At 45.1% G+C, this 144,179-nt stretch overlaps 2 protein-coding genes across 3 annotated transcripts in view; one reads left to right on the forward strand and one right to left on the reverse strand.

The window, feature by feature from the left end:
- The window catches only part of LOC140480934 (fucolectin-like), a 9,520-nt gene extending 6,409 nt beyond the window's left edge, over positions 1–3,111 (forward strand). The window contains exons 3-5 of the mRNA XM_072576532.1: positions 10–283; positions 693–860; positions 2,564–3,111. Of these exons, the coding sequence (XP_072432633.1) occupies positions 10–283; positions 693–860; positions 2,564–2,576 (455 nt within the window). The 3' untranslated portion in view covers positions 2,577–3,111. The remainder of the gene's footprint in view (positions 1–9; positions 284–692; positions 861–2,563) is intronic.
- Positions 3,112–35,251: 32,140 nt separating this feature from the next.
- On the reverse strand, positions 35,252–120,278 carry LOC140480936 (poly(U)-binding-splicing factor PUF60-like). Of its 2 annotated transcripts, XM_072576546.1 has the most exons (12): positions 120,108–120,278; positions 119,061–119,102; positions 106,751–106,837; positions 95,152–95,241; positions 70,081–70,146; positions 68,502–68,663; positions 65,139–65,231; positions 61,211–61,424; positions 53,579–53,769; positions 49,408–49,549; positions 46,080–46,318; positions 35,252–36,262 (listed from the first exon to the last, which is right to left on the reverse strand). In XM_072576546.1, exons 1-12 carry the CDS (start codon positions 120,132–120,134, stop codon positions 35,963–35,965), a joined length of 1,653 nt encoding a protein of 550 aa, XP_072432647.1. In that variant the 5' UTR covers positions 120,135–120,278; the 3' UTR covers positions 35,252–35,962. The 2 variants fall into 2 exon arrangements, with proteins under 2 accessions (XP_072432647.1, XP_072432648.1); XM_072576547.1 differs by lacking the exon at positions 70,081–70,146.
- Between the last annotated feature and the right edge of the window lie 23,901 nt (positions 120,279–144,179).

A 144,179-nucleotide genomic window follows, 5' to 3' on the forward strand; every position in this document is an offset into this window, starting at 1 on the left:
TTATTCCAGGAAACTTGGCTGGGAATATTCGGGCCACTCAGTCCAGCCTTGCAGACTTTCTGGGGGATGCAGAGAACGCAATTGATGGGAATGACATGACTGATCCCACTAAGGGATCCTGCAGCCGTACCAGAGTGGAATCCTCCCCTTGGTGGAGACTTGACTTCCACTATCATTACCGGATCTATAAAGTCAAAATTACCACCAGCTCAGACAAAGGTTTGGAAGGAGCAAACATTCACGTTGGAGACTGTTTAAAAAACAATGGAACCAACAATAAAATGTAATTTATAAATATTTGTGTTATTTATAAATATTTCTGTAATTCACAAACCGTACGCTCTTCAGTTCTAAAGGTCACTGCATTTGAAACGTTAACTGTTTCACTCTCCCCACTTGCTGCCAGACCTGCTGAGTTTCTCCAGCAATTTCTGGTTTTGTTTCAGATTTCCAGCTTCAGCAATTCTTTGGTTTCTCTATAATTTACTGGGCCCTGTACCTCCCCCCCCCCCCCCCCTCCCTTCTGTAATTCACCAAACCTGAGAGATTCCCAATTACCTGTGTCATGTGAAAATCCCAGCCCCACACAAACTGCACTGTCAGGCTGATTAATTCAACTCATCCTGTCGTGTCTGATCTTGAGTTTGTTTCTTGCTTCTTGTGGATTGAGTTTCTCCTTCTGCCTTTTCTAGCTGTGCGTCCAACATCTCAATCGCACCGGGACAGAGTCAATTGGTTAACTGCAATGGTGTCGGAGTGCATGGTGTGTTTTTGACCATCACTATCCCAGGAAATGAAAAATGCATTTCGCTGTGTGAGGTGGAAGCTTATGGAACCCATGAGCCACACAACGACATAGAGTAAGTATTCATCGCCAGAATCTAACTCCCTGATCTCCAATCCCTCTCTCAGTGAGTATTCATCGCCAGAATCTAACTCGCTGATCTCCAATCCCTCTCAGTGAACTCTCGGCCTCGGAGTACATGTCATGCGGAGCTGTCTGTTTTCCCCCCCCCCCATCCCCATTCCCTGGGAGCGCTCAGATACCAAGTTGGCTGCCAATGGAATGTCTTTATGGGGACAGCAGCTGTGAACATGGGGTGGGGGTGGGGGTGGGGGTGTGAGCAAATGGGAAGATTGAATCTGGATTACCTGGCCACTGCTCCTGGCACAAGGACATAGTGAGGCTGAATATTTAACACCAGACCTTCATTTTGATGGGCATGTCAGTGGGAAGCTATGGGAAGGAAAAAATGGGGAGGAGGGGGGAGGATATGTTGGGTAAGGGCTGGAGAAAGAGGCTGTCCCGAGGGTTAGAGACAGAATCCATTTGGGTTGGATCTAAGGAACAATAGTGACATTGCTGAGGGTAGTTTATAGAGCAGCAACAACAGGAGGAAGGTGGAGGAACACAGCTGCAGGGGAAATCCAGAAATGCAAAAATACTCTTGCAGTTCCAATGGTGAGGGGGTATTTGTGGTTAGGGAAAGTGCAGAAATAGTTGATATTGTGTTCAGGAGAGATTTCTACACCACAATCTGCCCTCCCAATGGGAAAGGAGGTATAGCAAGATCTGGTCTCCAGAATCAAGGTGAACCAGGTAGATCCCTGTCAAATTAAAGGGAAGGGCCAGGAGGTTTGGTGAGAATGTGAGGGTAAACCTGAAACTCACTGCCTGGGATGGGAGGGGGGAGGAGGGAGGAGGGAGGAGGGGGGGATGGGGAGGGGGGGAGGGGGGAGGAGGGATGGGGAGGAGGGAGGGGGGAGGAGGGAGGGGGGAGGGGGGAGGGGGGGATGGGGAGGGGGGGATGGGGAGGGGGGAGGAGGGATGGGGAGGGGGGAGGAGGGATGGGAGGGAGGGAGGGAGAAGAGCCCTTCATCATTGAAGAAGTGTTTGGATGTGTCCCTCTGGTATCAAGGCAAACAAGGCTATGTGCCAAAGGCTGCAAAACAGGATTAGAATCCTTAGGTGGCTGGTTTTGACTAGCACAGACCAATGGGCTGAAGGGCCTTCCTCTGAGCTGGAGATCACTGGGACACCAAACCGTCCCACAATTTTCCAAACATGGCCTCAGCTGTCCATCCCTGCGCCTGTGTTCTTGCAGTTGAAATCAATGCTAACATTGTGTTCAACTTCCTAACTGCCAACTGAACCTGCCTCTGAACCGGAGGATAATCCTGAACTAGGATTCCCACATCCCTCTGTGCTTCAGATTTCCCAAACTTTTCTCCCGTTTATAAATAGTCTCCCCCTATTCTTCCACACAGTCTCCCACTCTATAATCTGCTGTTGCTGTCCCCCCCCCGAGTGAATCCAGGCCCAGCACAATATGGTAAATTCTGAATGAACCCAGTCAGTCACATCAGATCAGTATTAGCAGCTCCAGGCTCCCCCTACAACCCCCCCCCTGGGCCCTGTCCACTCCCTGATAAGGTCAGAAATGTTCATCTGTTCGGTGGAATACCGTGTCAATGAATTGGGAAAAGTATTAATCACTGACATGGTGAGTGTGATTTCCAATCAGAGAGTAACGGAGTGTTTTTTGTGACTTTTATTTTCCAGACATGAACATTAATCCAAAACGCTGCTCATTTGGAGATAGCCATGTTGTGCTTTGAGCTTCTGCAGCCAATCAGCTCCTGCTCCCCCCCACCCCCCAGGCCACACCCTCTGCTTGAATGTTGCTGTAAACAAGGATTCCAGGATGGGAACCAGCCTTTCCCAGTTTCTGTCTCCCATCCACAGTCAGTCAGTCACGGATTTCTCCATCAATCTCCCTGGAACAGTCCCAGACAATGGAGACCACGCTCAGTGACAGCATCATCTGAGAAACTCTGTCAAAGATTATCCAGGGAGACGGAGGGGGGAGGTGACTGAGAAAAATCTCAGACCATCCTGACTGTCACATGGAACAACATCTTTGTCTGAGCACCCAGAGTTCAGACTTGAACTGGTATTAATCCCCAGAGTCTCTGGTTACTAACAAACCAGGACTGATTGACGATGGAAGATCTGTATTGTGTAATTACACTGTTCTGTCAGGATGTGGGAGCGAAGTGTAACTTTCTGCTTTTTCTGATTTAAAAGCCTCAATAAAATTGCTGCCTGCACAGGCCTGAGACTGTGTCTGTTCAATCTCACTGAGTCCATGACCCACAGGACAATCAGAGACTCATTCCACACCATCACACCGACCCCCCCCCCTGCCCCTCACACAGTCACCGTCCCGGAGGGACCCCCCCCCCCCTCACACAGTCACCGTCCCGGAGGGACCCCCCCCTCACACAGTCACCGTCCCAGAGGGACCCCCCCTCACACAGTCACCGTCCCAGAGGGACCCCCCCCCTCACACAGTCACCGTCCCAGAGGGACCCCCCCCCTCACACAGTCACCGTCCCAGAGGGACCCCCCCCCCTCACACAGTCACCGTCCCAGAGGGACCCCCCCTCACACAGTCACTGTCCCAGAGGGACCCCCCCCCCTCACACAGTCACCGTCCCGGAGGGACCCCCCCTCACACAGTCACCGTCCCAGAGGGACCCCCCCCTCACACAGTCACCGTCCCAGAGGGACCCCCCCCCTCACACAGTCACCGTCCCAGAGGGACCCCCCCCCTCACACAGTCACCGTCCCAGAGGGACCCCCCCCCCCTCACACAGTCACCGTCCCAGAGGGACCCCTCTGACTCTGACACACCCCCACCCCCACCCCCACCCCCACACCACACCCCCACACTCCCCCACCACACTCTCCCCCCCCCCCCCACCCTCCCCATCCCCACAACCCCAACCTCCCCATCCCCACCACACCCCCACCCTCACCATCCCCCCCACACCCCCACCCTCACCATCCCCCCCACACCCCCACCCTCACCATCCCCACCACACCCCACCCACCACATCCACATCACATCCCCACACCCCCACCCCCACACCACACCCCCACCCACACCCCCAACACCCCCACCCACACCACATCCCCACACCTCACTGCCCACCCACACCATACCCATGTCCATCCCCCAACCTCCATGTCCCAGGGAGCTCCCACTACCCACCGTCCCCGTCCCCCTCCCCCTCCCCCTCCCCCTCCCCTTCCCAATGTAAACTCAGGCCATTACGGTGTGAATTAACCGAGGCTTATTAAATGATAAGGGGACGTGGGTGAGTGGACAGTGGGAGACCTGTTCTCCCCCCCCTACTGAAGCTCAATGATGAGAGGACACAGATGGAAGGTGATAATCTCCCGGATAACAGGAAATGACAGGTTAATGCAGGAGGCTCTGTGGAGATTCCTTCCCATTTGCCACTTTGTTGCCCAGTCTCCCAGCCTGTCCCAGTCCTTCTGTAACCTCCCCTTCTTCCTCAGCGCTACCTGTCCCTGTCCCTATCATAATAAGGTTTCAACATGTTCACATGACATACCTGATACAGTTCTTTCCTATTTGGTGTCCTTACCAGACAGTTTACCTGACCCAACGTTTCCTCAATCTGATAGCCAGCTTCAGTGGTGCCTTTGAAGGGATCTCCTATCACTGGGAACAGTACTAATACATCATCCCTACGGGGAAACATCCAAACCTCAGAGCTTTTATCTGCCACCTGCTTCATTCTATGCTGTGCCCTTTTTAGGTGCTGTTTAGCTAACTCACCTACTCGATTTAGTCTCTCCCCCACCTCTAGTACATAATCTGAGTGTGAGATCTCTGACTTTGAAATTAATTAAAGTAAAATTGACAGGACCAAAGGCCCTCTCACTGCATGACCGAATATTAACTCAAAGGGAGCGAACTGAGTAGATTTGTTTGGAGCATCTCTAATGGCAAACAACATGAATGGGATACCTTTATCCCAATCATTCAGATAACAGTACGCTCTCAACATGATCTTCAGGGTCTGATGCGACTGTTTTAAAGCTCCCTGCGATTCAGGATGACACAGACTGGATTTAAAGTCCTGTATACCTGAGCTATCCATTACCTCCTGAAACAGCCTCGCAGTAACATTTGACCCTCGGTCTGACTGAATCTCTCTGGGTTGCCCATAACATGTGAAGAAAAGCTCCTAACTCCTTTTTGCCTTGATCCTCTGTAATGGAATTGCCTCCGGAAATCTGGTCGACACATCCACTATGGTTAACAAATATTGGTTTCCAAGTTTAGTTCTCAAGAGGGGACCTACACAATTAATTATAACCTGTGTGAAAGGTTCTTCAAATTCAGCCATTGGCAGCAAAGGGGCTGGTTTTATTACCGCCTGTGGCTTGCCTACCATTTGGTATGTATGACACATACGGCAAAAGTTAACCACATCCTTGTGCATTCCAGGCCAATAAAAATGTTTTTGGACCTTAGCTGGAGAGTTGGCTACCCCAAGGTGACCTCCTACAGGTAGTTCATGTGCTACCCATAACACCTGTCTGTATGCTACTGGCAACATAATCTGGTGCACTTCTGCCCATTTCTCCTCTGTGGTAGACTCTTACCAGTGTACTCTACTCTCAGTTTCAGAGTGTAGGATCTCCCCTTCTCCCAATTTCTATCCCTCTTAGAATGAAATTCTTGCCAGAAGATAAAGATCATCTTATGCACCAATGCATATTCATCTGCAAACTCTGCTGCCCTTCTCACTTCCTGAACTTTCTGCTCCTCTATGTGAATTATTGCCATCTCTGGGAGTGAGGTTTTAAACTCATCCTACAGAATAATCTCCCTTAGAGCCTCATAAGTCTGATTTATTTTTAAGGCCCACACCCATCTATCAAAATGACTATGTTTAATTCTTTCAAACTCAATCTAAGTCTGACCCAGTTCCTTCTTTGTTTTTCCAAGCTGCTGTCTATATGCTTCTAGTATCTATTCATAAACACTCAAAACAAACTGGTGAACCTCTTCAGAATCTCTTGACCCCTCATCTGACAGCGCAGCAAACACCTCACTAGCTGTGTCGACCAGCTTAGCCTGAACTAGCATTACCCACAAGTTCTTGGACCACTCCACCTGCCTAGCCAATTTTTCAAATGAAATAAAAAAGGCTTTGACATCTTTCTCATCAAAATGTGGCAGAGTTTTAACATATTTATATTCATCACTACCTTCTCTCTTCATCTCCATCCTGTTAACTTGACTTTCCTGACTAAGTCATAACATCTGAAGTTGAAATTCTCTCTCTTTTTGCTCACCTAAGACCCTTCTCTCCTGTTCATTTCTCTCTCTCTCTCTTTCTTTCTTTCTTTCTCTCTCTCTCTCTCTCTCTCTCTCTGTTCGCTCTCTCTTTCTTCTAACATTGTTCTTCTTCCCTGCTCTTTATCTTCTAACTCCATTTGCCTCAACTGTAATTTAAGTTTTTTTCTAACTCTATTGCATGTGTCTATTTCTCTGATACACCTCAGTCCTTGACCAACTCCATTACAATTCCAGGTTTCCTTTTGCCCCTGGTTAAACCCACTTCAAACCTGTTTGCTCATTCTAGAAGAATCTCCTTCCTCTGTCTTTTTAAACTTTCATGACAAATTTGGGAAGCATCTTCAAACACTAGAACCTCATCAACAATTTTAAGAGCCATTTCCCCTACTTTTAATTTAACCAATCACAAGTAACCAAAATTAAACACACTTTCCCCTGCATTTTATTTAAAGATTGAGGCACTAATCAGCAAGTGTTTAAAACTGCTGGGACCTTTTGTACCCAAAATCTGTTCAAATCTCCGACTGGATCTGCCTAAAACTGTCCAAATCCTGGACGAGCCCCCAAACTGTTATGACACTGGGGTGTCCCTTCTGTTAATTAAACCAAATAGCCAGAAAAGTTCACCTCGTCTCATAATCTGTTAAAGTACAAGTAACACAGAACTCCCAAATTCCACTATTTGAAGAAAATAATATCAATTTAGTCTTTAACTCTAAAAGTAAACATTAAGTAACTATTCATACTCTTAGCCCTCTTTTCTCTTAACTGCTTATTACCTGCCTCCAACTCGAGAACAATATGCTATTCCAATAAAACACTTATTAAAATTCCATCAACTTCATTTCAAAACCACACAGCAGCTGTCATCGTCAGTGTCTTTCTTCTTCTGGCTGAAGATCTCTTTGGGTCATCGGCTTTCTTTTCCTGTGAGTAAGTTCCATATGAAAAGGAGCCTTTGGCAAAGAGTATTTCCAAAGTTCTTGGTTCTCTCTAAATGGCAGTTGCTCTCTCTCTCAAAATGCTTGCCATTTTTTTATATCCTCAACTTCGGATGGTCTCATTAGTTTGATGATGGCAAAACAATAAATTCAAACTCGATTGTTCAAGAAAGGATCAAGGCAAAAGATGGAAAATTATAGGCCAATCAGCTTAACCTCGGTTGTTGGTAAAATTCTAGAATCCATCATTAAGGATGAGGTTTCTAAATTCATGGAAGAGCAGAGTCTGATTAGAACAAGTCAACATGGATTTAGTAAAGGGAGGTCATGCCTGACAAACCTGTTGGAATTTTTTGAAGAGGTAACAAGTAGGTTAGACCAGGGAAACCCAGTGGATGTGGTCTATCTAGACTTTCAAGAGGCCTTTGATAAGGTGCCTCACGGGAGGCTGCTGAGCAAGGTGAGGGCCCATGGTGTTCGAGGTGAGCTGCTGGGATGGATTGAGGATTGGCTGTCTAACAGAAGGCAGAGAGTTGGGATAAAAGGTTCTTTTTCAGAATGGCAGCCGGTGACGAGCGGTGTCCCGCAGGGTTCGGTGCTGGGGCCACAGCTGTTCGCATTATATATTAATGATTTGGATGAGAGAACCGGGGGCGTTCTAGCGAAGTTTGCCGACAATACGAAGTTAGGTGGACAGGCAGGTAGTACTGAGGAAGTGGGGAGGCTACAGAAGGATCTAGACAGGTTGGGAGAGTGGTCCAGGAAATGGCTGATGGAATTTAACGTGAGCAAGTGCGAGGTCTTGCACTTTGGCAAAAAGAATAAAAGCATGGACTACTTTCTAAATGGTGAGAAAATTAATAAAGCCAAAGCACAAAGGGATCTGGGAGTGCTAGTCGAGGATTCTCTAAAGGTAAACATACAGGTTGAGTCCGTGATTAAGAAAGCGAATGCAATGTTGTCTCTTATCACAAGAGGGTTGGAATATAAAAGCAGAGATGTACTACTAAGACTTTATAAAGCTCTGGTTAGGCCCCATTTGGAGTACTGTGTCCAGTTTTGGTCCCCACACCTCAGGAAGGACATACTGGCACTGGAACGTGTCCAGCGGAGATTCACACGGATGATCCCTGGAATGACAGGTCTAGCATATGAGGAACGGCTGAGGATAATTGGGATTGTATTCGTTGGAGTTTAGAAGATTAAGGGGAGATCTAATAGAGACGTACAAAATAATACATGGCTTTGAAAAGGTGGATGCTAGGAAATTGTTTCTGTTAGGCGAGGAGACTAGGACCCGTGGACACAGCCTTAGAATTAGAGGGGGTCATTTCAGAACAGAAATGCGGAGACATTTCTTCAGCCAGAGAGTGGTGGGCCTGTGGAATTCATTGCCACGGAGTGCATAGAACATAGAACATAGAACAATGCAGCGCAGTACAGGCCCTTCGGCCCTCGATGTTGCGCCGATCAAAGCCCACCTAACCTACAGTAACCCACTATCCTCCATATACCTATCCAATGCCCGTTTAAATACCCATAAAGAGGGAGAGTCCACCACTGCTACTGGCAGGGCATTCCATGAACTTACGACTCACTGAGTAAAGAACCTACCCCTAACATCAGTCCTATATCTACCCCCCCTTAATTTAAAGCTATGCCCCCTCGTAATAGCTGACTCCATACGTGGAAAAAGGTTGCCACTGTCAACCCTATCTAACCCCCTAATCATCTTGTACACCTCTATCAAGTCACCCCTAAACCTTCTTTTCTCCAATGAAAACAACCCCAAGTGCCTCAGCCTTTCCTCTTAGGATCTTCCTACCATACCAGGCAACATCCTGGTAAACTTCCTCTGCACCCGTTCCAGTGCCTCCACATCCTTCCTATAGTATGGCGACCAAAACTGCACACAATATTCCAGATGCGGCCGCACCAGAGTCTTATACAACTGCAGCATGACCTCAGGACTCCGGAACTCAATTCCTCTACCAATAAAAGCCAGTATGCCATATGCCTTCTTCACTGCACTATTTACCTGGGTGGCAACTTTCAGAGATCTGTGTACATGGACACCAAGATCCCTCTGCTCTTCCACACTACCAAGTATCCGACCATTAGCCCAGTACCCCATCCTTTTGTTACTCTTACCAAAGTGAATCACCTCACACTTAGCTACATTGAACTCCATTTGCCACCTTTCTGCCCAGCTCTGCAGCTTCTCTATATCCCGCTGTAACCTGCCACATCCTTCCTCACTGTCTACAACTCCTCCGACTTTCGTATCATCCGCAAACTTGCTCACCCAACCTTCTAACCCTTCCTCCAGGTCATTTATAAAAATGACAAACAGCAATGGTCCCAAAACAGATCCTTGCGGAACACCGCTAGTGACGGCACTCCAAGATGAACCTTTGCCATCAACTACTACCCTCTGTCTTCTTCCAGCCAGCCAATTCCTAATCCAAACCTCCAACTCACCCTCAATGCCATATCTCTGTATTTTCTGCAGTAGCCTACCATGGGGGACCTTATCAAACGCCTTACTAAAATCCATATATACCACATCTACCGCTTTCCCCTCATCTACCTCCTTCGTCACCTTCTCAAAGAACTCAATAAGGCTTGTGAGGCACGACCTGCCCTTCACAAAACCATGCTGACTATCCTTGATCACATCATTCTTATCCAGATGTGCATAAATCCTATCCCTTACAATTCTCTCTAAGACTTTGCCCACAACAGAAGTGAGACTCACTGGCCTATAGTTACTAGGATTATCCCTACTCCCCTTCTTGAACAAGGGAACCACGTTTGCTAGCCTCCAGTCCTCTGGCACTACTCCTGTAGACAAAGAGGACACAAAAATCAAGGCCAATGGCTCTGCAATCTCCTCCCTTGCTTCCCAGAGAATCCTAGGATAAATGCCATCAGGCCCAGGGGACTTATCTATTTTCACCCTTGCCAGAATTTCCAACACCTCTTCTCTACATATCTCAAAGCCATCCATTCTACTTATTCGTGCCTCAGTATTCATATCGACAACAATGTCCTGTTCCTGAGTGAATACTGACGAAAAGTATTCATTCAGTGCCTCCCCAATCTCTTCAGCCTCCACACGCAACTTCCCAATACTATCCTTGATTGGACCTATTCCTACCCTAGTCATTCTTTTATTCCTAACATACCTATAGAAAGCCTTAGGGTTTTCCCTAATCCTACCAACTAAAGACCTTTCATGTCCCCTCCTTGCTGCTCTTAGCTCTCTCTTCAGGTCCTTCCGGGCTACCTTATAACTCTCAATCGCCCCTATTGAACCTTCACGCCTCATCTTTACAAAGGCCGCCCTCTTCCATTTAACAAGGGATTCCAACTCCTTATTAAACCACGGCTCCCTCACACGACCCTTTCCTCCCTGCCTGATAGGTACATACTTATCAAGGACACTCAATAGTTGCTCCTTGAACAAGTTCCACATATCAATTACGCTCTTGCCTTGGAATCTACTTTTCCAATCCACACATCCTAAGTCATGCCTCACCGCATCATAATTTCCCTGCCCCCAGCTATAACTCTTGCCCTGTAGTACACACTTATCCCTCTCCATCACGAGAGTAAAAATCACCGAATTGTGGTCACTGTCCCCAAAGTGCTCACCTACCTCTAGTTCTAATACCTGGCCTGGTTCGTTACCCAGAACCAAATCCAGTATGGCCTCACCTCTTGTTGGCCTATCTACATATTGTGTCAGGAGGCTCTCCTGCACACATTGCACAAACACTGACCCATCTAACGAACTTGAGCTATAGCTTTCCCAATCAATATCAGGAAAGTTAAAGTGCAGTGGAAGCCGGGACGCTAAATGTCTTCAAGGCAGAGATTGATAGGTTCTTGTTGTCTCGGGGAATTAAGGGCTACGGGGAGAACGCTGGTAAGTGGAGGTGAAATGCGCATCAGCCATGATTGAATGGTGGAGTGGACGTGATGGGCCGAATGGCCTTACTTCCACTCCTATGTCTTATGGTCTTATGGATTGGGTTTTAGTATCCTGAGGCATAATTTAAACTGATTGGTTAAATTCAAATTATTGTTGAAACAGCTACCAACTCAGAGATCCATTTCACAGCCAAATGTTGTATATTTTCAATTTTTCAGTACACTCTGGGACTGCCATCTAGTCATATACACAGAGGCTTGTCATTTTCAGTTCAGAACACCACTCTCTCTCCCTTAAAGATACAGCACATGTCTCAAATTCATAACCATTCTTTTGGATTCACACTAATCTTCTCAGCTAAGGTTATGTCGTGCCGACTTTTTGCCCCCCTGATTTCCTGATTCTGTAAACTCCTGTATTCCCTGTTTACCTCCAGAGTTTCCCTTGATCCCAGCTGCCTTACCTTAGCTATGCCTCCTCCTTTTTTCTAGTCAAAGCCTCAATGTCTCTTGTCATCCAGGGTCCCCTATTCCTGCCAACCTTGCCCTTCATTCTCACAGGAACATACAGACCTTGAACTCTCGCTATCTCCTTTTCAAAAGCCTCCCACTTGCCAGAGGTCCCTTTGCCTGGAAACAAACTACTCCCATCAACCCCTGCACGTTCCTGTCTCATTCCATTGAAATTCACCTAGAATATACCACAGTCTAGTTTGCAAATGAGCTGAAGTGGGAAGGCAAGTGCTGAGGATGACCCTCTGTCTCTATCTCTCTGCAGCCCGACAGGGCCAATCCTTGGCAATTGGAAGAAGGCAGCAAGGAAAAGAGGGTGGAATATTCTAGATGGAGAGATTGCAGGAAGGGGAAGCAGATGGACCTGGGAGCTCTTGTGCATAAACGAGACATATTATCCATGTTCATCAGGTGTTGGGGAATGCAAATGGAGAGTTGCTCTGAAGTTCAAAGGCACTGGAATACACAGCGAGGGAGGTTTTACCCAAATTAAACAAGGTACGAGTTAGACCACATACTGGGAACATGTTTGGGCCCTTTGTTCATTGGAGGAAAGATGTGGGCAGCTCAGGGGAGGCTCACTGGGTTGGTCCCAGGGACAGAGGGAGCATGACCAGGGATTAAGGAGGTTAGGCTTGTACTCAGTGGAGCTTAGAATGAGGCGGCCTTATTAAAATAGTGAGGAATCTTGGACATTTGACAGGGGAGATGTGGACTGCCTTGGGTATGTGTAGAACCAGAGGGAATCCTCTCAGGACAAGGGGTCACCCGTTTAAGACAGATGAGGAGGAATTGTTTCTCTCAGAGGGAATGGAGATTGTGGGATTCTTTACCACAGAAGGGCTGGCCAGGCTGACTCATTCATTCAGTACATTCAAGGCTGAGACTGAAGTTTTAATCCATCAGACAACTAATGGTTACTGGAAAAAGACAGGGCACAGGATAAGGGATGATCAAATCAGCCATGATGGCAGTGAACAGCAGAGCACCGTTGATGGGCTGAATGGCCTCACTCTGCTCTGACTCTCCCAGTCCATCTCTCCTGTAGCTCTCCAGCCTGGATGTGGTCTAGGAAATGGAGGAGCTGGGTCAGTTGGAGATCTTGGATGGAGCTTTGAGCTCTCAGTGAACTGGGACACTGGCTTCAGGTCAGACATGGAGCACATGAAGCAGCTCTTGGTGCTGAGGAGCTGAACTGTGCAGCTCCCTGTGTGTGTTACAGGCTCCATGTCCAGTACCGTTCCAAGGGGAGGCTAAAGGCCCAGAGATTCTCACCTTCCTCCCCCACTGCCAATTACCGAGACTGGGCTCCTCTACCAGGGGCTGGGAATAACGAGAGGAAGTGAGTCCTCCCTGATACAGTCTGAGTGAGGTTCCAACTTCACTCTCTCTCTCTGGCCCTCCCTCCCTCTTGGTGTTTCTCGATAGTGGCTGCTCTCACCCTTTTCTTACGGGTGCTGCCTACTCGAGCTGGGAGCTGGCCACTGACTCCCTGATCCTGACCAAGCGTGCTTCTGGAGCTGCCCTCGGGAGGTTTGTGTCCTGATTTGGAAAGAGCCAGCTCTTATGTTGGTGCTGAGGGGGCGTAGGGTCTCTGTCTAATGAGACAACAGCCCTATGGTCTGGTCAGACTATTGCAATACAACAACCAGCCTCCCTGCAATGAGAGGCCTTGCTAAAGTCCATATCGGCAACATCTACCACTCTGCCCTTAATCATTTTTGTCACTTGGTATGGATTAGACCAAACCTCTAAATATATCAAGGAGATAGTGTAGACCCCAGCATGATCTTATTTAAAGGGAAGCGTAAGGGTGTGTTCCAGATGTGATTTGATTGGTTCTCTGCCAGACGTTAAACAAAACACCCTTCATTCTGACAACACTATTAAAATACAAACAAGAGAACTGGCATCACTTTAACTCTATTCAAATATTTAATACAATAATATAGTAACAACTAATCAACTGTTCACATTTCACAGCTATCATCAACACACCCTTGGCCAATTCAGCCAAACAAACTTTCCTGACTTGCGATCCCCTCTAGTCCAGGAGGAAGGAACACTTAAATAAACGGCCTAACAGCAGAGAGAGAGAGAGAGAGTGAGAGTCCAACTCAAATTGAAAACAAAACTAAAACCCAGGTCTGAGAGAGCCTGACAACATCTGCTCAGGCTGCTTTAGTCCAATTTCTAAAATAAACTCCAGGAGCTTTTCTCTAGTCATACATCGGATGTGGGGGTCACTGGCTGGGCCAATGTTTATTGCCCCTCCCTAATTGCCCAGAGGGCAGTTAAGAGTCACCCACATTGCTGTGGGTCTGGAGTCACACGCAGACCAGGCCAGGTAAGGATGGCAGGAGAATAGGAGGACTGCAATGCTGGAGATTAGAGTGGAGTGTGTGGTGCTGGAACAGCGCAGCAGGTCAGGCAGCATCTGAGCAGCAGAATAGATTGCTGAACAAAGAGACCTTGGAGTGCAGGTTCATAGCTCCTTGAAAGTGGAGTCACAGGTAGATAGGATAGTGAAGAAGGTGTTTGGTATGCTTTCCTTTATTGGTCAGAGTATTGAGTACAGGAGTTGCGAGGTCATGTTGCAGTTGTACAGGACATTGGTTAGGCCACTGTTGGAATATTGTGTGCAATTCTGGTCTCCTTCCTATCAGAAAGATGTTGCCAGGGTTGGAGGATCTGAGCTACAGGGAAAGGCTGAACAGGCTGGGGCTGTTTTCCCTGGAGTGTCGGAGGCTGAGGGGTGACCTTATAGAGGTTTACAAAATTATGAGGGGCATGGATAGGATAAATAGGCAAAGTCTTTTCCCTGGGGTCGGGGAGTCCAGAACTAGAGGGCATAGGTTTAGGGTGAGAGGGGAAAGATATAAAAGAGACCTAGGGGGCAACTTTTTCACGCAGAGGGTGGTGTGTATGGAATGAGCTGCCAGAGGATGTGGTGGAGGCTGGTACAATTGCGACATTTAAAAGGCATTTGGATGGGTATATGAATAGGAAGGGTTTGGAGGGATATGGGCCGGGTGCTGGCAGGTGGGACTAGATTGGGTTGGGATATCTGGTCGGCATGGACGGGATGGACCGAAGGGTCTGTTTCCATGCTGTACATGTCTATGACTGTATGTTTTGAGCAAAAGCTCTTCATTTGTGATGAAGGGCTTTTACCTGAAATGTTGACTCCCCTGCTCCTCAGGCGCTGCCTGACCTGCTGTGCTTTTCCAGCACCACTCTCTACAGGTAACGATGGCAGTTTCCTTCCCTGAAGGACATGAGTGAGCCAGATGGGGTTTTCCTGACAATGGATTTGTGGTTATTTTTGGAGTCCTAAATCCAATCTTTTCTTCATTGAATTCACATTCCACAACCTGCTGTGGGTTAACACAGCATTACTAGAGTCTCTGGATTAACACTCCAGCATTAATACCATTAGGTCATCAGCTTCCCCCACCCCTGAAGTTAAAACATTAAACATTACTGTTCACTTATTAAAAAACAGAAAATCAAAGAAACACAGTAATTAGTTCAACACCACAGTCTGTAAGTGCTGAGTCATACTGCAATCACACTCCTCACGAGGCCTCAAACTCTCACTGTAGCTGTGTAGAATGGTATATACAAAGAACAAGGAAAATTTACAGCCCAGGAGCTGGCCCTTCGGCCCTCCAAGTCTGAGCTGATCCAAATCCACTGTCTAAACCTGTCGCCCAATCCCTAAGCATCTGTCTCCCTCTGCTCCCCACCTTCTCATGCATCTGTCCAGACACATCTGAAATGAATCTACCGTGCCTGCCTCTACCACCTCGACTGGCAACGTGTTCCAGACACCCACCACCCTCTGTGTGAAGTACTTACTGCGTGTATCCCCCTTAAACTTTCCACCTCTCACCTTGAAAGTATGACCTCTCGTTATTGAATCCTTCACCCTGGGAAAAAGCTTGTCTCTATCCACCCTGTCTATACCCTTCATGATTTTGTAAACCTCAATCAGGTCCCCCCTCAATCTCCTTTTTTCTAATGAAAATAAACCTAACCTACTCAACCTTTCCTCATAGCTAGCACCTTCCATACCAGGCAACATCCTCGTAAACCTTCTCTGCACCCTCTCCAAAACGCCCACATCTTTTTGGTAATGTGGTGACCAGAACTGTACACAGTATTCTAAATGTGGCTGAACCAATGTCTTGTACAATTTTAACATGACCTGCCAGCTCTTATACTCAATACCCCGTCCAGTGAAGACAAGCATACCATATGCCTTTTTAAAAAAAAAAGTTTTTTATAATATATTTTTATTAAGAAAAATAGATTTTTAAATATTACAACAAATACAAAACAATGCAATTCAAAACAGTACAAAACTAAACCCAAATAATAAAAAAATTCCCCAACCCACCCTCCTATACGAATGTATAACCATATATAGAGAAGTATAAAATTTAAATAAAACCTAAACTAGCTATTTAACTAACTCAATAAATACCTAACAACAAATAAATGGTAATAACTCAGCCCAGACAAACAAAACACTCATACATTCCCAGTTCCTCCTCCCTGGATATTGGACTCATGAAACACAATCGTTACAGCTATATAAAAGCCCTTGTTAGTGTGGCAGATAAATCTGTGTCCAGGTATTTCAAAAAGGGTTGCCATGTCTTGTAAAAATTTTCAGTTTTATGGTATACCATATTTGTGAGAAAATCCAGGGGAATATGCTCCATAACAATCTCCCGCCAACCCGACAGGCCTGGGGGGGTTTTCTGATACCCAACCCAGCAAGATATTCTTCCTTGCACAGAATGTAAGAATATTGAGAAGTTTTGCCTTATGTGAGTCTGCAGGAAATACAATGGGTAGGTCCGTAAGGAGCGAAATAGGGTCCTTCTCCACCCCTACACCTAAAATCCTCTCCATTGCACCCATCACAGTGCTCCAATATGTTTGAAGCCTGTCACAAGACCAAAGACAATGGGTAAGAGTGCCTGTGCAGACCTTGCACTTGGGACATGCTGAAGATACACCTGGTTAAAAATTGTGACAAACAGTCTGGGGCTAAGTGGACCCTGTGGAGAATCTTCAACTGTAAAGCACGGGTCCTATTGCAAATTGATATCTCCCAAATATCGTCCCATGCCTCTAAAGAAACTTCAACACCCAGCTCTCTTTCCCACATCTTGCAGAGTCGATCAGATATGAATCAGCATCGGGCCTGACAATATACTTATAAATTCCTTATAGAATTCACTGGGAAGTCCATCAGGACCGGGCGCCTTTCCACTCTGAAGCTGCCTCATAGCTTCCTGCAACTTCTTGCTCTGATAATGGGGCATTGAGAAAGGACTGTTGTTCGGGAGTCACACCCAGGAGCTTCAGCTCTCTAAAAAAGGATTCCATTTTGGCCTGCCCCTCCTCACAATTCTCAGACTGATATAACTTAGAGTAGAATCTCTGGAATGCCATGTTAATCTTTTTAGAATCACATGTTAGGTTCCCAGACCCTTCCCTAATCGCTGTAAAGGTTTGTGGGACACTTGGTATGCTAAGTATTTGCCTGGCTTGTCACCATGCTCGTATAACTTTTGCTTTGCGAAAGCCAGCTCCTTTTTTGCCGTCTGCGTGAGCACAGAATTTAGTGCAGACCGCAGTGCCGTCATCCTCTGTAGTTTGACCAACGAGGGTCTGTCAAAATAGGCCTTCTCGGCTGCCTTCAACCATGCTTCAAGGAGACGTTGCTGCTCACCCTTCTGCCGCTTCCTACTTGTGGAATATGAAATAACTAACCCTCTGGCATAAGCTTTGGCAGTTTCTCAGAGAACAGATGAGCTATCAACCGAGCCTATGTTGATATCTAGGAATGCCCAAAATTCCCTAAAGAAATACTCCACAAACTTGCTGTCCATGAGAATAAAGGGGTCCATTCGCCAGTACCTTGAATCCACTGTAACATCCTTAATTTTAACCAGGAGGTACACTGGAGCATGATCAGAGATGGCAAGATTACCAATCGTACAGGAGGCCACCAGATCCAGGGTTACCGCAGGGGTCAGAAAAAAATCTATGTGACATCTGTGCGGATTAGAGAAAAATGTGAAATCCCTACCTGTAGGGTGGAGACGCCTCCAGACGTCCACCAACCCTAATTCCCCACACAGACCCAATAACTGTTTAGTTTGAGGGACCTTTAGGCAACCTGTCGACTGTGGGGTCCATGAGGCAGTTAAAATCTCCCCCGATAACGATGTGCCGAGACTTGAGACTTATCAGTTTAGAAAAAGCATCTACCAAGAATTTAAGAGGATGAGCTGGGGGACAATAAACATTTAAAATGCCATATTCTTCCCCATTTATCAAGGCTTTAAGAATTACAAACCTCCCGTATGTGTCTTTAACACATTCCAACAATTTAAATGAGAGATTTTTCCTTACCAATATAGCCACTCCCCTACTTTTGGTATTAAATGATGAAAAATAAACTCGGTCAAAGCCATTCTGCTGTAATTTCAGATGATCCTTGTCATCCAAATGTGTCTCCTGTATCAAAGCAATATCCACCTTCTCCTTTCTAAGACAAAAGAGTACCTTCTTCCTCTTAATTAGTGAGTGACTTCCCTTGATATTCCAGGTACACCATTTAATCAAATCATTAGCCATAATCTTCTGCAATTACATTTAAATTCCAGAGAGGAGGAATCCGAACCACAAATTGCTGAGTCTTAGTGTCGCATGGTCCACCAAATATAAAAACTACATAAACTATATAAACTTTTGGCGGCACGGTGGCACAGTGGTTAGCACTGCTGCCTCACAGCGCCAGAGACCCGGGTTCAATTCCCGCCTCAGGCGACTGTGTGGAGTTTGCACATTCTCCCCGTGTCTGCGTGGGTTTCCTCCGGGTGCTCCGATTTCCTCCCAAAGTCCAAAGATGTGCAGGTCAGGTGAATTGGCCATGCTAAATTGCCCGTAGTGTAGGTAAGGGGTAGATGTAGGGGTATGGGTGGGTTGCGCTTCGGCGGGGCGGTGTGGACTTGTTGGGCCGAAGGGCCTGTTTCCACACTGTAAGTAATCTAATCTAATCTAAATCTCAATGATATATTTTAATGAAATGATACAGTAAATCTAATCTAAAACCACTACATTTAACAAACATACAAAATTATTAAAAATAAAAAACAACAAAAAACAGAAAACAAACCAACATATAAGGTGCCAATAGCACTGAGTAGGGGAACTCACCCCCTGCCTGGAGGGGGCAACTATCCATCCCGAACTGCCCATAATTAGGCATCTAACCATCTCAACCACCTTCACTTCTCCCAGCTAGAACTGCATAACAAGCACAAGCTAAAAGGAATAAATACCCCACAGAATATCAATATGAATAAAAAAAAAATTCTTTTCTAAAAAAAAGGGGGAATAAATACCCCAACCATCCTTTGGTATGTCCCAACTTAGAAATTTAAAATGTACATCTTAACATAGACATAGTTTGAACCAAATTATTATCAATAGAGGAAAAAAAAGGGGAAAAACAAAGCTCCAACCAGATTTCCTCCCTTTCTTTTACAGAATGATAAACACATACCCAAGCAACAATATTTATACATACTACAATTGTTTAAATTAGGTTAGTTTGTTCACACAGTCTCTTGCCTTCTCCGATGTGTCAAAGAGATGCATGGATCCATCTAAGGTGATCCGAAGCACTGCCGGATATCTCAGGGAGTACTGAATCCCAAGCTCCTTCAATCTTCTCTTGACACCATCATACGATTTTCGTTTCTGGATCACCGCCGCTGAAAAGTCCTGAAAAAACATGATCTTAGACCCCTCGTAAATAAGGGCCTTTGGATCCTTCCCCTGGAGTCTGGAAGCCTCCGTGACTCTCTCCTTATCCCGGTAATGATGGAACCACACCAGGAAAGGACGAGGGTGTTGACCCAGACCCAACCTTCGCGCTCCGACCCGGTGAGCCCTCTCTATCGTCAATCCTCTCATGCCAGTCTCCAAGTCAAGGAATTTCAGAAGCCAATCTTCAACAAATTCCGCAGGCCGCTCCCCTTCCTTACCCTCGGGCAGACCGATGATCCAAATGTTTTTTCTCCGGCCCCTGTTTTCAAGATCATCCACTTGGTCATGCAAATTACGAAGCTGTGTCTTCAGGGCTTGGATCTCTTCCTTGAATGAATTGGCATCAGCTTCCACCACTGTGACCCTGTGCTCCACCTCATCCGTCCTCTTCTCCAGGTCTCCCAGCTGCTGCTCATGCTTCTGCAGCATGAGAGAGACTGGAGCCAGCTTCTCTTCAATCTGTTTCCCCAACATCTCGCGAGATTTCGAGAGCTGGTTCACCAGGTCCTGGAGAGTAATCGGCTCCAAGGCTGCTGCAGGCTGAGCTGCAGGCCTGGTCTTCGATGCTCCTCCTCCCTTTTTAGGCATTTCTGGATAGCTGAAAATACAGGTAAGTCAATTTTTAAATGTTTCTTGGGCCTCCACAATCTTTCCAACACCCCAAGAAATCCTGATGACCTGGGTTGGGTGAGTTAATGGACTGTCCTGCTCCTGCTGCGATTCGAAGCTCTGCAGTGTGATCTTCTCAGATCGCCGCCATCTTAGATCCCCCCTATATACCTTCTTGACCACTCTATCCACCTGTGCAGCAACCTTCAGGGTACAATGGACCAGAATTCCTAGATCTCTCTGCTCATCAACTTTTCCCAAGGCTCTTCCGTTCATTGTATAATTTGCTCTAGAATTAGACTTCCCAAACTTCATAAACCTCACATTTGCCTGGATTGAACTCCATCTGCCACTTTTCCGCCCAACTCTCCAGTCTATCTATATCCTCCTGTATTCTCTGACAGTCCCCTACACTTTCTGCTACTCCACCAATCTACGTGCCATCTACAAACTTGTTGATCAGACCAACAGTGTCCTCTTCCAGATCATCGATGTCTATCACAAACAACAGTGGCCCTAACACTGACCCCTGTGGGACACCACTGGTCACCTTTCTCCATTTGGAGAAACTTCCTTCAACTACTACTACTCTGTCTCCTGTTGCTCAACCAGTTCTTTATCCACCTGCTACAACACCCTGTACACCATGTGACTTCACTTTCTCCATTAGTCTACAATGGGGAACCTTATCAAATGCCTTACTAAAGTCCATGTATATGACATCAACAGCCCTGCCTTCACCTATCAACTTGGTCACTTCCCCAAAGAACTCGATTAAGTTGGTAAGGCACAATCTCCCCCGCACAAAACCATGTTGCCTATCACTGATAAGCCCATTCTTTTCCAAATATAAATGGATTATCTCCCTCAGTACCTTCTCCAGCAACTTCCCCACCACTGACGTCAGGCTCACTGGTCTGTAGTTACCCGGAATGTACAGGGGGACAACATGAGCAACCCTCCAGTCCTCTGGCACCTCACCTGTATTTAAGGATGCCACAAAGATATCTATCAGGGCCCCAGCTATTTCCTCTCTCACCTCCCTCAGCAACCTGGGATAGATCCCATCCGGTCCTGGGAATTTGTCCACCATAATAACCTCTAGCCTGCCCAACACATCTTCCCTACTTATGTCAATATGATCCAGAGTAATCAAACTTCTATTTCTAATCTCAACATTCATCATGTCCCTCTCCTCAGTGAACACTGATGCAAAGTATCTGAATCAGTGGTGCTGGAAGAGCACAGCAGTTCAGGCAGCATCCAAGTAGCTTCGAAATCGACGTTTCGGGCAAAAGCCCTTCATCAGGAAGGTAATCTGATGCAAAGTAATCATTCAGAATCTCACCCATTCTCTCAGGTTCGACACACAGCCTTCCTTCCTTATCCTTTAGTGGACCAACCTTTTCCCTAGTTACCCGCTTGCTTCTTATGTAAGAATAAAATGCTTTGGGATTCTCCTTAATTCTGCTCGCTAAAGCTGTTTCATGACCCCTTTTAGCCTCTTGATTCCTCGTTTAAGACTTGTCCTACTCTCCCGATATTCCTCCGGGGCCTGTTCTGTCCTTAGCTGTGTAGACCTTTTCCTCTTGGCTAGTCATATAATTTCTCCTGTTGTCCACGGTTCACAAATCTTGCCTTTCCTATCCCTTATTTTAAGATTAGATTCGATTCTCTACAGTGTGGAAACTGGCCCTTCAGCCCAACCAGTCCACACCGACCCTCTGAAGAATAACCCACCCAGACCCATTTCCCTCTGACTAATGCACCTAACACTATGGGTAATTTAACATGGCCAATTCACCTAACCTGCACATCTTTGGACTGTGGGAGGAAACCAGAGCACCCGGAGGAAACCCATGCAGACACGGGGAGAATGTGCAAATTCCACACAGTTGCCTGCGACTGGAATCAAACCAGAGTCCCTGGTGCTGTGAGGCAGCAGTGCTAACCACTGAGCCACCATGATGCCCCAATGGGACATGCCTATCTTGCATCATCTTTAACCTATCTTTAAAAGCCTCCAATATACCAAATGTTGATTTCTCTTCAAATAGCTGTGTCCAATCCACATTTCCCAGCTCCTGCCTAATTTTGATATAATTGGTGTTGGCCCTTAGGACCACTCTCAATTTTATCTACAAGTTTTTTAAAACTTACAGAATTGTGGTCACAATTTCCAAAGAAATCCCCACCGCAACTTCTACCACTTGTCTTGGCTCGTTCCCCAGTACCAGGCCCAATATGGCCCCTTCCCTCGTTGGACTATTGACATACTGCTCTAGAAAACTCTCCTGGACGCTTCTTACAAATTCTACTCCATCCAGACCTCTGACGCTAAGTGTATCCCAGTCAATGTTGGGAAAATTAAAATCTCCCATTACCACTACCCTATTGACTCTACATCTTTCCATAATCTGTTTACCTATTTGTTCTTCTACCTCATGCTCACTGTTGGGAGGTCTGTAATACAGCCCCAACAATGTAACTGCACCCTTCTTATTTCTCAGCTCCACCCATAATACCTCACTGCTCAAGCCCTCCATAGTGTCCTCCTTTAGCACAGCCGTGATATCATCCCTGACCAGCAATGCAACTCCACTTCTTTTACTTACCTCCCTGTCCTGTCTAAAGCATCTATATCCTGGAACACTGGCGCACCACTCCCCACCTCTTCCTCCGCTACATTGATGACTGCATTGGCGCTACCTCGTGCTCCCGCGAGGAGGTTGAGCAATTCATCAACTTCACCAACACATTCCACCCTGACCTTAAATTTACCTGGACCATCTCTGACACCTCCCTCCCCTTCCTGGACCTCTCCATCTCCATTAGTGACGACCAACTTGACACTGACATTTTTTACAAACCCACCGACTCCCACAACTACCTGGATTACACCTCTTCCCACCCTACCTCTTGCAAAAATGCCATCCCATATTCCCAATTCCCCCGCCTCCGCTGGATCTGCTCCCAGGAGGACCAATTCCACCACAGAACACACCAGATGGCCTCCTTCTTTAGAGACCACAATTTCCCTTCCCACGTGGTTAAAGATGCCCTCCAACGCATCTCGTCTACATCCCGCACCTCCGCCCTCAGACCCCACCCCTCCAACCGTAACAAGGACAGAACGCCCCTGGTGCTCACCTTCCACCCTACAAACCTTCGCATAAACCAAATCATCCGCCGATATTTCCACCACCTCCAAACAGACCCCACCACCAGGGATATATTTCCCTCCCCACCCCTTTCCGCCTTCCGCAAAAAACATTCCCTCCGCGACTACCTGGTCAGGTCCACACCCCCAAACAACCCACCCTCCAATCCTGGCACTTACCCCTGCCACCGCAGGAACTGTAAAACCTGTGCCCACACCTCCTCCCTCACCTCTATCCAAGGCCCTAAAGGAGCCTTCCACATCCATCAAAGTTTTATTTGCACATCCACTAATATCATTTATTGTATCCGTTGCTCCCGATACGGTCTCCTCTACATTGGGGAGACTGGGCGCCTCCTAGCAGAGCGCTTTAGGGAACATCTCCGAGACACCCGCATCAATCAACCACACCACCCCGTGGCCCAACATTTCAACTCCCCCTCCCACTCTGCCGAGGACATGGAGGTCCTGGGCCTTCTTCACCGCCGCTCCCTCACCACCAGACGCCTGGAGGAAGAACGCCTCATCTTCCGCCTCGGAACACTTCAACCCCAGGGCATCAATGTGGACTTCAACAGTTTCCTCATTTCCCCTTCCCGCACCTCACCCTAGTTCTAAACTTCCAGCTCAGTAACTGTCCCCATGACTTGTCCGACCTGCCTATCTCCTTTTCCACCTATCCACTCCACCCTCTCCTCCTTGACCTATCACCTTCATCCCCTCCCCCACCCCCCCCAATTACTCTATGCTACTCTCTCCCCACCCCCACCCTCCTCTAGCTGATCTCTCCACGCTTCAGGCTCACTGCCTTTATTCCTGATGAAGGGCCTTTGCCCGAAACGTCGATTTTGCTGCTCATTGGATGCTGCCTGATCTGCTGTGCTCTTCCAGCACCATTAATCCAGAATCTGGTTTCCAGCATCTGCAGTCATTGTTTTTACCTTGCCAATCATCACGCCCTTCCTTCAAACAAGTCTCTGTGACTGCAGTAACGTCATATTCCCAGGCACCAATCCAAGCCCTAAGTTCATCTGCCTTACCCACTATAATCCTTACAGTAAAGTAGATGCACTTCATGCCACCAGTTCTTTTGTGTTCACCTGCTCTCTGCCTCCTCTTCCCCTTATTAATGCTATCTTCATGATCCTTACAGTCTCCAGTCTCCACCTCACTGCCGACTTGTTTTCCCTTCTGGTTCCCAGCCCCCTGCCACATTAGTTTAAAACCTCCCCAACAGCGGGAGCAAAATCTCCCCCAAGGACATTGGCTCCAGTCTGGTTCAGATGTAGACTGTAATAGTCCCACCTTCCCCAGAACCGGTCCCAATATCCAACAAATCTGAACCCCTCCCTCCTACACCATCCCTCAAGCCACGTGTTCATCCTGCCTATTTCTTTCATTTCTACCCTGGCGAACATGTGGTACTGGGAGTAATCCCGAGATCATTATCTTTGAGGTCCTCCCCTTTAACTTCTCTCTTCAACCCCTGAATTCTGATTTCAGGACCACATCTCGTTTTTTACTTATATCACTGGTGCCTATATGCACCAAGACAACTGGCTGTTCACCCTCCCCCTTTGAGAATCCTCTGCAGCCGATCGGTGACATCCCTGACCCGAGCACCTGGGAGGCAACATCCCATCCGGGAGTCCCGTGTTCACCCACAGAACCGCCTCTCTACTCCCCTCACAATAGAATCCCCTATGACTATGGCCCTAAGAGTCTTTTTCCTGCCCTTCTGAACAGCAGTGCCCACCACGGTGCCATGGTCCTGGCAACTGCTGCCCTCCCCTGGTGAACCATCTCCCCCAACAGTATCCAAAACAGTGTACCTGTTTTAGAGGGAGATGGCCACAGGGGGACACCTGCCCTGCCTTCCTACTCTTTCTCTGCCTTTTGGTTACCCATTCACTGTCTCCCTCAGTAACTCTAACCTGCGGTGTGACCAGTTCACTAAATGTGCTATCCACGACCTCCTCAGCATCGTGGATGCTCCACAGTGAGTCCATCCGCAGCTCCAGAGCCGTCATGCAGTCAAACAACAGCTGCAACTGGACACACTTCTTGCAAGTGTAAGAGACAGAGATATCAGCCATGCCACGAGTCTGAGATCTCCCGCCATTGTAAGCCTTAGCTTTATATCAGCAATGGCACGGTGGCACAGTGGTTAGCACTGCTGCATCACAGTGCCAGAGAACCGGGTTCAATTCCCGCCTCAGGTAACTGACTGTGTGGAGTTTGCACATTCTCCCCGTGTCTGCATGGGTTCCCTCCGGGTGCTCCGGTTTCCTCCCACAGTCCAAAGATGTGCAGGTCAGGTGAATTGGTCATGCTAAATTGCCCGTAGTGTTAGGTGTAGGGGGTGTGGGAGGGTTGCTCTTCAGAGGGTCGGTGTGGACTTGTTGGGCCGAAGGGCCTGCTTTCCACACTAAGTAACTAATCTAAACTCACTAAAACCAAACAATGCACTTAAATATATGAAAGAAAAGAAAGAGAAAAAATAAAAGCCTTACCTTACAGAGTCTTTTTCTTCTGGTTGGGGGTGGGGTGGGAAACAGGAGGGAGATACTATACATGTAGTATCTTGGGTTCAGCCACTCCCCAAATATATACCAAATCTTTACCTTCTTGGCACCCTCCTGGTCTCCCGTTGCTCCCGGTAGTTATGAATGTGTTGCTGGGAAAGCACAGCAGGTCAGGCAGCATCCGAGCAGCAGGAGAGTCAATGTTTCAGACATAAGCCCTTCATCAGTGTGAGAAACAGAACTCACTCACAAATCAATCAGACTGAGACAAAACCTTGAAAACAAGGACAATTTATTACAGCCTTGCAAGTACTGGACGCTTCTGTAATCAAGCAGAAATGTGCGCGAAAACAGAGCATGTTAGCATTCTTATTCAGTTTACAAGTTGCGGAATCACGCTCCCCTTTTCCCATCCTATCATAAGCCGGTTACCTCACTTGTTTTTCTCTCTAGTTATTTTCTTATCTGGCCATCCTGCTGTCCTTGTATGTCTACATTCTTTGTTCCTTGTTTGTTACAGCTTGTTCTTTTATCCAGTTTCTCTTATCATACTATAAGCTTTGTTGTAAATGCCCCTGCTGCTTCTTTTTGTGGTCAACTACAACTCTTCATAGTTATTTCCTAGCTTAAAACTATTTTCTTTAAAAGACCGATTATATTCATTAAAGTCTTAGCCTTAAGTATGCTACATGCTACAAGAATTCCGCGACCATTTGTATAATCTCCCCTTCACCTCCCCCCACAACACCCCCTCACCCGTCTGCAAAAAAAACATTTCTAATCTCCCACATCAGGAATGAGGTTTGTGGGCTGGACGGGGCATATGATCTATATGGACTTCAGTAAGGTGTTTGACAAGGTTCCTCATGGTAGACTCGTTAGCAAGGTTAGATCACACGGCATACAGGGAGAACTAGCCATTTAAATAGAGAACTGGCTCAAAGGTAGAAGACAGAGGGTGGTGGTGGAGGGTTGTTTTTCAGACTGGAGGCCTGTGACCAGTGGAGTGCCACAAGAATCATGCTGGGTCCACTGCTTTTCATCATTTATATAAATGATCTGGATATGAACAAAGAAGGTATAGTTAGTAAGTTTGCAGATGACACCAAAATTGGAGGTGTTGTGGACAGTGAAGAGGGTTACCTCAGATTACAACAGGATCTGGACCAGATGTGCCAATGGGCTGAAGAGTGGTAGATGGAGTTTAATTCAGATAAATGCGAGGTGCTGCATTTTGGGAAAGCAAATCTTCGCAGGACTTATACACTTAATGGTAAGGTCCGAGGGAGTGTTGCTGAACAAAAAGACCTTGGAGTGCAGGTTCATAGTTCCTTGAAAATAGAGTCACAGGTAGATAGGATGATGAAGAAGGCGTTTGGTATGCTTTAGTGGTGCTGGAAGAGCACAGCAGTTCAGGCAGCATCCAAGGAGCTTTGAAATCAAAGTCTTTTCCCTAGGGTGGGGGAGTCCAGAACTAGAGGGCATTGGTTTAGGGTGAGAGGGGAAAGATATAAAATGGACCTTTCACACAGAGGGTGGTGCATGTATGGAATGAGCTGTTGGAAGCTGGTACAATTGCAATATTTAAGAAATATTTGGATGGGTATATGAATAGGAAGAGTTTGGAGGGGTATGGGCCAGGTGCTGGCAGGTGGGACTAGATTAATCAGGGATATCTGGTCGGCATTTACGGGTTGAACCGAAGAGTCTTGTTTCTGCGCTATGCCTCTATAACTACTGCATATTTCCCGAGGTGTCTCTTTCTCTTGTAATTCTTGTCTTTTCCTTTCCATTTCCCTTTGTCTTTTTCTGATCTTTGATCTCCAGGTTTTTAAATCTTATTTTTCAGGCCCAATATGCTTCATCCATAACTGAACACCACCAGGGTCTGATGTTTCACTACCTGGAATATTTGATCTTTCTTGCATATTTACTAATTCTGCAAATGCTGTGCTGGTACAAAGATTTCTGCTTTCTTACCCTGAGCAGACAAACGTATCCCAAAGTAATTCAAGTTCACCTGCTTTTCAGATGTGGGCGACACAGTGGTTAGCACTGCTGCCTCACAGCGCCAGAGACCCGGGTTCAATTCCCGCCTCAGGTGACTGACTGTGTGGAGTTTGCATGTTCTCCCCGTGTCTGCGTGGGTTTCCTCCGGGTGCTCCGGTTTCCTCCTACAGTCCAAAGATGTGCAGGTCAGGTGAATGGGCCATGCTAAATTGCCCGTAGTATTAGGTAAAGGGTAGATGTAGGGGTATGGGTGGGTTGCGCTTCGGCGGGGCGGTGTGGACTTGTTGGGCCGAAGGGCCTGTTTCCACACTGTAAGGAATCTAATCTAATCTAATGTTTGGCAGCATTTCAGCAACAATTCTGCCACCTGCAGGAAAGCCTTTGCAATGACCAGTGCTATCGTCTCATGTGCACTACAGGCCACGGTGATTTATTTAACTTTTATTCCTAACTAATACCACAGTCAGATACTTGCTGTCTCTATTTCAAAATAACTTGGCTACAAGCCCAAATCTCTTGTTATAACCCACTTGGGAAATGTGTTTATTCTTCAGTCTCATTGATCCTGGGATCACCACAAAAGTTAATGATTTAATCGAAGTGCTCCAAGTCACTGAATTATCTGTGTACTGGAATCAAGATTACCGAAGCTCTTGTGACGCAGTGGTATTGCCCCTACCCCAGACCAAGAGGCCTGTATTCAAATCCTACCTGCTTTGAACAGGTTGATGAGAAAAATAAGTTAAATTAAACAACAACTAAACACTGATTATTACAGATAAGTAAATTTGAATCTCACTGGTTAAAGCCCTAACCACCTTTTTGAACCTCTCCAGACAGACAAAAAAGCAAAATGGTGTAATGGACAGGTGAAAGGGGAAAGTAGCCCAGGAAATCACAGTCTAAATTAGAATTAGCTGTTATTGTCACGTCTACTCAATGACTACAGTGAGAAGTTCAGACATCACCACTTAGTAAACGTAAAAGTATAATGTAACTTTGCTCAAAAACTGCATGAATCCAGGTAAGGATCTGTTCATTCATCTTTTAGATTAGAATCAATCTAAACGTTATAGCACAGAGCAGCACACAGGGGGCTAACTTTATCTGGGTTGACACCAATTGTTAAAAGTTAACCTAAGAATGTAACTTTTAAAAAAGTTTTGTGATTTACATATGACAGACGTGAAACTAACATGGTCATTCTAACAGATGAGAGACTTAACAATCAAGGTATTTTTGAATGTATAATTTCAGTTACATCACACTGTAAACTTTTGCAATAAATTCTGCATCTTACAATGGTGTTCCCCATAACCACCTGGAGGAGCGGTGCTCCGAATGCTAGTGCTTCCAATTAAACCTGTTGGAATATAACCTGGTGTTGTGAGATTTTTAACTTTGTCCACCCCAGTCCAACACCGGCATCTCCAAATCAGGATTACAGTGAGAAGTTCAGACATCACCACTTAGGTACAAAAAAGTACCTGGGTACAGTTTCTTTAGTTACAAGATCTTAGAAAACAGAGAAATAAAATATCCAGCATCACAGGAATAAAAGTTCGGAACAAGACCACACTGGGCTTCACCTTGAGCAACATGAAGCACCGAATCTCTTCAGACCACCACACTCAGACCACTGCTTTCCATTTATCTATTCTGTAAGCAACCTTCTCAAAGCTGGGAAATTTTGTCAAGCCTGATTTCCCCTTCATGAAAGCGTACAGATTCTGCATTTCGAAATACTTTGCTATTGTATCCTCCATAACATTTCCCAATAATTTCTTCCCGCAATCTGGAGTGAACTAATTCACTGTACAAACTCTCTTTATGACCTTGTTTGAAGAACAATTTAAAAGGAACAATATTCCAATCGCTCACCTGGAAAGATTCTGATTTCAGCATCATCACCCAGTCATTCTTTCTTGAAGAGTTTAGTTCACGGAATAAGATGAGACAAGGATGACGGAGTGATAGGAAGGAGCAATAACTTATCGGGCTGGAGGAAGGTTGAGAGTTCCCTCACGGTTAGTTCTAGGAGCCTTGCATCCAAGAATTATATTGAGGATCTTGATCTTGCAGTGTTAGATATAATTTCCATGTGTGGACAATATGAAACTTGGAAGCATGATAAATTGTGAAAAGAACAGGCTAAGAGGAGTCTGGCTCTTTTTAACCCTACCCCTTTGAAACAGATGGCAGAGGCATAATGGACCAAATGGCCTGTTCTCTGCTGACATTTTATGATGATTCTATGTAAAGACCATCTTCCATTATTCCAAATGAAGGTATACAGTCATTCCCAGCACAGCACTGACCTCTTGGCTATATTCTCCACCTTGGTTTGCAGTTACAACAGCTAAAAGACACCTGGATGGGTACATGAACAGGAAAGGTTTAGAGGGATACAGACCAGTGCTGGGAACGTGACGACATTAACGCAGAATATAAGTCAGTCTGAAGGATCGGTTTCTGTGCTGTACATGTCTCTCTATCTCTCTCCGTATGAGCCCCTATAATTGATCCTGTAATACATGGAGCACTCTGTGCAAATCTGCCTACAAAGTAAATAATTGATTGATTGTTTGGTTTATTTATTGTCATGTGTACCGAAGCACAGTGAAAAGCTTCGTTTATGAGTAGTACAGGTTACATTGCATGAACTCAGTGAGATCAGCATTAATAGGATCAGCATTACAGGTGATTCTCCGATAATCCATGTTTATTAAACATGATTTGGCTGTAACTTGATTAGTGAATTGCAGAACGTTTTCTTTTTAAAATAAACTCCTGTCCCTGGCTAAACAATTCCATCCTGGGCACTACTGAACAGCAAAACCCAACCCCAGGATCCACTGTGTGCAAAATGCACCGTCAGTGTGCTTAGCTAAAGCTGGAATGCAATCAGCTCCACAAGCCTGGAAACTGGGAATTGTAATTAACGGTTCGAAGGAACTTCATTTCAAACCAGGGAAGGGGAGAACCGTGGGATGGACTGGAATTCCACATTGGCTCTCATTCTTTCTGAACAAGACCTTGGTTAAAGGTCCAGTGCTGTAATCAGAGATTTGGAGTGTTAAATTTACTGTATCATTTCATTAAAATATATCATTGAGATTTAGATTAGATTAGATTACTTACAGTGTGGAAACAGGCCCTTCGGCCCAACAAGTCCACACCGCTCCGCCGAAGCGTAACCCACCCATACCCCTACATCTACATCTAACCCTTACCTAACACTACGGGCAATTTAGCATGGCCAATTCACCTGACCTGCACATCTTTGGAGTGTGGGAGGAAACTGGAGCACCTGGAGGAAACCCACGCAGACACGGGGAGAACGTGCAAACTCCACACAGTTAGTCGCCTGAGGCAGGAATTAAACCCGGATCTCTAGCGCTGTGAGGCAGCAGTGCTAACCACTGAGCCACCTGTTTTACTTAGCAAAACACACAAGGTAGCACAGTCTATTATTTTTTGATTTTTACTGATATTTTGGTTGGTTTGACCGTAACCCTGTTTTTCCCCATAGGCCCTGTTACTTATGGTGTACTATTTTCTATAATAGTGTTGCACTTGAACACAACTACAGCATTATAGGAGAACTATTTGTATTAGAGGCAAGAGAGTCCATTCATCAGTCTAATAACGGAGATGAGGAAGCTGTTCCTGAACCTGTTGGTGCGTGTGTTCAGGTTTCTGTACCTTCTGCCTGATGGAAGAGGGTGTAGGAGATCATTCCCGGGGTGGGATGGGTCTTTGACGATGTTGGTAGCCTTTCCGCGGCAGTGAGCCGTGTAAATGGAGTCCATGGATGGAAGGTTGGCCTCTGTGATGGTCTGGGCTGTGCACACCACCTTCTCTAGTTTCTTACAGTTACCGTTCCAGGCTGTTATCCACCTGGACAGTCTGCTCTCAGTGGTGTACCTGGAGAAGTTGGTGAGGGTCCTTATGGATACGCTGAATTTACTGAGCTGCTCAAGGAGGAAGAGTTGTTGTTGTACCTTCTTGACCGTCACATCTACGTGGGAAGACCAGGACGGGCTGTCAGTTATCATCACTCTGAGGAAGTTGACCCTGTCCACCCTCTCAACCTCCACTCCGTTGATGTAGATGGGGGTATGTCCTCCTCCTCCCTTCCTGAAGTCAATGATCAGTTGTTTAGTTTTGCTGACATTGAGAGAGGGGTTGTTCTCATTGCACCATGTCACCAAATCCCCCATCCCCCCTGTATTCTGCCTCATCACTGTTAGATATCTGTCCCAACGCTGTGGTGTTGTCAGTGAATGTGTAGATGGCGTTTGTTTGGAATTTGGCTACACAGTGTACAGTCACAGGCTGAGAGCACATCCTTGGGGGGCTGCAGTGTTGAGGGTTATTGTGGGGGAGGTCCTGTTGTCTATTCTCACTGATTGCGGTCTGTGGGTCAGGAAGCTGAGGATCCAGTTGCAGAGGGTGTAGCCGAGACCAGAGTTTTGAGATCAGTCTGGAGGAGATAATGGTTTTGAAGGTGGAGCTGTATTCAATGAGCAGGAGCCAGATATAGGTGTCCTTGTTGTCCAGATGTTCCAGGGATGAGTGCAGGGAGAGGGAAACAGCAGCTACTGTGGACCTGTTACATCAATTGGCAAATTGTAGAGGATTGAGGCAGGGAGGGAGACTGGAGTTGATGTGGGCCATGACCAGCCTCTCGAAGCACTTATTGATTACTGAGGTCAGAGTTGCTGGGCGGTAGTCACGAAGGCACACGGTGTGTGCTTTCTTAGGGACTGGGATGATGGTGGTCTTCTTGAAGCAGGGAGAGGTTGAGGATGTTGGTGAATACCTTAGTCAGTTGGTCCAGATAGGATCTGAATGCTTGGCTGGGGACGTCATCCAGGCCCAAGGCTTTCCTTGGATTATCTCCCAGGAAGACTGACCTAACATCTGGTGTCTGAGGGAACAGGTCTGTCTGGGACTGTCGGGGAAGGTGACCCCACACTGCTGGCATTCTGCTCAAACCCAGCATAGAAAGCATTGATGGTTTCAGGAGAGAGACTTGCTACAAAACATTCAAATTTATTAAAAAACAAACTTCCCAGTGGGTATTACCACATGGTATCATTTACCACAGGCTTCAGTCAGCAATATCAAGACTCCAGTGTTTGGCTGAGTCAATTTTTCCATTGGCCTGTCAGTGTACAGATAGTAAGTCTGTTTGACAGAGTCTACATTTCACAGGTTTTGCTGGACAATGCTACCAAAGGTTATTCCCAAGCTGTCCGTAAGATATAGCAGATTGAGGCCATTCAGCCAGAGTCTGCTCTGTCAATCAATCATGGCTGATATTTCTCAACCCCATTCTCTCACCTTCTGTGACCCTTGAACTCCTGACTAATTAAGAACCGATCGCTCTCTCTCTCTCAATGACTTGGCCTCCACAGCCTTCTGCAGTAATGAGTTCCACAGATTCCCCACCCTTCGGCTGAAGAAATTCCTTCCCATATCTGTTCTAAAGTGTCTTTCCTTCACGTTGTGGCTGTGCCCTTGACTCCTAGTCTCTCCTACCAGGAAAATATCTTCTCCACATTCATGCTGTCCAGGCCTCAGTATTCTAAGTTTCAATCAGATTCCTCCATAACTTTCTAAACTCCATCCAGTACAGACCAAGAGTCCTCAACTGCTCCTCATAGGACCAGCCCTTCATCCCAGGATCATTTTTGCAATCACCCTCTGGACCCCTTCAACACTAGCACATCCTTCCTGAGATACAGGACCCAAAACTGTTCCCCATATTCCGTACACAGTCTGACCAGTTCGCCACAATCTCATTCTTAATAATCAACTCTAACATCTTATCAATGGCTGAGGTCAGGCTAACCGGCCCATAATTTCCTGTCTTCTTAAACTGTGATGTTCCATTAGCCATTTTCCAGTCCTCCCTGATTCCAAAAAGATTGTGCAGATATTGTGATAATCTCTTCAGGCACCACTTTCAGAACCCTGGGGTGTCATCCATCTGGTCCAGGTGCTCTATCCACCTTTAGGCCTTCCCCAGCTCCTCCTTCTTAATGGCAGCCACTAGACTCACCTCTGCCCCTGACTCTCAAAGTTCTGTTTTCTCTACCAAGAGGAATGATGCAAAGTATTTATTCAATTCCTCCAGAATTTCTTTGTTCCCCATTATTACTTCTCCAGCCTCATTTCCCAGCAGCCAGCAACCACTTTTGCCTGTTACCTTTTAGATATCTTCCTCATCCTCCCCTTCACATGAGTCTTATTCCTTGGGATGAATTGCTGCTGTGCCTCCCAAACTACCCACAGAAACTCCTGCCATGACTGCTCCACCATCTCCCTTGCTTGGCCCACCTTTCCGATCCACTCTGGCCAGTTCCTCCCTTGTGGCTCTGTACCTTCACTCAAATGTAATATACTGTTACATCTGATTCCAGCTCCCCCCTACCCCCCCAAACTGCAGGGTGAATTATGGTCACACTGCCTCCTAGGGGTTCCTTCACCTGTGCAGTTTGGAGACTGCTACATCAGAGGTTTGATGGTTTCCTTGACAGGCAGCAGTTAACTTTCTTACTAGAGATGTTCAGACACAAATTCTTTAGCTGACACATGTACAGGTTTTGGTCAAAACCACCCGCAATATTTAAAGATGTAAATCTACTCGCCTGGACAGGGGCAGCTCCAACATCACAAGCAGCTTGACACTATCCAGGACAAAGCAGCCACTTGACTGGCACCACGTCCAATCCTTCCAACACTGACACTCAGTAGCAGCAGTGTGTACCATCTATAAGATGCACTGCAGAAACTTACTTAGACAGCACCTTCCAAACCCACAACCAGTCCGTCTTGAAAGAAAAAGGGCAGCAGATATATACCACTGCTTCCAAGCAACTCACCATTGTGTGCTGGAAATATAGCACCATTGCTTCATCCTGGTGGGTGAAAATCCTGGAATTCCCTCCCTAATGGCAATGTGGGTCAACCTATAGCACATGGTCTGCAGTGGTTCATGAAAGCAGTTCACACTACTTTCTCAAGGGCAACCAGTGATACCCACCTCCCACAAGAGAAAATTAAAGGGAAAAAATCAACTATTATTTGTTTCAGAGATTATATTTTAGTGGACAGGTCAGTAACTATTGTCCTTTGTGTAAACATTCCAGAAGAAGGTTCTGAAGAAGGGCTTATGCCCAAAACATCGATTCTCCTGCTCCTTGGATGCTGCCTGACCTGTTGCACTTTTCCAGCAGCACATTTTTAAACTCTGATTGCCAGCATCTGCAGTCCTCACTTTCTCCTAAACATTCCAGAACTCAGGTAACAACAAGCAATGACACCATTTCACCACCACTCAGTATTACACACAAGTCTATCACCAACTGACAACATTGCACCAGCAGCTTGTGGATAGGAGTTTCCAGACAATCAGCACCAGTGTCCAGGAAATAAGGTTCTAACAGGCTGAAATCATTATTCAGAGGCTTTACACCAGAGAAAAAAAGTCATACAGCAACAAACTTCTTCATACAATTACTTTAATAGAAATGGAACTTAACTTTGCTACAACACAGTTAACACATCGAAAAAAATAAAAAGAATTGCAGAGTTTAACCATTCTGAAGAGTGAACTGAGCAGTCAGGTTCATTCCATGTCTAGAATTGGTCAATGAGAAACAAACTCAGGTCTTGTTCTTACAGACCTGAACATTAACAAGTGTCAACACAGTGACGAGTCAGATTCTGCCCAAACCCAGCAACAATTCCCAGGTTCCATTTTCAGCGGAACACTAACTCTGGAAATTGTGCCTCCCTGGACCCCTCCCCACACCCCCAAATCCATGCCCAACCCCCCCCCCCCTCACTGATAGGAATCAATCGTTGAACAAATCCATCTAACCAGTGACACTCTCAAAAACAGGACTAAACAAAGAAATCATGGCCTCAGCCAGACAGTTCATGGATGTGAACTCTCAGACTGTTCTATACTAGTACAAAGAATGCACTTTTACCCATTAAGAGTTGCTATTAAATGGAGGAAATGCACACTAGAACAGTTTAACAAAAACAGCATTGTTGGACTTCATGAGTGGAAACCCACTAGATTCTTCTGCATTTGCCAAAGGTACCCAGGTCAGGACACATGTTGAGACAGAAGGCGTTAGGGTCAAGTTCCTGAATATTGGACTCCACAACATGATGAGAGTTCCTTTAACAGAGTACAAGTAGAGTTCATGCAGATAGGTCACTGTTATCAAATCGATCCTGGTCATATATCTCAGCAATAACTTTGCGTCCTCCAAACCAGCGCCCATTCAAAGCTTGGATGGCTTTGTGCATCTCTGAAGCCAAGGAAAACTCAACAAAGATTTTGACAATCACCTCGGCATCTTCCTCCTCGCCCTGTTTTTCCTGGTAAATGATTACACGATTCACAGCCCCAAATTTACCACATTCTTCCGTCACTTCACCTTCCAGATCATCATCAATGTCCTCAGGACCGACCATGTTCCGTAGGACCATTACTGTGGACTGAAAAGAAGGGAAAAGGTCCAGTTATTGTTCACATAAGCACCACTCTGAACACTGTTCCCTGCCATACTACCACTGCATACTCTCACACCTTGCTAAGGTAAAGCCTCTCTCAGCCTGTTGCACCAATTAGCTTAGCTGTACACCAACTCAGTCCTTCAGTCTTTAATCCATTTCTTGTAATACTACTATATTATTGGATAATTCTAGTCTTGACTGGGCACTTATCTTGGAGCAGCAGCAGCCAGAAAGATGGGAGAAAAGCTGCAGAAACACCGCAAGAATCTTTAGTGCGGCTCCCTTTTTTTTAAAATATATAGAATATCTTCAGTATGAAAACAGGCCCTTCGGCTCAACAAATCCACACGGACTTTCTGAAGAGTACCCCACCCAAACCCATTCCCCTACTATATTACTCTAAACTTACCCCTGACTAATGCACCTAACCTGTACATCCCTGAACACGACGGGCAAGTTTCTGGATTGGAGAGTACTGGGCACCTGACAATTACAGGGGAACCGTGACTATCTGAACGAGATGGGCGGGCACTATTTCGTTCGGATAATCGATTATTCGGTTAATTGATTAAATGCCTTTCATAGAACAGTACAGCACAGAACAGGCCCTTCAGCCCACGATGTTGTGCTGACCATTGATCCTCATGCATGCACCCTCAAATTTCTGTGACCATATGCATGTCCAGGAGTCTCTCAAATGTCCCCAATGACCTTGCTTCCACAACTGCTGCTGGCAACGCACTCCATGCTCTCACAACTCTGTGTAAAGAACACGCCTCTGACATCCCCTCTATACTTTCCTCCAACCAGCTTAAAACTATGACCCCTCGTGTTAGCCATTTCTGCCCTGGGAAATAGTCTCTGGCTATCGACTCTATCTACGCCTCTCATTATCTTGTACACCTCAATTAGGTCCCCTTTCCTCCTCCTTTTCTCCAATGAAAAAAGTCCAAGCTTAGTCAGCCTCTCTTCATAAGATAAACCATCCTGGTAAACCTCCTCTGAACCCTCTCCAAAGCATCCACATCTTTCCTATAATAGGTCGACCAGAACTGGACGCAGTATTCCAAGTGCGGTCTAACCAAAGTTTTATAGAGCTGCAACAAGATCTCACGGCTCTTAAACTCAATCCCCATTAGTGAAAGCCAAAACACCAAATGCTTTCTTAACAACCCTGTCCACTTGGGTGGCCATTTTAAGGGATCTATCTACACACCAAGATCCCTCTGTTCCTCCACACTGCCAAGAATCCTATCCTTAATCCTGGACTCACCTTTCAAATTCGACCTTCCAAAATGCATCACCTCGCATTTATCCAGGTTGAACTCCCTCTGGGGCTCGGAGTTTTAAAAGTCTGCTCCCTGTTCAAGAGACTGCAGCAGCGCACAGCGTGCGAGATCCCGCCCCACCCCCCCTTCCCCCTACTGCCCGGGGCAGCCAGACTGTACACCAACAAGAGTGCTGCTGCAACTGTCTTTGTGGGGTAAGTCTCCAAATAGCACAGTGCGCACACACAACTTTTTGAGAGGTCCCACCTCTGCCCTGTACAGGACAATGTTAGAGAGATTATCTGGGGATGGGAGTTGGCGGTGGTGGGTGTGGGTTAGGATACACCCATGTAGAACTCCAGGGAGTGTGGGAGGTCAGTCATTTGGGGACGTACCTGTTTAATCACTGTAAACAAACGACATGATCAGTGTTGGAAATAAGTCTTTGATGTAATGTTTCTATCCGGACCTCGAGATCTCCTTCGGATAATCCGATTTTTGGATAATTGGTATTGGGATAATCGAGATTCCTCTATACTGGTTAAACCCTTTCTTATCCCATGAGAGCATAAGGTTAAAAGATAAAATTGGAGTACCTCCCTGGACATTAAAGTAATATTAAAAGAATTAAACTGCACTGGCTTTGGGTGGAGGCGACATTCATGCAGGAATGTGAATGACTGGTCATTCATCTGGGCAGCCATTTACCAACACTCTCCTGTTATTATCAAATTAAACTCTCATTTAGTCCCTTCCATTCAGAAATGCTTTCATAGCCATCCCCCTGAAGATCAGACATATACCACCTACATTGTCTTGGGGAAATCACCGAACCAGGAAATCATTTGCATAATGATCCCCCAGGATTAGGGCATTTACATTTGCATCATCTGAGGATGACCTCATCCTACCACCTGGGGTAATGTGGTTATGTGGGGGGGGGGGGTTGGGAGTGGCCAGAGTATCTGTGAGCATTACCAACTCTCCTGGATAAAGGGGACGTGTTTTATTTGTTCAGGGACTCTGACTCGACCTGTGATGAAGGTCTGGGGGGGCACCTAGCTTGTACAACCTTTAATAAACTTCAACTGTTTGCAGAAGTTGGCAAGAGACAATATTGATGAAACAGATACACCTCATGCTACAGCAAAGGAAGAAAGTCACAGCGAGTTCAGCTATATCGAGTGTCGAGAGAGTAAGGCAAGGCTGGATGGGTTTTTAATGCTAGGAGTCATAGGTAAGACGGATAAATTCAAGGTATAGATTAACATGTGGAAACATGGGGTGGCACAGTGGTTAGCACTGCTGCCTTACAGCGCCAAAGACCTGGGTTCAATTCCCACCTCAGGCGACTGGGTGGAGTTTGCACATTCTCCCCGTGTCTGCGTGGGTTTCCTCCGGGTGCTCCGGTTTCCTCCCACAGTCCAAAAATGTGCAGGTCAGGTGAATTGGCCATGCTAAATTGCCCGTAGTGTTAGGTGAAGGGGTAAATGTAGGGGAGTGGGTCTGGGTGGGTTGCTCTTCAGAGGGTCAGCGTGGACTTGTTGGGCCAAAGGGCCTGTTTCCAGACTAAGTAATCTAATTTAATCATGATTTGGAGATGCCGGTGTTGGACTGGGGTGTACAAAGTTAAAAATCACACAACACCAGGTTATAGTCCAACAGGTTTAATTGGAAGCACACTAGCTTTCGGAGCACCGCCCCTTCATCAGGTGATTGTGGAGGGCTCGATCGTAACACAGAATTTATAGCAAAAATTTACAGTGTGATGTAACTGAAATTATACATTGAAAAACTGATTGTCTGTTAAGCCTTTCATCTGTTAGAATACAGTGATAGTTTCACTTCTTTCATGTGTAAATCACAAAACCTTTTTTTATATAAGGTTGCATTTAGCTGCTAACAATGGTGATAGCTAGACAATATGTTGAAGGTGTTAGCCCCCTATGTTCTCTATGACCCGATGTTTAGATTGATTCTAATCTAAAAAGTGAGATAACAGAGTTTTACATAAATTCATGCAGTTTTTGAGCTCCGAGTTCTACATGAATGTATGCAGTTTTTGAGCAAAGTGCAATGCAACTCTACAAGTACAAATTCACCCCACAAAATGTGTGTGTGCATGTAGGTCTTTGTCTGTGTGTGTGTGTGTGTGTGTGTGTCTGTCTGGGGTGGGGGTTGTGAATGTGAGAAAGTGTGTGGTGTGTGTGTAGTGAGTGTAGAGTGTCTTAAGTCTGTGAGGGGGTGCATGTGAGAGTGTGGGAGTGTGTGTCTATAAGGACGCTGCAAGATGTGTCAGATTGTGGACATAGATACCATTATTACGTGTGGGAACACCTCCCACCTTGTACATGGCAGGTACTCATGTGACTTAGCCGACGTTGTCTATCTTATATATTCCAGGCGAGGATGCCTGGAGGCTTGGTACTTTGGGGAAACTGAGCAAAGGCTACGGCAACGGATGAATGGGCACCGCACAACAATCAACAGACAGGAGGGTTCCCTCCCAGTTGGGGAACACTTCAGTGGCTGTGGACATTCAGCCTCGGACCTTCGGGTGACCATCCTCCAAGGTGGACTTCGGGACAGGCAGCAGAGGAAAGTGACCGAGCAAAGTTCGCTACCCATAGAGAGGGCCTCAACCGGGACCTTGGGTTCATGTCACATTACAGGTGATCACCATTGCACTACACACACACACACACACACACACATACAAACACACACGCGCACACAGACACCCACACATACCCTTAGAGACACACACTCCTACACGCACCCCCTCACAGACTTAAGACACTCTGCACTCACTACACACACACGCACACACTTTCTCACACTCACAACCCCCACCCCAGACAGACAGACAGACAAAGACCCACATGCACACACATATTTTGTGGGGTGAATTTGTACTTGCAGGTTTAAATTGTACTTTGCTCAAAAACTACATACATTCATGTAGAACTCTGAGCTCAAAAACTGCATGAATTTATGTAAAACTCTGTTATCTCACTCTTTAGATTAGAATCAATCTAAACATCAGGTCATAGACAGAGAACACAGGGGGCTAACACCTTCAACATATTGTCTAGCTATCACCATTGTTAGCAGCTAACCCGAGAATGCAACTTTATATAAAAAAGGGTTTTGTGATTTACACATGAAAGAAGTGAAACTATCACTGTATTCTAACAGATGAAAGGCTTAACAGACAATCAATTTTTTAATGTATAATTTCAGTTACATCACATTGTAAATTTTTGCTATAAATTCTGTGTTAGGATTGAGCCCTCCACTATCACTTGATGAAGGAGCGTCGCTCCGAAAGCTAGTGTGCTTCCAATTAAACCTGTTGGACTATAACCTGGTGTTGTGTGATTTTTAATTTAATCATGATATTGTTGCTATCATAGAAACATGGTTGAACACAGAGCTGGACTGGCAACTTAACATTTCGGGCTACAGGATTTTTAGGTGTGACAGAGGAGAGTGTAAAAAGGGTGTTGGTGTAACACTATTAATTAAGGAGCCAATTACTCCACTAAAGGAGAGATGATATCTGGGAAAGGTCCTCAAGTGAGGCTTTGTGGGTAGAACGTAGGATTATTAAGGGACAGTTACTTTATTGAGAATGTAATATAGGTCCCCAAACAGTCAGTGGGTATTGGTGGAGCAAATAAATAGACAGGTCATACAGGTGTTTAAGAGTAATAATCCAGTATTTATACGGGGGGGGGGATTTCAACTTTCCCAACGTAAATTGGGATGAACATAGTGTTAAGGTTGAGAGGGAGCACGTTTCTTGAAATGTATCCAGGGTAGTTTTTTGTACCAATACGTAGAGGGTCTGACAAGGAACAGTGCTGCATCTGGTTCTGGGGGAAGAGGCCGGACAGGTGTTGCTGCAACAATGCAGGAACATTTTAGTGATAGTGACCACAACACAGTAGTTCAAATTTGTTGTGGACAAGGAAAATGATAACCTGCAAAAGATGGCTTTGCATTTTATTAAAATAAAGCAGGATCTGGCCCTCTCAACTGAGAACAGCTCCTTGTGGTTAAATCTACACTGGAACAATAGGGAGCATTCAAAAAGGAGCAAGGGAGGAGCACAGGTCCAACATGTACCCTTTACAGGGAAAGGTGGGGGCAGTAACTTCAGAGAACCCTAGATATCAAGGACAATTCAAGACTGGATGAAGAGGATGAGAAGGTTCAATTTAGCTGTGGTCCTAAAGGAATACAGGAAGTGCAAAGGGGAATTTGCACTTAAAACAGCAAAAAAAGGGCAGGAAAAAGGACTGATGATCATAGCACAATACAGCACAGGATCAGGCCCTTCAAGCCCGACCCAACACATTTGCCCTTCCATACTCAGGCGGTCTTGATTTACAGAATCCGTATCCTTCTATTCCCTTCCTATTCATGTATTTGTCCAGGAAGCTGGCAAAGTGTTCCAGGCACTCACCATCTTGTGTGAGAAAAACCTGCCTTGCAAATCTGTTTTGAACTTCCTGCCTCAATCTGTGTCACCTAGTAATTGACCCCTCCGCCCCAACCTTCAAAATTGCACTGTATCCATGCCATTCACAATCTTATAACTTCTATCAGGTCACCCCTCAACCTTCTGCGTTCCAATTAAAACAAACCCAGATTAGGTTGGATGAGGGTAAAGTGGTTGATGTGGTGTATATAGATTTCAGTAAGGCATTTCATAAGGTTCCTTACGGTAGGCTATTGCACAAAATATGGAGACATGGGATTGAGGGTGATTTAGCGGTTTGGATCAGAAATTGGCTAGAGAAGACAGAGGGTGGTGGTTGATGGGAAATGTTCATTCTGGAGCTCAGTTACTGGTGGAGTACAGCAAGGATCTGTTTTAGGACCACTATTGTTTGTGATTTTTATAAATGACCTGGATGACAGCGTAGAAGGGCGGGTTAGTAAATTTGTGGATGACACAAAGGTTGGTGGAGTTGTGGACAGTGCTGAAGGATGTTGTGGGTTACAGAGAGACATAGATAAGCTGCAGAACTGGGCTGAGAGGTGGCAAATGGAGTTTAACGCGGACAAGTGTGAGGTGATTCACTTTGGAAGGAGTAACAGGAATAAAGAGTACTGGGCTAATGGTAAGATTCTTGGAGTGTAGATGAGCAGAGGGATCGGTGTCCAGGTATGTAGATCCTTGAAAGTTGCCACCCAGGTTGATAGGGCTGTTAACAAGGCAAATGACATGTTAGCTTTTATTGGTAAAGGGTTTGAGTTTCGGAACAGTGAGATCACGCTGCAGCTGTACAAAACTCTGGTGCGGCCACACGTGGCGTATTGTGTACAGTTCTGTGTATGTGTACACTGCATTATAGGAAGGATGTGGAAGCTTTGGAAAGGGTCAGAGGAGATTTACTTGGATGTTGCCTGGTATGGAGGGATGGTCTTATGAGGAAACTGGAGGCTGTTTTCGTTACAGAGAAGATGATTGAGAGGAGACTTAATTGAGACATAATCAGAGGGTTAGATAGGTTGGACAGTGAGAGCCTTTCTCCTCAGGTGGTGAAGGCTAGCATCAGTGGACATAGCTTTAAATTGAGAGGTGATAGATATTGGACAGATGTCAGAGGGAGTTTTTTTTTTAACTCAGAGTAGTAAGGGTATGGAATACACTGCCAACTTTAAGGGCATTTAAATGGTCATTGGATAGGCATATGGATGAGAATGGAACAGTGTAGGTTAGATGGGCTTCAGGTTGATTCCACAGGTTGGTGCAACATCAATGCCCGGAGAGCCTGTACTGCGCTGTAATGTCCTATGTTCTCACAAATCTTTCTTTATGTCTAGAATCCCTGATACAAGGCTTCATTCTGGTAAACTTTCCTGTACCCTCTCCAAAGTATCCACATCCTTCTGGTAATGTGGTGACCAGAACTATATGAAATAACCCAAATATGGTCTAACTGAAGTTCTATAAAGCTGCAGCATAACTTGTCTATCCTTATATTCAATGCCCCTTCCAATGAAGGCAAGCGTGCCATAGGCCTTTGTTACTCCCTTACCTGCCTGCGCTGTCACCTTCAGTGATCTGTGGACCTGCACATCCAGATCCTTCTGCATATCAAGACTCCTGAGAATTCTGACATTCACTATGTATTTGACCCTTCAAAATGCATCACCTTGCATTTGTCCAGATTAAACTCTATCTGCCATTTTTTCTGCCCATGCCTCCAACTGATCTACATCCTGCTGTTTCCCCTTGACAATCCTCCTCACGATCGACAACTCCACTAACCTTTGCACTGTCCACAAACTTACTAATTAGACCGGCTACATTTTTCTCCAAATCACGAACCTCAGAGGTCCAGCACTGATCCCTGTAGAATACTAGTCACAACTCTCCATTCCAAAAAGCATCCTTCCACTGCTACCCTGTCTCCTGTGACTAAGCCAGTTCTGTATCCACCTTGCCAGCTCACACGGATACCCTGTGACTTAATCTTTTGTAATCGTCTGCCTCGAGGAATCTTAGCAAATTCTTTACTGAAGTCCATGTAGACAACACCAACCGCTTTTTCTTCACCAATCATCACCACCACCTCAAAAAACTCAATCTAGTTAGTGAGGCACAATCGCCCGTGCACAAAACCACTCTGTCTATCATTAAAGACTATTGGTTACTAAGTGTGTATTGATCTTGTCTCAGAATTTTTTCCAATAATCTCTCTACCACCGATGTGAGGCTCACAGGCCTGTATATTTCAGGATTATCCCTGTTACCCTTCTTCAACAATATGTCAACACTGGTAATTTTCCAGTCCTCTTCCAAACAGGATTAAGGAGAATCCTAAGATATTATAAATACAATAAAGAGAAGTTAACCAGGGAAAGAGTTGGGCCCATTAATGACCAAAGGGGCAACCTGTGTGTGAATATCCTAAGTGAGTACTTTGCATCAGTATGATCATATTGAATGGTGGTGCAGGCTTGAAGGGCAGAATGGCCTACTCCTGCACCTATTGTCTACTGGTATCCACCCACCAGGAGGATATAGAGTATAGTGCGATTAGTGTGGAGCATTTTGAGATCAATAAAAAAAAAGTGGCGTTGGATCTTTTGAACGGCATTAAAGTGGATAGGTCCCCAGGGCCCGATGGTATCTTCCCCAGGTTACTGAAAGGCATGAGAGGAGATTGCTGGGGCCTTGACTTTGATCGTTATATCCTTGCTAGCCACAAGAGAGATCCCAGAGGACTGAGGATTAGCTAATGCTGTTCCTCAGCTTGAGATGGGGAAAAAAAATAATCGGGAATCTATATATAGACTGTTAAGTCTCACATGGGTGGTTGAGAAGCTACTGGAGAGAGTTCTTAGGGATACAATTTATCCACATTTGAAAAAGCATGATCTAATGTGGAACAGTTCACTTTGTGCAGTGCAGATCATTTCATGTCTTACCGACTTGACTGAATTTTTGAAGAGGTGATACAGTTGATCGATGAGGATAGAGCAATGGATATTGTTTACATGGATTTTAATAAGGCTTTTGACAAGGTCCCTCATGGTAGGCTCATCCAGAAGATTAAGATGCATACGATCCACGGTGACTTGGATTCAGAATTGGCTTGCCCACAGAAGGCAGAAGTTAGTGGTGGAAGGGTGCTTGTCAGGCTGGAGGTTTGTGACCAGTTGTGTTCCATAGGGATCTGTACTGAGTCCTCTGCTGCTCATGATGTACATAAATGATGTGGATGAAAATGCAGATGGGGGAGTCAGGAAGTTTGCAGATGATACAAAACTTGGTGGAGATGTGGATAGTGTAGAAGGTTGTTAAAGGATACAATGGGATATAGATCAGTTGTAGATATGGGTGAGAAATGGCAGATTAAGTTTAATCTATGGAAGTGTGAGGTGCTGCATTTTGGGCGATAAAATATTGTGTTCAATTCTGGTCTCCACATTACAGGAAGGATGTGGAGGCTTTGGAGAGGATACAGAAGAGGTTTACCAGGGTGCCACCTGGATTAAAGGGTATGAGATATAAGGAGAGGCTAGAAAAACTAGGGTTGTTTTGTCTGGAGTAGTGGAAGCTGAGGGGAGATTTGAAAGAAGTCAATCATATTATAAAATGCATAGGTAGGGTTGACAGTCAGAATCCCCCCCCCCCCCCCCACCCAGAGTTGAAGTGCCTAATATTAGGCAGCATGCATTTAAAGGGAGAGGGGAGAGTTCAAAGGAGATACGAGGAACAAGATTTTTTTTGCAGAGAGTGGTAGGAGTCTGGAAATCACTGCCAGTGGCGGAAGCAGATACGATAGGGGATTTAAGAGACAAGTACATTAATATACAAGGAATGAAGGAATATGAACCAAAGACAGGTAGAAGGGACTAGTTAAATTAGGCATCATGTTTGGCAAAATATCATGGGTTGAAGGGCTTATTGCTGTGCAGTACAGTTCCATGTTTGATACCTTTTCCACAAATCCACCCCCCACACCCCAAAGCTACTCAAGGCGTCAGGTTGAATTATTAGCTCTTACCTCCTGCTTGCGTAGCAGCTTCTGCATCACCATGTGCCTTGCATTACTCCCTGAAATGCTCATGTGTTCTTGCTCACTCAGCATTTCCAACCTTTCAGTATCTAGTAACTTCTCCTCATCCTCCTTCTTCACTTCTGTAGCAGTGCCAGCTGTAGGTGGTGTAGCCAGGACAGGGTTAACTACCCCCACCTGTGGGATAGTAACTGGAAGCGACACTGTTGGGCGGGTTGGGGTCACACCTGGAAAAAAATAAGGATCCTCATGTTTACAGCGGCTGGCCACCACGCAGAAATGCTGCAAATGTTACAGCCTTGATCAAAAAGAATGCAGTAAATTCATGCCTGTAAGATTAATCTCCGGGATGGGAGAACTTCCAGAAATGATATGGAATAAAATAAAGTCACTTGGACAAAAATGAATTAATAAAGCAAAGCTGGCTTTGTTTAAAAGTAAATCATGTTCAATTAACTTGATTGTTTTTTGATGGGGTAACAGAGTTGATCAGGGTAAAGAAAAATAAAAAGATATACTTGTATGAGCAAAAACAGGAGAAAATTCAAAACATATAAAGAGAATACAGTTTGTAGATGCTGCACTCAATCTAGAATTCAGAAAAAACAGAAGCACAGTATTTGATTGATCCCCGTTATTCAGGGCCCCTCAATGGCATCTTCCCTTGGATTTACTGCACAACTTGTCGATTAATGTTCCCAGTCCATTTAAGAGCAGTAACTTTATTCTCCGTGCAATAGAATGGGACACCCGCAATCTAAGAGTGTATCTCGGAGAGACAGTTACCCCTCATATTCCTTTAGAAAAGAGCTTCTCATTGGAGCAGATATCACACCCATCACCCACTCCACAATACAGCCCTGATGCTCACTGCATCAGTCCCCTCTTTACCTACTCTCCCCTGCACAACCCCCACAGCGACCCCGATACTCTCATCCTCCTCTAGTGACCCCCTTTCCACTCACCCATTTCTTCCCCCAGCCCCAACTCAAACACCAGAACTCCCAGCAACCAGGCCACAAGGTAGTCTTATAGACATATAGATTCATACAGTGCAGAAAAGGCCCTTTGGCCCATCCTGACATAACTATCACTAACGGCTCGCTAACCTCAATGTCTTGCAATTGTCCCATATTCTTTAATGTTACGATATTTCAACTGCTCATCCAAATATTCTTAAAGTCTGTAAAGTTTCTGGTTGCCACTAACCTCCCAGGCAATGCATTCCAGATTCCTACCTGCTGAGTGAAAACATTTTTCCTCAAACCCCCTCCGAATCTCCTTCCCGTTACTCTAAAACCGTGCCCTCTTGAGACTGACTTTTCAACAGCTACTCTCTGATCACCCTGTCCATACCCCTCAATCTTGTCTCCCCTCAGTCTTCCCTACTCGATAAACAAAACAATCCAAGCCTACCTAGTCTCTCCTTCTAACTCAATTTCAGGATTCACTAACAACCTGGTGAATCTCCTCTGTCCCTCCTCTAGTGCGAGCATATCCTTCCTGTAGTGAGGTGACCAGAACTGCACACAGTACTCCAGTTTGTGCCTAACCAACAGTTTATACAATACTATCTTCTCCTTCTTGCTCTTGTACTCTATGTCACACCTCATAAAAGCAGATGTCATCTAAGCCTCCTCACAATCTTACTCATGTGTTCTGCTGACTTTAGGGATCTGAGAATACTTACCCCAAGATCCCTCTGCTCCAGATGTAGGTTTGCTCGCTGAGCTGGAAGGTTCAGCTGAAAATGAACCATCCAGCTCAGCAAGCATATCTATCTCCAGAACCTCAACCTGAGCTACAAATCTTCTCAAAACTCACTCATTCTTCTGTTCCTCTGAGCTACCCAGTGTCCTGCCATTCATTAAATACTCCTTCAACTTGTTTTTTCTTCCAAATACCATCTGCCATTGCTCAGCATGTGACCAATCCATCTACAGCCTCCCACAACAACAACCATTTTCTACGCTATTAGCCACATTACCAATCTGTCATCTGCAAATTTGTTAACATTTCCCCACACTTTCATCAGTATTATTTATTTATCTATATAACAAACAATAAGGATCCCAACATCTCAGAACTGTACTGAGGAAGGGTCACTCCACTCTAAACATCAAGTCTGATTCTTCTCCACCAATGCTGCCAGACCTGCTGCGCTTATCCACAAATTTCTGGTTTTGTCTCTGATTTACAGCATCCAAAGTTCTTCCACTTTTTGATTAAGATCCCAATATTGATCCTTGTGGTACCACCACTGGGCACCGGCTTCCAGTCACTCAAACAGCCTTCTCCCACTAACCTTTCTGCCCTATTTCTGATTCATGTCACCAAGTTTCCCACAATTCCATGTGCTTTAATCTTCTTAATCAGTTTCCCATTTGGGACCTTGTCAAAATTTTTGCTGAAATCCATATAAACTACATCAACTGAACTTCCCTCATCCATACACTTGATCACATTTTGAAAACATTCCAACCCCATCTGTTAGGTATGACTTCCCTCTGACAAAGCCATGATGGCTATCCCTAATTATCTATGCCTTTTTAAGTGAGTATTAATTCACTCCTTGACTCTCAGTCTGTAATTTCCTGGTTCATCACTACATCCTTCTTAAAAAGTGGAACCACATTAACCATTTGATACATCCTCCATGGCCAGAGAGGAATTAAAATTTTATCAGGTCCTCTGCAATTTCTGGCCTCGCCTCCCACAGCAGCCTGGAATGCAATTCATCTGGGCCAGGGAACTTGTCCATTTTTTTAAGCCCGAGTGTGCCTCCAGTACTTTCCCGTTTCCCAAGTCAAACTGTGCAAGTTCCTCATAGTTCCTTTTCCTGAATTCCATACTTTTCCAGAGTGAAGACTGAAGAGAAGTATTCATTTAACACCCTTCAAATATCCTGCACTTTCACATATAGGTTGCCCCCTTGATCCCTAATGGACTGTATTCTTTCCCTGGTTAACCTCTTGCCTTTAATGTATTTATAAGATACCTTTGGATTCGCCCTAATCTTGTTCACAAGTCGTTTCTCATGCCCCCATTTTGTTCTAATTGCTTAAGTTCCCTCTTGCACTTCTCACATTCCTCTACAGCCACGGCTGAATTACTCCTTTTGGATTTGCTAATAGCCTTTCTCTTCGTCCTCATCCATTCTTGAATTTTCCTAGAGAATCATGTTACTCTGAACTTACTGCTCCTACCTTTCACCCTTAAAGGGTACACATGTTGGACCTATACTCTCCCCAGCTCCTTTTTGAATGGCCCCCACTGTTTTATTAGAGACTGTGCGAACCTCAAATGAGTTACTGACCTGTTATAACTCCTGGGGCTTGTGCTGCCATGACAGCCTGTGGCAACGCTCCGAGTGGCTGTGCAAGGGTCAGTGCTGGAGTGACCAGACCTGGTGCAGAGAGACCACTTACACCAAGTACAGCTGCTCCTGCAACTGCTTCCTGCAGCAAGAAAAATAGGCAAGGTTAGGCGAGTGCAAAGACATTCTCAAATAGTTTACAAGTCACACTTACCATAAGTTCAATTTTGTAGTATTCAAATAGTACAGAAGTAACAAGCTTACCTCCCCCTACCCTAAAAGGATACAATCAGGGTGAGGAAAAAAACATATAAAAAATGTATATGCAATATTACAACTGCATCCAATAGGTGGTCTTCTCTCCCACAACAGGAGAGCAAGAGGAAGACCAGTCTGCTCAACAACCCTTCAGCCTCAGGGCACCTTTCATTCCACAAATGTTTTGTGCTTCAACCGTTTAGATGATGCAGAATGAGTTCAAAGATAAGCTGCAATGTAAACTGGAGAAACCACTCTGGGCAGCCAGTTTTTGGGGGCACAGGGGAGAATGTATGTCCCTTCATGGCAACGGTTGACAGTTATTACACACATGGATACTGCAAGACAGTCCCCGTCACAGGGTGCTTCAAGAACATGAACTGCAATCAATGTTTTTATTCTTGAACTGGTCAGTACTGAAACTAGTTCATTATAATGGTCCCTTTTTGATGACAAGGTAATCACATTGGCTTGTGCCAAATACTCTTTCAGCCCAACCAGATGATGTCAGTGTTTATACTCCACTCTCACCTTTGACCATCTATCAGAGTAATCCTCTATTGTCCTTCTCCCTCATCTGCTTGTCTAGTTTTTCCTTAAATGTACTGCTCCTATCTGCTTCAATCATTCCTACAGTAATGCATTCCACACACTCACCACTCTGCATAAGGGAGAGGTGTTTTGTTCTGAATTGCCAACTGGATTCCTCAGTGCTGATCTTTGTCTGATGGTCTCTAGTTATGATCTATTCCACCCCACAAAAGGAAACATTCTCTCTGCATCCATGTGACCAAAATCTTTCATTTACAGACCAGATATCCCTGAGCCTTTTTTGGAGACAAGAAACATGCTATTAATTTTTGCTTGCTACCCCTGGTATCGTCCTTAGGAATTTTCTCTGCATCCTCTGTAATGTTTCTGTATCCTTTTCCAGCATGGTGACTAGAATGACAAGGACTACTAATTAATTGCACTATAGATTAGATTAGATTAGATTACTTACAGTGCGGAAACAGGCCCTTCGGCCCAACAAGTCCACACCACCCCGCCGAAGCGTAACCCAGCCATACCCCTACATCTACCCCTTACCTAACACTACGGGCAATTTAGCATGGCCAACTCACCTGACCTGCACATCTTTGGACTGTGGGAGGAAACCGGAGCACCCTGAGGAAACCCACGCAGACACAGGGAGAACGTGCAAGCTCCACACAGTCAGTCGCCTGAGGTGGGAATTGAACCCGTCTAGAAATAAAACAGTGCTTGCTATGCTTTATGACTCTGCAGTGATTGGTGTATTTCCATCCGTTCCTCTATATCTCCTGGATTTGCATCTTCCAAATAATTAATGACATCCCAATTTGTCCTACCAAAATGAACACCACCACCAGGTTATCTTGAGAAAATTCTCTATGCTCAGAGATGGCAACATACAGGTATAGGATCTGAAACACTCACTTACTTGCGTGGAACTTAATTTACCAACTTTTCTCTATTCTGCAGATGTAGTAGCATTCACCTGTACTGCAACCTTCTTCAGTATTGTCCTTCCCCTAATTTGAAGTCATCCACAAATTTGGAATTGTGTTTTGGCTCAAAAGCTAAAATCATTAGTATAAATTGCATACAGCAGTGGTCCTGGCAACTATCCTTATGGAATATCACTTTGTACCCTCTGCCTCTCTGAATAACTATCCCTTGCTTCCAGAGACTGGCTCCCATCTTGAAGCCAGTGATGCATACTTGGTCTGTTATAAAGCACCTTATCAAAAGGCCCTTTGAAAATCCAATTAAACTGCATCTGCTGTATTTTCATTGTTTACTATATTATCTTTTTAAATACACTTATTACATTTATCAAATAAGATTTTCCCTTTTGAAATCTATGCTAAATGGTCATGATAATTTGTTTCCAAATGATTTTTCTTTATTCTTCCATGGAAGGATTCTAAATGTGTTAGAAACGGTACAAAGAAGATTCACTGATAAATTAGTTGATAGATATGAAGGAGGAGAGGATGGGCTTGTATTTGTTTCAGTTTAGAAGAACAAGAGGTAATCTTATTCAGAATTACAAGATTCTAGGTGACTTGAGAGGGTAGATACTGAGAAGATAGTTCCGTTGTGAGACATCAGAATTAGGAGGAAAACATTAAAATAAGGTGATCCCTATTTAAGACAAAGAGGAGGAGGATTTAATTCTCAGAGGATCATTAACCTTTAGAATTCTCTTCTCAGAGTGCAATAGGGACAGGGTCACTGAACGTTTTTAAGCCAGGGCAAATAGCTTCTGGACTAAGAAGGGAGTAAATTGTCAACAGGTTTCGCTGAAGACAACATGACCTCCCAACTCCTGTATTCAATATTCTCACCAATAAAGGAAAGCATACCAAACACCTCCTTCACTATCCTAGTAGTCACAGGTAGATGAAACATTGAAGAATGTGTTTGGTATGACTTCCTTTATTGGTCAGCGTATTGAGTACAGGAGTTGGGAGGTCATGTTGCGCTGTACAGGACATTGCTTAGGTCACTTTTGGAATAGTATACGTGATTCTGGTCTCCTTTCTAGATTTATAAGGATGTTGCCAGGGTTCGAGGATTTGAGCTATAGGGGAAGATTGAATAGGTTGGGGCTGTTTTCCCTCAAGTATCGGAGGTTGAGGGGTGACCTTATCAAGGTTTATAAAATGAGGGGCAGGGATAGGATAAATGGATAAAGTCTCTTCCCTGGCGTGGGTGAGTCCAGACTAGAGGGCATAAGTTTAGGGTGAGGGGGAAAGACATAAAAGAGACCCAAGGGGCAACGTTTTCAATGCAGATGGCGATACGTGAATGGAATGAGCTGCCAGAGGAAGTGGCGGAGGCTGGTACAATTGCAACATTTCAAAGGGATCTGGCTGGGTACATGAATAGGAAGGGTTTGGAGGGACATGGGCTGGGTGCTGGCAGGTCGGACTAGATTGGGTTGGGATATCTGGTCAACATGGGCGAGTTGGACTGAGGGGTCTGTTTCCATGCTGTACATCACTATAATTCTTATGACTCTATGTGGACTTGAGGTCTACCGATCCAGGTAAGTGTGGAGTTTTCCATCACATTTTTAACTTGCATCTTAAAGACATTAGACAGGTTAAGAGGCGAGATACACATTACAAGATTCCTAGTCTCTGACCTGCTTTTGTACGGCTAGTCCAATTCAGGTTCTTATCAAAGATAACTCCAGAATGCTGATTTTTCTTTTTATTAATTACTGGTATGAGGGCATAGGTGGCTAGGTCAGCATTTATTGCTGTTCCCAATTCCTTAGAGGGCATTTAATAGTCAACCACATTGTGGGTCCGGAGTCAAAGGTAAGGATAGCAACTTTCGTCCCTAATGGAAATTAATGAATCAGATGGGGTTTTCTGACAATCAATGGGTTCATGGTCATCATTAGACTCTCAATTCCAGACATTTTTATTTAATTCAAATTCTACCATGTGCTGTGGTGGGAATTGAACCTGGGTCACTGGAGAAACATTCTAGGCCACCAGCACCCGAACCAGCAAACAGGGCATCACATCTGGAAGAGGCAGCTCCAGTAGTGAAATGCTCCCTCAGTGAGTCTCAGCCTTGGCTGATACTTGCAAATCATTTTGCACTTTCAGAGTTGTATACAAAGCCTGTGGCCTGACTACACATTCGAGGAGTCATTCTAAGAATTCTCAGCGTGTCATTCAATCATTAGCTAGAGGAGGAATGGCAAAATAGTTTTGTTTAATTTCTTGTGTATGCCCTTTAGCAGGGACTGGAGGTTTTAGCATTGGCACAGGTTCCAGTAGTCTTAGCATGAACAGATATGGCAGCATAAAGTTTGCCAACAGAAGGTCGTCAGGTTCTGATTGGTATGACTGAAAGTGCCCATACCCACCTGAGCTGTGATCTTGGCTGTTGCTGCAGCTGCTGCCACTGCTGCTGCAGGGGGCAATCCACCAGGGGCTGCAGGTGTCATCAAAGGCATCGGGGGAGTCACCGCTTTCCCAACACGGAGGAACTGGCCACCAAGGTCAAACAGGTTCATGGAAGACACTGCATCTTGTGAAGATTGAGCCTTCTCATATTCTGCACAAAGCAAATAGGTTTAGTGTTTATATGAACAGGAAGGCCACAGATGAAGCACCTTAAACTGGGTCAGATGATCAGTGTCAGATCCCACCATTCCCACACACACTAGGTTACAGAAGATCACACAGCCACATCCTGCATACGGTCACATGATCATAGAGAAGGCTAGCCCTGATCATTTATTGAAACTCCACGATGCCCAGTGGACTCTTTGTCCATAGTCCAAGCATCTCGCTGAGCTCCCCTACATCACACCACCTGCTCTCAAGGAGAAACCACAAACGGGTTCGGTAGTGGGCTATATGGAACAAAGTAGTGCAAGGAATAAATGAAATAAAGAAAGGAGGAAGGTGAATGAAATTTAAACTGTTTGGTAGCTTATTGGTTATGCTACACATTAGTAATTCACAAGCCTACTCTAATGATCTGAACTATAATCCCAACAAGGCAGCTGGGGAATTTAAATTTAACTTATTGGAATGTCCGGCATAAAAGAGAGCTTAAATAATGGTAGCAATAAAACTACCAAACTGTTATAAAATCTCTCTGGTTCACTAATGTCCTTTAGGGAATGAAATCTGTTGTCCTTATCCTGTCTAGTGACTGCAGGCCCACAACAATGAAGCTTATTCTTAAGCCTTCTCCGAGACTGCTGAATAAGTCACTCAGATATATTTAAACACTGATTCACCACCAACCTCAATGGCATACCTATCAGTCTTGTCAGATACACTCATGTACCAGGAGCAAGGTAGGAAGGGGACTGTCAATGAGCATGAAGAGCACAGAGGAGGATGACAGAGGTAGTAGACAGCTTTGGTGCTAATAGAAAGTAGAATATGTTTGGAGGGGTGTAATTTGTAAATGTTGAGAGATTTCAGCAAACCCAATCAAGGAACACAAAATTGGCATACAGCAAGTAATTGTGAAGACAAATGTCATGTTAAATGTCACTTCAAGGGGACAGGAGCATAAGAAAAAAGAAACCTTTTAGTATTTTGGTGTGGCCACGTCTGGAATAGTGTGCAGTTTTGGTCTCCATATTTAGGAAAAATAGTGTAGACTTCTTGGAGACAGTGTAGCACAAATTTTCTCAATTAGTTTCTGGGATGAGAGAGTTGCCCTCTGATAAGATACTGAGTAAATTAGAATCATAGACTACCCATATGAAAGAGGCCATTTGGCCCATTGAGTCTGCACCAACCTTCCAAACCCAGCCTCCTACCTCTCTCTGTAACCTTACATTTACCATGGACAATCCACCTAACCTAATCTTTGGATTGTGGGAGGAAATTGGTGCACCTGGAGCAAACCCACACAGACATGGGGAGAACAAACTCTACACAGACAATCACCCAAGGTTGGAATCTAATTCAGCTCACAGAGGTAGCATGCTATCTACTGAGCCATCGTGCGGAGGAAAAACTGGGCCGTTATTCTCTGGTGAAATGAGAGGTAATATCATAAAGCACAAGATTCTCAAGGGGCTTGACAGTGTAGACATGGGGTACTCTCTCCTAGCCAGGAAATCTAGAACAGATGGGCACAGTCTAAGGATAAGGGATTCATCAAAGGCTGAGATCGGGAGATGTGCTAACAGTGATAGAGGTCTACAGCACAGAAAAGGGCTCTTCGGCCGATCAGGTCTGCACTGATCAAATGTTACCACCTAACTTTCTAGGAGTCAGCTCATATCATGAGACATAACAGTGCAGTACAGGCCCTTCGGCCCTCGATGTTGTGCCGACCTGCCATACCAACCTGAAGCCCATCTAACCTACACTATTCCATGTACATCCATATGCTTGTCCAATGACGACTAAAGTACATTCACGTGCTTTGGCATCACAAATGTACATCTTGGTAAGTCTCAAATATTATGAGTGTTTTTGCTTCTACCACACTTACAGGCAATAAATTCCAGATTCCCACCATCCTCTGGGTGAAAACAAACCTTTCCTCACATGTTTTTCTAAACCTTTGATCCCCTTCCATCAATGCTCCAATTATTGATCTCTCCAGCAAGGGGGGGACATTTCTTCCTGTCTTTCCTGTCCATGCTCTCTCAAACTTATACATCTCAGTCATGTCCCCTTTTAAACTCCTCTGCTCCAAGGGAAAACAACCCCACAGTCCAATCTCTCCCCATAACAAACTCTCCAGCCCAGGCAACATAGCGGTAAATCTCCTGAGCACCCTCTTCTGTGCACGCACATCCCTCCCATGATGTGGATTCCAGAACTGCACACCGTACTCTCACTGTGGCCTAATCAATGTTTTAGTTCCAGCATCACCTCCCTGCTCTTAAATTCTATGCCTCAGATAATAAAGGCAACTATTTTTATTTTGCCATTGCTTACCTATTATTTACTTATCTATGCTATTTAACTCCGTGATCTGCCTGTATTGCTTTCAAGACAAAGCTTTTCACTGTGCCTCGGTACACGAGACAATAAATTTAATTCAATTCAATTCAATTCAACTATCCCAATCGCCTCCTTCCCTTTATCCACCTGCCCTGATACCTTAAGGGACCGATGCACATACTTGAAGGTCCTCCGATCCTCAGTGCTTCCCAGGGTCCTACTGTTGATCATTTATTCCCTTGTCTTCTTTGTCCTGCACAAGTGCATCACCTCATTTATCGGGAATGAATTCCATTTGCCACTGATCAGCCTCTCTATCTCCTCCCGTAATCTGTATCCTTTTGCTATTTACCACCCAATTTTTGTATCAGGTCTAAGGGTTCTTCACTCTTAGGGTTTTGAAGATTTGGAATTCTCTACCCTTGAGGGCTGCAGGTGCTGCACTATTGGAACATATTTGAAGCTGGGACAAGCAGGTTGTTGATTCTCAGCAAATCAATGAATACTGGCAGTGAACAGGAACGTCAAATGAGGAAGCTCAGCCATTTGAATGGCTGGGGAGACTCATTAGCGTGAATGGTCTATTCCTGCTTCTACTTTGAGAGGTGTAGTGGGCGGAGTAGTGGAGAGTGGGGTCAATGAAGGAGTCAGATAAAGAAGGGAATGAAAGAGGGAGTTGTGAATATTCAATCGCTTGTTGGTTATCCAATTTCATAGACATCAAATCTGAATTCCATTCAAACCAACATGGACAGACATTCATGCTTATAACTTAGCAGCAGTAATGAGTGGCTCAGACACATTCACATTCAATTGAAAACTTAAAAGAATTTGAACTGAAATACAGACTTCCAATTAAATTTCTCCTTTCCCATTCCTGGATAAATGACTGGCTGTACCTGCAAGCCTCTAACTCCAGTGAACATGTACAAAAGTCAGACAATGCTCAAGTGCACTCTATTACAAATAAATCACAAGAGTCACTCTTACCTCTCTCTTTCTCACCTTTGTTCAACTTTCCATTATCTTGTTTACTACCCTCATGGTGAGATCTGTTGCTCTCTGGCACACTTCCTTGTCTTTGTCGGAGGTCTCCATGCACTGTTGCTCCTCATTGCAATATGTCGCGTTTCCACCAAAATTCTTCAAGAAATGGATCATGCGGTCTTTTCAGGTCCACGTGGAAAACGTTCCCCTCTCCTGTTGTTACTCAGTAGTTGAGAGTCGCCAGTAAGATAGCTGGTGATGCTCACAGTACTGGTCAAACAGGAAAGCAGTCATACTAATCCAAAAGGGCCCTCGGTGAGCTGGAAGTGCTATCATCACTTTGTCATTAAAGGTTTGTATGGGCCTTTGGGCGATCTGTGAAGATATCCTCAGTGACCAGGATAGAGTCAGAAGCAGTGGCAACAACAATCTGCCCAAGATCTGGAAGTATCAGCAGGAAGTGCTGTATAAATTGAAAGTCAAAACAACTGACTGGAAGATGCAGCTGCCATGTTTATCCATCTAGTAGGAAATACAACAGCTGGTTTCTCGAGGAAAGTGCCAAGTGTTACCAGCTGTCCCTCAAGATTAGAATCAGGGCTCATCTTGGGGCATGGGAATTTTCAGCATCATATCACAATCAGGACTTTTAGTAACTCTCATTGTAATTTATTGATGGAATCGGAGTCAAAGTAAAAATTACAACAAAACCTTTCTTATATCACGGTAGAGGCTGCACTATCTTGGAAGTGTGGAACAGGATCTGGAATATTGTTACAGTCAACAAATCCCCCTTTCAGTTATTGGACAGTGGTTAGCCATCCTGAATCCACACATCACTAAGCAATATTTTTATGGTGCTTCAACCACTTCTTTTGCCATTTCTAAACCAACTGAGATACCATTTTCCATTCTGACTGCAGATCGCTGCTGTTCTGTACTCACCATCTTGAACAATCAGCAAACTAGCAAGTGGCTCCTTCCAAATGTCATATTGCGGGTCTGCAAAGCGCTACAATCAACAAGATCTTCTGATCAAGTCATTCATTCGTCATTACTCAGCCTATTGTCAATATTACTTCAGAATTACTTCTTCAATAGTACATTGGTCTTTCACATTTCCCTTTAACTGTAGATTCCCGCTCTAGGCTAAGCTTATGACATTTCACCATGCTGTTTGAAACCATTCTCTCTCATGGTTCACAAGTTCCAAACATGTAATGACACCCTTCAGCCCAAATAAATTAGTAAGGCATTCATATGGCGGTACAAATAACTGATGACAATTGGAGAGAGTAGTATGTTCCTAGAGTGATCAAAATATCTGAATACACTAATTCCAGTAGTTTCAATCAAAATGTCAAACATAGGTGCAAGTGAAGGAACTTATGAAGAAATAGAGGTTGAAGTTGGCATTTGTTGATGACATTACTTATTCACCAGAGTTGAGAAAAAGAAATTTGCTTTTGTGGATTTGCTCCTTATCTTTAATGGTAGTTCAGTCTCATGTTCGATGAGGTTTGGAATGTGCCCATACTGTGGCCAAACACATGATGCACTCATTTTTATGGTGAGTTACACTGTTAACTACACTAAGCAATTATGGCATCTGCTGTCCAAATGAGTTTTCGGTAAACATATGGTCATTGTTCATCCAATCACTGGCAACCACAGTTGTACCAAATGAAGATAAAGATCATGGTCTTGTTTAATTCTTGATAGAAATCAGGCAGTGGAGACTGAAAGTATATAAACTCTGTGGCAGCGATAGTAAGCCAATACTAAACTGTAAGTACAAAGTAAGTCCATGGCATTGACAGATGATTGACTAATCACAGGTTAACTGTAGGGACCTGAAAGACCTACACAATCAACCACATGGTTCTTGCTAAGTCTGTAAGATAATACCAGCCCTAGCTGGGCATGCAGTAAGCATTCAGTGCTCTGAACCGGTGAAGTTACTTTTAGTGGTTTACCTTCATATATAGACTCAATGCTGTATCACCAATGGATAGGTCAGAACGGTGAGAAACTGTGTACCATATGTATTTGTAATTAGCTGTAAGTGAACAATGCCAAACACAGTTGATAGTGGAATCTGGGAAATCAGCCAAATTTGCCTAGTTTTCCCAATTAACCACCAGCTGCATTAGCACTATGTTCCTACAGAAGTAACAACCAAGCTCACTCATTAAATAAGACTATTTCTTGTATAGACTCCTATAGAATACCAAAAACCTGTCTAGTAAAAGCACTTATTAAAAGTCAAAATCCTTTGTCATATCCAAGAATTCTATTTGATCAAAGCAGTAAATCAGTGAAATAACGTAGTTTACAACTCCAAAGCTCCCCAATACAACTAGAAATTAATTATGTACCAAAATAATAAAATCACATCTTCATCTGACCCCACACAAATCAGATTATTTTCTCAACCCATATATTAAATTACTTGACTATATTCGAATACCACCAACAACCCACCCAAAAATTAATAGAAATTTATCACGAGTACTTTTATATGAAAAATACAGAGAAAAGCTTTTAAGTCACCCACCATGGCACCTACATCAATTACAAGTTATTCATAATTAATAAAGAAAAAATTAGTAAAAAGTTCATTACAGTTCAGTTAATGGCTCCAATTAAATATACTCAAATATCACTCATCTTCCACCATCTACCCATAAAATTCATAAACCCAAGCTCACGTCAAATGTTTCCTCAAGTTCTGCTTTCTACTACGACACAGTGCAACCAATTTAAAACAGAACTAACTGGCAGATAAACATAACAGAAGACTTAGCAGGTTAATCATCAAATATCAATATAAAGTGCCCACACCAACTAGTTTTTCAGATGTAATTAACTGCCAGGGCCTACTCTGCCTCTACATTAGGCCTCAAATCCCTTCCAGTTTCAGATTTTGCTGGCGTGTTAGTAAAAACAAAATCATTGCTCACCTAGTTCATTTTGGAGCATTCACCAAGTTCTAATGATTCTAAAGTTGTTGACTAATCACAACAACAATTGATCTCTTTCAGGATAATTTCTCTACATTAAACTCAAACACAAACTGAGCTGAACAAGCAGGTATGGAAAGCTTTTTGAGAGCCACAGAGCAAAAGTCACCAGTGCTTTTCATTATTCTCATTTATAAGATGTCCATTTAAATATGGCACATAGACTGAACACATTATATAGAAGCTAGCAGGTAGCAGTACAGCGTACATCAAGGTCAAGACAGAATGCCCAACAATTTCAGTCTTGAGGACAAAAGGCTGCTTATGTGCAACTTTGTAGTGGACAGCATAGATGAAGAGCCTCCAGATCCAGAAATTCAACGTGACAGAGATGGCACAAGTCTCGGATAAGTGAGTTACAGTGAAAAGCCAAACATTAAAAATGCAGTGTATCTGCAACCGTGGCAGTGCCCAGCACATTGAAGTGTCTTTTGCATATATAACCTTTCCTGACAAGTGCACTTGTCAGCTCTCATGAATGTGCAGAGATTTATACTTGAAGCTGCACTAGCAGCAGCAGCAACTAAATGGAGGAGGAAAGAAGGGATGATGGTGCTAAGGAATGAATACTTTTCCACTTTGCTCCCAGTTCTGGCATTAGCAGTGGTTGAGATGAAGCATATGACTTGTCCTTGGATTCTAGCAATGAGCTTTTTCTTCCGGTCACTTCTAGTGCATCAGGATATTTCTTCCAATTCTGATGTTATTGGTCCTAGCAGCCTACCAATGCTAGACAAGTGGCACTCTGACCAAATTTAGAGGCCAGGATGCTTTGCAGCAGGAGAGGAGGAAAGAGGAAAACAGGAGGATCAAATGACAAAAAGAAATTGTGCAGAGTGTTGAAACTCATTGTTCAGGATTTACAGAAAGCTGAGAGTAGTCCTTCACTCCATCTACCTGGGTTGGAGTGATTGCCAAATCCCTGAGATGAAAGATAACACCATTCTGTCTAATTTAATCTTAGCTACCTGCCAGGCCTTTGATTTTAATTTTGTAAAATGTGTGTGCCTCCCTTTTTCCGCAATACCATCACAAAACCAGTATTACCAACAGAACACTCACCAATGAATCCATATCCTTTATGCTTCCCCGTTGTGGGGTCTCGGGCCAAGGTGCAGGATTTAATCTTTCCAAAGGCCTCGAACACACTTTTAATGTCATCATCCGACAGATCCGGGTGAACGGACGCGACATAAATTCTGTTAAACGCCCTGGCTTCCTCTGCAAGCTGGTCTATGATTGGTTGAGCTTGTCCTATGTTACTCGGTCTGCCAACCTGTAACAAAAGAAACCCCCGCCAATTACAGACCAAGCTAGAAATGAATACGAACCATGCCACTTCTCCTGGAAAACACGGGCTAGGAATAGAGATGCCACCTGAAATCTTCCCGGGACATTGCAAGTAACCCAGAAACATTGGCAAATGGCACCATTAGTCATGAAATTGGGGGCACCTCACAGTCTGTTCCCATTAGGAAGAGGCCATTTTTGAGTTAATATTTTTAAAACAGACCTCGCTCTTCAGGAACACTGAGTGTTCAAATGGAAAAGCTTTGTGTGTTTTACAGGAGAGCATGTAGCATGCTGGCACATCTAATTAAAGGGAAACTACACCTCATTTAAAAAACAGTAAATTTCCTGCTCCCACGCACAGTCCCCTGCCAAGCGCTCTGAGTCACACGCTGCAATGCTGCGGAGAAATCCACCCCGTAGCCTCGCGTTTGTTCACCACCGGGAGGGGATAGGGACATGGGGAGGGAAGGATATACGCAGTTCACACGCCTACTTACAGTGCATTCTAGGTAGAATGACATCACTGCAGCTGCACTGTACAAAACCTTCCACAGAATTTACTTACCTGTGGAAGACTTGTACAGGGCAGCTACAGAACAAGCAGACCAGAGTGATGCCACCCTACCTAGAATGCACTGCAAGCAGGAGAAGGAACAGCGACACCGGGCAGTGGGAGAAAATGCAATGTCACGAGCTGGACTTCTCCCCAACACAGCAGTGTACAACTCAGAACAATTGGCAGAAGTCTGCACCTGAGAGCAAGCTATTGAAACTTACCACTTTTTAAATGGACTGAAGGCCCCTTTAACAGATATCAAATACAAGTGGGTTGTCTGTGCATGTTTACTGGGAGTGCCCTGACTTGTTCCCCCAGCCAATCGCAGGATATCATGATGGTGTGGTACTGTCTATCAGCACTAAAACGCAACCTGCTGCGGAGACAGGCCGGAACTATCACAGTAAACATAACGGGTGGTGAGAAAGAAAAGATCAGAGACTGGTTTTCAGAACTTTTAAGCATTTATTGTTTAAAATAGGAATTACAAGTTGATTTGATGTTGGTGGGAGAACCCTCATCCTCCAATCGATGTGAAATGTCCAACATGACAGATAACTTTTAAGAAGGAGGGAAGCGAATGGGAGTAACTGGGAAAGGTTTCCTAAAATAGGATATTCCAAGTATTTAATCCACTGAAGAATTATTTATAATTTATGTGGAATGTGAAATAAGAGAAAATCTTCGGAAGCGTGGGTCAGCAAGAGCTCCACCTAATATTTTCTTGTGATAATTATCAAAGTCAATAAACCAGCTCCAAGCACAAAGGAGCTTAATGTTCCAAGAAACAGAGGTGGTTTGGGATTGTAATGCAGGCCATCAGAGAGTGGTAGAATAAGATGAAGACATCTAGATGTCAGATGGACAAGTAATGAATAAGTGAGACCAAAGAATACCAAGATTGGTAATGCCTGGATCCTAAGGGTCCAGAGTCAGTTGCCTCCTTTCACTCTCTGTGGCCTGGAATGCTAGGGCCCACTAGGAAATTCCATGTGGAGTCTTCGATCTTCAACTACTATGAAACAGTAGATTCTCTGATCAGTAAAGGTCAACGTGCGACCCACAGTACCCTACACATTTCACTGGAGGCAAGTATGCAAAGATCATCGCAGTGCCTGCACAATGTCCTCTTTTGTATCTCACACAAAAGCTTTCAGAGTCAGTGGGAGCAAGACAAGAAAAGATGCCATGTACTTAATGAAAAGAACAGACCTCTTGTCAAACGAGAAGTAATTTTTAAAAAAAATTATTGGGGAAGATAAATACTTTTATTTCGAAGAGGAGAGAGAAACCATGACCCTGGCCCTTCGCCCTAATCCCAGGCAAATTAAAATATCAGGCTGGCTCCTGGAGGTGCAGTTGCTTAGAATGTCGAGTGTTCCCACTGGCTGCGGGCACCTTAATGCTGGAATTTACAGCTGCTGATCCTTCTGAACAGAATGGCTGTCGGACTGGTGAGGAGGGAGAGGTCTACAGCCGAGTCCTGTTCTACATAAAAGCTTGGAGGAGACACAAAGAAAAGAGAGGTCGTTTCTAAGCACATAACAGGAATGGTTACGGTAGCATTTATAAAGTCAGCAACAACCCAGAGCTTAAACAAAGTCACCAGAAATCTGCTTCTATCAGGCTGGAGGAACTGACATTAATCTTGGTGGGATTCATTGGAAAGCCATAAAAAGGGCTTCTCCCCTTGACTTCCAATCACCAAACCTCACCTGCATCGTTACCATGCCATTAGTGTCTGAGAGGAGACATTATCATTTCCCCAACTGTACATTAAACCTTCATACCCCCATGTGCTCAACATTCTTCACAGGGCGCCTATGAAGTAAACTCGTCTTTCCACATCCCTTCTCATCCTGCATCCATTTTTAGATCCCCTTCTCAACTAAGGCATTCTTCACCTGTCGCCTAGATACATTCATTTTTCTGCCCCATCCCAATCACATTAACCCTTCAAAATATAACATTATGTTCGCAAAAGCTGGTTAGCAGCTCTGCGATGCACCTCCTCGTCCCTACTCTGTCTGATTCAACCTACCAGCAGAATAACCGTTATGGATTTCCTGGGAATCCCAGCCACTCACTGGACCCACTCACCTCAGGTGAGTCTGCCTTCCAATTTGTCACAATGACAATGTCAGTCCTTGGTTTTTATGGCGTTACTCAGCCAACAGGTACAAGTCACAGTGAACCCCCTTGTAAATTCTATTTAATTCTGGAATTAAACATGGACATTTCCAGAAAAGAAGGTAGACGTGTAGTTTGGTCTTAAATAGGCAACTCTAGACCCCTCATGCACACCACACAGGGTAAACAAATGGACAGCACTCTGCAGCTAATGTGCCAAAGTTCACTGTGCACTACATCAGTTCCTCCATTTATGCCACACTGACTGCAGCTACTAAATTTTTGTAATCCCATAACCTACTCCTAGCCTTACTTACCAACTCAGCCGAGAAGTCTAAGCTGGAGCAATAAACAGTTGACTCTGGTCCAGTTGTCACAGCTGATGTGCAGAGGTGACCTTATTAGCAGCTATGGCACGTACTGATCTATATCAATGCGCCTTTGACTCAACACCCTGAATCAATGAAATTGGAATGTCTTGTATGGGATTAAAGCTAAGCTTAGAAAACAAAAAGAACTGACTTTGATGAAAGAAATGTTCCACCATTAAGTGCTTATCAGAATTCTGGTGGAGTCATCCAATTTTTGACTTGATTGCTGGGATAACGAACATTGAAGGAATTAAACTGGCCACTATCTATAAACCATTTTAAAAGCAAAAAAAAAATTCAGTTTTGCTTTGCATCTGAAGGGCCTGTTTCAGTCATTGCTGACAAGATGACAATGCAATGAGTGTTCAAAGTTGTCACCAAAATACCATATAGATAGCTGACTGTATCATTAACCAACATGTAACCATGAGTTGACAATCGTCACGTGTTTAAGGGAACAATGGAAATCAGTGGGGTCCTGGGATTTTCTGTTCTGAAGTCACCTTGTGCTTTATTCTTTTAGTGGAGCACATTGCATTTCATCATCGCATATTTGGAAAAAAATGAAAAAGAATCAAAGGTTTTGTGGAGACTCTAATCTGAACAGATAGCTACATATTCAAGTGATGAAGTTGCTTACCTTAATGTTTCTGCCTCCCAGCATCACTGAGTTCATCTGCTCAAGAGCAAGCTGAGCTGCCTCAGGAACTTCGTACTCCACAAAGGCAAAGCCCTATAAGCAAAAGGAATGGCCTCACTCTCAGCTCTTCTATAGCACAGCGTAAGCTACAGATCTTGTGCCAGCTGACCCCTGTCACCTGGTACGCGTAAAATGAAGACTTCACAACCACACGTTAATCACTTAGGTGAATGCTTAGCCCAACATGACATTAGGAACTGCACTTAAGAATTTCCTGCTTAAATTTCTTCATGTTTCTCCTCTAAGCTTACTGGACAAACTACTCATCAAGGCCTGCAATCATGCTAGCTGATTCACATCGGCACACATCTGAAAGCGTATCTGGCCCATCCCAGTTTGGCTATATCAATGCACCTTTGACTCAACACCCTGAATCAATGAAATTGGAATGTCTTGTATGGGATTAAAGCTAAGTTTAGAAAACAAAAAGAATTGACTTTGACTTGATTGCTGTGATAACGAACATTGAAGGAATTAAACTGGCCACTATCTACAAACCATTTTATTCCTACATCCAGAGGCCTATGGGGGATAAACCTCCAGATTTCCACTGTCAATTGAGTGAAGAAATGCTAGACCCTAAATGCTCAAGCTCTGGATTCCACCTGCAAAACCAGTTTCTCTTTGTCTACTGAACCAATTCCTTTGCTATTTTGAACATGTCAATCAGAAAAGAGTTTTCAAATTCAATCTATCTCCATAATTTAACCTTTTTAACCCCAGAATCATTCCAGGGAATCTGTGTCACAACCTACAAGTGCAACACATAGCCATCCTGTTGTGTGGTGGCCAGAACTGAACACAACTACTGTAGATATGTTCTGATCAAACACCTGGGAAACTTAATTTTCTCACTTTTGAATTCCAATCTTCGAGGTTTAAGCACATCACCCATTAGTTTTTCAGTAGCTTTTAGCAACTTCTCTGTATGGTTACTCAACCACCTTTCCATTAAGAAAACTAAAATGGAGATGATCCTGCTTTGCCCACAAAGTTCAGCTATGAAAATATGAATTAACAGGAACGAGCCATTCACCATTTTTAGCCTGCTCCACCATCATGACTAGTCTGATTGTGGTCTCAGTTACCCCACATATCTCAATACCGTTTAGCTTCCTTGTTAATACAGATTGTACTTCAGCTTTATCCACTCAATCGGCCATGTCCCTTCAAACCTTCCTCACGAATATCAGCCACAAACGATTTTTATTTGATCACCCCATGTCACTAATACATATTGAAGAATGGGTCTTAGTGTAAAGTCCTGGGGAACACCACTTGTCACAGCCTGCCAACTGATCAGCCTTCTTAATCTCACTGTTTCCCACTTCCCACATACAACACAAAGTCCACCTTGGATTACCTCCAACTTCACACAAGCTCATTTTCATTTATACTTCGTGTAGACCCGTACCAAATGTCAACTGGAAGACTGTAATGATAATTCCTATTGACCTCAGTCAAAAAACAGAATCCAAGTGAGGAAATTTCAGCTGTATTAACCCTCATCTTCCAAAGCTGACTTCATTTATGCACTGTACCAGAAGATTAGAAAGCTAACATCATATCACTGCTCCAAAAAGGGAGAAAGGAACAAACTCAAGCCAGTGAGTTGATCTTTTGGAATTCATTACCTGAGGTTTTGGATAAATACAGGTCAATCAGGGATTCAGCATGATTTGTGAAAGTTAAAATAAAGTGGAAGCTAATGCTGGCAAATCACAGGGCAACACAATGAAAATGTCTAAAATAACAGAAGGATAAAGAGAAGCAGGCCCTCAGCAGCTGAAGGGTCTATAACAGTAGACCACAGAAGATTAAACTTAGGAAATTCAGTACAGGAGAGCAAGAGAGCTGCAAATCTGAGGAATTCCTGTCCAGACTTACTGGTCAAGGCAGAAACTATTTCAACTTTAAAGGACTAAACTGGATAAGTGAATGAAGGACCAAAGGGAACAGTGCAGATAAACATAACAATGCTGAGTAAAAGCCAACACTTGAATTGGTCTGAATAGTCTGTTTTTGTGTTGCAAATCCTACACACTAGTGAAGACAACAAACTTAGAAATGTTGTGACTTCAGTAGCACTGAAGATAAAAGCAATGATTGTACACAATAACAGTAACTCTCAGTTGCACACCATAGCAAGTATATATAGATTTAGAAAAAGGCCCATGGCCACTCAAAGAATGACTACCTAGGATAAGGGAATTAGTTAGAATTAATTTTGGCTTATATTCCTTGGCATGAGGTGATCAAATTTGTAGAAATGGGAGTTGATTTCCTTCTCTTGCATGGAAATTCATAAAGATAGAAATAAACATACAACACAAAGTCCCAAAACAAGTCAACACTTTATCCTTCCTCAAACAATACTTTAAGGGCATGGACGGTACTGTTGTTAATTAATGAAAACTAATACCTCCTTGGGAAGATAGAGATGCAGAATTATAGGGAAGAAAAATTAGGATAAACGAACCAAGAGAGCAGGCCTCTGGTCGTTTTCTTGTGATCGCTCAGTTCTCTTACTTGGAGGGAAGATTGCTCCAACTTCTCCATCTTAAAAAACACAATCGTCCCAAAGTCACCAGAGTGACTCTTCTCTGCATCACCTCTAGATCTCTCTCATGACTAAGAATCATACCAGACTTCAACTGTTAACAGATTTTGCTCTCTGCAGAGCTGCTGAGTTTCTCCAACATTCTGTATTCATCTAGTCTGTCTACACTTGCCATGTAATTCCAAACTGGCCAGTTGATTGCTGCTCCAATTACAGGCACTTTGAGCACACAAGCCAATAAACCTTGCCATTTCCACCCATCCCTTAACTTCACACTTTGATACACCTCCATCTATTTAAAATCATGAAGTGTCAACATTCCAGGATTAAAGGGAACACTAAAACAAACTGTCCTCATTCTATACTTGTGACAATGTAGTGGTTCATCTCTACAGTTTTAAGTTTTCCCATTTTACTACACTGCAGTCAGCTTGTTATCTACGTTTGAAATTAGTTCCCCAGCCTGCTAATTCTCATGACTATCTTGAGTCAATCCAGAATGTGACCAAGATCACCTCAAATGTTGTTTATCCCAGAGTCTAAATTGCAACATTGTGGGAAAACCTGCAAGGAGATCAGCTTAATTACAAGTGGTAGAAGCTCCATGATGGTTAGGATCCTGAAGATGAATGCTAGTTTTAGTGCCACTAGTTTCACTGAGCCTCCAGTGATACTGAACCACCTGTGTTTCATGCTAATTAGCCCTCAATAATACAAAAGCAAGCAATGAAAGAAAAGAGAACCTTGTGTTTCATTGTGACAGAGTCCCATGACATGTCGATGCTCTTGATTGGTCCAAATGGAGCAAATGCCTGTCGGATGGTATCCTCCCCCAGCTCATAATAAATCGATCCAACGTAAACACGACACATGATCGCCAGCGCACGCTGTCTCTGTGCTGCCATCTGATCCAGAAAGGAATGAAAGAAGTGTGAATATGTACATCCAGGCAACACTAATCAAAGCACCCTAACAGACAGAGTCTGGACAGTAGGGACAAGTAACAGAGCATTACTGCATGTGGCTAAATAACAGGCTGTATCTTTCAGGCAACTTAGCTGCTACACTGCAATATGCAGATCTCAGTTAACAAATGCCATACAAAATGATTAACTAAATAGAGAAAAAAAAGCTAGCACTTACTGTGGATTGTACAGCCTCAAAAAGCACATTTTGATTTGTCAGAATGGCCCCATTAGTTATAACTCATCTTTTACAAGATGGAATGGTAAACTATCAGTTTGAAGAATGGCAGAAGGGGCCTTCACTTCAACTAAACTGCAGTCTCTGCTCACATAATGCTCCAATGAGCTGAATGGCAGGGAGTCTTCTCTGTAATTCTGTCTTAACATCCTGCCTGCAATCTCATTTAGTGAAGTTGTTTCACAGTGGGTCAGCAATGCAGCACCAACTGCACACTCACACTCAATTTGGGAGGTTGGATGGGGGAAGATTGGAGAAAGCAAGAGAGATTCCCAGAACTATACCAGACCAGAACTTGCCATCAGATATGGTCAGAACTTGGGAACTCTGAGCCAATTCAACACTGGGGGTGACACCTCAATCCTTGTGCAAGGGCCTCATCCTGAATAAAAAAAAGGGAAGTGTTTAAGGAAAAGGCATGAACAGGCCAATCACAAAATCCCACAGCACTGATGGTGACAAAGAGGTGGTCTGGACTATGTTCTCCCCTTGAGTGGGAAGGAGACAAAGCACTGCTGCAAATTTAGAAAGGTCAGAAGGGGACATGGAGAATAGAGGGAGAAAGAATTAAAAAGGGGAAAAAAAAAGAGAAAACATAAAATCTCTACCCACCCTTTACCACCACTTCTACAAAAAGAAAGCTGACATAACAGTTGTGGAAATTGTTCAAAAAACAGTCCAGATGTGATGAGAAGGGAAAACACACAGACATGTAAATGTCATTGTAAACTGTAAAGCTATTTGTGCAACCTTCCTTGAAGCTTAACAATCCCACTTTTAAGTACAACAAAAGAACCCCTTTGAAAAACCACCAAAAAAAAGTTAATCAAACCAGTATTCTCAACAGAAAAGAGCAAGTCCTAATTTCATAGCAATTGATAACATTTGCTCTCTCTCACTCTCTCACTATCCTCTCCACTCCACCTGACAAACTATCTAATGCATTAGAATCTACAGTTACCTTTCACGCCTGCACAGGTGCTTACTATGTCAGATTATGACCACTCTGCAGCAGAGGAGCTAAGATCGCTTACTGTGGGCTTTTAACCAAAAAAAATCACATTGCTCAAGACATTTTCAAAACTCCAAGTGTTAGTGCTTTTTGACAAAAGTCCCTACCTGATCTTTGGAGTCGAGACAATCGCACAGTTCCCAGCATGCCCATTTTCGAAAGGAACCCAGTGTCTGATGAGAGGAAGTCACTTATGAAAAAAATCTAATAAAGCCTTTTTTTGTTTAACTTTGAGGTGACAGTAAGTGTTATGGATGTCGGTACGCCAGAGTTCCCACTAGGCTTTTAAAAATTTTAATGGTCTGAAAAATTAAGTCCCCTTTGAGTTTTTGTACTGAATGGCTAAAACCATAATTAGTAGTTTTTGTTATTAGTGTACTCTCCCATAGCCAAAACTTCCATGCATACTGCACTCATGACAGAGAATGTATAAGGTTAGATACAGTGAAGCCCCCTTATTGTTACTTCTCTATACCCCCCTTTTCACACTGTCTAGTATGCCCAAAAACACAAAACTGGTCCACAGTCAGTTTGGTTCAATGAGTATCTAGTGCTTTAATCTGATCTCTGACTCTTCCTGTCCTGCTCCCACCTCTTGGAAATGATCAGGACATACGGACTATATCATCCTCCCATCTCTGAAGATGGCTGCGCACTGACAGAATAGGGATGAGTTATTTGAGGAAAGTAATTATAAATGCTAAATTTGCAAAAAAATTCAGAAATAAGGTGGGGGAGGGAGGAGGAGAGAGTGTGAGTGGAAGGGAACAGGGAGTGGAGAATTTAAAAAGAAACAGCTTACAGACCACACGCTGAAAAGGACCCAGAGTACAAGCAGCCAGCAGACCTAGAGCCATTCACCAACAGCACAGCAACACACGGACCTTCAGTAGTTTGACAGGCTGAATGTGACAATAAAAGGGCTTCCATATTGAAAGCTTTTCACTATGGGACTTACTTTGTCTCTGGATTTATTACAATTCCTAATATCCCTTCCCCAAGCTTTAACTATCCTCAAAAGATCAGAGAAAGGGCAAATCTACAAGATTTTAAAATAATAGGAACCCTGATGTACACGTACACAGTTTCAAGTAAGCTCATTATTTAAACAAAAAGGAACCCAGACTCCAATCAGAGACAGACTCAGGTTTTATATTACTGAGGTGACAAATAAAGTGAGGATGTGTGTACACAAACAGTCAGAATGGTGAAGACTTCAAACAGGAAGACAGAAAGTGCCCAGAACTCAGTATCTGAACTGTCAAAACAGCAAAACTACTGGGCAAAAAAAGGAAAATGAATGGATTGCAAATTGTAATTGAGAGCTCTAACCAGCAAGGGGGAGACTCCAGCCTAACATCATATGTGCAAAGTAAGGCATTGCGACGATTTTAAAATGTTGAGAGAGACATGCCCACTGCCATGGTTCAACAGTCCATGCATTAACATTGTTGTCTATAGAAAAGCGCTGAGTGGGAACCGCCACTTTACAATGCTCTAGCAAATCATGGAACAAATTCATCTACATTTATTCAACCCTCCAGCACATTAAAAAACTTGTTTCTATAGCAGATGGAAGTGGAAGGCAACTGAGTAACAGCTAACTGGAATAGGGCAATGGAAAGCACAGTACAGTTCACACAGTACCAGTATTAATTTACAATATTAACAGTTCCAATGCACAACTTTAAAAGTACAACTTTTATCCTTCATGTGGGTTTATTTTAAGGACGAGGCAGGTGGTGGTGGTGGGGGTGGGGGTGGTGGTGGGGGTGGGTGGAATTACTCACTTATGTCCACTACAGCCCATCACTCCCCATTTGGATTTCTGGCTGTTGCTACAGTGTAAATAGGTTTAATCAAAATCACAACTGATATCCTACATGGCAGTGGGTAACATCACCTATTCCTGTCAACATTTACATGACATCATCCAAAACAATAGGTTCCACGTGTAGACTGATTGTTCCTTCAACATCACCTTCCAAATTCCAGCTCTACCATATAGAAAGACAAGGGCAGCAGATGCCTGGGGTCACCAGCACCTGCAAATCTCTCAGTATCCTAACCTCCAACTATGTTCCTTCACAGAGTCAAAATCTGGCAATACTTGCTCAAACAGCAGACGGTGAAATTAGATTCAATAAACCAATGTCCTTTAGGGAAGGAAATTTGCAATCTTTACCTGTCTGGTTTACATGTGACTCCAGACCCACAGCAATATGGTTGACTCAATTACCCTAAGAAATGCCATGGTTCAGAATGCAGTTCCACGTTCTCCAGGGCAATTAAAGATGGGCAATAAATGTTGGCCCAGGCAGTGACAATCAAATTTTAAAAAATGTTACACCACACATTCACTTCTCCACCCTGCCACTATATTTGATCAGACAATCTGCACGTCCACCATCCAGTGCTAGATAAACAGCAATTATCAGACAAGAAATACTGGGAAGACACCTTCACATCTTTACCACAAATTCCACTCCCTAGTCACTAACGCGCCTTTCTCTCTGCCCACTGAAGCTGAATGAGCTTCCAACCATTCACTTTTGTAGCAGTATCCAATCCTGCCTCATCCTCAATTGTATATTATTCTCATCTTTCACCGTTACTTCTAAACTTGACTATTGTAAAGGTCTCCTGGACAAGTCTCATATTGAAAATGGCAATGTTGAGCACATTCAAAACTCAGTTTTTCACAATCTAATGCTCTCATCAATTTCTTATGGCAGCACCCCAGTGTTCTCATGCTCACTTTTCAATCACTTCCTCCCACCAGTCCCTCCACCAAACCCAATGGCCCCACCATTCCCCATCTCCACAATGTTTAAAGTCACTTTTGAGAACATATCAACTTAATCATTCCAGCACTGGTAGCCTACGTGAAAAGCTGGATTAGTGGTGCTGGAAGAGCACAGCAGTTCAGGCAGCATCCAACAAGGATTCCTGATGAAGGGCTTTTGCCCGAAACGTCGATTTCGCTGCTCGTTGGATGCTGCCTGAACTGCTGTGCTCTTCCAGCACCACTAATCCAGTATTGGGTTTTCAGCATCTGCAGTCATTGTTTTTACCTACATGAAAAGCTGTAGAGTTCTCATCCCAAATCTCTCCACTTTGCTCTTACCACCCAAGCCCTTGTTCACATGTCTTCATAACTCATGACTCAATCTCAAAGTTTATTTGACCTATGAAGCATCTTGGGACATCGTACAAAGCTGTAAACATTACATTAATGAGAATGATCACTGATTGAAAGCAGCCCCAGAGCATCGTACCAAATTAAATCTCCAGGCTCATACAGCTATTAACCAGTTACCTTCCACCTAATCTATACTGCTGTAAAACTCAAGTGACTCATAAAAGCACCGCTAAACACATTTACCAAATTCAAAGTGTCACATAGTAGCTAATTTATAGATCTTTGAATTAATTCGTGAAAACAGGCATGGTTGGTTAGCGTTTAGTGCCCATCTTGAATTCCCCTGGAAAAGCTGGTAGAGCGCTGAAAGGTTTGTAATACATATTACTTGGAACACAGATCATTTTAAATTCCAGGCAGATTGACATGAAGTTTTTTTTTTAAATGTCAGCCTCAGTCTTTCTGGAACAGTGACCTAAATCCAGCATTACCCAGAAAGTATTTAACTGCAGATGCCTGTGGAAGAGGTTTAAAGTTTATGACAGCCATTGTAAACACATTAAGGTCTACTCAGAAGCATCAGGACCAAGTTCAGATGACAACACGGATAAATTCAGAAACAAGTTTTAATGTTTTTCTGAGAAAAATCTTTCAATGCAATTCAAGGGAAACTAGTCACCGCTGCACAAATGCTTAGCTTGTGAAGTTTCAAGACCAGGAGAGTTTTGAAAGAAATTTGCAAGTTATTACAACTGAGAAACTTGTGAAGAGTCCATGTCAGTAGACATGATATGCTCTCAAATCTCTCCTCAGTCTGTGGTAAAGAACTAAAAACAATTCACGTAGAAACTCTCACAATAGAAACAGGGATAACTTCTCCATCCTGGAGTCTCTGCAATGGACGGTTTTGGGAAATATATTGAAACTTTGCTCTGATGTTTATGTTAAGATATTTCTAAACTCAGTCGGTAAGGTTCATTTCTTGTGCGTTTTGTTATTCACTCATGGGACATAGGTGTCACAGGCTGGGTGAGCATTTATTACCTATTTCTAGTTGTTTTTGAGGTGGTGGTGGTGGTGGTGGTGAGTTGCCTCCTCTAACTGCTGCAGCCCAACTGCTGTGGGTTAACCCACAATACCAAGGGAAGGGATTCCAGAATTTTGACCCAGCAGCATTGAAGGAACGGTGATATATTTCGAAGTCAGGATGCAAAGTAGCTTGGAGGGAAACCTGAAGATGGTGAGGTTTCCATATACCTGCTGCATTGGTCATTCTAGATGGAAATGGTTGTGGAATGTGCTGTCTGAAGATCTTTGGTGAATTTCTGCAATGCAGCTTATAGATAGTACATACCGTTGGAACTGAGCATCAGTGGTGGAGGGACTGAATGTTTGTGGGTGTAGTGGTAATCAAGAGGTTTTGGATGGTGTGAAGCTCAAGCTTTGTTTAAACTCCACCTATCTAAACAAGTGGGTAGTATTCCATCACACTCCTGACTTGCATCTTGTGGAGGGCTATTAGGCTTTAGGGAATCAGGAAGTGAATTACTCACTGCAGTATTCCTAGCCTCTGACCACTTAAGTCACTGCGTTTATGTAGCGAATCCAGTTGTGATTCTGGTCAATGAAAACCCCCAAGATGTCGATAGTTCGGGATTCAGTGATGGCAACACCACTGAATGTCAAGGGGTGGTGGTTACATTGACTCTTATTAGAAAGAGTGATAGCCTAACATTTATATGGTGTGACTGTTACTTGCCACGTGCCAGACCAAATCTGGATATTGTCCATACCTTGTTGCATTTGAACATGAACTGCATAAGTATGAGGAGTTGCAAATGGTGCTAACGTTACACAATCAGCAATTATTTCTACTTCTGACCTAATGACGATGGGAACGTTATTCATGTTGTTGAAGATGGTTGAGCCTAGGACACTACCCTGGCAGACTCCTGCAGAGATGCCCTGGACCTGGGATGACTGACCTACAACCACAACCATCTTCCTGTGTGCCTGGCATGATTCTAACCAGCAGAGTTTTGTGACAAGTTTTGCGAGTGGCTTTAAAGGTTATTTTGTTTATTTTTTGAAAAGAGGTTGTGAGGCAGAGGTGCTCAACAGTCTGGGGGAATGAAAACAAGTCAGGGTTTTCTTTTGAACAGCGTGAATGGGCGGGACCAGCTCTCAGATTTATTTCTGGGTTTCAGGTTTCTCAGTTGCCTCAAAAGCTATTTGAGGGGTGGGGTTGCAAAGTTGGAAGCTTCAGTGAATGTCACTTAGCTGCCACTCTGAATTTTTCTCTTGATGTTTTTCCCTCCTGGATGGGAGAACTACATGGGACAACCTGTGTCCGAATTTTCCTTTCTTGCCAAAGGATGAGTTTAGGAATATTACTATAGTGGAACAGTTAATTGGCAATTAGTGTATCTAACTGAAAACGTATTGCTGGAATATTGCTGGAAAAGTGCAGGTCAGGCAGCATCCAAGGAGCAGGAGAATAGACGTTTTGGGCATGAGCCCTTCTTCAGGAATGAGGAAAGTGTGCCAAGCAGGCAGAGATAAAAGGTAGGGAGGAGGGACTTGGGGGAGGGGGCAGTGGGAATGCAATAGGTGAGAGATGGTTAAGGTGAGAGTAATAAGAAGAGGGTGATAGGCTGGAGAGGTCAGGAAGAAGATTGCAAGTTAGGAAGGTGGTGCTGAGTTCAAGGGTTGGGACAGAGAAGGTGCGGAGAGGGGAAATGAGGAAACTGGAGAAATCAGAGCTCATCCCTAATTGGAGAGTTCCCAGGCGAAAGAGGATGCGCTCTTCCTCCAGCCGTCGTGTTGCTATGGTCTGGCGATGGAGGAGTCCAAGGACCTGCGTATTCTTGGGGGAGTGGGAGGGAGAGTTGAAGTGTGCAGCCACAGGGTGGTTGGTTGGTGTGTCCCAGAAACATTCCGCAAGTAGGCAATATAGAGGAGGGCACACCCGGTGCAATGGATGCAGTAAATGATGTGTGCGAAGGTGCAGGTGAATTTGTGGGGGATATGAAAGGATCCCTTGGGGCCTTGGAGGGAAGGAGGGTGGGGGGCACAAGTTTTGCAGTTGCAGGGGGAGGTACCGGAAGTGGAGGTTGGGTTGGTAGGGGACGTGGACCTGACGAGGGAGTCACAGAGAGAGTGGTCCATAACAGTCTGTACACCGATTCTCATTGATTTTCCAAAACAGTGTGGTGAGGCTCAAGTGCTTGCAGGTGGTTGATGCCAAGAATTCTGTCTAGTCTCATCTCTAGATGTGAATCTACAGTCACATGGCAGCTGGACCAGGTAAGGATGGCAGGTTTCCTTCCCTGAAGGACAATTAGTTCACTGAATTCAAATTCCACCATGTGCCATGGTAGTACTCAAACCACAGTCCTCAGAACATTAGTTGAGCTCCTGGACTAATAATCTAGTGATCATACCACTAGGCCATCCCTTTCCCTTTTGTTAATATCTGCTGCTTCGTAAAATGGGCCAGTTAATTGCTGAAACATTAAAACAAATTAAACAAGTCAGATTTCATTCTGGGTTGCAACTTGCCCAGCAATACCATGGCAAGGTGCGGCTTATTTGGCATCAATGTTAATTGAAATTAATAGGGGAGAGTGACAGGGATTATGTAACAGTGGATTATTGGAAACCATTAAGGCTAAGTAGAGATGAAGCAGAAAACTGAAGGTTGAAATAAAAACAACAGCATGGTGGCACAGTGGTTAGCACTCTGCCTCACAGCGCCTGAGACCCAGGTTCAATTCCTGCCTCAGGCGACTGACTGTGTGGAGTTTGCACGTTCTCCCCGTGTCTGCGTGGGTTTCCTCCGGGTGCTCCGGTTTCCTCCCACAGTCCAAAGATGTGCAGGTTAGGTGAATTGGCCATGCTAAATTGCCGGTAGTGTTAGGTAAGGGGTAAGAGTAGGGGCATGGGTGGGTCGCGTTTCAGTGAGTCGGTGTGGACTTGTTAGGCTGAATGGCCTGTTTCCACGGTGTAATGTAATCTAATCTAAAATCAAAACAAGATCGTGAAGTGATTACTTAATTGCAAGTTTCCCTCCTCATCCAAAACATTAAGTCATTAGTTGTGAATCAGGTAGGTCAGATTGAGTATGTGGATGTACCTACGAGAGAAGGTGCAAAATCTCACCTACTATTGGGAAATAAGGCAGGGCAGGTGACTGAGGTGTCAGTGGGGGTGCACTTTGGGGCCATCAACCATAATTATATTAGTTTTAAATTAGACCAGATCTAAAAGTTGAAGTTCTAAAATTGGAGACGGTATTAGGCAAGAACTGTCAAAAGCTGATTCGGGGCAAATATTCACAGCTGGAAAATGGGAAGCCTTCAGAAATGAGATAACGAGAATCCAAAGTGGGAAAGGAAAGGCTGGTAGGTATAGGGAATGCTGGATGACTAAAGAAATTGAGGGTTTGGTTAAGAAAAAGGAAGCACGTGTCAAGTATAAACAGGATAGATTGAGTGAATCCGAGAAGAGTATAAAAGGTAGCAGGAGTATACTTAAGAGGGAAATCAGGAGGGCAAAAGGGTTATATGAGCGCTTTAGCAAATAGAATTGAGAATCCAAAGGGTTTTTACAAATACTTTAAAGGACAAAAGGGTGACTAGGGAGAGAATATGACCCCTCAAAGATCAGCAAGGTGGACTTTGTGTGGAACCACAGAAAGTGGGGGAGAAAGTAAATGAATATTTTGCATCAATATTTACTGTGGAAAAGGATATGGAAGATATAGATTGTAGGGAAATAGATGTTGACATCTTGCAAAATGTCCAGATTACAGAGGAGGAAGTGCTGCATTGCCTTGAAACAGTTAAAGGTGGATAAATCCCCAGGACCTGATCAGGTGTACCCGAGAACTCTGTGGGAAGCTAGAGAAGTGATTGCTGGGCCTGTTGCTGAGATATTTGTATCATCGATAGTCACAGGTGAGGTGCCGGAAGACTGTAGGTTGGTTAACATGGTACCACTGTTTAAGGGCAGTAAGGGCAAGGGTTTGGTTGATTGGTGCGGGTGTCCCGGAGATGTTCTCTAAAGCGCTCTGCTAGGAGACGCCCAGTCTCCCCAATGTAGAGGAGACCACATCGAGAGCAACAGATACAATAAATGATATTAGTGGATGTGCAGGTAAAACTTTGATGGATGTGGAAGGCTCCTTTAGGGCCTTGGATAGAGGTGAGGGAGGTGGTGTGAGCACAGGTTTTACAGTTCCTGCAGTGGCAGGGGAAAGTGCCAGGATGGGAGGGTGGGTCGTAGGGGGGCATGGACCTGACCAGGTAGTCACAGAGGGAACGGTCTTTGTGGAAGGCAGAAAGGGGTGGGGAGGGAAATATATCCCTGGTGGTGGGGTCTGTTTGGTGGTGGCGGAAATGTCAGTGGATGATTTGGTTTATGCGAAGGTTGGTAGGGTGGAAGGTGAGCACCAGGGGCGTTCTGTCCTTGTTAAGGTTGGAGGGGTGGGGTCTGAGGGCGGAGGTGCGGGATGTGGACAAGATGCGTTGGAGGGCATCTTTAGCCACGTGGGAAGGGACCCACTGACTCCCACAGCTACCTGGATTACACCTCTTCCCACCCTACCTCTTGCAAAAATGCCATCCCGTATTCCCAATTTCTCCACCTCTGCCGTATCTGCTCCCAGGAGGACCAGTTCCACCACAGAACACACCAGATGGCCTCCTTCTTTAGAGACCACAATTTCCCTTCCCATGTGGTTAAAGATGCCCTCCAACGCATCTCTCCCACATCCCGCACCTGCGCCCTCAGACCCCACCCCTCCAACCGTAACAAGGACAGAACGCCCCTGGTGCTCACCTTCCACCCTACAAACCTTCGCATAAACCAACTCATCCGCCGACATTTCCGCCACCTCCAAACAGACCCCACCATCAGGGATATATTTCCCTTTCCGCCTTCCGCAAAGACCGTTCCCTCTGTGGCTACCTGGTCAGGTCCACGCCCCCCTACAACCCACCCTCCCATCCTGGCACTTTCCCCTGCCACCGCAGGAACTGTAAAACCTGTGCCCACACCTCCACCCTCACCTCTATCAAAGGCCCTAAAGGAGCCTTCCACATCCAAAGTTTTACCTGCACATCCACTAATATCATTTATTGTATCCGTTGCTCCCGATGCGGTCTCCTCTACATTGGGGAGACTGGTCGCCTCCAAGCAGAGCGCTTTAGGAAACATCTCCGGGACACCTGCACCAATCAACCAAACTGCACCGTGGCCCAACATTTCTACTCCCCCTCCCACTCTGCCGAGGACATGGAGGTCTTGGGCCTCCTTCACTGCCGCTCCCTCACCACCAGACGCCTGGAGGAAGAACGCCTCATCTTCCGCCTCGGAACACTTCAACCCCAGGGCATCAATGTGGACTTCAACAGCTTCCTCATTTCCCCTTCCCCCACCTCATCCTAGTTTCAAACTTCCAGCTCAGCAATGTATCCTCGACTTGTCCGACCTGCCTACCTCCTTTTCCACCTATCCACTCCACCCTCTCCTCCTTGACCTATCACCTTCATCTCCTCCCCCACTCACCCATTGTACTCTATGCTACTCTCTCCCCACCCCCACCCTCCTCTAGCTTATCTCTCCACACTTCAAGCTCACTGCCTTTATTCCTGATGAAGGGCTTTTGCCCAAAACGTCGATTTCACTGCTCGTTGGATGCTGCCTGGCATTTGGTATGTATTCCTTTGTTGGTCAGAGTATTGAGTACAGGAGTTGGGAAGTCATGTTGCAGCTGTGCAAGACATTGGTTAGGCCACTGTTGGAACACTGCGTGCAGTTCTGGTCTGCTTCCTATCGGAAAGATGTTGTGAAATTTGAAAGGGTTCAGAAAGGATGTTGCCAGGGTTGGAGGATTTGAGCTATAGGGAGAGGCTGAACACGCTGGGGCTGTTTTCCCTGGAGTGTCGGAGGGTGAGGAGTGACCTTATAGAGGTTTACAAAATCATGAGGGGCATGGATAGGGTAAATAAACAAAGTATTTTCCCTGGGGTGGGGAGTCCAGAGCTAAAGGACATATGTTTAGGGTGAGAGGGGAAAGATTTTATAAAAGAGACCTAAGGGGCAACTTTTTCACACAGAGGGTGGTACGTGTATGGAATGAGCTGCTAGAGGAAGTGGTGGAGGCTGGTACAATTGCAACATTTAAGAGGCACTTGGATGGGTATATGAATAGGAAGGGTTTGGAGGGATAGGAGCCCACAAGAGAGCAGGCTATTCTGGACCTAGTGCTTTGCAATGAACCAGACTCTATAAAAGATCTTAAAGTAAGGGAACCCTTAGGAAGTAGCGACCATAATATGGTAGAGTTCAGTCTGGAGTTTGAAAGGGAGAAGGCAAAATCTGATGTAATGGTGTTACAGTTGAATAAAGGTAATTATGAGGGCATGAGAGGGGAACTGACTGAAATAGACTGGAAGCAGAGGCTAACCGGGAAGACACTAGAGCAAAAATGGCAGGAGTTTGTAGGTATAATTGAGGACACTGTACAGAGGTTCATTCCCAAGAAAAGAAAGATTAACCGGGGAGGGATTAGACAACCTTGGCTGACAAAGGAAGTCAGGAAATGTATTAAAGAAAAAGAGAGATCCTATAAAGTGGCTAAGAACAGTGGGGAATCAGAAGATTGGGAAGGATACAAAAGCCAACAGAGGATAACAAAGAGTGTAATAAGAAATGAGAGGATCAAATATGAAGGTAGGCTAGCCAGTAATATTAGAAATAATAGTAAAAGTTTCTTTCAGTACATAAGAAACAAACGACAGGCAAAAGTAGACATTGGGCCACTTCAAACTGATGCAGGGAGCCTAGTGATGGGAGATAAGGAAATAGCAGGAGAACTTAACAAGTACTTTGCGTCAGTTTTCACAGTGGAAGACATGAGTAATATCCCAAACATTAAAGGGTGTCACGGGGCTGAGTTGAGTATGGTTGTCATTACAAAAGAGATAGTGCTAGAAAAGCTAAAAAGTCTTAAAATTGATAAATCTCCTGGCCCTGATGGGATACACCCGAGAGTTCTGAGAGAGGTTGCTGAGGAAATAGCAGAGGCATTGGTTGAGATCTTTCAAGAGTCACTGGAGTCAGGAAAGGTCCCGGATGATTGGAAGATGGCTGTAGTAACCCCCTTGTTCAAGAAAGGATCAAGGCAAAAGATGGAAAATTATAGGCTTAACCTCGGTTGTTGGTAAAATTCTAGAATCCATCATTAAGGATGAGGTTTCTAAATTCTTGGAAGAGCAGAGTCTGATTAGAACAAGTCAACATGGATTTAGTAAAGGGAGGTCATGCCTGACAAACCTGTTGGAATTTTTTGAAGAGGTAACAAGTAGGTTAGACCAGGGAAACCCAGTGGATGTGGTCTATCTGGACTTTCAAAAGGCCTTTGATAAGGTGCCTCACGGGAGGCTGCTGAGCAAGGTGAGGGCCCATGGTGTTCGAGGTGAGCTGCTGGGATGGATTGAGGATTGGCTATCTAACAGAAGGCAGAGAGTTGGGATAAAAGGTTCTTTTTCAGAATGGCAGCCGGTGACGAGCGGTGTCCCGCAGGTGCTGGGGCCACAGCTGTTCGCATTATATATTAATGATTTGGATGAGGGAACCGGGGGCATTCTAGCGAAGTTTGCCGATGATACGAAGTTAGGTGGACAGGCAGGTAGTACTGAGGAAGTGGGGAGGCTACAGAAGGATCTAGACAGGTTGGGAGAGTGGTCCAGGAAATGGCTGATGGAATTTAATGTGAGCAAGTGCGAGGTCTTGCACTTTGGCAAAAAGAATAAAAGCATGGACTACTTTCTAAATGGTGAGAAAATTAATAAAGCCAAAGCACAAAGGGATCTGGGAGTGCTAGTCGAGGATTCTCTAAAGGTAAACATACAGGTTGAGTCTGTGATTAAGAAAGCGAATGCAATGTTGTCTCTTATCTCAAGAGGGTTGGAATATAAAAGCAGAGATGTACTACTAAGACTTTATAAAGCTCTGGTTAGGCCCCATTTGGAGTACTGTGTCCAGTTTTGGTCCCCACACCTCAGGAAGGACATACTGGCACTGGAACGTGTCCAGCGGAGATTCACACGGATGATCCCTGGAATGACAGGTCTAGCATATGAGGAACGGCTGAGGATATTGGGATTGTATTCGTTGGAGTTTAGAAGATTAAGGGGAGATCTAATAGAGACGTACAAAATAATACATGGCTTTGAAAAGGTGGATGCTAGGAAATTGTTTCTGTTAGGCGAGGAGACTAGGACCCGTGGACACAGCCTTAGAATTAGAGGGGGTCATTTCAGAACGGAAATGCGGAGACATTTCTTCAGCCAGAGAGTGGTGGGCCTATGGAATTCATTGCCACGGAGTGCAGCGGAAGCCGGGACGCTAAATGTCTTCAAGGCCGAGATTGATAGGTTCTTGTTGTCTAGAGGAATTAAGGGCTACGGGGAGAACGCTGGCAAGTGGAGCTGAAATGCGCATCAGCCATGATTGAATGGCGGAGTGGACTCGATGGGCCGAATGGCCTTACTTCCACTCCTATGTCTTATGCTGGCAGGTGGGACTAGATTAGGTTGGGATATCTGGTCAGCATGGACGGGTTGGACCAAATAGGTCTGTTTCCATGCTGTTTATCTCTATGATAGTAAAGGCATCAACTGATGGAGCATTAACTGCCACTTGTGGAAGGGTGTTCCAAACATCTCTCCAGAACAGCCTCTAATATTAGACTGTGTCCCTTTGTTTTGTAAGCCCCAACCAATGGAGGTAGTTGAACTTCATCTACTGTCTTTCAAAAGGATCGATCAGATCACCCCTTAACCTTTTAAATTCTTGAGAAAACAGTCTTTATTTGTATAATTTCTCCTTGTAACAAGCCTTGACGCCAAGGTACCATTCTTGTAAACCTGGACTGTACGTCCTCCAAGACACGTTTGATTGAAAGAAAAAAGTGGATAACAGAAGCAAATTAGCCAATGAAAAGGGAGAAGAAAAAACAAATTAGAAAGAAGGAAAAACAGAATAATGGAAAGACACATTAAAACTTAAGGTTTGAACTCTACAGAAATAGTGAAATTAGATATGACATGATTAGAGCAAAGTTTAAAGTGAAAAACATCATGACTGACTCCAATGAGGGAGCTGACTTCTTAGAAATCTACATCTAATACCTAAATTTAGAGGAAATGGAGTTGCAAGTATTTCATTTGAAAAAGGTAGCAAAGCAGATGTGTGAACTAAAAAAGTTTCAACCTTAATGTTAGAGCATGCTGACCAGTCCAGTTATATGTATACCAGCTCATGGGAACATGAATCTGCAGGAAATGGAATTACTGAAAAAGCAATGCTTACAAGCTTATCACTGAACTTATCGATTAAAAGTTAGGACCACAAGGAAGGAACAGATTTGAAGAATTTGCAAGAGAAAAAAATGTTGTGGGATCAGTGTTTTTGACCACTAGAGAAAAATTAAGGTGGTAAGGGAAATCTGATTATGTAACAATGCAGTAGTACTATTCCAACAAACCTTGAAAAGTATACAAGCAAGCATCAAGGATCAAGTCTGAAAATCAGTTCTGGCAGACACTCATGGAATCCTGGAGAGAGTTAGTATGGTAAGATGGTCATAAGGGAACTCAAGGAAATTGGAGGAATAAAAGAAATCTGTGGATGAAAGTACTATTAGTTTTAGGGAAGAAACAGAAGGAGACCAAAATAATAAAGGCTAAAATCAAAAAGGGATAAAGAAAATAACATGCCTCCACTTAGTGCCAAATACACCAGAACCAGTGGATGGAAATGAAGTGAGAGACCAACTGCAGTAATAGGAATGCCTATGGAATCCTCAAAGGAGCCCTTAGGAAAGAAAATGGTTATTAAAGTTATAGAACCATGAAAAGAACAAATTTCTTCAGAGAATGTACTAAGGAGGGAGAAATGACTATTGATAAATAGAATCACAGCTGGGAATTCAATGTATTTTCGCTTTTATTTTTGAAATCAAGCAGTTTTATCAGTAAATATATCTAGAGCAACCGATTTATCTTCTAGCAGGGTTAAGAAAGGAGAAAATATTCATTAGAGGTGTACATAGAGGTTATATGCCAGTCTCCTTATAGAAAGCTAAATTAAAGTGTGACTTGGTAGTTGGAGAAGTTGTAGCCTGCATAGTGAAACAACTTGCAATTAAGGATTTAATTTTATCTTGGAAAGTGGCCTGGCTGAATCAAATATTGGCATCACTAGGAATTTGGTGCAACCAGTAGAGGTGAGGGAAACCAAAATGTTATAGGAGATACTAGTTAGATGTTTTAAAACACTTGTGCCAAATAGAGGCCACTTCAACAATGACTGAATAAGGATTGGACAGCTCAATCATAGCGTAGGATGAAAGGACTTATGAATGGTTCAAACTTCCAATGGCAGGTCACCAAGATATTTGGAGAGAGGCTAAAACAAATATTTTCACTGGCAAAGATTACACAAATGGATAAAATTTTGCCAGACATGTCGGATGGTGAGAAACCCCAATCAATAACAGTTTTCATGAACTGTCTTGCAGAGTCTTAAAGATTACAAAGAACCCCAGTCCAAAATCAGAAGCAATTATGGATGTGTCAACTATTTCCTGAAGAACCACTTTTGGAAACAATTTCTGCTAAAATAGGAGTGGAACGGTGATTCTTTTAAAATAAATACAATCAGATCATACACTGCATTTTGTCACAAATATTTAAAGATGGGATCAAACACCCCCTATGGACTAAGAATTACCAGGGAAAGGGTGGGATATATTGGACACCAAGGAGCAATCTATGCATGCAGACAGTGAGCATGGATGAATACATCTCATTTGTAATTAGAGGTAAAAATATTGTATCCAGAGACTTCAGTTGGGACACTCGGGTTCTAGAACACATTGAGTTTAATGAGGTATTAGAAGTTTAACAGGCATAACAGGTGCACAAATCCCTAGAACCTGAAACACCTCCCAGAGGGGGGTAAGGGAGGGAATTGTTAGGGCCCTGGCAGAGAGATTTAATACTTTGCTAACCACAGGTGAAAGGCCAGGTGACTAGCAGATAGCTAATGTCATTCCTTTGTTCAATAAGGGAAAAGTTCAAAGGAAAGGTGAGGGGCAAGGTTTTTTGAAACTAAGAGTGGTAAGGGCCTGGAACATGCAACCACAAGTAGTGGAGGCAGCTACAACAAGGGCATTTAAAGGGCTTTTAGATAAGCACAAGAACAAGGAACAGAGGGATATGGACCATGACCAAATAGAAGAATAAGTTTTATTTGGCCTCGTGCACCACCATGGGCCGAAGGACTTGTTCCTGCGCTGTTCTAAGTTCTAAAAAGGCCACAGGGTTTGGCCAATTAAACACTAGTTAGTCTGAATCAGCGGTAGGGAAATTGTTGGAGAAAATTCTGAAGGACAGGATTAATCAAGACTTAGAAACAAGGTTTCACCAGAGACAGTCAGTAGACTTAGAGGGAGATCCTGCCTGACTAAATCAATTGCGTTTTTTTTTAAAAAGGTGACTAAATATATTCAGGGTAGTACAATTGATGCGGTTGACATGGACTTCAGTAAAGTCTGACAATGTCCCACACGGAAGGTGGGTCCAAAATGTAGAGCATGGGATCCAATGCAAGCTGGCAAACTGGATCCAAAACGGATTTAGAAACAGGAAGAAAAGTATGATGGCAGAGGGCTTTCTTTTTAAAATTGGAAGCCTGTGACCAGTGGTATACAACAGGGATCAGTGTTGGGACTCTTACTTTTTCCTATCTACATTAACTACTTTGATGTAAACGTAGATGGTGCAATTAGTTAGTATGCAGATGACAGGAAAATTGGCAGTGGTGTCTTTGATAGTGAGAAGGATGGTCTTGGGCTATGGTCTGATATTGATCAGCTGGTAAACTGGGCAGAGCAATGGCAGGTCGAGTTTGATTTCAACAAGGACATGACGCATTTTGGAACATCTAAGGAGGGAAGGATATACACAATGGTAGGTCCGTGGGGAATACCAAGCAAAGTGACCTTGGTGTACAAGCGTACAGACTCCTGAAAATGTCAGCCCAGGTAGAAAGGATGGTGAAGGCTACAAAGGAGATACTTTGCCTTGGTTAGACAGGGTGTACAATAAAAGGACAAAGAAATCTTGGTAATTTTATAAAACACTGGTTAGGCCAGAGATTATACAATGTGCGCAGTTCCGGTCACCACACTGTCAGAAGGACATACCTGCATTACAAGTGGTGCAGAAAATTTACCATGCTGCTGCTTGGGACAAAGAGTCTCCGTTACGTGGAGAGACCGGATAAGCTGGGTTTGTTTTCCTTCAAGCACAGGAGGTTGAGGTGGGGGGCCATTATTAAAGGTGAGGAACAAGATCTGTAGAGTGGATATGAAAAGGGTTTTTTTTGGACACAGGGTATGGAACATGCTGTTTGAGGGGGTTGAGGAGACAGATACTCTTGCAACATTTAAAAAATATCTGGATGAGTACTTAAAATGCCAGGGCATAGTATGCTACAGACCAAATGCAGGTAAGAGGGATTAGTTAAGAGTTCATTGGTTGACACAAACATGATGGGCTAAAGGAGCTGTTCCTATGCTCTATTACAAAATCATGAATAGTTTGAAAATAATTCACATCTTTAGAATGTCACTCAAAACCTCAAGTATTGGGACAGTTGACAAACTTTGAACATGATCATTTTAACAGAACATTTGCACCTGCTCCATCATACATGACCACCATGGCTGATCATAGCCTGCTCCCAGTTTTCCTCCCACATCCGTTGATCCCTTTAGCTCCAAAAGCTGTATTGAACTCCTCCTTGAAATCATTCATTTTGGCCACAAATGTTTTTGCGGAAGTGATTCCAATGTCTCACCGATGTCTCTCCTCTGCCATCAACAACATCTTTCCTTCATCAACCCTGTCCTGCTTGAATTTTATCACTAGGAGATTCCCTCCCACTCCATTCACTTGAACTCCAGTCAACGAGGATTGGGCAGCTCCATTGACATACAGTAACATGCCACGAGAGGCTGAGAGCGCTCCATGGCAAGTCACCAAGGCATTTGGTGAAAACAGGCTAAAACAAGAATTTTTGACCTCAATCAATCCAGTCCCCCCTCATATTTCAGTCTTGCTAGTCCAGTAATCAGTCTGGTGAATCTTTGTCACACATCCTCTATAGCAAGAGCAAAATGACAATATTCCAGTGTGATCTCATCAAGGCCCCCACCTAATTGTAGCAAGACAGCCCTGTTCTTGTCCCCAAATCCTCCTCACTGTGAAGACCAAGATACCATTTGCCTGCTTTACTGTCTGGTGCAACCCCATGCTTACATTAACCAACTTGCTTACAAGGACACCCACATCTCTAATTACAATTTGCATTTGGCATGGCAGTCTGCACAATCCAGGGTAAAGTAGCGAAAGGAGTGAATTATGTAGAAACCTAGCAAGTTGAGATAGGGGCATCACCTCTCTGGATTGGAGTCTCTAATCAATTGGTCTGGCAAATGGATCCCAACAATTGACTTAACGTGCATTAAAGATCCCAACAATTAAAGGGAGTCAGGGGGCTGAGTTGAGTATGGTTGCCATTACAAAAGAGATAGTGCTAGAAAAGCTAAAAGGTCTTAAAATTGATAAAACTCTGGCCCCGATGGGCTACATCCTAGAGTTCTGAGGGGTGGCTGAGGAAATAGCGGAGGCGTTATTTGAGATCTTTCAAAAGTCACTGGAGTCAGGGAAAGTCCCGGATGATTGGAAGATCGCTGTTGTAACCCCCTTGTTCAAGAAAGGATCAAGACAAAAGATGGAAAATTATAGGCCAATTAGCCTAACCTTGGTTGTTGGTAAAATTCTAGAATCCATCATTAAGGATGAGGTAACTAAATTCTTAGAAGAGCAGAGTTGGATTAGAACAAGTCAACATGGATTTAGTAACGGGAGGTCGTGCCTGACAAACCTGTTGGAGTTCTTTGAAGAGGTGACAAGTAGGTTAGACCGGGGAAACCCAGTGGATGTGGTCTATCTGGACTTCCAAAAAGCCTGTGATAAGGTGCCACAAAGGAGGCTGCTGAGCAAGGTGAGGGCCCATGGTGTTCGAGGTGAGCTATTGGCATGGATTGAGGATTGGCTGTCTGACAGAAGGCAGAAAGTTGGGATAAAAGGTTCTTTTTCGGAATGGCAGCCAGTGACAATCGGTGTCCCGCAGGGTTCAGTGTTGGGGCCGCAGCTGTTCACGTTATATTAATGATTTGGATGAAGGGACTGGGGGCATTCTAGCGAAGTTTGCCGATGATGGACAGGCAGGTAGTACTGAGGAAGTGGGGAGGCTGCAGAAGGATCTAGACAGTTTGGAAGTGTGGTCCAGGAAATGGCTGATTGAATTCAATGCGAGCAACTGCAAGGTCTTGCACTTTGAAAAATGAATACAAGCACAGACTACTTTCTAAACGGTGAGAAAATTCGTAAAGCTAAAGCAGAGGGATCTGGGAGTGCTAGTTGAGGCTTCTCTAAAGGTAAACATGCAGGTTGAGTCCGGGATTAAGAAAGCGAATGCAATGTTGTCATTTATCTCAAGAGGGTTGGAATATAAAAGCACCATTGTGCTACTGAGACTTTATAAAGCTCTGGTTAGGCCCCATTTGGCATACTGTGTCCAGTTTTGGTCCCCACACCTCAGGAAGGACATACTGGCACTGGAACGTGTCCATCGGAGATTCACACGGATGATCCCTGGAATGGTAGGTCTAACATATGAGGAATGGCTGAGGATCCTGGGATTGTATTCATTGGAGTTTAGAAGGTTAAGGGGAGATCTAATAGAAACTTACAAGATAATACATGGCTTGGAAAGGGTGGACGCTAGGAAATTGTTTCCGTTAGGCGAGGAGACTAGGACCCGTGAACACAGCCTTAGAATTAGAGGGGGCAAATTCAGAACAGAAATGTGGAGACATTTCTTCAGCCAGAGTGTGGTGGGCCTGTGGAATTCATTGCCGCAGAGTGCAGTGGAGGCTGGGACGCTAAATGTCTTCAAGGCAGAAATTGATAAATTCTTGATGTCACAAGGAAGTAAGAGCTAGGGGGAGAATGCGGGTAAGTGGAGTTGAAATGCCCATCAGCCATGATTGAATGGCAGAGTGGACTCAATGGGCCGAATGGCCTTACTTCCGCTCCTTTGTCTTATGGTCTTAAGAACTTTAAGTGTCACTTCAATTGTTTTTCTCTCATGTAACTTATGTTTTGCTGTTAACGAATACCTGAAGTCTCAAATCTCTGACCACCATAGATTTAGACATGTTTTATCAAGCCAAGATTCATTCTGGGATCTGACCATTTTAACAGCAGCATCAGCCAGGATCTCAACAGGGATAAGCTGCATTCTTGAACTACTGCCATCCCTCAGGGTATCAATTCATCCACAATGCTGCCAGAGACCGAGATCTAGAATGTGGACCCAGTGACACCAAAGGAATAGAATGTGCTTCCAAGTCAGGATGGTGTGAGCAGTGGAGGGAACTTGCAGGGAGTGGTGTTCCCATGTATCTGCCACCTTTGTTCTTCTGTTTTGAGGTGGTCAGAAGATTGGGAGTTGCTGACAAAAGTTTTGTTGAGTTTGTGTGGAATCATTACCATATTTTGAACCCAACTGCATTACTTCAGGCATTCTGTTTGCTGCTCTAAAATTACTATTACATTCGGTGGTAGGCAAAGTAATGGAAAGGGTACTGAGGGATAGGATTTATGAGTATCTGGAAAGACACTGCCTGATTAGGGACAGCCAGCACGGATTTGTGAAGGGTAGGTCTTGCCTTACAAGACTTATTGAATTCTTCGAGGAGGTGACCAAGCATGTGGATGAGGGTAGAGCAGTGGATGTAGTGTACATGGATTTTAGTAAGGCAGTTGATAAGGTTCCCCATGGTAGGCTTATACGGAAAGTCAGGAGACATGGGACAGTGGGAAATGTGGCCAGTCGGATAGAGAACTGGCTAACCGGTCGAAGTCAGAGAGTAGTGGTAGATGGTAAATATTCAGCCTGGAGCCCAGTTACAAGTGGAGTTCCACAGGGATCAGTTCTGGGTCCTCTGCTGTTTGTAGTGTTTATTCATGACTTGGAAGAGGGAGTCGAAGGGTAGGTCAGTAAATTTGCAGACAATACGAAGATTGGAGGAGTTGTGGATAGTGAGGAGGGCTGTTGTCAGCGGCAAAGGGACTTGGATATGATGCAGAGCTGGACTGAGGAGTGACAGATGGAGTTCAACCCTGATGAAGGGCTTCTTCCCGAAACGTCGATTTCGCTGCTCGTTGGATGCTGCCTGAACTGCTGTGCTCTTCCAGCACCACTAATCCAGTATTTGGTTTTCAGCATCTGCAGTCATTGTTTTTACCTATGGAGTCCAACCCTGTCAAGTGCGAGGTTGTCAATTTTGGAAGGACAAATAAGAATGCGGAATACAGGGTTAACGGTAGGGTTCTTAGTAAGGTGGAGGAGCAGAGGGATCTTGGGGTCTATGTTCATAGCTCGTTGAAAAGTTGCCACTCAGGTGGATAGAGCCTATGGTGTATTAGCGTTCATTAGCAGAGGGATTGAATTCAAGAGTCGTGAGGTGATGTTGCAACTGTACAGGACCTTGGTTCGGCCACATTTGGAGTACTGTGTGCAGTTCTGGTCGCCTCACTTTAGGAAAGATGTGGAAGCTTTGGAGAGGGTGCAGAGGAGATTTACCAGGATGTTGCCTAGAATGGAGAATAGGTCATACGAGGATAGGTTGAGTGCGCTCGGCCTTTTCTCATTGGAACGGCGAAGGATGAGGGGTGACTTGATAGAGGTTTAGAAGATGATCAGGGGAATAGATAGAGTAGAGAGTCAGACTTTTTCCCCAGGTACAGAGTGCTACAAGGGGACATAAATTTAAGGTGGTGAAGGGTGGGGGGAATGTCAGGGGTAGGTTCTTTACCCAGAGAGTGGTGGGGGCATGGAATGCACTTCCTGTGGGAGTGGCAGAGTCAGAATCATTTGTGACCTTTAAGTGGCAATTGGATAGGTACATGGATGGATGCTTAAGCTAGGACAAAATGTTCGGCACAACATTGTGGGCCAAATGGCCTGTTCTGTGCTGTATTATTCTAGGTTCTATGTGCGTTTACCAGAATACACAGGATAGAACATTTAGGACTGATACGAGGAAACATTTCTTCACTCAAAAGCTGAAGGAAGTTGGGGAATTCTCAACCAAAGGCCACGTCATTGACTAGATACAAGATAGATAAATGTTAAGATTTAAAAGACATTGAGGGGTATAGGGAGAAAGCAATAATGTCTTGAGAGAGAACAGCCATGATCATACTGAATGGCAGAGAAGGATCGATGCACTGAATGGCCTACACCTGCTCCTAGTTGCTACATCCCATCCTAACTCAGAGGGCAAAGTAAAACATTTGCAAAGAGCAGCAACAGCTCTGAAGGTGTCAGTCATAATTCCTTCAATGAAGTCTATTTTATTAACTACCACAACACCATGTACACCAACACTTTCAGTGAAATACCATATCACTGCTAGTTCCTCCAACAATATCTCAGCTGGCAGCACAGACAAGCTGTTTCAAAACCAATAAACTCGGAGGCTGAAATGTCAGGTGATAGTGCTGTGAAGTGTTAGACTGCTTGACACTAACTGGACTTCCTCACAGGATAAGATATGCAGAGTCCTCAAAGTAAACCCACTATTCAACAAGTGGAAATCTGTGAAACTCAAGTTTTAAAACCATGAGAAGTCTGTGGAGTTAGAGAGGTAAGAATATTGGTGGTGTTTGGACAGACAGATGAACAGTAACAAAGGGGAAGTGGAGGTATGGGTGGGAAGGAAAACAAAATAACTTTTCTCAAGTTAGAAATTGGGCAAGGATTTACTCAACACTCAGCTGCCAGTGTTTGATGTAAGCCTGTCATTCCCTCACTTGGTCTCAGGTAAGAAATATGATCAGTGAGGAACCTTGGAGGGCACTGCATTAGCTAAACACCTAATTCATTCAACACGTGACAATAATCCAGTCACATGGATGCATCACCCTTCATCTCCCTGTTCCATTATATACTAAAAATATTCAGAATCTTATGTAGGTTGAGAACTTACTTTTTTGACAATACAGAAATGGAGAAGAGGAGAGACCATGAATATGTAAAGACGTGAAGATAAGCATTTTTCAGCATGAATTATCAACACAAATTATTTGAGCATCAATGTTTTGAGAAGGGGTTCCGAAAGTTACACGATTTCTAATAACCACACCAGTTTTGAAATTGTTCAATGTCCTTATTTGAGCCAGACACTATCAATGTTAGGTCAAGTGCTTACATCTTTAAAATGACAAAAATGAAATCGAAGATCAGAAACAGGGTAGAACATTTTTTTTTAAAGCTTAAAACAGTTAGAGCTGCTTTCATGTGACAGCTCCAACACGATCAATGTCATCCCCAGAATTGGCAGAGCTCACAGGGGACCTCTCAGAGAATGCCAATGCTTTCTCACAATCCCAAGTAAAATATCAGGGCACAAAGGTGGGATAGATCTAATTAGTTCAAAAGATGTTCCACCCCCAAAATCCAAACTTAATTCAGTCATCAGGGCTGTAAACTGCATAAAAACAACAAATTTATATAATGCAACAGAATAAAGAAACTTCTTCATTATGCTCTGTTCGCCATGCTCACAACAACCCTTTTACAGTGATTGATAGGCACGTTGTCAGGGTCTGCAATAAAGTAGTTTGTCAAATAAATGGGACTATCAATCAGGAATTAACTAACATGTAAACCCGAAAAAGTAGAGATCTTGAAAACAACAAAAAACCAACGGATGCACTCCATTTTAGAGAGTGGGATACCAGTACAGCAAAAAAGCATGCAGCAACTTCCAATAAGAGACTTGTGGACCCTTCAGCAGTCTGCTCATTGCAGCACTCCATTAGGAAGCAGCCTGGAATTTTCATACCAGCAAGTGAGGAATCCTAGGGTCCACTAACTCAAGCTCTTCCACAAAACAGAAGAGTTTGATGAGAAAAGGATCTTGCCCCCAAACCAATACCTTACCAACTGCCCAGCACACATGGATCCCATCACAAGCTGCCCGAGACAGTTCTGCCATTCATGATGATTAGCCTGCAAACTAACTTTATGAACTTATCTTTTCCCCATATCCCTTCATACCTTCAGATAATAAAATATCTAACAATCTCAATACTAATAGCATTATTTGATTAGACCTCAATTGGCTTTGCAGAAGAAACTGCCAAACTTCTTCCACCAGAATAAAGCAGAAATGATTTTTGTTTCTCTGATGTTTTAACCCAAGCACCACCATAACCTTCTAAATTCCCAGACAGTGTGCAAACTTTCCTTCAATTTAAACCCTTGAAGAGCAGGTTATCATTTTGACAAATCTACACTACTCTGACAGAGGTTAACATATTCCTGAGGTGTGGCCTTGACAACTGATTGCAGTAAAGCACAGTTCAGACAGGTGACAGAACCTGGAAGTATTCTGACCTGCAAGGAGACGACCGTAGAACTTCAAGAGAACACAAACATGCTGATGAAAGGGTGAACAAGGGTACAATTGCAAGTAGGGGAGAGTAGCAGATGGGCATGGAGATATGTGGACAAAATCAGTTAAAAGTTGCAGGGCTAACAGTAGATCAGACATACAAGATCTCTGGACTTGAAAAGGAGATAAGTACAAAAGAAAGGAAATTATAGTAAACCTTTACAAAAAGGAAGGTTCACCCTCAACTGGAGTACTGTGTAGGACACTACACTTTATCAAAGATGTGTAAGCATTTGAAAAGGTGCAGAAAGACATGAGACCTCCTTTATGTGGATAGATTGGACAAGCTGGGGTTGTTATCCACAAAGATAGTTGACAGGAGATTGGATAGTGTTCAAAATAACAAGGGGTTGAGACAATAGTGAAGGAGAAACTGCTCCTGCTGGGGGAAGGAGCAGATTAATTACTTGAAACGAAAAAATTTGCAGGGTTGTGTAGGAATGATGATGGGAGTGAAACAGTTTTTTTTCCCAAGAGGGCTGGCACAGATACAAAGTTTACAGCTGCTTCACTTCATTACGATTTGGAGACCAGTGTACAATTGACATAGGACTTCTATCTCACATTCTGTTCCCCCAGATTTAAAGGCCAGTACTCCATTAGTATCTTCCCTAGACCTATTGAGATTTTAATCTGTGCATCTGCTCCACAAAGCCTTTCCAGCTTGCCATTTACAAGTCCCCCATTTAATTATTATTTTTAAATCCAAAGAGGATGCGCTCATTTGTCTAGCTTAAAATTGAGCAGTCACTTCAATCTCTAAAATGTTATGCTTTATCTGCATTGTTAACAATGCTTCCTTTTCAAAACTGAACAGTGCTACACAGATCCCAATCGGATGTCTCACACCGCTTCTGGACAGAGCAGGATGCTTCAATCAGCAGGAACTAAGTACTAAACAAATAGCTCCAGTCTCTTCACCTCAAGCTGTTGCAAAGGGCTTCCTAAGTATTTACCCAAACTAAAAATTAGTTATTTAGGTACTTCACAAGCTGATCAGAGTCAGATACAAAGTGTACACTGCATGGAGTGCAAAGCTGAAAGTCTGCCCCCAGTGGCATATCAGAATCCTTGGAATCACATGCTAGGTCCAGCTGCTTCTTAATGGTAGCATTAAGAATTTACAAGAACAGTGCATGAGCCACAAGCCTGATTTTCAGTCCAGAGCAACTGAGCCTCAAACAAAGCTATCTCTTGGTAATAAGCTAGGAAACTGCTAACATTTCAGTGAGCACAGGGGATCCCACCTCAGAGAGAAGTGCTCAACCTTTACATTAAAAGATGGACCAACTGCATCTGCAGGTAATGCAGCACAGTACCAGTGACAGCTACAAAAGGATCATGGAAACCCCACAAAGGACTCACCTGCAAGTTAGTGAGTTGTTGCTGCTGATGAGCAATGGTTTGCTTCACTAATACACTCTTAATGCTTTGTTCCATTGCATACTTCTTAGCCTGAAAGAGATAAGCCAAAATATGAAGCGTCACTGGTACAATTCCTCAGCTAAGATAATGTGCATCTATATTGATTAGACATGGAAGGTTTCTATGATACATGCGTAGATACAAGAAACAGGTCCTTTGGTCCCACGCCAAGCAACAGATGCCAAATAACAGTTATCTCAATTACCTGCATTTGGTCCAGACTTTGCTTTAGTGTTTTAAGCACTCACTCATCCAGATCCTTCTTGGGTGTTGAGAGTGCATCTGCCTGTACCACACTCAGGCAGTGCATTCCATATTTTCACCACCCTCTGGTGGGAAGACCTTTTCTTCAGGTCCCCTCTTACCACTTACTCTTCACCTTCTAAACAAGAGGGCATACATTTAAGTGCCTGTGCTTAATTTTGTAAGCCACAGTCAGGTTTCCCCATCGGCCTCCTCTGCTCCAGGGAAAACAAACACAATCGATCCATACTCCCCTCAAGACTTGGTGAAACTCCTCCAAACTATCTCCAGTACAAACATGTCCTTCTGATAATGTGACCATCAGAACTAGTTTCTGATGTGCCCTAACTAAACGTTGTGAGCAGACTTCCCTGCTCCTGCACTCTACACCCCAGCTAATGAAGGCAAGCAACCCACATGCCTTCTCCATACTGTCTCCCTGTGCTGACACCTTCAGAGAAATACAGACTTGTAACCAAGGTCCCTTTGTTCCTCAGTGCTCCCTAGGGACCTACCATTCATTGTATATATCCTTCGTTAGACCTTCCAAAATTCAGCAGCTCACACTTGGCAGCGTTAAATTCTCTGCCAATGCTCTCCCCAACTTACCAGCTGATCAATAGCAAACCTTAGCCTGAGACCATCCTATCAACACCATCCTCAATTTTTGTGACATCTGCAAACTTACCAATTATATCTTCTACACTCCATTCAAGTCATTAATGTAGATGAACAGTGTACCTTCCAAACTGATCCCTGGTCACAGGTTTCCAATCACAATAACAACCTTCCATCATTAACCTTTGGCTCCAATCTGTAAGCTCAATTTGGATCCAATATGCCAACTTGCCTTGGAGCCCATGGACTCTTCCTTTTTACAATAGCCTTCCACGCAGGACCTTGCCAAAAGCCTTACTGAAGTCCATGTAAATCATTTCAATAGCACTAACCTCAAAATTTTCAAAAATGCTCTCCAACAAATCTGTTCTGACCAGCCTTGACCAATCCCTGCTTTTCCAAGTTTGTTGATACTGTCCTTCAGAATTTTTCCAATGATTCCCCCATCACTGACAGCAGACTAACCGGTCTGTAATTACCTGACCTATCTCTGCTGCCCTTCTTGAACAAAGGAACCACATTAGCCATCCTCCAGTCATCTGGCACTTTATCTCTGGTCAGAAAAGTATTAAATCTCACTGTCAAGGGCCTCACCAATCTCATCCCTAGTCTCCCATAGCATTCCATTTGACCCAATAAGTCAACGAGTCTCTGAAGAGTAACCCACCCAGACCCATTCTCCTGTATTTATCCATAACTAATGCACCTAACACTATGGACAATTTAGCATGATTGATTCACCTGACCCACACATCTTTGGATTGTGGGAGGAAACAGGAACACCCAGAGGAGACCCATGTAGACACAGGGCAAATGTGTAACCTCTACACAATCAACTGAGGTGAGAACCAAAACCAGGTCCTTGATGCTGTGAGGCAGCAGTGCCATAAGGAAAGATACATTCCCTGGGCCAGAGGGGATATACCCTAGGTTACTACAGGAAGGGAAACGATTGCTGCACCTTTGTCTTTGCATCCTCACTGTCCACTGGAGCAGTGCCTAATTGGAGGGTAGCAAACAATTCGCTTATTCAAGAAAGGGAATTACAGAACAGTCTTATACCTGTGGTGGGTAAAGTACTGGAGAGGATTCTGAAAGACAGGAATTATGATTACTTGGAAAACCATAGCTTGACTACAGATAGTCAGCATGGCTTGGTGAAGGCAAAGTCATGCCTCACTAACCTCACTGATTTCTTTAAGGATGTGACAAAACACACTGAAGATGGTAGAGCAGTGAATGTGGCTTACATGAATTTTAGCAAGGCATTTGATAAGGCTCCCCATGGTAGGCTCATTCAGAAAGCAAGGTGGCATGGGATATAGGGAAGCCTGTCTGGATGCAGAAATGGCTGACCCTTAGAAGGCAAAGGGTGGTAGTAGATGGAAAGTATTCAGCCTGGAGCTCAGTGACCAGTGCTGTTCCGCAGGGATCTGTTCAGACCTCTGCTATTTGATTTTTAGCAATGACTTGGATGAGGAAGTGGAAGGATGGGTTAGTAAGATTGCCAATGACACAGTTTGGTGGAGTGGTAGATAGTGTCAAGGGCTGTTGCAGGTTGCAACAGGACATTAACTGGACGCAGACCTGGGCTGGGACATGGCAGATTGAGCTCAACCTGGAGAAGGATCTTGGGGTCTATGCCCATAGATCCCTTAAAATTGCCACTCAAATCTATAGGGCTATCAAGGCAACATATGGTGTATTGGCTTTCATTGGCAGGGGAACTGAATTTAAGAGCAAGGTTGTGCTGCAGCTCAATATACCACTGCTTGTGTTCCGTTCAGATCGCCTCATTATAGGAAGGATGTGGAAGCTTTAGAGACTGTGCAGAGATTTACCAGAATACTGCCTGGATTGGAGGCAGGTCTTAAAGGTTGAGTGATCTAGGGCTTTTCTCATTGGAGCAAAGAAGAATGAGAGGTGACTCGATAAAGGTGCACAAGACAATGAGACGTGTAGATAGTGTGGAGAGCCACAGACCTTTTCCCAGGACAAAAATGTCTATCATGAGGGGGCATAATGTTAAGTTGATAGGAGAAAGGTTTAGAGGAAATGTCAGAGATTGGTTCTTTAGAGCGGGTGTGTGGAATGCACCGTCAGCGGTGGTAGTGAAGTCAGAAATATTAGGGACATTTAAGTGACTGCTGGACAAGCACATGGACAGCAGCAAATTGGGAAGGGGGGGGGGGGGGGGGGTGTAGGCTAGGTGGATCTTAGATTAAGATAATGCCAGACAGCCAACCTTCTATCCATGACAGTACTGGGCCTGTAACACCATGGGCCCTTACTCAGCAGCCTCCTGTGCAGCACCTTATCAAAGGTCTTCTGAACTCCAGGTAGTAATATCCATTGGCTCTCCTTGGTCTAACCTGCTCATTCCCTCAAAGGATTCTGACATTTGTCAGGTAGGACCTCCCACTGAAAGCATGCCAACTTTGCCCAATCTTGCCATACACTTCAGAAGTAATCAGAGATCTTATCCCACAATGGACTCCACATTGGCACCAACGACATAGGTAGGAAGAGGGCTGAGGATGTTAGGCAGGCTTTCAGGGAGCTAGGTTGGAAGCTCAGAGTTAGAACAGAGTTGTTGTCTCTGGTTTGTTACCCGTGCCACGTGATAGAGAGTCGAGGAATAGGGAGAGAGAACAATTAAATGCGTGGCTACAGGGATGGTGCAGGAGGGAGGGATTCCGGTTTCTGGATAACTGGGGTTCTTTCTGGGGAAGGTGGGACCCCTATAAACAGGATGGTCTGCACCTGAACCTGAGGGGCACCAGTATCCTTGGCGGGGGGGGGGGGGGGGGGGTGTTTAAACTAACTCTGCAGGGGCATGGGAACCAAGACTGTAGCTTTAGGGTGCAGGGAGGTTAGGAACATGGCATCAATCACAAAAGGAGGGTGCCTGTAAACAGGAAGGTGGCTTGAAGCGTGTATACTTCAATGCAAGAAGTACACGAAATAAGGTAGGTGAACTTGCAGCATGGGTTGGTACCTGGGACTTCGATGTTGTGGCTATTACGGAGACATGGGTAGAACAGGATTGGCTGTTGCAGGTTCCAGGGTTTAAATGTTTTAGTAGGGTCGGGGAGAGGGGGGTAAAAGAGGGAGAGGTGTGGCATTGCTTGTCAAAGATAGTGTTACAGCAGTGGAAAGGACGATGGATGAAGACTCGCCATCTCAGGTAGTTTGGGCTGAGGTTAGGAATAGGAAAGGTGAGGTCACCCTGTTAGGAGTTTTTTTTAAAACAGGCCTCCTAATAGCCCGAGAGACGTAGAAGAAAGGATTGCGAGGATGATTCAGGAGAAGAGTGAAAGTAATAGGGTGGTTGTTATGGGGGACTTTAACTTCCCAGATATTGACTGGGAAAGCTATAGCTCAAGTTTGTTAGATGGGTAGGTGTTTGTCCAATGTGTGCAGAAGGGTTTCCTGACACAATATGTAGACAGGCCAACAAGAGGTGAGGCCATACTGGATTTGGTTCTGGGTAACGAACCAGGCCAGGTGTTAGAATTGGAGGTAGGTGAGCACTTTGGGGACAGTGACCACAACTCGGTGACTTTTACTCTAGTGATGCAGAGGGATAAGTGTGCACCGCAGGGCAAGAGTTATAGCTGGGGGCAGGGAAATTATGATGCGGTGAGGCACGACTTAGGATGCGTGGCTTGGAAAAGTAGGCTTCAAGGGAAGGGCGCAATTGATATGTGGAGCTTGTTCAAGGAGCAACTATTGAGTGTCCTTGATAAGTATGTACCAGTCAGGCAGTGAGGAAAGGGTCGTGTGAGGGAGCCGTGGTTTAATAAGGAATTGGAATCCCTTGTTAAAGGGAAGAAGGCGGCCTAAGTAAAGATGAGGCGTGAAGGTTCAATTGGGGCGATCGAGTGTTATAAGGTAGCCAGGAAGGATCTGATGAGAGAGCCAAGAGCAGCAAGGAGGGGACATGAAAAGTCCTTCATTGGTAGGATTAGGGAAAACCCAAAGGCTTTCTATAGGTATGTCAGGAATAAAAGAATGACTAGGGTAGGAATAGGTCCAGTCAAGGATAGTAGTGGGAAGTTGCGTGTGGAGGCTGAAGAGATTGGGGAGACACTGAATGAATACTTTTCATCAGTATTCACTCAGGAACAGGACATTGTTGCCGACGTGAATACTGAGTCACAATTAATTAGAATGGACGGCTTTGAGGTATGTAGGGAAGAGATGTTGGAAATTCTGGCAAGGGTGAAAATAGATAAGTCCCCTGGGCCTGATGACATTTATCCCAGGATTCTCTGGGAAGCAAGGGAGGAGATTGCAGAGCCATTGGCCTTGACTTTTATGTCCTCGTTGTCTACAGGAATAGTGCCAGAAGACTGGAGGATAGCAAATGTGGTTCCCATGTTCAAGAAGGGGAGTAGGGATAACCCTAGTAACTATAGGCCAGTGAGTCTCACTTCTGTTGTGGGCAAAGTCTGAGAGAGAATTGTAAGGGATAGGATTTATGAACATCTGGATAGGAATAATGTGATCAAGGAGAGTCAGCATGGTTTTGTGAAGGGCAGGTCGTGCCTCACAAACCTTATTGAATTCTTTGAGAAGGTGACTAAGGAGATGGACGAGGGTAAAGCGGTAGATGCGGTATATATGAATTTTAGTAAGGAGTTTGATGTGGTTCCCCATGGTAGGCTACTGCAAAAACTACGGAGGTATGGCATTGAGGGTGAGTTGGAGGTTTGGATTAGGAATTGGCTGGCTGGAAGAAGACAGAGGGTAGTAGTTGATGGTAAAGGTTCATCTTGGAGTGCAGTTACTAGCGGTGTTCCACAAGGATCTGTTTTGGGACCATTGCTGTTTGTCATTTTTATAAATGACCTGGAGAAGGGGCTAGAAGGTTGGGTGAGCAAGTTTGCGGATGATACGAAAGTCGGTGGAGTTGTTGACAGTGAGGAAGGATGTGGCAGGTTACAGCGGAATATAGATAAGCTGCAGGGCTGGGCAGAAAGGTGGCAAATGGAGTTCAATGTAGCTAAGTGTGAGGTGATTCACTAAGTGTGAGTAACAAAAAGATGGGGTACTGGGCTAATGGTCGGATACTTGGTAGTGTGGAAGAGCAGAGGGATCTTGGTGTCCATGTACACAGATCTTTGAACGTTGCCACCCAGGTAAATAGTGCGGTGAAGGTGGCATATGGCGTACTGGCTTTTATTGGTAGAGGAATTGAGTTCCGGAGTCCTGAGGTCATGTTGCAGTTGTATAAGACAATAGACAATAGATGCAGGAGTAGGCCATTCTGCCCTTCGAGCCTGCACCGCCATTCAATATGATCATGGCTGATCATTCCTAATCAGTATCCTGTTCCAGCCTTATCTCCATACCCCTTGACTCCACTATCTTTAAGAGCTCTATCCAATTCTTTCTTAAAAGAATCCAGAGACTGGGCCTCCACTGCCCTCTGGGGCAGAGCATTCCACACAGACACCACTCTCTGGGTGAGAGTATAAGACTCTGGTGCGGCCACATCTGGAATATTGTGTGTAGTTTTGGTCACCATACTGTAGGACGGATGTGAAGGCACTGGAACGGGTGCAGAGGAGGTTTATCAGGATGTTGCCTGGCATGGTAGGAAGATCGTATGAGGCAAGGCTGAGGCACTTAGGGCTGTTTTCATTGGAGAAAATAAGGTTTAGGGGTGACTTGACAAGATGATTAGGGGTTTAGATAGGGTTAACCATGAGAACCTTTTTCCACGTATGGAGTCAGCTATTACGAGGGGGCACAGCTTTAAATTAAGGGGTGGTAGGTATAGGACAGATGTTAGGGGTAGGTTCTTTACTCAGCGAGTCGTGAGTTCATGGAATGCCCTGCCAGTAGCAGTGGACACTCCCTCTTTATGGGCATTTAAACGGGCATTGGATAGGCATATGGAGGATAGTGGGCTAGTGTAGGTTAGGTGGGCTTGGATCGGCGCAATATCGAGGGCCAAAGGGCCTGTACTGCACTGTATTGTTCTATGTTCTACATTAGAAACCACATTGAAGGACAACAATCTCACAGAAGAAACACAAACTATCAGACAGACAGTTGCACCTGAGCTGAAAGAGGGAAGGAAACAAGCTGAACACAAGAAAAAGCCCTAGAAAAACCTCAAAAAAGACAAAAACACCATTATATTACCTACAGACAAAGATCGGCTCACAGTCATCCTGAACAGAAGGGACTACATCGAGAAAGTCAATGCACTACTCGCAGACACCAACACCTACCGACAGGTGGCGCTAGACCCGACCCCACAACTAGAAACAATTACACAATTCCGGACAATTAAACAAGACGGAATTCCAGAAAATGAAACCAGACGGGAACAGCACCCCATGATTCTACAGACTACCAAAAATCCATAAACCAGGAGCCCCCCTCAGACCCATAGTCTCACTACCCAGAACACCAACTTACAGACTGGCCAAAGAACTACACACAAGACTGAAATACCAAGTAGAAGAGTCACAGCACTCCATTCACTCCCCCAAGGGATTCCTAAAAATCACCAAAAACACCAAAATAGTGGAAGACAAAACAATGACCTCATTCGAGGTAACAGCACTGTTCACCTCCACCAACTTCGACCTAGCAAAGGAAACACTTACCACACTTTTAGAGGAGACCATCACACACACCCCGACCACCATAATACCAACGAAAACATCATGAAGCTAGTGGACCTGTGCCTCACCACCCACTTCACTTTCAACAATATAGCCTACAAACAACCCAACGACACACCTATGGGATTTCCGCTATCAGGATTCATAGCAGAAGCGGTAATGCAAAGACTAGAACAAACAGCCCTACCAACCATCAAACCAAAAATCTGCGTCCGCTACGTAGGTGACACTTTTGTCATCACAAAACGAAACAAGATAGAAGAGACATTTAACATCAACACCACCCTCACAGGCATAAGGTTCACCAAGGAGGAAGAAACAGACAACAAACTCGCATTCCTGGATGCCACAGTCGAAAGAAAGGACAAACCTGCGTATACAGAAAACCGACAAACACTGACCAAATACTTAACTAGACCAGCAACCATCCCAGCACAAACGAAGCTGTATCAGAACATTATTCTAACGAGCCACCACACACTGCAGCACAGATGAAGTTCGGAAAACACAGGAGAACCACCTATACAATGTATTCAAGAACAGATACTCAAAACATACAGTGCGCAGATTTCTCAAGAACAAACCACGACAAGCAGACCAAACAGCCAGAAACCCTAACCACCTTACCATACAAAGAAGTTTCAGAAATGACAGCCAGACTACTAAGACCCCTTGGAATCCTAGTAGCACACAAACCCACCAACACTCAAACAAAAACTTAAAGTCCCAGTACAACCCAAGGACAAAACCAACGTCATCTACAAAATTCCATGCAAGGACTGCCACAAACGCTACGTAGGACAAACAGGAAAAAAACTGAGCCGCCAGGATACACGAACACCAGCTAGCCACAAAATGACACGACCCTCTCTCCTTCGTAGCCCTACACACGGATGAAAAAAAAACACCATTTCAACTGGGGCAACACATCTATCCTGGGACAGGCTAAGCAAAGACATGCCAGAGAATTCCTAGAGGCCTGGCACTCCAACCACAACACCATAAACAAACACATAGATCTAGATACCATCTATCAACCCCTCAGAAAACAAACAGGAAATGACATCACCACAAACCCCAGGAGCCCCATCCAGGAGAAAGATATAAATAGAAAGCAGGAGACAACAGCTTCGCTTCACTTGGAGGTCGCCACTGATGATGTTACCTAGCCAGGTAATGAAACGTCTGGATATCAAACCTATATACCTTTATTCCTGATGAAGGGCTTTTGCCCGAAACGTCGATTTCAAAGCTACTTGGATGCTGCCTGAACCGCTGTGCTCTTCCAGCACCACTAATCCAGAATCTGGTTTCCAGCATCTGCAGTCATTGTTTTTAATCAAACCTACAGCTCAGCGAGCAAACCTACACCCTGGACTCCAAAATGTTACCAACCACTGAGGTCAGGCTATGATTTCCTGTTTTTTTTGCCTTACTCGATTCTTAAACAAAGTTACATTAGCAATTTTCCAGTCCTTTGGCACCCTCCCTGACTCCACTGATACCAGAAAGAATGTTTCCCATTGGTTCTTGGGAACAGCTTTCCTTTCTCTGCTATACTGAAGCCAGTCAGGACCTTGTACATCTTGATCATATCACCCTTCAACTGCCTTTGGTCGAAGGAGAACAGCTTGTCAATCTTTAAAGAATAATTATGCACAGCAATCTGTGGTCTAACTAAGGTGTTATGCTAATCTGAAATTCACACACTGGAAATGAACTTTAGTGATTTGCCAATCTTTCAAAGCAATTAACCCACATTGTAAAAAGTAGCAATGTCGCCCTGGACGTCAACATTCCTGCTGTTCTACACTAACGCCTTTGTCCAGGCTAAGTGGCCTTAGAATTTTTTAAATACGTATAATCGCTTCTGATGTAACGCAACAGCTCTATTCTTGTGCGATCTTGTGTTACAAGAAAATCACATGATAGCTGCACCATTTAAACTAATGGGTTACAGCCAATAAAACCAAGGAAAGTTCATCTTCTACAAATAAGTCTAAATTCTTCAATTGTATTATAGCCAATTCATGAAGAAACATGCCATAACAGAACAAACTGCATCTTAAGTGATATTTCCCAACAGGCAGCCAAACTAAGATTATTACTGACTGCACATATTTAATCAACATATTATTGAGAGCCTGCCACAGGTTGCTGGTAAATTCTTAAACAGTTAATCAAATGATAGCAAGGGTTTACCGCACGCCCAAGTGAGAGAACAGTATAATGCCCAAGGTTTTAAAATTCATAGAATATAATTGCACTGTACAGGCTTTTTTTGGCCATTGATGTTGTGCCAACCTGTGATAACAATCTGAAGCCCATCTAACCTACACTATTCCATTGTCGACCATTGACCATTCTATCCAATGACCATTCTAATGCCCTTAAAGTTGAGAGTCTACTGCTGTTGCAGGCAGGATGTTCCACATTCCTACTACTGAGTAAAGAAACCATCTCTGATGTCCCCTCGTGTTAGCCACTGCCATCTGAGAAAAAAAGCTCTCACTGTCCACCCTATCTAACCCTGATTATCTTTCATATCTCAATTAAGTCACCACTCAATCTTCTCTCCAAAGAAAACAGCCTCAAGGCCTTCAGCCTTTCCTCATAAGGCCTTCCCCTCCATACCAGGCAACATCCAAGTAAATCTCCTCTGAACCCTTTCCAAAGGTCCCACATTCTTCCTATAACATAGTGACCAGAACTGTACACCACACTTTAAGTGTAGCCCCACCAGAGTTTTGTGCAGCTGCAACATGACCTCATTGCTCTGAAACTCAACCCCTCTACCAATAAAAGCTTACACACCATATGCCTCCTTAACAACCCTATCAACCTGGGTGGCAAATTTCAAGGATTACACATCCAGATCCCTCTACTCATCTACACTACCAAGAATCTTATCATTAGCCCAGTACTCTTTATTCCTGTTACTCCTTCCAAAGTGAATCACTCCACTTTTCCCCACTAAACTCCATTTGCCACCTCAGCCTAGCACTGCAGCTTATCTATATCCCAGCTACCTACATTTGTCACGATTGGCCTTAGTCTTCTATGCCCTCATCCAGGTTATTTATAAAAATGACAAACAGCAGAGGACTCAAAACAGATCCTTGTGGTACACCACTGGTTCCTGAACACCAGGATGAATATTTCCCAACCACCCAGTTTTCTTTCAGTTCACCAATTTCAGATTCAAAATGCTAAATCACCCCCAATCCCATGCCTCCGTATTTTTGTGCAATAGTGTACTGTGGGGAATCTTATCAAACATCATACTGAAATCCACATACACACACATCAACCACTTTACCCTCATCCACCTGTTTGGTCAACTTAAAGAACTCTAAGGTTTGTGAGGCACGACCGAAGCTTCACAAAACTGTGTTGACTACCCCTACCCCTTTCTAACTACAACCAAAGTATGGCTCTTTGCTCTATAATTCCCAGGGTTGTCTCTACTCCCCGTCTTGAACAAGGGGACACTTGCTATCCTGCAGTCTTCTGGCACTACTCCTGTAGACAATGACTGAAGATCAAAGCCAAAGGCTCTGCAATCTCGACTTCCAGAAAATCCAAGGATAAAGCCAATTCACCCCAGAGGATTTTCACACTTTCCAGAATTGCTAACACCTCCTCCTTGTGAACCTTAATCCCATTTAGTCTAGCAACCTGATTCTCAGTACCGAAGAACACTGCATTCATGCTTCCTTTCACCAAATGTTTGTGTGCAGCAATTGCAGGGGCTGCAGAATGACTGACTGTTTTGGGACTGCCCTTTGACACCTCCACCATGAGAGAATCACACTTTAAAGAGACATGCAAAATATTTGCCAACTTCACATGATTCAATAAGTCTACAAAAAGTAACAAAAGATATATTAGCACAGTGGAGTCCATTTGGAATGGCTCTGCACCCAAGACAACATTGGGGATAACCCACTGTTGAATCCTGTACCCATATCCTTAAATGCTTCAATTACTTCCAATTTGATCCAGTTTGAAATACAACCTTCAGATTTTGTCACCTTTTGCAATGCTTCCTGTTGCTCAGGGTTAAGAGGTGGCAGGCCAAGTTTTGACTGCCCATTCTCCAGCTTCATAATGTCACCACCCTGAAATAAAGCAGATTGTAACGTTAACTTTTCAGTTTTCATGAGGCACACTGCAACAAGCAGACAGGAATGTCCATGCTTTAATACAAACCTTGGACCATAACTCAACTGCAGGAATTCAAGGAGGCAGTTCACAAACACATCAGGGCAATTAGGGACAGGCAAAAAACCTGCTGAGCTAAACACCCAGCTAATGAACGACTTCAAAAAAATTCCGTGTGGTGTAGAACAACTGGGAGTAAGTGCACTGCTTCTCGGGGAAAGATTGAATAGAGTAGACTTATCTCCACTGGATTTTAGAAAAATAAGTTGCAACTTCTTTGAAACATACAAGATCCGAGGGACGTACTGGAGAAGAAAAAAAAGGTTCAATAGTATTAGGAGATTCATTAGTCAGGAGAATAGATAAGCACTTCAACAGCTGCCAACACGACTCCAAGATGGCATGCTGGGGTGTCACACCAGAGTTATTTGGGGCAGGAGGGATTACGCTGCTTTATGCAGTTTACAGACCATTAACTAGTAGGAAAACTGTATAGGAACAAATCTGTAGGAAAGTTAGTAATGCAGACACCATGGTGTATTTATAATGGACAGAACTTTAATTACCCAAACATTGACAGGGATACTGCTAATGCAAGACACAGCAAGGAGCCTGGACAGTGTTTACAGGCATTTCCTGCAGCATGTGACCAATCCAAAAAATGAAGGATGTAGTGCTGGACCTGGCCTTAGAAATGAGGTGGGCCAGGGGGAACATTTAGGACAGTGATCATTGTATCGCCAAGATTCAGAATAGCCTTGGAGAAAAGCACTCAACAAACCAGAGTAAGGAAACTCAGTTCGAGGAAAGCTGACTTTAATGGGTCAGGAACAGAGCTGAGCAGGATTGGTTGGACTAAGACATTGGTGGGAAAAAACACTCAAATGGCCCAAAGTGCAGGTGGTACAAGTATTTGAGGTATAATTTCCCTCTAATGGGAAAGGAAGAACAAAGAAATCCCAAGTTCCCTGATGACAAAGCAGATTAAAATTATTACAACTGTCAACATTGACTTTTTGTAAGTTGAGAATCAAGAGGAATTCCAAAGATGCAAGGGAGAGGTGAAATATCATAGAAGAGAAGCAAAGACGAATTATGAGAAAAGGGAGCATAAAAATAAAATTCCAAGCTCTGACAGGGATCTCAACAGCATCAGCCGTTGAAGGAGGAGTATGGCCAATCAGAAAACAATGACATACGGAGGAAGGGCATGGTAGAGCTGTTATCAAAACTTGTATCTGTCTTCACAGAAGAGGATTCTGCCCATGCCATGGCGGCATAGGAGGCTACAGTGTCACAAGAAAGATAAAAGATTAAAGATGAAGTCTTAGATTGTTGCCAAGTTAACAAGGCACTGGGACCAATGAGATCCATCCAAGGATTCAATAGACAATAGGTGCAGGAGTAGGCCATTCTGCCCTTCAAGCCTGTACCACCATTCATTAGGATCATGGCTGATTCATGGAATGGATGGTTGAAATTCCAACAGCAGTCAGCATAACACATCAAGAGAAAGCTAGGACTGCAGATGGAGTGTGGAGCATTGGAAGACAGGTCAGGCAGCATCTAAGGAGAGTCAACATTTCAGGCATAAGCCCTTCATCAGGATGGGACTGCTCTTGTCCAGCACCACACGTTTTGAGGAGAACACATCAATCTTTCATGCTCTCCAGGAAAGTGACAGAGATTCTAAGAACAATCCTAACAATTTCAGATCATTTTGCTTAACTTTGGAGAAACTCAATAATCTAACAGTATCTGTGGAGAGATTGGTGTCCTGGATCTAGTGACCCTTGAGAACGTTTTAGCTCAACTTTGGTAGGAGGTTTCTACAAGCAATTATTTGGGAGAGAGTTAGTAATTACATGAAAAGGTTGGGCTGATTAGGAAGCATGGATTTCAAAAGGGGAAATAGTGTTTAACTAATGTAGAGTTTTATTTTGAAGCAACAGAAAAGGTAAATGTAGGTAATGCTATTGATGAGGTATACATGGAGTCCAGAAGACATTTGATACGATACCACAAAACAGACTTGAAGAAAGTTAGGTCACAGTATAAAAGGGACAGTGACAACATGGAAATTAAATTGGTCGAGTGATAGGAAATAACATTCAGTCTGGAGGAAGGCTTGAGTGGAGGTCCCCATTGGGACTCTTGCTTTTCCTGATAACAAGGATCCAGATCAGGGTGTGTGTGGGATTTCAAATTTTACAGGTGACAAAACTTTGGAGAATTGTATGCTATGATCGGGAACAGTGTGAAACTCCAAGAAACATTGGTGGAGCAGACAGGTCAGTAGCAGATGAGGTTAAAAGGAGTGAATTGATGCAATCGACAGAGATAACAGATCCGAGTACTGCTGGTCATGCCAGCATGTAACACCCATCTGTAATTGCCCTCGAGAAGGTAATGCTGACCTACCACCTTGAACTACTGCAGTACAAATACTGTAGGTACAGCCACCATGCTGTTAGGGAGGGAGGTTCATGAAGTTTACCCAACAACACTGAAGGAACAATGATAAGCCCAAGTAAGGAACTTGCAGGTGGTGGGATTCCCATTGTATCTGCTGCCATTATCCTTCCAGATAGTATTGACAGCACCTTCCATATTCTGGATTGGTGGTGTTGGAAGAGCACAACAGTTCAGGCAGCATCCAAGGAGCTTCGAAATCGACGTTTTGGGCAAAAGCCCTTCATCAGGAATAAAGGCAGTGAGCCTGAAGCGTGGAGAGATAAGTTAGAGGAGGGTGGGGGTGGGGAGAAAGTAGCATAGAGTACAATGGGTGAGTGGGGGAAGGGATGAAGGTGATAGGTGGAGGAGAGGGTGGAGTGGATAGGTGGAAAAGGAGGTAGGCAGGTAGGACAAGTCCGGACAAGACGGGCACCAATATCCTGGGGGGTAGGTTTGCTAGCACTCTTCGGGGGGGGTTTAAACTAATTTGGCAGGGGGATGGGATCCGGACTTGTAGTCCAGCAAGTAAGCTAGCTGTGTGTCAGGATGTCCAAGACTGTAGGGAGGCTGTGGAGAAGGTAGCACTGACAGGGACTACTTGCGGACACAGATGGGCTCAAGTGCGTATACTTCAATGCAAGGAGTATCAGAAATAAGGTGGGTGAACTTAAGGCGTGGATCGGTACCTGGGACTACGATGTTGTGGCCATCACGGAAACATGGATAGATGAGGGACAGGAATGGCTGTTGGAGGTTCCTGGTTACAGATGGTTCAGTAAGATTAGGGAGGGTGGTAAAAAAGGAGGCGGGGGTGGCATTGCTAATTAGAAATGGTATAACGGCTGCAGAAAGGAAGTTTGAGGGGGATCTGCCTTTGGAGGTAGTATGGGCTGAAGTCAGAAATAGGAAAGGTGCAGTCACCTTGTTGGGTGTTTATTATAGGCCCCCCAATAGCAGCAGAGATGTGGAGAAACAGATTGGGAAACAGATTTTGGAAAGGTGCAGAAGCCACAGGGTCGTAGTCATGGGCGACTTCAACTTCCCAAATATTGATTGGAAGCTCTTTAGATCAAGTAGATTGGATGGGGCGGTGTTTGTGCAGTGTGCCCAGGAAGCTTTTCTAACGCAGTATGTAGATTGTCCAACCAGAGGGGAGGCCATATTGGATTTGGTACTCGGTAATGAACCGGGACAAGCGGTGGGCTTGTTAGTGGGTGAACATTTTGGTGATGGTGACCACAATTCTGTGACTTTCACCTTGGTTATGGAGAGAGATAGGTGCACACAACAAGTTTTTACAATTGGGGGAAGGGAAATTATTTGAGGAGCATACGTTGGGAGCATAGGCTGTCAGGGAAGGATGTGGTGGAAATGTGGAACTTTTTCAAGGAGCAGATACGACGTGTCCTTGATATGTATGTACCGATCAGGCAGGAAAGAAATGGTCGTGTGAGGGAGCCTTGGTTGACGAGGGAGGTTGAATGTATAGTAAAGAGGAAGAAGGAGGCTTACATAAGGTTGAGGAAACAAGGTTCAGACACAGCAGTGGAGGGATACAGGATAGCCAGAAGGGACCTGAAGAAAGGGATTAGGAGAGCTAAGAGAGGGCATGAAAAATCCCTGGCGGATAGGATCAAGGATAACCCCAAGGCATTCTATGCGTATGTGAGAAACCTGAGAATGACGAGAACGAGGGTAGGTCCGATCAAGGACAGTGGTGGGAGACTGTGTATTGAGTCGGAAGAGATAGGAGAGGTCTTGAACAAGTACTTCTATTCAGTATTTACGAACAAGAGGGACCGTATTGTTGAAGAGGAGAGTGTGAAACGGACTGATAAGCTAGAAGAGATACCTGTTAGGAAGGAAGATGTGTTGGACATTTTGAACAACTTGAGGATAGACAAGTCCCCCGGGCCTGACGGGATATATCCTAGGATTATGTGGGAAGCAAGAGAGGAAATTGCAGTACCGTTGGTAATGATCTTCTCGTCTTCACTGGCAATGGGGGTGGTACCAGGGGACTGGAGAGTAGCGAATGTTGTGCCCCTGTTCAAAAAAGGGAATAGGGATAACCCCGGGAATTACAGGCCAGTTAGTCTTACTTCTGTGGTAGGCAAAGTAATGGAAAGGGTACTGAGGGATAGGATTTACGAGTATCTGAAAAGACACTGCTTGATTAGGGACAGCCAGCACGGATTTGAGGGGGGTAGGTCTTGCCTTACAAGTCTTATTGAAGTCTTCGAGGAGGTGACCAAGCATGTGGATGAGGGTAGAGCAGTGGATGTAGTGTGCATGGATTTTAGTAAGGCATTTGATAAGGTTCCCCATGGTAGGCTTATGCGGAAAGTCAGGAGGCATGGGATAGAGGGAAATTTGGCCAATTGGATAGAAAACTGGCTAACCGGTCGAAGTCAGAGAGTGGTGGTAGATGGTAAATATTCAGCATGGAGTCCAGTTACAAGTGGAGTTCCGCAGGGATCAGTTCTGGGTCCTCTGCTGTTTGTAATTTTTATTAATGACTTAGATGAGGGAGTCGAAGGGTGGGTCAGTAAATTTGCAGATGATACGAAGATAGGTGGAGTTGTGGACAGTGAGGAGGGCTGTTGTCGGCTGCAGAGGGACTTAGATATGATGCAGAGCTGGGCTGAGGAGTGGCAGATGGAGTTCAACCCTGCCAAGTGTGAGGTTGTCCATTTTGGAAGAACAAATAAGAATGCGGAATACAGGGTTAATGGTAGCGTTCTTAGTCAGGTGGAGGAACAGAGGGATCTTGGGGTCTATGTACATAGATCTTTGAAGGTTGCCACTCAGGTGGATAGAGTTTGTAAGAAGGCCTATGGAGTATTATCGTTCATTAGCAGAGGGATTGAATTCAAGAGTCGTGAAGTGATGTTGCAGCTGTACAGGACTTTGGTTAGGCCACATTTGGAGTACTGTGTGCAGTTCTGGTCGCCTCACTTTAGGAAAGATGTGGAAGCTTTGGAGAGGGTGCAGAGAAGATTTACCAGATGTTGCCTGGAATGGAGAGTAGGTCGTACGAGGATAGGTTGAGAGTTCTCGGCCTTTTCTCGTTGGAACGGTGAAGGATATGGGGTGACTTGATAGAGGTTTATAAGATGATCAGAGGAATAGATAGAGTAGACAGTCAGAAACTTTTTCCCCGGGTACAACAGAGTGTTACAAGGGGACATAAATTTAAGGTGAAGGGTGGAAGGTATAGGGGAGATGTCAGGGGTGGGTTCTTTACCCAGAGAGTGGTGGGGGCATGGAATGCGCTGCCCGTGGGAGTGGTAGAGTCAAATTCATTGGCGACCTTTAAGCGGCATTTGGATAGGTACATGGATGGGTGCTTAATCTAGGATAGAAGTTCGGCACAACATCGTGGGCCGAAGGGCCTGTTCTGTGCTGTATTGTTCTATGTTCTAAGTCATGGGGACAGTTACTGAGCTGGAAGTTTAGAACTAGGGTGAGGTGGGGGAAGGGAAATGAGGAAACTGGTGAAGTCCACATTGATGCCCTGGGGTTGAAGTGTTCGAGGCGGAAGATGAGGCGTTCTTCCTCCAGGCGTCTGGTGGTGAGGGAGCAGCGGTGAAGGAGGCCCAGAACCTCCATGTCCTCGGCAGAGTGGGAGGGGGGAGTTGAAATGTTGGGCCACGGGGCGGTGTGGTTGATTGGAGCGGGTGTCCCGGAGATGTTCCATAAAGCGCTCTGCTAGGAGGCGCCCAGTCTCCCCAATGTAGAGGAGACCGCGTCAGATACAATAAATGATATTAGTGGATTTGCAAGTAAAACTTTGATGGATGTGGAAGGCTCCTTTAGGGTCTTGGATAGAGGTGAGGAAGGAGGTGTGGGCACAGGTTTTACAGTTCCTGCGGTGGCAGGGGAAAGTGCCAGGATTGGAGGGTGGGTTGTAGGGGGGGGGGGGTGTGGACCTGACCAGGTAGTCACAGAGGGAATGGTCTTTGCGTAAAGGGAAATATATCCCTGGTGGTGGGGTCTGTTTGGAGGTGGCGGAAATGTCGGCGAATGATTTGGTTTATGCGAAGGTTTGTAGGGTGGAAGGTGAGCACCAGGGGCGTTCTGTCCTTGTTACGGTTGGAGGGGTGGGGTCTGAGAGCGGAGGTGCGGGATGTCGACGAAATGCGCTGGAGGGCATCTTTAACCACGTAGGAAGGGAAATTGCGGTCTCTAAAGGAGGCCATCTGGTGTGTTCTGTGGTGGAACCGGTCCTCCTGGGAGCAGATCCGGCGGAGGTGGAGGAATTGGGAATACAGGTTGGCATTTTTGCAAGAGGTAGGGTGGGAAGAGGTGTAATCCAGGTAGTTGCGGGAGTCGGTGAGTTTGTAAAAAATGTCAGTGTCAAGTCAGTCGTCATTAATGGAGGTGGAGAGGTTCAGGAAGGGGGAGGGAGGTGTCAGAGATGGTCCAGGTAAATTTAAGGTCAGGGTGGAATGTGTTGGTGAAGTTGGTGAATTGCTCAACCTCCTCACGGGAGCACGAGGTGGTGCCAATGCAGTCATCAATGTAGCGGAGGAAGAGGTGGGGAGTGGTGCCGGTGTAATTACGGAAGATCAACTGCTCTACGTAGCCATCAAAGAGACAGGCATAGCTGGGTCCCATACGTGTGCCCATGGCTATCCCTTTGGTCTGGAGGAGGTGGGAGGATTCAAAGGAGAAATTGTTACGGGTGAGGACCAGTTCAGCCAAACGAATGAGAGTGTCAGTGGAAGGGTACTGTTGGGGACATCTGGAGAGGAAAAGACGGAGGGCTTGGAGGCCCTGGTCATGGTGGATGGAGGTGTAGAGGGATTGGATATCCATGGTGAAGATGAGGCGTTGGGGGCCGGGGAAACGGAAGTCTTGGAGGTGGGTGGAGTCGCGAACGTATGTCGGGAGTTCCTGGACTAGGGGGGATAGGACAGTGTCGAGGTAGGTAGAGACGAGTTCAGTGGGGCAGGAGCATGCTGAGACAATGGGTCAGCCAGGGTGGTCAGGCTTGTGGATCTTGGGAAGGAGGTAGAACCGGACAGTGCGGGGTTCCCGGACTATGAGATTGGAAGCTGTGGGTGGGAGATCTCCTGAGGTGATGAGGTTCTGCATGGTCTGGGAGATAATGGTTTGGTGATGGGGTCATGGTCGAGGGGGCAGGAGGAAGAGGTGTCCTTGAGTTGGCGTTTGGCTTCAGCGGTGTAGAGGTCAGTGCGCCAGACTACCACTGCACCCCCTTTATCCGCTGGCTTGATGGTGAGGTTGGGATTGGAGCAGAGGGATTGGAGGGCTGCGCGTTGTGAGGGTGAGAGGTTGGAGTGGGGGAGGGGGTCGACAGGTTGAGGCGGTTAATGTCCCAGCGGCAGTTGGAAATGAAGAGGTTGAGGGCAGGTAATAGGCCAGCGTGGGGTGTCCAGGTGGATGCAGTGTGTTGGAGGTGGGCGAAGGGGTCCTCGGAAGGTGGGCGGGAATCCTGATTGTGAAAGTAAGCTCGGAGGCGGAGGTGACGGAAGAATTGTTCGACATCACGGCATGTATTAAATTCATTGATGCATGGACGGAGGGGGATGAAGGTGAGTCCTTTGCTGAGGACTGATCGTTCGTCCTCTGAGGGGGAGGTCTTTTGGGGGGGGGGGGGGGGGGGGGGGGGGGGTGTAGTGGTGAAAACTCGGCAGGGCTGGGAACTGGAATCTGGTGTGGGTATAGAACTGGGAGTGGGGGCAGAACCTGTAACTGGAGTTGGCATGATGGAGGGGAGAATGGGGGTGTAGTCATGAGCAGGGATAGTGTTCCCCTCTGGGTTTGGGTTCGGGGCGGGGGGGGGGGGGGGGGGAGTGACAGTGGGGTCTGTGGGGGGTATGTCAGCAGAATGCAGGCGAGTGGCACTGGTGGGGGCAGAAGTGGTGGTGACCACGGTAGTAGGGGTGGCAGACATCACTGAGCATGTGGCATCAGCGATGATGTAAAGGGCGGAAGTGATGTCACATGTGATGCATGAGGAATTCCATCTCTCTCAATTCCTCCGCCTCCACTACCTGAGTACCTGGTCAGGTCCACGCCCCCCTACAACCCACCCTCCCATCCTGGCACTTTCCCCTGCCACCGCAGGAACTGTAAAACCTGCACCCACACCTCTCCCCTCACCTCTATCCAAGACCATAAAGGAGCCTTCCACATCCATCAAAGTTTTACCTGCACATCCACTAATATCATTTATTGTATCCGTTGCTCCCGATGTGGTCTCCTCTACATTGGGGAGACTGGGCGCCTCCTAGCAGAGCGCTTTAGGGAACATCTCCGGGACACCCGCATCAATCAACCACACCACCCCATGGCCCAACATTTCAACTCCCCCTCCCACTCTGCCGAGGACATGGAGGTCCTGGGCCTCCTTCACCACCGCTCCCTCACCACCAGACGCCTGGAGGAAGAACGCCTCATCTTCCGCCTCGGAACGCTTCAACCCCAGGGCATCAATGTGCACTTCAACAGTTTCCTCATTTCCCCTTCCCCCACCTCATCCTAGTTTCAAACTTCCAGCTCAGCACTGTCCCCATGACTTGTCCAACCTGCCTATCTCCTTTTCCACCTATCCACTCCACCCTCTCCTCCCTGACCTATCACCTTCATCCCCTCCCCCATTCACCCATTGTACTCTATGCTACTCTCTCCCCACCCCCACCCTCCTCTAGCTTATCCCTCCACCCTTCAGCATCACTGCCTTTATTCCTGATAAAGGGCTTTTGCCCGAAACGTCGATTTTCCTGCTCCTCGGATGCTGCCTGAACTGCTGTGCTCTTCCAGCACCACTAATCCAGAATCTGGTTTCCAGCATCTGCAGTCAAGTGTTTTTAAGCACCTTCCATAACCATAGTCAAGGAGCCTTAGTGAATGACTGCAGCACATCTTGCAGATGGCACACAATGTTGCTGATTGAATACTGAAGGTGTTGAATATAGCACCAATCAAGCAGGCTGCTATGGCTTGGGTGGCAAGTGTCGGTGTAGCTTCTGACCTGCTATTGTAATCACTATTTATATTGTAGTCCAGTCTGGTTTCTGATAACAGTACCCCTAAAGATGTCAACAGCAAGGGATTCAGTATTGGCAGCGCTATTGAATATAAAGAGCACAAATACTGTTTGCCCCTAGTATGTCATACAAGGATGTCTGCAAGTGAGGCCCCAGGTCATAGGAATCAGAGTTGCTGCGCAATGTTTAGAAATCCAAACTTACCACTTTCAGGGGAAGAGAGAAGCAATTCCCAGACACACTGAATCGCATGGAGGATAGGTTGCAGATGTTGACCTTTATGGTCTGGGATCTTCAATGGCTGTTGCAGAGATAGCCCTTCAGGGAAGGAAATCTTCCCTCACCAGGTCTAGCCTACAGGTGATTCCAAACCCCCAGGCATTTGGTTGAATCTTAACTGGCCTGAAACAGTCCTAGCAAGCCTCTCATTTCAGTGGTAATTAGGATGGACAACAAATGCAACATCAACAGAGGGTATCATGACAGATGAACTGAAAGTTCATTGGTGATAGTCACACTTTGCCTATCACATTACATTCAGATTCAAGGTAAACAGGGGAAATATATACAAGCTACAAAATAGAGGACTAGAACTTCAATTAATTGGAGATGCAGGGCTAGGCGATGTGTTGTAACTGCATGATATGGGAGTTGGTGTCCCCCATTGTGGTTCATAGCGACCACATCTGTAGCAAGTGTTGGTTACTGGAAGAACTCCAGCTCAGTTGATGAGCTGGAGTCTGAGCTTCAAACACTGACATTCCAGAGAAAGTTTTTTTTGGGGCGAGGAGCCTAAATAGACTATTTCAGCAGGCAGTTACACCCCTTCCATGAACTACCTCTAATTCAGTCAGGGACTTTTCATTGCCTTGACTTCTATCTCTGCGTTACAGGATGTTATTCAATTGGAATGTATCGGCTTATCTGTGTGAAGGTTCCTTACAGCTTTGTGCGCTTCATAATTCTGACTGTTTCAGCACTATCAAATGGGTTGGATTGATTTTTAGTAACTGTATCATTCTTTATCTCTTCTGCAGGATGTTTTTGTGCACATTGTTAAGAATCGCCCCCACATGCATCATCCTCTGCTAAATGCCTAGCCACAATATAAAACAATGTACTTCACTGCTCATATTTTAAATACTATTAAACTGAAGGTAGAAACCACATGACGTCACCAATGATAACACCTCTTTCAGAGTTCTGCTACACCAAAGAAGTTTGGTTTTCCCAAGAGGCAGGATAAATACTGTGCTAATTGTGGCTAACTCCCTTCATGATCTCTTATTTGAGTAACCTTGTCCAGCACTACAACTTATTGCCTTGTTCTTCTTCTGACCTTTGAATAGTGCCTACTTTCTACTACATGCTCATAATTTTTGGATTTTTAGTTTCCATCCTTAAATCACTCTTTTTAAGGATCTACATATGTCTCACATTTGAACAAACCCTTTTGACATCCACTGGATGATTCCATTGGACCATAATATACAGGAACTGAATTAGGCCATTCAGCCCATCAAGTTTGCTTCAACATTCAATTACGGCTGATGTGTTTCTCAACCCCATTTTCACAGCTCTCTGCAGTTATGAGTTCCACAGATTCACCACTCTGGCAGAAGAAATTCCTCCTCATCTCAGTTGTAAAGGATCATCTCTTCACTCTGAGGCTGCGCTTTTGGGTACTCATCTACCCTGCTAATGGAAACATCGCCATGCCCATTCTATCCAGGCTTCTCCGTATTCTGCAAGTTTCAAATCAGTACTTCCTTATCCTTCTAAACTCTAAGTACAGACCCAGAGTGCCCAACCACTCATTTTTGTAAACTTCCTCTGGACCTGCTACATTGCAGTCTGAACAAAGACATATACAGTTTTTTTTGGGGGGGGGGGGGGAGAAAAAAAAGAGAAAAAAAAATGTCGTTCCAGGAGGAAAGGATATGGGACCTGCCAACCAATCAGCACCCACCCTCCTGGCATATATACTGTTTCAGATGTTGATCATGCAAGTTCAAAGGCTTTAGCAACATGTTGCTAATACTCAAGTAGACAGTAAAATAAGTCATGGTTTGGCTCAATTTTCCAAATCTCTGAGAAAACTGACATTTAACACTAATTTTTGTTATCCATCCAGTTTCAGATTTTGAAGCACTTGAACAATTGGGCTATTTCAGAGGGCAGTTAAGAGTCAGCCATATTGTGGATCTAGAGTTACATGCAAACCAGACAAAGATGGTAGACCATCTTCCCTAAAGGGCATTAATGAGCTAGATTTTTTTTGAAAAATCAGCAATGGTTAAGTGGTTGCCAGCAAACCAGTTTTTAATTCCACCTTTTATTAGATTAAAATTTCAGCACCTGCAGTATTAGGATTCGAACGTTTGTCCCCAAACCAGCCTGGGGTTCTGGATCACCATATGAAAGAAGAGAAAACAAATATACCTCAAACATTCTGTTCCCCTTTTACAATGGATTGTTTGCACTCTGACCAAACATGGTGTAACATATGTACTCACACTCCACCCCCATCTACTCAACAGGGGCAGGTCACATCCTTATCCCCTTCCATCAGTTTCAATAGGCTTCTGCTCCTGCCAACACTATGGTAACTAAAGCCAAGAGTCTGTTCAAAGTTAAGGTACATCATTTCAAATCAGTTTGTTGAATGAGTATGACAGTGACGAATAAAGCTTTCAGATAGACCTACCAACATCATCTGCAATGTGGGGCTTCCCAAGGGTTCCAGCATCTGTTGAATTAAACAACAATTTTCAGAATTTAATAACCACAATCCCACCTGAACTTATTGGACAGTACAGCTCAAGAAAGAAATGCTGGAGATCACAGCTGGTCAGACAGCATCCATGGCAAGACAGCAAGCTAACATTAAGTCTCGATGAATCTTCAGAGCTGAAGAGTCCTATAGACTCAAAACATTAGTTTGCTCTGTCTTCATGGATGCTGTCTGATCCACTATGACCTCCAGCATTTGCTGCTGGAATCATCAGCAGTAATTTGTTTCCACAGCTTTGGATGTAATGCTTCAAATTTTCCCAAAGGGATGAGTTTCTTTGAGCACAGTCAACTAAATTCCTTCAATGCTGAAAGTATTTCCACCTTTGTTTGCAACATACAGACTCTGGAGAAACCTACACACAGGAATCTGGAGCAAGGTGAAGGCCAGCCCCTGAAGCAGGGGTCAGAATGGATCAATTTGCTAACAAACACAGCTGAGGATGATCAGAGAGATACAGAAGACCCATGGTCTACAAGAGAAGCACCGCCACCCCCACAGTACCCCCAACCCCAACCCCACAGTACCCCCAACCCCAACCCCACAGTACCCCCAACCCCAACCCCACAGTACCCCCAACCCCAACCCCACCCCCACAGTACCCCCAACCCCAACCCCACCCCCACCTCATTCCAATCACATACCACAACAACACTAATTCAATTAGCCCTCTTCTACAACTCCCAGCCACCTCCCTCTCTCCCCACCCCCACAGCCACAGCCACAGCCACCTCCCTCTCTCCCCTCCCCCCCCCAGGACCCACCTTCCCTTCCCCCGCGGCCTCCGGGGCCTGTAATCGAGGGAGGCCTCACCATGCCGCAATCCCCCACCCTCACCCTCACCCCGGGGCTGGGACCCGGACCCGGACCCGGACCCGGACCCGGACCCCGATCCCCCGCGCCCTCCACCGGGTCCCTCTGCGGATGTGAAGCTGACCGCCAGGCCCCGGGGCCTGTTACCTGAGGGAAGCCTGTGAGAGACGCCATCCACCCTCCGAGCTCCGGATCCTGAGGAGCCGCCACTGCCACCGCCCGCCGCCCCGAGATCTCGCGAGAACCGTTGGCCGGGCCGCTGAGGGTCACGTGACAGATCCCACGCCCCGGGAGCCTCACGTGTAACAGATTCCCCCGCCCCCGTGAGGGTCACGTGGTGCCGAGCCCCGCCCCGTCGGGGGTCACATGGTGCTGAGCCACGCCCCGTCGGGGGCACGTGCATCTGCTCCCCGTCCCCGTGATGATCACATGGGAACTGAGCTCCGCCCCCGCGTTGAGTCACGTGGGACGGAGCCCGTCCCATTGTCTGCCGCCATCTTCTGAAAAGTAGCGGAGTCGGCATTGTACTAGCGCCTTCCGCGAGGTTCTCAATAATTTTTCCCTTCCCTTTCATTTTGAGCATAAGAAAAGTAAAAAAATAATAACGGTTTGATTGTATGGGTGGAGATTCTGTCCAAAGTGGGGAAAAAGTGGGATGTCAGATTGTAGATGAAGAGGATGAGGTCTGACTGTAGGTGGACAATAGACAATAGATGCAGGAGTAGGCCATTCTGCCCTTCGAGCCTGCACCGCCATTCAATATGATCATGGCTGATCATCCTCAATCAGTATCCTGTTCCTGCCTTATCTCCATAACCCTTGATTCCACTATCCTTGAGAGCTCTATCCAACTCTTTCTTAAATGAATCCAGAGACTGGGCCTCCACTGCCATCTGGGGCAGAGCATTCCACACAGCCACCACTCTCTGGGTGAAGTAGTTTCTCCTCGTCTCTGTCCTAAATGGTCTACCCCGTATTTTTAAGCTGTGTCCTCTGGTTCGGGACTCACCCATCAGCGGAAACATGTTTCCTGCCTCCAGAGTGTCCAATCCTTTAATAATCTTATATGCCTCAATCAGATCCCCTCTCAGTCTTCTAAACTCAAGGGTATACAAGCCCAGTCGCTCCAGTCTTTCAGCGTAAGGTAGTCCCGCCATTCCAGGAATTGACCTCGTGAACCTACGCTGCACTCCCTCAATAGCCAGAATGTCTTTCCTCAAATTTGGAGACCAGAACTGCACACAGTACTCCAGGTGTGGTCTCACCAGGGCCCTGTACAGCTGCAGAAGAACCTCTTTGCTTCTATACTCAATTCCTCTTGTTATGAAGGCCAGCATGCTATTAGCCTTCTTCACGACCTGCTGTACCTGCATGCTTGCCTTCATTGACTGGTGTACAAGAACACCCAGATCTCTCTGTACTGCCCCTTTACCTATTGATGGGGTCTCTTCTGTAGATGGAGAGGACAGGGTCTCTTCTGTTGGGGGGTGAGGCTGGGGTGTCAGACTGGGGGATGAGGAGAGGATAGGGGTGTCTGACTCTAGGGGACGGGATTTGTAACTGTGGGGGTGGAGGATGATGCGTCAGACTGCGTAGGGGGAAGAGGCCGGGGTGTCAGACTTGGGGACGGGATGTATGACTGTTGGGGGAGACGACGGGGTGTCTGACCATAAAGGGAGAGGTTGATGTATCAGATAAAAGCACAAGGAGACAGGATGGGGTATCAGACTAGGGGACGAGGAGAGGATGGGGTGTCTAACAGTAGGGAGCGAGGACAGGGTATCTCACTGTAGGGGGAGAGGATAACCTGTCTCACTGTAGGGGGTAAGGACAGGTTGGAAGACTGGGGGACAAGGAGAGGATGGATGTTTGACAGTAGGGATAGAGATGACATATCTCTGTAGGAGATGAGGAGGGGGTGTCAGACTAGAGGATGAGGAGAAGACTGGGTGTCTGACTTTAGGGAGAGTGGACGAGATGTCTGACTGTAGGGGGAGAGGACAGGGATGTCTGACTGGGGGGGGGAAGAGGACGGGGTGTCAGGGTGTGGGGGAAGAGGGCGAGATGTCTGACTGTAGTGGGGGTGGAGGGGGATGTGTCTGTAGTGGGAGAGGACGGAATGTCAGACTAGGGGATGAGAAGAGGACGGCATGCAAGTCTGTAGGGGGAGGAGAACAAGGTGTCTGACTATAGACGAGAGGGTGTGGTGTCTGATTGTAGGGGGAGTGGATGAGGTGTCAGACTGTGTAGGGGGGAGGACGGGATGGGGAGACAGGTGTCTGACTGTAGGGGGAGAGGACGGGGTCTCAGAAAAGGGGATGAGGAGAGGACAATATGTCTGACTGTAGGGTGAGAGGATGGCGTGTCAGACGAGGGCACAAGGAGAGGATGGGTGTGTCTGACTTTACGGGGTGAGGACAGGGATCTGTAGGGGGAGAGGACAGGGTGTCTCACTGTAGGAGATGAGGATGGTGTGTCAGACTGTAGGGGACGAGGAAGGGATGCCTGACGTCTGTTGTGTGGGGGTCGGGGGGAGGACATGGTGCCAGACTAGGGGACGAGGACAGGATGAGGCATCAGACTGTCGAGGGAGATGACGATGTGTCAGACTGTGTAGGAGGAGATAATAGAGTGTTAGACTTAGGGACGAGGAGAGGAGTGGGGGTCTGACTGTAGGGGTAGAGGATGGGGTGTCAGACAAAGGGGCAAGAAGAGGACAGGATGTCTGACATTAGGGGATGAGGTCAGGGGTCTGACTGTAGGGAAGAGGACAATATGTCTGACAGTAGGGGCAGAAGATGGGGTATCTGACTAGGGGGAGAGGATGAGGTGTCTGACTATAGGGGGAGAGAATAAAATGTTTGACTATAGGGGGTGAGGACAGGGTGTCTGACTTTAGGGGAGAGGACAATGTGTCAGACTAAGGGGAGAAGGATGAGGTGACTGATCGTAGGGGAAGAAGATAGGGTGTCAGCCTGGAAGGGAGAGGACACCCCATCCCATATTCCCAATTCCTTCGCCTCCGCCGCATCTGCTCCCAGGAGGACCAATTCCAATATCGTACAACCTAGATGGCCTCTTTCTTCAAAGACCGCAATTTCCCCTCAGATGTGGTTGACGATGCTCTCCACTGCATCTATTCCAGGTCCCGCTCCTCCGACCTTGAACCCCGCCCCTCCAATTGCCACCAGGACAGAACCCCATTAGTCCTCACCTACCACCCCACCAACCTCCAGATACATCGTATCATCCTTCGTCATTTCCGCCACCTCCAAACAGACCCCACCACCAGAGATATATTTCCCTCCCCTCCCCTATCAGCTTTCTGGAAAGACCACTCCCTCCGTGACTCCCTCGTCAGGTCCACACCCCCCACCAACCCAACCTCCACTCCCGGCACCTTCCCCTGCAACTGCAAGAAATGCAAAACTTGCGCCCACACCTCCCTCTTCACTTCCCTCCAAGGCCCCAAGGGATCCTTCCATATCTGTCACAAATTCACCTGCACCTCCACACATATCATTTACTGCATCTGTTGCCTCCTGGGCGATGTGGCCTCCTCTATATTGGGGAGACAGGCCACCTACTTGTGGAACATTTCAGTGAACACCTCTGGGACACCCGGACCAACCAACCCAACCACCCCGTGGCTGAACACTTCAACTCCTCCTCCCACTCCACCAAAGACATGCAGGTCCTTGGACTCCTCCATCGCCAGACCATGGCAACACGACGCCTGGAGGAAGAGCACCTCATCTTCCGCTTAGGAACCCTCCAACCACAAAGGATGAATGCAGATTTCTCTGGCTTCCTCATTTCCCCTCCTTTTCTCAGACCCAACCCTCAGACTCAGCACCGCCTTCTTGACCTGCAATCTTCTTCCCGACCTCTCCGCCCCCCACCCCCTCTCTGGCCTATCACCCTCACCTTAACCTCCTTCCACCTATCGCATTCCCAATGCCCCTCTCCCAAGTCCCTCCTCCCTACCTTTTATTTTAGCCTGCTTGGCACACCCTCCTCATTCCTGAAGAAGAGCTTATGCCCAAAACATCGATTCTCCTGCTCCTTGGATGCTGCCTGACCTGCTGCACTTTTCCAGCAACACATTTTTCAGCTCTGATCTCCAGCATCTGCAGTCCTCACTTTCTCCCTGTAGGGGGAGTGGACAGGATGTGTGACTAGGGGGATACGATGGCATGTCTGACTGTAGGGTGTAATGGAGGTTGGGGTGTCTGACTGTAGAAGGTGGGACGGGGGAAGATAGGGTGTCTGACTGTAGCAGGTTGGGGGGAAGATAGGGTGTCTGTAGGAGGCAAGGGGAGGATATGTAAGGCAAGGAGGAGCTGTCTACACTATAAGGTGTGAAGGTGAACGTATCAAATGTAGGAGGCATGGCATGGAGAAGGTATTCGACTTGGAGGTGAAACAATCAGGTTTATGTCTAGGCAGGAAATGTGGGGTTCTGATTGGAGGAAAGGAGGAGGGGTGCCGAACTGTCGGATGTGAGGAGGAAGTATACAGAGGAACCTCGATTATCCGGCATCCGATTATCCAAAAATTGGATTATCTAGCAAGTCCTGATGCTAGGCTAAACTATGTTATCAGGCATTCGATTATCCAGAGTTGGATTAACCGGACAAAATACTGCCCACCCATGTCCTTCGGATAACTGAGGTTCCTCTGTGAAAGGTGAAGTCACACGGTATCAGGGGTGAACTGGCAGGATGCAGACAGAACTAACTTTGTCCTCGGAGACAGAGGGTAGCTGTGAAAGGATGCTTTTCAGAATGGAGGGCTGTGACTAGTGATGTTCCACAGGGATCACTGCTGGGATCTCTGCTGTTCGTGATCTACGTAAATAATTTGGAGGAAACCTAGCTGGTCTAATTAGTAAATTTGCAGATGATACAAAGATTGGTGATGTTGCGGATAGTGAGGAGGATTGTCAGAGGATACAGCAGGATATAGATCATGGTTATGGGTATATTTGCCGAGCTGGGAAGTTGATTTACAGACGTTTCATCCCCTGTCTAGGTGACATCTTCAGTGCTTTGGAGCCTCTTTTGAAGCAATGTTGTACTGTGTCCTCTGGAATTTATTTGGGTCTGTTTCTGCTGCTACCAGTTGTTTATTGTAGTGGCTGGTATACTGAGTCTAGGTCAATGTCCTTGTAGATTGAGTCATGGATTAGATTACCTACAGTGTGGAAACTGGCCCTTCAGCCCAACCAGTCCACATTGACCCTCTGAAGAGTCACCCACCCAGACCCATTTCCCTCTGATTAATGCACCTAACACTATGGGCAATTTAGCATGGTCAATTCACCTGACCTGCACATCTTTGGACTGTGGGAGGAAACCGGAGCACCCAGAGGAAACCCACGCAGACACGGGGAGAACGTGCACACTCCACACAGTCACCCGAGGCTTGAATTGAACCTGGGTCTTTGGTGCTGTGAGACAGCAGTGCTAACCACTGAGCCACCATGATGAGTGCTATGCTTCTAGGAATTCTCTGGCTATTCTCTTTCTGGCTTGTGCTGTGATTGTTGTGCTGTCCCACTCGAATTTGAGGTCCCTGTCATCTGTGCGTATGACACTAGGAGCATCTGGTCATGGCATTTAGTGGCTAGTTGATGTTCATGGAAGTGGACGGTTAGCTATCTGCCTGTTTGCCCTATATTGTGTTTTGTGCAGTCTTTGCATGGAATCTTGTAATTACGTTAGTCGTGCACATGATGGGTATAGGGTCTTTTGTCCTGATCGAGTGTGTGGTGCTGGAAAAGCACAGCCAGTCAGGCAGCATCCAAGGAGCAGGAGAATTGATGTTTCGGGCATAAACCCTTCATCATGAACCTTTTGTCCTATTGAGTTGTCTCAGCATGGCTGTCAATTTATGAGCATTCATGAATCCCATTGGTTGGAGAAGTCTGGCTGTCAGCTCCAAGACAGTTTCTATGTAAGGTAGTGTGGCTCGTGTGTTCGGTCCTAATATGTCCTTGTCACGTTGTTTGTCTCTTAAGCATCTGCAGACGAAATTACAGGGATATCCATTCTTGGCGAATACTCTGTAGACGTGTTCTTCTTCCTTTCATAGGTTGGGAGTGCTGCAATGTATTGTAGCCCTTTCGAACAGGCTCTTAATGCAGCTTCTCTTGTGTATGTTTGGGTGATTGCTGTTGTAATTCAGGACCTGATTGGTGTATATGACTTTCCTGTACACTTCTGTGGTGCATTCAACGTTCTATATTCTTTGTACCATAACATCCAGGAATGGGAGTTGATTGTTGGTTTCCTCCTCTCTGGCTAGAGTTTTGTCAATTGAAGTGAACAGTGCCATTACATCAAATGAGACCATTGCTTCGTCCTTATCTATGTTTATGCTCTTGATGTTATCTAGGAATTCCTGTGTTGATTGTATGCAGTGTTTGGATCTGGCAATCAGATGTCTTAGTCTTTTTTGGAGTTCTTTTGCCAGTTTATGCGATGGCGCTCCTGGCAGTGCCACAATAGGTCTGAATGGTATGTTTGGTTTGTGTACTTTGGGTAATCTGTAAAATCTTAAGAGTATTGTTGCTTGCTGGTTTTAACCTTTGTAGGTCAATCCTGGTTATTAGTCCTTTTTCTGAAGGTTCCATAGTGTGTTGTTTATTCTAGTGGTTAGCTGTTGCATGGGGTCAAACTCCCTCTGTAAGTAGTACAGTACAAAGTTAAAAATCACACAACACTGGGTTATAGTCCAACAGGTTTATAACTTGTGCATCCTAGTCCAACACCAGCACCTCCAAACCTCTGTGGGTAGGTGTCGGTATCTGCAAGTAATTTCTTTGCTTTCTGAATATATTTGGTCTTGTCCATGATAATCATCATTCTGCCCTTTGTCCACTGGTAATATGATTATGTTCTTGTCATTTTTGAGTGTTTTTTAGGGCTTCTCTCATTTTGGTGTTGAAGTTGTTTGTTTGACTTTGTTAGTAAGGGTAGTTTGTCTGGCTGTTTGCTGTGCCTCTTCAGTTAGTCTGTTAGTTCTGAGATTCTGGATTAGTGGTGCTGGAAGAGCACAGCAGTTCAGGCAGCATCCAACGAGCAGCGAAATCAACGTTTCGGGCAAAAGCCCTTCATCAGGAATAAAGGCAATGAGCCTGAAGCATGGAGAGATAAGCTAGAGGAGGGTGGGGAGAAAATAGCATAGAGTACAATGGGTGAGTGGGGGAGGGGATGAAGGTGATAGGTCAGGGAGGAGAGGGTGGAGTGGATAGGTGGAAAAGGAGATAGGCAGGTAGGACAAGTCCGGACAAGTCATGGGGACAGTTACTGAGCTGGAAGTTTAGAACTAGGGTGAGGTGGGGGAAGGGGAAATGAGGAAGCTGTTGAAGTCAACATTGATACCCTGGGGTTGAAGTGTTCCGAGGCAGAAGATGAGGCGTTCTTCCTCCAGGCTAAGGTAAAAACAATGACTGCAGATGCTGAAAACCAAATACTGGATTAGTGGTGCTGGAAGAGCACAGCAGTTCAGGCAGCATCCAACGAGCAGCGAAATCGACGTTTCGGGCAAAAGCCCTTCTTTTATTCCTGATGAAGGGCTTTTGCCCGAAACGTCGATTTCGCTACTTGTTGGATGCTGCCTGAACTGCTGTGCTCTTCCAGCACCACTAATCCAGTTCTTCCTCCAGGCGTCTGGTGGTGAGGGGGTGGCAGTGAAGGAGGCCCAGGACCTCCATGTCCTCGGCAGAGTGGGAGGGGGAGTTGAAATGTTGGGCCACAGGGCGGTGTGGTTGATTGGAGCAGGTGTCCCAGAGATGTTCCCTAAAGTGCTCTGCTAGGAGGCGCCCAGTCTCTCCAATGTAGAGGAGACCGCATCGGGAGCAACGGATACAACAAATGATATTAGTGGATGTGCAGGTAAAACTTTGATGGATGTGGAAGGCTCCTTTAGGGCCTTGGATAGAGGTGAGGGAGGAGGTGTGGGCACAGGTTTTACAGTTCCTGCGGTGGCAGGGGAAAGAGCCAGGATGGGAGGGTGGGTTGTAGGGGTTCGTGGACCTGACCAGGTAGTCATGGAGGGAACGGTCTTTGCGGAAGGCGGAAAGGGGTGGGGAGGGAAATATATCCCTGGTGGTGGGGTCTGTTTGGAGGTGGCGGAAATGTCAGCAGATGATTTGGTTTATGCGAAGGTTGGTAGGGTGGAAGGTGAGCACCAGGGGCGTTCTGTCCTTGTTATAGTTGGAGGGGTGGGGTCTGAGGGCGGAGATGCAGGATATGGACGAGATGGTTAAAGATGCCCTCCAATGCATCTCGTCCACATCCCGCACCTCCGGGAATACGGGATGGCATTTTTGCAAGAGGTAGAGTGGAAAGAGGTGTAATCCAGGTAGCTATGTGAGTCGGTGGGTTTGTAAAACATGTCAGTATCAAGTCGGTCGTCATTAATGGATTTGGAGAGGTCCAGGAAGGGGAGGGAGGTGTCAGAGATGGTCCAGGTAAATTTAAGGTCAGGGTGGAATATGTTGGTGAAGTTGGTGAATTGCTCAACCTCCTCACGGGAGCACGAGGTGGCGCCAATGCAGTCATCAATGTAGCGGAGGAAGAGGTGGGGAGTGGTGCCAGTGTAATTACGGAAGATCAACTGCTCTACGTAGCCAACAAAGAGACAGACATAGCTGGGACCCATACATGTGCCCATGGCTACCCCTTTGGTCTGGGGGAAGTGGGAGGATTCGAAGGAGAAATTGTTAAGGGTGAGGACCAGTTCGGCCAAATGAATGAGAGTGTCGGTGGAAGGGTACTGTTGGGGATGTCTGTAGAGGAAAAAACGGAGGGCTTGGAGACCCTGGTCATGACGGATGGAGGTGTAGAGGGATTGGATAAGCCAGCAGATAAAGGGGGCGCAGTGGTAGTCTGGCGCACTGACCTCTACACTGCTGAAGCTAAACACCAACTCGAGGACACCTCTTCCTACTGTCCCCTCAACCATGACCCCACCCCCCCATCACCAAACCTTCATCTCCCAGACCATACAGAACCACATCACCTCAGGAGATCTCCCACCCACAGCTTCCAACCTCATAGTCCGGGAACCCCGCACTGCCCGGTTCTACCTCCTTCCCAAGATCCACAAGCCTGACCACCCTGGCCGACCCATTATCTCAGCATGCTCCTGCCCCACTGAACTCATCTCTACCTACCTCGACACTGTCCTATCCCCCCTAGTCCAGGAACTCCCCACATACGTTCGAGACTCCACCCATGCCCTCCACCTCCTCCAAGACTTCCATTTCCCCGGCCCCCAACGCCTCATCTTCACTATGGATATCCAATCCCTCTACACCTCCATCCGCCATGACCAGGGCCTCCAAGCCCTCCATTTTATCCTCTCCAGACGTCCCCAACAGTACCATTCCACCGACAATCTCATTCGTTTGGCCGAACTGGTCCTCAACCTTAACAATTTCTCCTTCGAATCCTCCCACTTCTCCAGACCAAAGGGGTAGCCATGGGCACATGTATGGGCCCCAGCTATGCCTGTCTCTTTGTTGGCTACGTAGAGCAGTTGATCTTCCGTAATTACACCGGCACCACTCCCCACCTCTTCCTCCTCAACATTGATGATTGCATTGGCGCAACCTTGTTAGTTCTGAGAGTATATTCTTGTGCAGCTACGAAATCCGAAATCTGATGTTTTTGCATCCCTGTCATTGTAGTTGAGTCCCTTGGCTAGTGCGGCCTTTTCTGTGTCTGTAAGTTTTCTGTTGGAGAGGTTTCTAACCCAGGTCTCTCTCATGTTATCTTCTATGCTGTTGGTTAGCTTTGTCATTTTGTCTTGTAATACCATTCTCTTTCTATATGTGGTTCTGTTCTGTCCTATGGGTGATAGCCTGTTCAATTGTCGCAGTCCGGTTTTGATTGGTTGTTTTTAAAATTAAGATTTTTGGCATGTACTTTCTTGACAATATCTAGGAAATCTGTTGCATGCACCTGTAATCATAATCTGGATCATCCTGAGACTGTTTTGTCTGACTGTTTCCCTGGCTTGTAGGTTGTTGATTGGTAGTCTGTATCTGACACAGGGTGGTTATATTTGATTCCTTTGGCATTCATGTAGGAATCAGAGTTGTTCGTAGGTAGTGCTTAGATATTTGGCACAGGATTCCCATTTCCTTGCTTGTATTTGCATCTCTCGCCCATAGGTGTTCAAGATTGGTGTAAAGATTTGTAGCTCAGGTGCCAGTTGTCATGGTTGTGGCTATGTCCCTAGTAACCATACACACAGATGACAGTGAGATGTTAAATGGTTAATTTGTTCTGCTGACATGTAAGAAATTGGATGTCCCGGGGGGGTAGTTTTCTGTCTTGCAGACAGGATGTGACAATCTAATCCTGCTCTGTAAATGCTGCAGTTCAAGGAATAACCTAATCACACACTGTTTCTGGAAATAATCTAATCACTTTACATTGTTTTTGGGTGACGTGACTATTGGGAAGTGGCAGGGGATGGTGTCTTGAGTGCATGATTGACTGTGATGTAAAACCCAGTATAAAGGGAGGACGGTTCCCTTTTTCCACAAGCATTGCGAAGAGTATTAAGTAATCCTCCAAAAAACGAGTACTTACTTAAATAAATCGTGGCTGTTCACAGAAGTTGACATATTGCAATTGCATTGAGTGGGTAAGAATCTCAAGAAGGGAACCTAACGACAGGGACCACAAATTTGACTGGGACAACACAATGATCATAGGATAAGCCAAAAAGAGAGCAGCCAAAGAATCCCTAGAAGCGTGGTACGCATCTACAGACTCAAATCAACAAGCACATAGACCTAGACCCAATATACTGGCCACTACAACAAACAACTGGAACCAGCAAACGGAAGCAGCAGAAACAGAACCAATAAAATCCAGAAGGCATAGTACAGCAGCGCTACACAGGAGGCTCCGAAGCACTGAATTTGTCACCTAGCCAGGGGACAAATGTCTGCAAATTAACTTCCCAGCTCAGCCAACATACCCACAACCACTGACAACTGGCACCCGAGCTACAAATCTTCACACAAACCTTGATGGATATTGATCAGTTGGAGGCATGGGCAGGAAAATTGCCGATGGAATTTAATCCAGACAAATGTGAGGTGATGCATTATGGAAGGTCTAGTACAGGTGGAAATTATACAGTGAATGGCAGAAACTTTTGGAGTCTTGATATGCAGATGGATCTGGGTGTGCAGGTCTATAGGTCACTGAAGGTGGCAGCGCAGGTAGATAAGGTAATAAAGGCATGCTTGCCTTCATTTGAACGGGCATTAAGTATAAGGATAGACAAATTATGCTGCAGCATTATAGGACTTTAGTTAGGCCACACTTGGAATATGGCCCACAGTTCTGATCACCTCACTACGAGAGGATGTGGATGCTTTGGAGAGGACAATGAAAAGAATCACTAGGATTTACCAGCTCCACAAATATCATAAGACCATAGGAGCAGAAATTAGGCCATTTGGCCTTTCAAGTCTGCTCTGTCATTCGATCATGGCTGATAGGTTTTCCATCCCCATTTTCCCGCTTTCTCCCATTGGCAATCAAGAACTTAACTATCTCTGTCTTAAATATACTCAATGACATGGCCTCCACAGCCCTCAGTGGCAATGAATTCCACAGATTCACCACTCTCTGGCTAAAGAAGTTTCTCCTTATCTCCGTTTTAAAGGGTCTTCTCTTTACTATGAGGCTATGGCTTTGGTTCCTCATCTGCCATTGGAAACATCTTCCCAATGGTCATTCTGTCCAGCTGTTCAGCATTCTGTAAGTTTTAATCAGATCCCTTCTCATCCAGACTCCTCAAACATTCCTCATATGTGAAACCTTTCATTACTGGGATCATTTTCGTGAACCTCCTCTGGACACGCTCTAGGATCAGTACCTATTTCCTGAGGTATAGGACCCAAAATTGCTCACATTACTCCAAATGTGGTCTGACCAGAGCCTTATAAAGCCTCAGAAGTACATCCCTGCTTTTATATTCTCACCCTCTGAAGATGAATGACAATGTAATATTTGCCTTTCTAATTATCAACACAACCTGCAAGTTTATGTTGAGAGAATCTTGGACTAGGGCTCTCAAGTATCTTTGTACTCCAGATTTCTGGGTGTTCTCCCCATTTAGAAAATAGCCCATGCCTCTATTCTTCCTACAAAAGTTCTTGACCTCACACTTGTTCACGTTGTATTTCATTTGCCACTTTTTAGCCCACTCTCCAAAACTGTCTACATTTTTCTGCAGCCTCCCCACCTCCTCAGTACTACCTGCCCCTCCACCTATCTTTGCATCATCTGCAAACTTAGCCCGAATGCCCTCAGTTCCTTCAGCCAGATCATTAATGTATAAAGCGAAAAGTTATGGTGCCAACACTGACCATTGTGGAACATCACTAGTCATTGGTTTCCATCTTGAGTAGGACCCTTTTTTCTCCAGTCTTTGCTTTCTGCCAGAGAGGCAATCTTCTATCCATGCTGGCCTCGTGCCTCTAACACTATGGGCCCTTATCTTACTCAGCAGTCACCTGTGTAGCATCTTATCAAAGGCCTTCTGGAACTCCAGTTGGATAACATCCATTGGTTCTCCTCAGTTTAACCTACTTGTTACCTTCTCAAAGGATTCTGACAGATTTGTCAAGCATGACCTCCCCTTGAAACCATGCCAACTTTGCCCTATTTTGCCATACACTTCAGAAGTATTCAGAGATCCCATCCTTCACAATAGACTCCAAAACCTTACCAACCACTGATGTCAGGCTAATCAACCTATAATTTCCTTTCTTTTGCCTTATTCACTTCCAAAACATTAGCAGTTTTCCAGTTCTCTGGGACCCTCCCTGACTCCACTGATACCAGAAAGATCAGTACTAAAGCCTGCACTATCTGTTCTGCTATCTCCTTCAGAACTCTAGAGTATAGCCAATCTGGTTCAGGTGATTTGTCCACTTTCAGACCTTCCAGTCTTTCTAGCACTTTCTCCTTGGTGATGGCCTCCATACTCATTTCTGCCCCCCAACTCTTGAATTTTTGGGATATTACTCGTGTCTTCCACTGTGAAGACTGACACAAAATACTCATTCAGTCCCTCAGCCATTTCTTTACTCCCTATTACTAGTTCTCTAGCATCATTTTCCAGGGGCCCACTGTCCACTTTTGCCTCTCTTTTGACCTTTTATATATCTTGTAATCTTCTCTAATATTCCTGGCTAGGTTATCCTCATATTTAATCTTCTCCTTCCTTATTTCTTTCTTTGTTATCCTCTGGTCTTTGAAAGCTTCCCAATCCTCTGGCTTCCCACTGCCCTTCACCACATTATCTGTTTTTTCTTTTGCTTTTCTGCTGTTCCTGGCTTCCCTGATCAGCCATGGTTGTCTCATTCTCCTGCCTGAAACATCGATATTCCTGATCCTCGGATGCTGCCTGACCTGCTGTGCTTTTCCAGCACCACTCTAATCTTGACTCTGATCTCCAGCATCTGTAGTCCCCACTTTTGCCTCATCTGCCCTTTGGTAAACTTCTTTTTCCTCATGATGAAATTTTGTTGTGTCTCTCAATTTACTCCCAGAACTCCTGGCATTGCTGTTCCACTGTCTTTCCAGCTGGGATCCTCTCCCAGTCAGTTTTGGTTTGCTCCTCACTATGTTTCTGTGATACCATTACCCAAATGACCCACTCTCACTAGTATCCTTACACACAGATGAGGAAGGACACCTCTTTAACTGGGACAACACATCCAACCTAGGACAAGCCAAACAGAGACACGCACGAGAATTCCTCAAAGCATGGCATTCCAACTGGAACTTTATGAACAAATACATTGATTTGGATCCCATTTATCACCCCCTGAGAAAAAGAACAGAAAATGACATCACCACAGGAAATTACATCACCAACCCAAGGAAACCCAAACATGTAAATAGAAAGTGTGCTATAACACCAGTGCTTCACCGGAGACCCACTGATGATGTTACCTAGCATTGTAGGTAAAAACAATGACTGCAGATGCTGGAAACCAGACTCTGGATTAGTGGTGCTGGAAGAGCACAGCAGTTCAGGCAGCATCCAAGGAGGAGTAAAATCGACGTTTTGGGCAAAAGCCCTTCATCAGGAATAAAGGTAAAGAGCCTAAAGGGTGGATAGATAAGCTAGAGGAGGGTGGGGGTGGGGAGATGCTACTTTCTCCCCACCCTCACCCTCCTCTCACTTATCTCTCCACCCTTCAGGCTCTCTGCCTGTATTCCTGATGAAGGGCTTTTGCCCAAAACGTCGATTTTACCTAGTATTGTGTTGAAACGTCTGAAAACGAAACTTACATCCAGTTAAACCATTACATCTGATTCCACTTTCTCCCTCTGCAATTGCAGAGTAAATTCTATCATATTACTCTCACTGCCTCCTACGGGTTCCTTTACCTTAAGCTCCCCTACCAAGCCTGCCTCATTGCACAACACTAAATCCAGTATTGCCTGTTTCCTAGTGAGCTCCACCACAAGCTGCTCCAAAAAGCCATCTCGTAGCAATCCCACAAATTCCTTTTCTTGCAATCCACAACCAACCTGATTTTCCCAGTCCACCTGCATATTGAAATCCCCGGTGATCACTGTAACCTTGCCTTTCTTATATGTCTTTTCTATCTCCTGGTGCATCTTATCCCCCAGATCCTGACTACTGTTTCGAGGCCTGTAGGTAACTCCCGTTATGGTTTTTATACCTTTCTGGTTCCTCAACTCTACCCACACAGATTTTACATCATCTGACCCTACTTTGTTTTTTGCTATTGATTTTAATTTCATTTCTTACTAACAAGGCAACCCCACCCCCTCTGCCCACTTGCCTGTCTTTTTGGGAGGATGCAATTTAGCTCCTAGCCCTGATCCCCTTGCAGGCACATCTCTGAGATGCCCAACATGTCATACCTGCCAATTTCGATTTGTGCCACAAGCTCATTTACCTTACTTCTAATACTGCGTGCGTTCAGATATGACACTTTCAATCCTGTATTGACTGTCCCTCTTCTCAATCTTAGTCATTTTTGCAGTGTTATTTAAGTTTGATTCCTAACCTTTTCCAAACAGTCTGTTCTATTTTGTGTGCTGGAAACTTGAATAGTCACTCCTGTGTTCTGCTTTCTTTTCATTTTTTTCATATGTTTCAATGCACCCCCTATCGCTGTTAATCTGCAGCTTTGCTTCCCATTGGTCATTATACTTCTTGGAGTTTTACCCTTCCCTTTATCCCCAGCCTCAATGATGGAGGAGCCCAGCACATCAGTGCAATAGATAAGGCTGAAGCTTTCGCAGCGATTTTCAGTCAGAAGTAGCTGAGGAGTCACAAATTCATGGATTCATACAAAGCAGAAAAGGCCCTTCAGCCCATAGCGTCTGCACTGATATAACTACCATTAAAAGTGCACCAATCCCAATTTCCTGCACTTGTCCCATATCCTTGAATGTTACAATATTTCAAGTGCTCATCCAAATATTTCTTTTAAAGGTTATAAGGTTTCTGGCCTCCACTACATTCCCAGGCAGTGCTTTCCAGATTCCCACCACCCTCTGAGTGAAAAAGGTTTTCCTGAAATCCCCTCTGAATCTCCTGGTCATTGTGCTAAAACCATGTGATTGATGCCTCAACCAAGGGGCACCTTGTCAATACCCTTCATAGCTTATACACCTCAATCATGTCCACCCTCAGTCTTCTCTGCAACCAGAACTACATGCTATGGCTTAACCAATGCTCTGCACAAATCTAACATTACACCCTTGCTCTTATATACTATGAATGGTGCTGAACATTGTGCAATTATTGGCAAAGATCCCTACTTCTGACCTTAGAATGGAGGGATGGTCATTGACAAAACAGCTGAAGATGTAGTAGAACTGGCACCTCTTATGAGGTACGTGACATCTTTTATCGTGGGGAGGCTGGTGCACAGACAGCTACCACATGGACCTTGGCAGATTGGGGTTGAAGGCCAGTGACATGGAGACCAAGACAATTGGCTGCTCTTCTCTGTTGCAGCCTTTACAGAGAACATAGAACATTCCAGCGCAGTACAGGCCCTACGGCCCTCGATGTTGCGCCGACCTGTCATACCAATCTGAAGCCCATCTAACCTACACTATTCCATGTACGTCCATATGACTGTCCAATGACGATTTAAATGCCCTTAAAGTTAGTGAATCTACTCCCGTTGCAGACAAAGCATTCCATAGCCTTACTACTCTCTGAGTAAAGAAACTACCTCTGACATCTGTCCTATATCTATCACCCCTCAATTTAAAGCTATGCCCCCTAATGCCCACCGTCCCCATACTTGGAAAAAGGTTCTCCTTGTCCACCCTATCTAACCCTCTGATTATCTTATATGTCTCGATTAAGTCACCTCTCAACCTTCTTCTCTCTAACGCAAACAGCCTCAAGTCCCTCAGCCTTCCTTCCATACCAGGCAATATCCGAGTAAATCCTCTGCACCCTTTCCAAAGCTTCCACATCCTTCTTATAACGCGGTGACCAGAACTGTACCCAATATTCCAAGTGCGGCCGCACCAGAGTTTTGTACAGCTCTAGCATAACCTCATGGTTCCGGAACTCAATCATTCTATTAATAAAAGCTAAAACACTGTATGCCTTCTTAACAACCCTGTCAATCTGGGTGGTAACTTTCAAGGATCTGTGTACCTGGACACCGAGATCTCTCTGCTCATCTTCACTACCAAGAATCTTACCATTAGCCCAGTACTTTGCATTTCGGTTACTCCGACCAAAGTGAATCACCTCACACTTGTCCGCATTAAACTCCATTTGCCACCTCTCAGCCCAGCTCTGCAGCTTATCTAGGTCTGTCTGTAACCTACAACATCCTTCATCACTATCCACAACTCCACCGACCTTAGTGTCATCTGCAAATTTACTAACCCACCCTTCTCCGCCCTCATCCAGGTTGTTTATAAAAATGATGAACAGCAATGGACCCAACATTGACCCTTGCGGTACACCACTAGTAACTGGACTCCAGGATGAACATTTCCTGTCAACCACCACCCTCTGTCTTCTTTCAGCAAGCCAATTACTGATCCAAACTGCTTTATCTCCCACAATCCCATTTCTTCATATTTTATACAATAGCCAACTATGGGGAACCTTATTGAACGCCTTGCTGAAATATGCTTTATATGCTTTTGCAACTGTTGAAATGTTCTTATCTAAGCTTGATCCACTGTTGAGGTTTTCATGGATCGCACGTTGTCTGGAAGCTCCTCCTTGACTTTACTGTCATGGGTGACCCTGCCAGGATGGTTTAGCTCTCAGGTTCCTAGGTATGCACAAGCCTGCCCACCACAACAAAGTGGCAATCTGAGAGAAGAGCTGAAGCTGGGTTGGGCTTAGACACTACCCAGAGGAACACCTGCAGAGATGTCCTGGAGCCGAGGTGACTGACCTCCAGATATCTTTCTTGTGTCTTTTTGGTCATAATGAATTGCCAGAGACTGATCTCCATTGATGAGTGGTGTGTACAGCAGGTGCCCAAGGATTGGGCACTTGGACTTGGTCTGCTTGGTGCGGGTCACAGTTAATTCCAGTCTATATTAGAGTCTATCAACATTGAGAATGTGAACGCTGCACAAATGAGGGTGGATCACACTTCACGTGTACCAGTTCAGCAATTATTCCAAACAACCTGCATCCTCATCCAAACTCAGATTGCCAGATCAGCTTTTCCTCGACCCATGAAACTGTCTAATCAGCAATTAGAAAGGTTAGTTCCTTGAGGCTGGTTTAAGAAAGCACAACAGAAACAAACATGTCGGAACCAGCACTGATGCAGTTCCAAACAGCTGTATTGCCTAAAGTCCTGCCTACACACACTAACCTGATTTTGTTGACACAGCCCACACCTCCCACCAGCCAAGACTTGATATTTGGAAGGGCGAGGTTGGTGAATTTCTGCAGTGGGTCTTGTTGAAAGTACACTGAGCATCGGTGGTGGAGTGAGAGAATGCTTGTGGATGTGGTGCCAATTAAGTGTTCTGCTTTATCCTAGTTGGTGTCAAGCTTCATTACTGCACCCAACCAGGCAAGTGTAGAATATTCCATCACACTCCTGACGTATTCCCTGTAGCTGGTGATCCAAGCTCTGGGGAGTCAGGAGGTAAGTTACTTGCTGCAGGATTCCTAGCCTTTGACCTGCTATTTTAGACTTAGCAATTATATGGTTACTCCAGTTGAGTTTCTGCATGGTGGTAACCCCTCTGGCTGTTGATAGTTGAGAATTCAGTGATGGTAATGCCATTTAGTATTGAAGGGAAATGGTAATATTCTCCCTCATTTGAGGTGGTCATTGCCAGGCACTTGAGTGGCATTAATGTTACTTGCCGTGGTCAGCCCATGCATGCATGTTGCCCAATCTTGTTGCATTTGGACATGGACTGCTACAGTATCTGAGGACTCACAGATGGTTCTGAAGGTTTGAGTAAGTGATATGAGATTCGAACACGCAGGCAGTCCAAAGATCACAAAGCAGTGAACCCTTATTCCACTGACAGCTATATGAAGGAAATTAAGGTTGGAAACATAGGAACCTAATACCCAGGAGCAGGAGAAGGCCATTCAGCCCTTCGATCCTCCACCTTTCAATATGATAATGGTTGACCCTCCATCTCAATGCCAAATTTCTGCTTTCTCTCAATACTTCATGATGTCTTTAAAATCTAAAAATATTAACTCTTTCTTACCGAAATGGCAGCTCACCACCTACTTCTCAATGATAACCAAAGAAAGGCATTACTTGCTGGCCCAGCCAGTGATGCCCATGTCCCATGAGTGAATGAAAATAATTCCCAGTGACTTGACCTGCACAGCCTTCTGTTGTAACAAATTCTACAGGTTCACTATCCTCTGAATGAAGTTATATTTCCTCATGGTCAACCCTATATCCTTAAACTGTCCCCCATGGTTTTAGTCTGCCTAGTTCTATTCGAATTTTATATGTTTCACTCAGATCCAATCTCATCTGTCAAACTTCTAGTGAATACAGTCCCAGTTCTGAAGAAATGTCATGGGACTCAAGCATTAATTCTGTTTCTCTCTTCACAGATGTTGCCAGACCTACTGAGTTTCTCCAGCAATTTGTTTTTGTTGCTGCCATTCCCAGTATCAGCACTCCCTCTAAGACAAGAGTAGATTGATATTTTTGAATCAGCCAGAGGAGAGATGTTATTACACGTCTTTGGAACAAGTGGGACTAGACCTGAAGTTTACTGGCTTAGAGATGGGGTCACTACCACTGAACAGATAATCGAGAGTAGGGGGTGGTAATTGATGGGGTGGTAATTGGCCGTATTGGGTTTGTCCTGCTTTTTATATACAGGACATACCTGGGCAATTTTCCACATTGTTGGGTAGATGCCAGTGTTGTAACTGTACTGGAGCAGCTTGGCTAGGGGAGTGACAAGTTCAGGAGCATAAATCTTCAGTCCTATTACTGGAATGTTGTCAGGGCCCACAGCCTTTGTAGTATCCAGCGTCTCCAACCGTTCCTTGATATCAAAAACTGTCTCAACATTGGAATCAGACAGAAATTGCCAGAAAAGCTCAGCAGGTCTGACAGCAACTGTAGAGAGAAATAGAGTTAACGTTAGTTCTGAGAAGAGCCACTGAAACCAAAATGTTAAGTCTTATTTCTCTCCACAGATACTGCCGGACCTGCTAATCTTTTCCAGCAATTTCTATTTTTGTTTCTGATTTCCAGCATCCGCCTTCTTTCAGTTTTTATTTTGTCTAAAGATTGACTTATATGATGTTGGGGACATTTGGACGAGGCTGAGGTATTGAGGCCCTGCTACTTGTGGGGGGTGGGGCTGGGGGGAAGGTACCTGAGAGTGCGATAGGTAGATGGAGGAGGGGGTGAACGTGATAGGTCAGAGAGGAGGGTGGAGAGGATAGGTAGGAGGTAAGGTGGACAGGTAGGATAGGTCATGAGAGCAATGCTGAGTTGGAAGGTTGGAACTGGGATAAGTTGGGGGGAGGAGGGAAATGAAGAAACTAGTGAAATCCACATTGATGCTGTGTGGTTGGAGGGTACCGAGGTGGAAGATGAGGCGTTCTTCCTCCAGGCGTCGGGTGGTGAGGGAGTGGTGATGGAGGAGGCCCAGGACCTGCATGTTCTTGGCGGAGTGGGAGGGGCTGTTGAAGTGTTCGGCCATGGTGCGGTGGGGTTGGTTGATGCGGGTGTCCTGGAGATGTTCTCTGAAGCACTCTGCGAGTAGGCGTCCTGTCTCCCCAATGTAGAGGAGACTGCATTGGGAGCAACGGATACTGTAAGTGACATGTGGAAATGCAGGTAAAACTTTGATGAATATTCTGGATTAGTGGTGCTGGAAGAGCACAGCAGTTCAGGCAGCATCCAAGTAGCTTCGAAATCGATGTTTCGGGCAAAAGCCCTTCATGCCTATTATTCTACTAAGCTTGACCCTGTTGCTCAGCGTATGCCTTCCTGGATCCTGATTCTCCCTGCCATCCATACTATGGGAATGAGTGGCTGTAATATAACTTTACATCAAATGTAGAAGTCTGTACCTCGTACTCTGCAGCATCCTTGCTTACCTCTAAACATACTTGACACCTCAGTACAGCTCGTCTCAGTCACTATGAGACCTCACTACTTCAGAATCCACTTCTCTCCTTTAAATACATTAACCCTGCTACAGTCTTGCAGGCAGAACCTCTTGAGCTGCCTGATACTCCCCCATGATTGTGTTTTCATAAATGACCCTGTTACTAAACCATGTCCTGATCTTACGGATCAGACTCTTGTCAACCTAGACCTCACACTTTATGTCAATGGTTCTTCTTCTATCTCTCTAGAGGGCAGACGCATGTCAGAAAATGCGATTGTCACTTTGTCCCAAATATTAGAAACTTATTCTGTCAATCCACCCTGTTTTGCCCAGCAAGCTGAACTCACCCATGTCTGTATAATTGCTAAAGGAATGTCAGCTAATATCTATAATGATTCCTGCTACGCCTTTTGGATGTGCCATGATTATGGTCAACTCTGGCAGCACGGTTTCCTTATCTCATCAGGAACCCTTATCCTCAATGCTGTCTATGTTGCTAATCCCCTTGGTGCTATTCAACTTCCCTCTCAATTGGCAATTACCAAATGTTCTGCTCACTCCTCTGATGCTTCCATCGTCACTAAAGGCAACAATGCTGCTGATGCGGCAGCTAAGAAAGCAGCTTTTGAGCAAAAAGACATGGTTACTCAAATACTGGGTCAATGAAAAGATTATTGGTGGTGTGGATGTGCAGAGGGATCTTCGAGTCCATGTATATAGATCCCTGAAAGTTGCCACCCACGTGGAAACTGCTGTTAAGAAAGCATACGGTGTGTTCGGTTTTATTGGTAGAGGGATTGAGTTCCAGAGTCGTAACGTCATGCTGCACCTATACAAAATGCTAGTACGGCCACACTTGGAATAATGTGTACAGTTCTAGTCGCCCCATTATAGGAAGGATGTGGAAGCATTGGAAAAGGTGGAGAGGAGATTTACCAGGATGTTGCTTAGTCTGCAGGGAAGGCTGAGAGACTTGGGTCTGTTCTCATTGGCAAGAAGAAGGCTAAGAGGGGATTTGAAAGAGACATACAAGATGATCAGAGTATCTGATAGGGTAGAAAGTCTTTTTCCTAGGATGATGATGTCAGTGTTTACAAGGGGGCATAACTACAAATTGAGGGGTGATAGATTTAAGACAGATGTTAGAGGCAGGTTCTTTACTCAGAGAGTGGTAAGGGTGTGGAATGCCCTGCCTACTAATGTAGTTAACTCAGCCACACAAGGGAGATTTAAACAATCCTTAGATAAGCACATGGATGATGATGATGGCACAATTTAGGGGGATGGGCTTAGATTAGTTCACAGGTCGGTGCAACATCGAGGGCCGAAGGGCCTGTTCTGCGCTGGATTGTTCTATGTTCCTTACCTCTGTTCTAAAAGGTCTTTGCTGTAAGGTTATGCCTTCGGTCTGAGTCTCTCCCAGCAATGGAAGTATCTTCCCAACATTTAATCTCTTCAGGCCATTCAGTATTCTGTATGTTTCAATTAGATCCCCCCTCATCATTCTAAACTTTATCGAGTATAAACCCAAAGTCCTCAAACATTCCTTATTGTTAAGCTGTTCATTCCTGGGACCATTATCATGAATCACTTCTGAACTTCCTGAGATATGGGGCCTGAAACTGCACACAGTACTCCAAATGTGGTCTGACCAGAGCCTTATAGAGCCTCAGATGTACATCCCTGCTTTAATATTCAAGTCGCCTCAAAATAAATGCGATCATTACATTTGCCTTCCTATCTACTGACTCAACCTGCAAGTTTACCTTGAGAGAATCCTGGACTGGAACTCCCAAGTCTCTTTGCACTTCAGATTTCTGAATTTTCTCCCCCTTTAGAAAATAGTCCATGCCTCCATTCTTCCGACCAAAATGCATCACCTCACACTTCCCCATGTTGTACTCCATCTGCCACTTCTTTGCCCACTCTCCTATCCTGTCCAAATCCTTCTGCAGCCTCCCCACCTCCTCAATGCTACCTGTCCCCTCTACCTACCGTTGTGTTGTCTGCAAACGTGGCCAGAATGCCCTCAGTTCCTTCATCTTGATTGTTATTGTATAAAGTGAAAAGTTGTGGTCCCAACACTGATCCTTGTGGAACACCACTCGTCACCGGCTGCCATCCTGAGAAGGACCCTTTTATCCCAGTCTCTGTTTTCTGCCCGACAGCCCAGCTTCTACCTGTGCCAGCACCTTGCCCCTAACACCAAGGGCACTTAGCTTACTCAGTAGCGTCCTGTACGGCACCTTGTCAAAGGCCTTCCTGAAGACCAGGGAGATAACGTCCATTAGCTCTCCTTGGTCTAACCTGCTCATTACTTCCTCAAAGAATTCTAGTAGATCTGTAAGGTGTGACCTCCCCTTGATGAAACATTGCTGACTTTGCCATATTTCACCTTACATTTCCAAGTATTCAGAAATCTTCTTCCTCACAATAAATTCCAGGATCTTACACACAACCAAGGTTAGGCTAATCGGTCTGTAATTTTCTATCTTTTGTCTTACTCCCTTTTTAATCAGGGATGTCACGTTAGCGATTTTCCAGTTGTCTGGGACCCTCCCTGATTCTAGTGATTCCTGAAAAATCACCACTAACGTCTCCATTATCACTTCAGCTATCTCCCTTAGGACCATCTGGTCCAGGTGATTTATCCACCTTCAGGCCATTCAGTTTTTCTAGCACTTTCTCCTTGGTGATGGCCACCAGACTCAGCTCTGACCCCTCACTCTCTTTAACCTTTGGGATATTACTCATGTCTTCCACCATGAAGACTAACCCAAAGTAATTATTCCGTTCCTCAGCCATTTCCTTGTTCCCCTTTACTGTGGTTGAGATGGTCAAGAGTGACAAGTTCCGAGGAGTGACAATCACCAACTAGCTGTCCTGGTTCACCTACGTTGATGCAATAGTTAAGAAAGCACAACAATGCCTCTTCTTCCTCAGGAGGTTAAGGAAATTTGGCAAGTTTATAAAGACTCTTATCAATTTTTATAAATGCACCATAGAAAAGATTGTATCCAGGTGTGTCACAGCTTGGTACAGCAATTGATCTGCCCAGGACCGTAAGAAATTACAGAGCATTATGAACATAGCATGGTCCATCATGCAAGCCAACCTTCCAAACATTGACTCCATCGATACTTCTCGCTACCTCGGGAAAGTAGCCATCAAAGGAAGGTGAGTATAACAGTTTAAAATACTTACCTCAGGCGTCGGGGCCTCCAATTGTCAAGAGGTGCGAGGCAGGAGCGGAGAACTGCTGGGAAGGTGAGTAAAAAACAACATTTTTTGAACAGAGTGGCGAAGAGAGAGGGCGGAGAGAAACAAGGGCTGCTGGGAAGTTTTTAAGTGGGTGAGATCTAAGCCCGAGACATAGAACATAGAACATAGAACAATACAGCACAGAACAGGCCCTTCGGCCCACGATGTTGTGCCGAACTTCTAACCTAGATTAAGCACCCATCCATGTACCCATCCAAATGCCGCTTAAAGGTCGCCAATGATTCTGACTCTACCACTCCCAAGGGCAGCGCATTCCATGCCCCCACCACTCTCTGAGTAAAGAACCTAC

This window comes from Chiloscyllium punctatum, chromosome 8, assembly GCF_047496795.1.
Source record: "Chiloscyllium punctatum isolate Juve2018m chromosome 8, sChiPun1.3, whole genome shotgun sequence".
Classification (NCBI taxonomy): Eukaryota; Metazoa; Chordata; class Chondrichthyes; order Orectolobiformes; family Hemiscylliidae; genus Chiloscyllium; species Chiloscyllium punctatum.

Excerpts from the sequence above, each read along its gene's own strand:
- LOC140480936 (XM_072576546.1), bottom strand. The coding sequence starts at position 120,134 with ATGGCGTCTCTCACAGGCTTCCCTCAG. Across the intron at positions 70,147-95,151 it reads AACAACTCACTAACTTGCAG|ACACTGGGTTCCTTTCGAAA; the intron begins GTGAGTCCTTTG and ends TCCTCTCATCAG. Across the intron at positions 68,664-70,080 it reads GTCTCGACTCCAAAGATCAG|ATGGCAGCACAGAGACAGCG; the intron begins GTAGGGACTTTT and ends TTTCTGGATCAG.